The 118268-nt window shown below is 32.2% G+C and overlaps 4 protein-coding genes and 2 long non-coding RNA genes across 8 annotated transcripts; 4 read left to right on the forward strand and 2 right to left on the reverse strand.

The window, feature by feature from the left end:
* Nucleotides 1–285: 285 nt before the first annotated feature.
* On the forward strand, nt 286–12431 carry LOC107889041 (AP-2 complex subunit alpha-1). Its single transcript, XM_016813339.2, has 27 exons — nt 286–712; nt 2954–3085; nt 3634–3759; nt 4143–4205; nt 4281–4378; nt 4471–4678; nt 4924–4995; nt 5077–5169; nt 5546–5647; nt 5788–5885; nt 6924–7005; nt 7138–7226; nt 7380–7485; nt 7584–7649; nt 8137–8243; nt 8330–8434; nt 8543–8663; nt 8774–8965; nt 9092–9328; nt 9966–10046; nt 10198–10362; nt 10493–10579; nt 10669–10794; nt 11102–11182; nt 11267–11338; nt 11701–11780; nt 11861–12431. The coding sequence occupies exons 1-27, from the start codon at nt 581–583 to the stop codon at nt 12006–12008; spliced, it is 3069 nt and encodes a 1022-aa protein (XP_016668828.1). The 5' UTR covers nt 286–580; the 3' UTR covers nt 12009–12431.
* Nucleotides 12432–13985: 1554 nt separating this feature from the next.
* On the reverse strand, nt 13986–23085 carry LOC107889040 (DDT domain-containing protein PTM). 2 transcript variants are annotated; one of them, XM_016813338.2, is made up of 10 exons: nt 22913–23085; nt 21793–22798; nt 20507–21211; nt 19032–20274; nt 17937–18225; nt 17704–17828; nt 17130–17596; nt 16992–17020; nt 15438–15944; nt 13986–15350 (listed from the first exon to the last, which is right to left on the reverse strand). In XM_016813338.2, the coding sequence occupies exons 2-10, from the start codon at nt 22620–22622 to the stop codon at nt 14488–14490; spliced, it is 5058 nt and encodes a 1685-aa protein (XP_016668827.1). In that variant the 5' UTR covers nt 22623–22798; nt 22913–23085; the 3' UTR covers nt 13986–14487. The 2 variants fall into 2 exon arrangements, with proteins under 2 accessions (XP_016668827.1, XP_040932358.1); XM_041076424.1 differs by lacking the exon at nt 22913–23085 and having other exon boundaries at nt 21793–22889.
* A 17418-nt stretch (nt 23086–40503) lies between these two features.
* Nucleotides 40504–42531, forward strand: LOC121206121 (uncharacterized). Of its 2 annotated transcripts, none has more exons than XM_041076426.1 (3): nt 40504–40656; nt 40745–40863; nt 42282–42531. In XM_041076426.1, the coding sequence occupies exons 1-3, from the start codon at nt 40575–40577 to the stop codon at nt 42399–42401; spliced, it is 321 nt and encodes a 106-aa protein (XP_040932360.1). In that variant the 5' UTR covers nt 40504–40574; the 3' UTR covers nt 42402–42531. The 2 variants fall into 2 exon arrangements, with proteins under 2 accessions (XP_040932360.1, XP_040932361.1); XM_041076427.1 differs by lacking the exon at nt 42282–42531 and adding an exon at nt 41023–41309.
* On the reverse strand, nt 42502–46870 carry LOC121206120 (GABA transporter 1). Its single transcript, XM_041076425.1, has 6 exons — nt 46652–46870; nt 45354–45584; nt 43882–43979; nt 43604–43790; nt 43146–43510; nt 42502–43024 (listed from the first exon to the last, which is right to left on the reverse strand). The coding sequence occupies exons 1-6, from the start codon at nt 46785–46787 to the stop codon at nt 42644–42646; spliced, it is 1398 nt and encodes a 465-aa protein (XP_040932359.1). The 5' UTR covers nt 46788–46870; the 3' UTR covers nt 42502–42643.
* Nucleotides 46871–48522: 1652 nt separating this feature from the next.
* On the forward strand, nt 48523–49546 carry LOC121206122 (uncharacterized). Its single transcript, XR_005901106.1, has 2 exons — nt 48523–49016; nt 49269–49546. It is a non-coding gene; the product is annotated as an uncharacterized lncRNA (long non-coding RNA).
* A 48478-nt stretch (nt 49547–98024) lies between these two features.
* On the forward strand, nt 98025–99177 carry LOC121206123 (uncharacterized). The gene is made up of 2 exons (XR_005901107.1): nt 98025–98539; nt 98814–99177. It is a non-coding gene; the product is annotated as an uncharacterized lncRNA (long non-coding RNA).
* The last annotated feature ends 19091 nt before the right edge of the window (nt 99178–118268 follow it).

Genomic DNA, 118268 nt, shown 5'->3' on the forward strand with positions numbered 1-118268 from the left:
ATTGACTAAAATTAAAAAATAAATAAATATAAGTGACCAAATAAAGTTTAGGCTAAAGAATAAAGTTTTAACCCAAAACACTATATTAGCTGTAAGCCTTTTTGAAAAGTCAAAATCCAATCAAAATGTCAAAAAAAAGTAAGCCCAGAAGACCCGACCAGAGAAAACCAAAACCAAAACTGGACTGGATTTTTTTTCTTTTATTCAAATCTATCAAATTAATTCATGCACTTAAATATTTAAATAAAGAACATAACATAAATAAATAAATTTCAAAAAATCAATTAAATAGAAAAACAAAGGAACAAAAATTAAATAAAAGTCGTCTCCAGACTTCACCTCTTCTCGACGGCTTATTGTTCCAAAATTTGGTCTATCATCACCACCATAACCACCGTCTCCCTTTTAGATCAATCTATTTCCTCTGCCTCATCTCCTTTTTTTCGCCTTCGAGAAATTATCGATTTCTTAATGCCGGATCGGTTTCTCCGTTGCCGCTGATAGAAAAGAGAGAAACGATCTGGAAAATTGAGAGGCAGATCCAGCGGGAACAAGAAGTGGATCTGGTGGATAAAGTGGAATGGCAATGCACGGGATGAGAGGGCTTTCGGTTTTCATAAGCGACATTCGGAATTGCCAGAACAAAGAGCAAGAACGTCAACGTATCGATAAAGAGCTCGGAAACGTCCGTAATCGCTTCAAAAATGAAAAGGTTAGGGTTTCAAAGCTAATTCGTTTTAAAATCTTTCTTAATTCTGAAGTCTATGTTTACAGAATGACCGGACTTAATTTTATGTTTCAAGTTTTCTATGTGCTTCCAGTTGAATTCATTTAATATAATAATCAGAGAACTTTATCTTCTTTTTCTACTTAGATTTTGTTTTAGTGCAGAAGTCGAAGTTAACTTAGCTATTCAGTCTATTTTTGGAGTTTATCATTTTCTTATTTATTTTCCTTTTTATTATAATTTTAAGTATTGAAACTACCTTATTATGCCCAGAATAACTTTTTTCATTTAAAACATATGCATTTGAACGCCATTAAACTTATCAATTTCTTTTTCCGTTTCGGTAGACTATTAGCAGAAACTTATAGCAAATAAAATTTTCATAATTTATCTGGAAAAAAGTTCTTAATTGTTTCAGAACGGTAGTGGCGGCTGCTTGAGTCAGCAAACTGCTATCATTTTAAGCTTTTACTGCCACATTTCTTCTGACTAAGCGTATACTGTTCGTATTGGAATATATATAGGCTCATTTTTACTGGGGTTTTTGCTTTTTTACTTGCTACACTTTTTCAATAGAAGGTGAAAATGGAAAAACAAAAATGAACTGAAAACATGGGGAAAAATAGCAAAAAGCATCAAGCAAATGGAGCGATAGAATATGTGGTGGGTAGAAGCTCATAGTCTGTTAAGAATCATTTAGAAGCCTAATTTGAGTGAAAACCTTCTCAATGCTATTAGGTATGCTGCTAGCTAATCATGAGAATCTCTCACAACTTGATCTTCCAGTTAAAAACCTTTTAGGCACTGAACTCCTAACATGTATATTTCTATGGTCCCATATTTAGTAGGCATCGCTGTCTTTACACTGTAGCACAGCTGTTCTCTAATCGAATGAGCCTGTTGCATTTGGTAAAGCATAAATTATATAGGGTTGCAGTTAAAAAGGTTTGATGTAATCAGTTTGCTCAATTGGATTGCTGAATGAGGTCCATGACTCCTTGTGAAGAGTCAGCTCTGATCAGTTTGGCAGTGAGGATCAGGAAGATGGTATCGATTGTATTTTCATACAAAACCATGTCTAAAAAGCCAAACATTTGAACTATGTTGTTAAATTTTAAAATTATATCCCTTGGTGAGGATAATAACCTTTAAAGATGTGTTTCCATAAATTGATGAATTTGGCAATCTTTTGGCATATTTGAACTGCAAATATCTTTTTATTTGGATTTATAGATCTGGCTGTCTTTCATAGTTAGGAGATGTCCTTGAAGCCTTCAATTAGTTTTGATGTTAGCATTACTGTTTGTATTTCTCTCTATCTCACCTAACCTCACCCTGTGAGCAAATTTTTATGTGGTTCTTATTTGGGCTTTGCTACATTCCTCTTTCATGTTGTATGTTGAATGGAAAAAGACTAAGGTTCTCAATTTAGTTAATGTTTCCTTTTCCCCACTTGCTCGCCACTATAGTAAAAAAAAAAATTTCTTCTTGACAATGACAGTTATTAAAATTTTCAGTATTTTGTATTTTTCCTTTGGAAGAAGTTGTGTACCAATTGCCAACAACTCTCTTAGATTGTTGGGAAATTTTATTTCCATGATTTTTGCATCGTCTTATTAGTTTCATCTTTAATTCTCGTAAAGGATCATATAAATCAACTCTAGTCTCAGTAAGAAATCTAAAGTGCATTTGTTTTTGTTTCACATTGAGCATTTTCTCCAGCTTCAGACATGCTAGAACAATAGGTTCTATTCTCTTGTACAGGAAACCATATATTTATTTATCTAAGGGCTGTTGATGAATGTCAGCCTGTCCTTCAGCTTTAAGAAAGTAGCCTTGTTGTTCTTATATGAAGTTCTTTTTTCTCTTTTATTTTTATTGTTAACTTATATAGGAAGAGTTTACCTCATTCTTTCATGCAACATTTGAATCCTAGAACCAAATTTGTCAAAACACTGTGATGTGGACCTTCAAGAACCACATTGCAAAAGCTAGCTATTGAGGTTGTAGAGCCTAGGTCCATTTAAGCCCCTCAAGGAAATTCCGTACTTTCCTATGTGGGATCCAAGTCCCATACCTTGCATTTGGGTCCATATCACACTGCCAGTTCCCTTTAGAAACATTTAAACAGAACCTTTTAGTGCCTTGTTTGGTGACAAGGTCTTTTTAGTGCCTTAAGGAGCTGAGTGAGCAGTTTTTTATTGAAAGTTCATGTTATTCTGACAGGGATTGTCTCCATATGAGAAGAAGAAATATGTTTGGAAAATGCTTTATATATACATGCTTGGTTATGACGTTGACTTTGGTCATATGGAAGCTGTTTCCTTGATATCTGCACCAAAGTATCCAGAAAAGCAGGTAAGATCCACATTTCATTTGCCCTTTAATATGATTAAAAGCACATTTGTGAGATGTTAAATGGAGGGAAAGACCTGGTAGATCCATGTTGTAGAAATGACAATCTGTTCAAGAGCCTGAAAGAAGAGGAAATGGGGAAAGTTGTATAACCAAGGCCTAAAGAAGTTATAATCATTTCCTCTTTTCCCCAAGAAAGAAAGAGAATAAGGAAATAAAACTTGAGTGTATAAAGAGCTAAGAAGATAGCATGTTGGGATGTCTCACCTGTGACACTTGTCAGAATCTGCCCTACCATGAAAGTGTCTTTCTTCATGCTTATAACAGTTACTGTTACATGCAATGTGTCTCCAACAATAAAGCTGGAATGTTTTGCTACTGTTGAAGCAGTATAATAACCATCACAATTCTATCCGAATCTCTAATGGGGCTGTATGAATCAAGTAAAGGATTTATTGTGGAGGCTTGGATAATTAATAAAATAATTAGTTCTGCATGCTTCCATTTTCTCCGCAGTTGTTTAACTTTTGTCCCCCCATCATTTATTGCAGGTTGGATACATTGTGACTTCATGTTTACTCAATGAAAATCATGATTTTCTGAGACTAGCAATCAACACTGTACGCAATGATATAATTGGCCGAAATGAGACTTTTCAGTGCCTTGCACTAACCATGGTAAGGTTTAAAAATTGCTAGAGATTGTTGATGTTCCATATAATTAGAATGCGGGAGGAGTTATTTCTGATTTACATTATCAAATAGCTATCATACTACGTACTTAATTGAGATGCATGCAGAAAGTTCAGAGCAGGATTTAGTCCATGACATATTTCTCTTTTCTAAAGAGAAGTTTTCATTCGCTTTTCTAAATATTATTCATCACTTTATAATTTCTATTGTAAGTCATTGTTCCTGGATCTGCAATAGCTTTTCTTATTATTACTATTGCTCTTGTTACCTTTTGTGGGTTGATTTATAGACACCTAATATTTTCCATATGGTTACTTCTATCCTTTTTTTCTGTATATTATACTCTTTTCCTGAAATTAACTCTGTAGGTTGGGAATATTGGTGGGAGGGAATTTGCTGAATCTTTGGCACCTGATGTTCAAAAGTTACTTGTAAGGAACCAGAAACTTGTTAAGTTCAAATGTTTCTTTTAGAAAATAATTTACTGATAAAATCTGTTATTCCAGCTTTCTAGCAGCTGCAGACCCCTTGTAAGAAAAAAAGCTGCATTATGTTTGCTGCGATTGTTTAGAAAAAATCCTGATGTTGTCAATGTTGATGGCTGGTATGTTAGAATGTTCAAAATTTTATCCCAAATGGCTGTTTTATGATACTAGTTGTGCTTATTCTGGATTTCTTTTATTGCCCTATGTTTAGGGCGGATCGGATGGCGCAACTTCTAGATGAGCGGGATCTTGGTGTTTTGACATCTTCTATGAGCCTTCTTGTTGCTTTGGTATCAAACAATCATGAAGCATATTGGTCTTGCCTTCCGAAGTGTGTTAAAACAATGGAGCGCCTTGCAAGGAACCAAGATATTCCACAGGAATATACTTACTATGGCATCCCATCTCCCTGGCTTCAGGTTTGTACTTCTGTTTCACTCCTGCAGATTCTATGAGTTCAATGTCAAGCTTTGAAAAAAGTTATGTGCCTGGTCTGATTCAAGTGTAGAACTGTTTTCACTAGGCTACTTGGTAACTGTTTTGAATAGTTTTCCTTTTTTTCTTTTCTTATCTCTTCTTTGGGGTGGATGACATTTGTTATTAATGATGATCAACTCATTTTTGGTAAAGCTTATCTGATGTTTATTATTTTCTCTTATAACAGGTTAAGACAATGAGGGCTCTCCAGTATTTTCCTACCATTGAAGATCCTTATACGCGTAGAACATTGTTTGAGGTTTTAACTTTTCCATAGAATTCATCCCTTGACGTTTCAAGATTATTTTGATACTGATGGAACTTTGCATACTTATTTCAGGTCTTGCAAAGGATATTAATGGGAACTGATGTTGTGAAAAACGTTAATAAGAATAATGCATCACATGCTGTCCTCTTTGAAGCCCTTGCTCTTGTGAGTTTACTACTCATTTCTGGTTTTGGCATGTAAAATTTATTATCAATCATTCCCTTCTATACATTATTTTGCTTTCAGTATACATACACTTATTCTGCCCATAATTAAGAATGTAATAGAAGTACTTTCATATTGATGATAACACCTCTGCACCTGCACATAAGGAAGAAAAACGTAATGGTTCTGAAGTAGCAACCTATCTGCTTTCTTGGCTCTTTTTGACATATTGTAATGATTTAATCTAATATTATTTACCCTCTCTCCTGGTCCCTCTTAGAGCGTACACACCATATGGTATACAACCATGTACATATGTCACTGTTCTAATTTAGCATGCATGTTTTCTGTTGTGTGTTTGCTGCCCTTGTTACAGGTCATGCATCTTGATGCAGAAAAGGAGATGATGTCCCAGTGTGTTGCCCTTCTTGGAAAATTCATTGCTGTTCGTGAACCAAATATTAGATATCTTGGTTTGGTAAGTTACAGAAATATAATACCTTAGGTTTCTTCTAAATGATCTTCTTCTTGAAGTAGCGATTATGTTCATGTGCTATATCAGGGTGGATGCATATAACCTAATGATTTACTTATAGTTTTAAAATTGCTTGGTTGCAGGAAAATATGACTAGGATGTTAATGGTTACTGATGTGCAAGAGATTATCAAGAGGCATCAGGCGCAAATCATCACATCATTGAAGGACCCTGATATCAGGTTGAGTTTCTGATTTTGCAGTTTTGAGTTTTGGAGGTGTTCTTTTCGGGGGTGTGTATGTATGTGTGTTTGAAACGCAACTTGCATTGATACTTAAAAGAACAAAATGTATACAATCAAGACCTGTAGACAGAGTGAGTTACAAGGGAAAATCCCTTAGAAAAAAGATTACAAGGGAGCTACAAAATTAATTTTCCAACTAACTCAGGTTTTGCCAAACCATCTGCTAAGGAATTTGTCTATTTCAATTTGTGTTTAAAAGAAAGATGCCTATTCTTGCCTTGGACATCACCAATACAGTTCATCCATGAAGGAACAGTAGCATGATTGTTGATCCACAGAAGAGCATTAGTAGGGTCAGTTTCCAAAATGAGAGAGTGAGAACTAGCCCAAGGCAAGGATGTGAAAAAAGATAGACCTTAATAATCTGGATTACATCTAGGTAACATCTATCAGTTAGATTGTTATTTCTATGATTCTCTTATGTGAATCAGTAATAGTCAAGACTCAAACCATAGCTAACATCTATGCTTGTCCTGTGTAAGACATGTCAAAGTGTATAAGGAGTGCTTGTAAATCCTTGCTATACGGTTGAAAAGTTTTGAAATCACCTTATATCGTTGTCTATTAATGAGCTCCTCGTCTGACTAATTGACGCGGCAAATTAGTAACTTAATTCAAGTCTAAACCTTAATTTGTACTATATGTTGCTCCGGCTCTTCATTTTCCTTGAAGTACCTGTATCCAATGCATACTAGGACATAGGTATGGCAACATGACCTTTTGAGGACCCTCCAAATACATGGCAGAACATACAAAAAAATGACATATCCGTGTCATAAAGATATAAGATGTCTGACACGCACACTCATGTCTGAGTAACATACTCTATAACTAACCCTTTGACTATTGGCATATTATATTAAATGGCAACTGTAAGCAGTAATAACTTCTGGCATATAAACTAAATTATTTATGCTTTGAATTGTATGCTTTAAGATACATTTTTGTTGACTAACGCTCGTATGGGATTTCCAGTATCCGTAGGCGTGCTCTTGATTTGCTTTATGGAATGTGTGATGTAACAAATGCAAAGGACATTGTTGAAGAATTATTGCAGGTACTGTAGTCATAAACGTGATCTTTTTTTTTTTTTACTTTGAATAGTCCCTTTGATGTTTTATTTTCTTCTAACTATTCAAATGCTAAGGCATAAAGATGAGAATGTTACCGACTGTCATCTATTTACCAGTATCTCAGCTCGGCTGATTTCACAATGCGTGAGGAATTATCACTTAAGGCTGCCATTCTTGCTGAGAAGTTTGCTCCTGATCTGTCATGGTAAGCATGTTGGGTAAAAGCTGGATATTAACAGATATTCTTATGAGCAGAACTTTTATACCTCAGCATTATCTTTTCTATTGTGTACATTTACTTAATCATATGATTGCTTGTATTCCTTGTCAAATTGACTAGCTTGCCTAAATCTTGCAGGTATGTGGATGTTATCCTTCAATTGATTGACAAGGCAGGAGATTTTATTAGCGATGATATATGGTTCCGTGTTGTGCAGTTTGTTACCAACAATGATGACCTACAGGTGATCAAAAAGCCTGTCACAGATTTACTTCTATATTTTATAACAGATTTTTTTTTCTTTGATGGTTTCTGGGCTGAGACTTTTATGCTTATGACCAGCCTTATGCAGCTGCAAAAGTGAAAGAGTATCTTGAAAAGCCTGCTGTACATGAGACCATGGTCAAGGTCTGTATAATTTGTATTTCATTTTTTCCAGATGAGCCGTGTGGGCTTGGAAAGTATGGTGTATGATCCATGTGAATGGTTTAAGCACTTTATATTTTTTTCTTTTTCAAAATTGCAGTAAAATATTAGCTTCTATGGTTTGATTTATCCGTCCTTGGGCAGTAGGAAAAGCATATTTGATTGCATTAGAATCTTTGCCCATTAAGACTGGTATTTATGTGACAGCTTGCCTTTTTGAAGCTAAATTAGGGATTTGCTTTTTAAACTGAATTGATGTATAATGGACCAGACTGTGCACCATGCTGCATTTGAGTATGGCTGCCCTTTTCTCTTGTTTGTTATTAACTAAATTCAGTCTCATTTCTTTTTTGTGTGTGTTAATCTTTTAAGTTGATATTATTTAGCACTTAATATTACTAATATATACGCACATATATATTTCAGGGATAGAGATATAAAAGTTCATTTTGGGATTTATATGTATCAGGTCAGTGCTTACATACTTGGAGAATACAGCCACCTATTAGCTAGACGGCCCGGGTGTAGTCCAAAAGAAATCTTTGCTATCCTACATGAGAAGCTTCCTACAGTATCGTAAGAACCTTTAAACCATGATTGTCTCTGTTTGGGCAGTATTTGTTTTCCATATATTTTAGTATCTTATAACGGATGTGTTTCAGGACTACTACCATCCCTATTCTTTTGTCAGCTTATGCAAAGATTTTGATGCACACTCAGCCCCCAGATCAAGAGCTGCAAAGTCAGATTTGGGCAATATTCAATAAGTGAGATTTTATATTTATATGTTTTTCTTTACATTGGTTAATATACCATCTATAATCTGTTTGAAATTTTAAAATTGTTTAATGCAATGTTTTTATTTGTTAACTCAGATATGAGAGTTGCATTGATGCGGAGATACAACAACGAGCTGTTGAATATTTTGCATTGTGTCAGAAAGGTGCTGCTCTGATGGATATTTTGGCTGAGATGCCTAAATTTCCTGAGCGTAAGGTGTGTGTACTTTGCAGTATTTGTTTAGAGTTGTCTGCTCAGTTGGAGGTGGTCCATATATGGTCTTGATCCAAGTGATGGTTAACCATGTTCATCTGCTCAATTTACAGTCTTCATTGATCAAAAGGGCAGAATATTCTGAGGCTGACACTGCAGAGCAAAGTGCTATCAAATTACGTGCTCAACAGCAACCATCGAATGCTTTAGTTGTAACTGACCAACCCCCTGCTAATGGGGCAACATCACCAGTTCCTGTTGGCCCACTTAGTCTTGTGATGGTGCCCAGCATGATTACTACTGAGGTTAGATCTTTTGGAATCCTAGTGGCTACTTGTTTTTTAGGTTTTTTATATATACATACATATATGTTTGTAGCTTTTGTTTTAAATCTAATTTGGACTAATATTTTATTTGATTTATCTTGGCAGGATCATACTTCAACAGACCAAGCCTTGTCTCAACAAAATGGTTCTTTAACCAAAGTAGATCCTCAACATCCTTCAGCAGACCTCCTAGGTGATCTTTTGGGCCCACTTGCCATTGAAGGCCCTCCTGGTGCTACTGTCCAATCTGAGCACAATGCAGTCTCTGGATTGGAAGGTGGTCCAGATGCAGTTGATGGTTCAGCCATAGTGCCTGTCGAAGAGCAGAGAAATACAGTTCAGGTATCGCATTCTCTTTTAATGTTTACCCATACCCCTTCTTCCTAGTTCAAAAATCAGAATGGAACCTTTATGTGCTTTATTTTCAACATTGAAGAAAGTTGATCTAATTGTGTTCTACTCTTGTTGCGTAAAAGGGCTAGGAAATTTTATGTGATCCCACCTCAATAGCATCCCTTGAACCCACTACTTCAAAAATTGTGCTGCAGTTTTGATGACTCCTTTCCTTACCTTTTCTCTAGCTCGCTGCATTGTGTGCTGGGTTACAGCTTTCTCTGTTATCTCTTTTATCCAATATAAAAGTAAAGGGTTTCATTTTCTTGGCTTCTTGAGAAGATGAGGTTAGGGACTTCTATTGTCGTCTGCCACCTTAGAAAAAGTTCTTCCGGTGGTCATTATCTGTCTGCAGTTTCTTTATTGTATGATTATAACACCCTTTTTTCACATATCCTCAAGTCATTGTACAGAGCATTTATATTTCCAATTCATTTGCTTTAAGTTCACTGTACTTGTTTCTGTATCTGCAACGTGCAACAGATATTTTCCTAACGGAAACTAAAAAGTTGAGCCGTTATTGCAAGATGATTCTAGTAAGTGTATTATAAGTTTTACCATTTGGTCTCATTACTTGCATCTGCAGCCGATAGGAAATATTGCTGAAAGATTCCATGCTTTATGCCTGAAAGATAGTGGTGTTCTATATGAGGATCCTTACATTCAGGTCTGAGCTCTTTACTTTTCATATTCCATAGTTTCTGTTATCTGCTTATTTGTATTATTTCCTTAGGTTACTCTAGGATATATTTTTGTTTTCAAGTTGGTAAAAGCTTCCAAAATTTTGTTGCTGATTTTCTCACTAAACATTACTTCAGATTGGCATTAAAGCAGAGTGGCGAGCTCATCATGGACGTCTTGTTCTTTTCTTGGGAAACAAGAATACAGCTCCTCTTGTTTCAGTCCAGGCTCTAATGTTGCCCCCTGCTCATCTGAAGATGGAGCTTTCATTAGTGCCTGACACTATACCTCCTCGAGCACAGGTGAAAAGGAACCATTCTGCTTGTAACTAGTTGCTGGTTAATGGTTATTGATGCTTTTTTTTTTCTTCCTTTTCCATTTCATACTTTTAAAGCGCTGAGGATGTAGCTGTTTTTTTCATTGTTTCTATAGGTGCAATGCCCACTTGAGGTTGTAAATCTTCGGCCAAGCAGGGATGTAGCTGTTCTTGACTTCTCCTACAAGTTTGGGACCAATATGGTACTTTCTAATAATTTATCTATTATGTACTTCTAGACCAGAAGGAGCTGGTTAATTTTTACGAGGTAACTCATTATTACCTTTTACAGGTTAATGTGAAGCTTCGCCTTCCTGCTGTGTTGAATAAATTTCTTCAGCCTATTCCAGTGCCTGCTGAGGAGTTTTTCCCTCAATGGAGATCACTTTCAGGACCTCCATTGAAGCTTCAAGAAGTGGTATGTATACCTTCTGTTTTTCGGTGTCTTTTTTATTGGTTGGGGAAGGGAGAGAAAGAGAAAGATTATGTTCATCCTTTAGCCTTAAGCATGCTTTGTTATAAGTGGGTTGCTAGTGCCATCTTTTTCTTTAGTTGCTATTGGAGTGTGCAAAATGTGGACACCCAACCTACACCTGCATGTAACTGCAAACAGCCATCATATAATGAGCCTTGTTCTGTCTATGCTAGTTCATATTATTATTTACGGACTAGTTTATTTCTGCTGCTAGGCTCTCTGACTTATCTATTTGCTCCAAATTGCGCAGGTTAGAGGTGTAAGACCCATGCCTCTTCCAGAAATGGCAAATCTACTCAACAGTTTCCGGTTAATGATTTGTCCTGGGCTTGTAAGTCCTTTCATCTGAATAACCCCTTCTATCGTTTATAGAGGCTTTGTTTTACCATTATTTTTTCTTTTATGCTTTTTCCAGGATCCAAATCCTAATAATCTAGTTGCAAGCACAACCTTCTACTCGGAGAGTACGCATGCCATGCTATGTTTGGTAAGAAATATATTCTGTTCAATCTACATGGCTTGTTTTATTATAAGGGTGAAACTGGTTGTAAATTTGAATGACATGAATCTTACACTATGTTCTCAGTTGTTTGGTAGTTTTTGAATTGTATGGTTTGTGTTGCTTATAATATTCTGGTTTAAAATGGTGCTGAATTTGTTCCAAAATTACCTGTCCTTCAGCCCTTGCTCATTCCTTTATCCTAATTAAATTTCGTATTTAGAGGAATATAAGTCCTATAACTTGCCCTTTAAGTGTGGTTAAATTATCCATGAGCTTCTGGTCCATTAGAATGTGAGGAAGGTCAGTTGTTACAGCTTTTTTTTTTTTTTTTTGTGTAATATTTTCAGATCAGAATTGAAACAGATCCTGCGGACAGAACCCAGTTGCGAATGACGCTTGCTTCAGGCGATCCTACATTAACATTCGAGTATGTACCTAGAACTTCACACGAACATTTTAAGTTCAAAACCTTGGTGTTGGCAGATTTTTCTCATATTCCATCTGCAGGTTGAAGGAATTCATCAAGGAACAATTGATTACCATTCCTACTGCTCCTCCTCAGTCACCAGCACCTGCACCACCTCCCGCAGCTCAAGCGACCCCACAAATACCACCGAATGATCCTGCAGCTCTACTAGCTGGTTTGCTGTCGTGAAAATGGAAGATTTGTTCAGTATACACTTAGAAACCTTGGTTTTTATACTCTGCCGGCCACCCATTTGGCATTTATCCCTCACACATATGGAAAATTTCATGATGCAAGGGCTTGCCGGATCACGGAGGAGCTTAATTATGTTTGTCGGCTTAGTGAAAGAAGGGTTGGTCGGGTATTTTGTTATTCTTTCTGCACATCCATGGTGAGAGTATTTTTTTTTCCAATTTTTTTTAATCCGTTTTCCTATTTCTTCTCAGCATACCAGATTGGGTTTCTCTATCTAGTACGGTGTCGTTTTACGTGTATGATATGGCATGAAGTAGGATCAGTTGTAACAATGTAATGGTTTGTTAAACCCGGTATATTTTTGAATCTATAATACATATATATATAAAAAAGGACGAGTTTGAAATTTTTTTTGAATCCATTGAGAGTACTTTATTTTCATATTATTATTAAATTGGTATTTAAAATTAATTATAATATTTAATTTAGAAATATTTGGGATTAATTATCATATAATTATCATATATTTAAAAATAATTATAGTTTAATAGAAGTTGTAATAATTAAAATTTTAAAGATAATAAAAAATTAATTTACAATTATTACTTAAAAGATTTTAGTTAATAAAGTAGTTTTTATTACATGACATTATTTTTTTACATATTAATTATAAAATTATTATTGTCAATTTATCGATCATTACGAAAAAAAATTAAATAAGGAAGAATTTATTTTACAATATAGTAATTTTTTATTATTTATGCAAGTACTTTAATAATAAAAAATTTTATTAATATTATATTTGAATTATCAAAATAATTAATATATTTTAATAAGATGTATTAATTATTATATAAAATATTAATTACATGATTTAAAAATTATATTGTATATAGAAATTTGTACAAATGTTTTAACTAATTTTTTTTAATATTATTAAAAATTTTATTGTCCTACAAAATATTAATCTTTTAATATTTTATTTGAAAATTTTTGTTTATTATATTTGAATTTTTAAATAAATTAATACATTTTAATTATATTTAACAATTCAAGTAATGAAATAAAAATGTATTATAAAAGTAAAAATGTATTATTTAAAAATTAACTAAAAAATTAAATGTATAATACAGCATGCAAATGCATGTACCATTAGAAGAAGTTAATAAAATTTTTAAAAAAAAAGTAGCATATAGCGGTAACAAAAGAACAAACATGCGAAATTTGATAATACAAGTTGTTTTTATTTTTATATATAATATTCTTCATTTTTTTTTCCCATTTTCAGTTTTTGTTCTGTCCATGTGATAAATAATTTCAATTATGTTGAAATTATTTTCACATGTCAAATTTTGCAGAAGAAAATTTAGAATTCATCAGAATTCTCTTTATTTTTTATTAAAAATTCGAATTTAGTAAGTGTATACATTACCAAGATTTTGCCATCTCCATTAGCATTTAGTATGCCTTGTTATGTCAAGCCTTTCTCATATAATCTTGGAGATAAAATTGTTTTTTTTCTTTTTTTTTAATATATGTTTTAAAACTTTCTTTTTATTTTGGATTTTAAAGCTTAGTTCCAATTATTAATATCATCAAAAGTTGATTATTTTTACTAAAACAATATTTTTGAAATAAAAATCAATTAGTAAAAGAATTAGGTGTTAGAATTTGAATTTTACATTTGTTTAAAAGTCTATGGTTGATATCTTGACGTAATTGTATATTGAAAATTTTGAGCTGGATCAAATTTTGATTTATCAACGTACAAGTGGCATCCATGCATTATGATTTGAAACGATGGTTTAAATGAACCACACTCAATTTCCCAATATAAAGATGTCAAAGGAGTTATAATTAAATTTTGTTATTACACTTTGATACTGCTGAATTGTATTTATTTCTAAATTCCAACGGCGCCATTACCGTACAAACATTGAAGAAATACTAATAATAGAAGAAGAACAAACAGAAAGAAAGAACTATTAAGCTCTGTTTAATTTGTAGTTAACATGTTTAAGATTGGGGAATTACTTGGGTTTTCTTTTTTAATTTATACAAAAATAATGCCAATCTGATAAGCAGCACCAAAAAAAAGGCATTTGCTTATCTTTCAAGCTCTTCTTTTACGTAAACATCTAAACCTTCCCTACCATTCATATCCAAATTCGTTCCATCATCGTACCTTCCTCCTCAAAACCATTGTAAACTCTTTTTTTTCTTTTCCTTTTAAAAAAAATCACAGACTGATCAAATCAGAGGAGAGTCTTAACCAAAACGCAACTGCAAAACCTTCGCCTCAGAAAAGATGGCACAGCAATGGGCACAAGGATTCTTCCTCCCAATGCATCCATCACCTCCATAATACAGGTGTCACCTGTAGGCTGTGCCTAGCTTTGCCTCCCCTCTTCTAAAAATTTAGACCAACAAAATACAGAGGACAAATCTCAAAACTTAAAAAACATCAGGCTAACTACCGCCATTCTCGGCACCGGCCACACCTCCAGTTGCTTTCTGAAGATGACGACTCTTCCCAAGGAGAACAATGACTGTGCATCAAAAACCCACATACATCACAATAGAGTTCAGGTGCAGGATCATTCAATAGACACACATGACAATGAAGTGCAGTCACATCAGCCTCCACTTGATTATCAACATCCTTTGCCGTTCCATCAGTTCCATCATCAGATGCTAGCAGCTCCGTAAATGAGAAATACGTCTGTGGTTCAAACTCCATATCCTCATAGTTGAGATTTTCATAATCAAATATCAGCTCACCTTCAGGATCCCCATTCCCAGGAACATCCCATTCTGCAAACGGAATAGCTGAATCCCCCTTGGGCACTGCAAAATCATTAGGTTCAGGATATGTCAACAATTCGACATGTTCAACATCACCCCCTGCAAAACCATCCACCTCCCCTTCCCGCTTTATATGCCTTCTGACTGGTAACTTCTGCGGCCCAGGGGCAGAAGCAGTATTCAACTCAATATCCACTTCTGGAATGTTCTCCGTTATTTGCTCAACGTTGGAAAGGGAGAAAACATCAGGATCATTAACATATACAAGCTCATCCTCTGTAGAAATTATTGGAGTGACAGGACTACACACTTTAATGTCCGAAATAGTTCCAAGATCAGAGTCCAATGCTAGACTTCCTTGTCCTTGTTTCTGCAACTTCCCAAACCGTTTCTTGCGCTTTTGCTCTCTAAGTTCAGGGCCCATGAAAGGACACTCAGGTCCTCTTATCCTCCGACACTTGCAACATTTAAACCCAACCACATCAGAAATCCTGGACTCCTCAAGTTCAACAGCATCAGCATGGTACCACTCTGAAAAAAATTACAGATATGCATCATGACCTAAAAAATCAAAATAATTTTTAAAGGAGGAAATGGCAATAAAGATCAGTAGCATACTTCTGCAAGTTTCACAGTGAATATACATCAGATCAGAGTTATAGGGTTGTCTACACAGCTCGCATTTAGGCTTCAAAAAGTGGTTATCTGAAACACCCCTTGTGAGTATGTTTGCCCGCCTGAAGTCGATTCCAGTTTCATCACTGTTCATTTTCCTCCATATGACACCCCAGTTACACAACTTACTTCGCTTCGATGCTAATCGAGAATGAGAAGCAGATTGCTTTGTATCAGAACTTCTTTCCTGAATTTTGACAGAATTTTCCTTGCTTCTGATAGAGGACAGTTTCATGGGTTGAGTAGAACTTTTAACCGGCATGCCTTTGGAGACTGCTGGTGCACTGCAACAGACTTGTCCTTGCAAGGGCAATAGATTGGTAGGAGACTTAGTATTGATTTCATTTCGAGCAAGAACTCTGGCATTGTAACACTCCTTACAAATGGTCAAGCACTCAACTTTCCCATTCATAACTGTTGAGCTTAAAGTACAGCCCTGATGACAATAACCTGATCACAAATTGACAAAGCAAAATTAGACGGACATTCAAACCAAACTCCGCAACAACAAAAATAAATGGTCCCACAGAGAAAAAGCTCCTGGTGGGTAAATTTTTTGTTTCAATAATTTTGGTATATTACTAAAATGGCTGTATTTCACATGTTTTCATGTTTAAAAGAAATAATAATCTCACAGGAAATAAATGAGTTGTATAGCTATCCAGTTGACTAAATAAGAGTCAAGATTCACGATTACCACTTTAGGCCCAGAGAAGAACAAGTAATGAAAAGATAAATTATTAATAATAAAACAGCTTTCCACAAGGGTGCTAACGATCTGATATTGATAGTTCTCCCCTGAATCTAAGTTTTTCTAGGAACAAATTCACTTTGTCAGAACATAGGATCAAGTTTCCCTGGCTCAAAACTACCAAAATCAATCAATTGCTAGTGAAGTCAAGAAATTTCAACAGTGTAAGTTTCAGATTTTCTTTAACATTTCTATTTAGAGTAATTAATCATGCAATTCTTGAAAATATTTTGGAGTAAAAACCAATCAAAATTATTAAACAGGATGATCAACTTCCAGACTGCAACATTACAGGAATTCTCCTTGCAAGGAAAATGTAAATCAAAACCAAGAAGTGCAAGGCAGATTATTCCCCACAAACATGTGAATCACAAACTTCCTCTCATCAGCATTGAAAAAGGAAAAAGGAATGGAAATATCAAGAGTCTACTAAAAATTCACAAACAAATGAAGACCTATTAATAATGGAGAGGCCCTACCCTAGCTTGACCTTTCTCCTTGATCACCTATAACAAAAGGCTTGTCTTTTTTTAAATTTATAACTTTAATACTTAATTGCAAAAACACTAAGCAAAACAACTGGATTATACATTAGACAGGCGGTCTATTGAAAACACGTGAAGTTAGAACATAAGTATGATATACAGATGCTGAAGAACATTAGAAGAGATTAGTTCAGGGACCCCTAAGACAAAATTGGGAAATAAAGTATAATTTAGAATGAGAGTCTAGAGTGGTTAGCATACCTTGGCATGTGCCACATTTGACTGCATTCCTGATGATTGCACAACAGAAAAGATAAATAAGATTAGAGCAAGGAGGTGAAGAAAATAGGAATTTCAATATAAAAATATATATATTTGACAACCATATAAGAAGATTACCTCAATAAAACATCCATTTGACAAGAAGCACAAGAACACTTCTCTGATTTATCTCTTTTAGATATCAGATACGCAAATATATTCCTACGGGAAGCTTTCAACTGCCTTCTTTGTAACTCGGATAACTCACTTAAAGGCTTCTTAACTGGTGGAAAAGCAGAAACACTCATTCTTTCTTCATATTCTTTGATCAAATATAAAGGAATGTATGTTACATGAAACCAATATTTCTCCTTTTCATCATCAATTTTCTCAATGTCAACTACATTCTTCATGACACGTGAAGGAAGGTGCTTTTGATTTCCAAAAGCAACTCCATATTGGATCTTGCTTTCTACAGTTTTCTTATCACATATAATTGCATTTCTAAAAACATATGCTTCTGTCTCTGAACCTTTTCCATCTGAGATGTTATGCTCAGGACGAACAAGATCATTCCATCTCACATGAAGATCTAGGTATCTAACCTGAACCAAAGTGCAATTAAAATTTTGTTAAACTTCCTCACAACCCAGTGCACTGTTGGAAAAAGGGTTACATGAATGGTTCATTCAAATGTAGTTTAATGACAAACCTGAAGTGCAAGCTGCGCTGCATTCTTACTCCTTTCTACTGCAGCTCTCCAAATTAATTGTCTGCTTCTTTTAGGAATCTCAAAATCATCAACATAATTAATACCAGAAATCTTTCTCACACCACCTAATAAGTCACAAAATCATAACTCTAGTTACTTTATTTATTTTCACCAATTTTACTATTATAAAGAAAGCAAATTAGATTTCTTTATTTCATAGAGAATGAAGATACCTTGTTGTGCAGCTTTTCTAACCATTGAGGCAGGCAAAATTGCTTTCTGGAACACATGGGTTGACAACTTCCCTCCACGCCACCAGTCAATACTTTTACCATCACAGTCGTCAGCTGTAACTTCAGAAGCAACAGACTGCTTCCTGCGTCGCCTTCCACCTGGCCCACGCTTTAGAGGGAATCCCACAGTGGATGAAGTGCTTTGAATCACAGAAGAATCTACTAACCAATCATCCATTAGCTTGACCCAGTCCAAAGAAAGAGCATTAAGAGAAATGTTATCCTCAAGCTGAAAATGTAAACCAAAAGCCAAATCAACTAAAATATAGAGAATATATAGATGTTGATGATGCATATCATCTACTACATCAGAAACCAAAAACCACATCTACCAAGAGCAATCAGTCATACAGCTCATGGCTTCTCATCAAATTTCATGTTACAAGTTCACATGGGTTTGCAATAGACCTTTTAACCAAACTATGTATATTTTCGCAATAAATTTTTTTATATAAATGGTTTATATAAAGATGAGTTCAGAAAAAATGTGAGCAGGGAAGAGAAAGCAAAATAATCAAGCGACCTTAAATTATTAGTAGTTGACAAGCAAACAAGAGTGAGGACAGACTAGACCAGGGATGAAAAAAGCATAAGCAAAGAAGAAATTAATGATAAAATAGGAAAATCTATCATCACCCCAATAACCTAGTAAGCCAACATGAAAATTAGTAAGATCTGACTAAGATTTAGTTAAACAATAAGATAAAATTAATAATACACAACGGAAAATTAACAAACTCAAACCTTCCACATCAATTAAGTCCTAAATTAATCCAAAATTTTATAGCACAAGTGATTGCAAATAAAAATTAGTTAAAGATAACACGTTCTTCAGTTCCTGGTTGGCAGTATGCCAGGAAACCTTGACAAGGGAGGGATAAGGTTAAGGTGATTTTAACAGATTAGCATGGAGAAAATTAACAAATATGTAAAACTCATATCAAGCAAGAGTGTTAATATGTAAAACTCACATCAAGCAAGCGTGTTAATATGTAAAACTCACATCAAGCAAGAGTGTTAATATTTAAAACTCACATCAAGCAAGAGGACTTTTATTGCTCTACAGGTTGAAGCTTCTTCTACTTTTCTACGCCATTGTTTCCTATAATCTGGGTTTAAGAAGGAGCCAACTACAAGACCACGCAAAGTCTCCTCCATGTATAAAATATATGTCACAATGCTAGGAAGACTACCCTCTCCATTCTTTAAAGAAGGAAGGCCACCAAGGATCTTATTGGCACTTTTGGTGGCAGTGGAGACAGCAGAATTCAACATGCATCCCCTCTTGCTTGAACCTGGGACCTTACAAGAATGACACCAGCCACACCTTTCCCTTGGGATATCCAACAACTTCTTCTCAGCACTTGGCCAGAAAAACCGTGAGGCTGCTAATGAGAAAGCTTTAACTTGCAGCAAAATGCTACTAGCAGATGTAACTTTCCTGGCACTGCCTGATCTGTTTACCTCAGAAACCTGACTTTCCTCTGACGAAAGAACAGCCAGCTTTGCAGCTGCAGTAGCAGCAAAATGCCCATAGTTATAGTGATTTACATAAGCATGTGGTTTAAAAGAAATTCCCATATATTGATAATCAACTGCAGAATTTCTTGCATCCCTTCCAAAACCCACATGATTGCCCACTTTGCTCTGGTTCTGGCAAAACATATTTGCTTGAAAATGGACACTATTTGCTGCTCCACCATAACTATTACTACTGTTTCCCGAGGCACATGACGCATGATCTATGATATTCGATCTGTCAACTAAGCTTTGGTGGGTTACATCAGAAGCAGTTTGCTGGCTAACTGAAGCAGCAGACATAGCAGACTCAATATAAATCTGCTCAGACGGCTTCTTATTCATTGGAGGATGATCCTTCCCTCGCATTGCCCAACCATTGCTAAGAGAGCAAGTGAGGTCAGTTTGGTTCATTGCCAGCATAGAAGCATCCGGACATGAAACTCCAACATTGCTTCCACTGAAGCTGCTTGCATTCTCAACATCAACTGAACCCAAAGCTTTATGACTTTCCTTTCCAAAAGGCAGAGGTGATCCAGTAGAAAATTTTGCATCTTCCTTCACGTTTGCTACATTGCCGCCCATTTCGAGTGGGGAAAAAATATTTTCTGGGACATTCCAATAGCGTATAATTGCTTTGCATATATCGAAGTATAATGTTTTATGTTCAATGGATGAAGAAAGCACCTGGAGGACTCTGGGAATGTCATTCAGATTGTAGTATCTAACATATGATTCAGTATCACGGGAAGCCTTCAGCCTGCAATTATCAATTTTAAAATTGTAATCAGAAATTTAGAACAGTTTGGAAAGCTAACCGGAGAAAAAAATGAGGCATCAATGTCATGCATATTGGCAACTTAGCACACCAAGCAACAAGTCAAATGCAGTAGAAAAATGGACAATTAAATAATAGAAAAAAAATCAGGAGATTGAACTGACAAACAGTAATTGTTACTAGCATAAAATAAGAAACAGGTTTAAAAGCTTACACTAGCAAGTGGTTACAAGTACCCAAGAAGACTTGACCATACAAATCAACACCAAAAAGTTCTGCTCCTCTAAGCGAGGTGTTTAATGCAATTGCTGGTCCCATTTTATCAATAACACATTCAGGACAATACCAGGGCCCTTCAGGTATATGCATTTTGACGACACCTATACATCTTGTATGATAGGCAGATGGACACCCATCACAGCAAAGCAATGTCCCATCCATGCCACAAAGACGGCACTCATCACTATTTCCGTCTACATCAGTATCAACAGCAGCAGTCCCCCCAGTACCTCTCAAACCTAAAGAACATGTCCTAGAAGATGACTTGACCCCATGACTTTCTGCATTAATCTCCATTGACTCCTTTCCCTTGCATGCTGAAGTTTTAGAATGTATAGGATGGAACTTTCTAGGTCCTTTTTCAAGAGAATCAGTCACAACAGTATCAAGATCTACTCCTACTTCTGTTGCCTCTCGCATGTCAATTTCAGCTCTCACCTCTGCATAATCTAATACATCATCACATAGAATTTGTAGAATCATCAGCTTTCTGGTCACAGATAAGGAATAGTACTCTCTCTCAGCAACATCTTCATAAAATCCTTCCCACTCGGGTCCTCTTGCATATCCCATTATCACAAAATATTGGACCAGATAAGCAGGCCAAGTCAGTGTATCGAGCAAGCTCCAATCAAGACACCTGCAGATAAAGAATGTAACAATTATAATTATTATGAATTTATATTCATGACCAAAGTGAGAACAATATTTTTTTTTCTTTTTTGGTAATCAGCAGAAGGTATTATGCTGCCCTGGAAGTTTGAACCCAAACATATGTTCTTGTCCAAAGAGAGATCAAAGACACTCGGTTTGTAGGAAAAAGTGCATTAACTGTATCATGCAATTACCTGGCACTTCTAGTCACCCATAAACCACACAATCTTCTTTTCAAGGAGAGATCGTAGCTAATCAACCATAATTTTTTTTTGAAGAGGGGGGGGGGGGGGGAGGGGCATCAATTGCATCATCAAAATGACTTGATACTTTTAATCACCCTAAAGCACACATAAACTCATGGAGGATTGGAACAAGTGTTAGTTTTCTTTAAATTTTTAAGAGCTAAGTACTATCTTGCATCTTTAGCAAGAAAAGATAATAATATGGTAGATTGTGGTGAGAACCATATTTTTCATGGAGCATCCCAGAAAAAAATCCATCAAACCATTAAAACAATATACTAATGCCTAACTATCTATGATGTGTGAAAATGGATATACATACCTCAAGCATTTTGATGCAAGCTCTGAGCCTTCTGAAGAGATTGTTTCAAGATGACAACTCAATGCTCGCATCAAAGCAACATGAACAGCATCAAGCAAAGGGTTTGGTTCACAGCAATTTAATGACCCCACAAAATCATCCAATCCAAACGGGCTCAAAAACAATATTATGCTGAAGGACCTAAGAAAACCATACACAGAAAATAGATTTGAAACGCACTCCTCCGGCACACCAATTGTTCCTGAACCAGGAGGCAACAGAGGTGGTGGAATAAGAGGAATCTCAGACTCCAAAGACAATCCCCTATCGTGTGCATGCTCACAGGAATCACTTGAAGAATCTGCATCATCCTCTTGTTCTCCATCATTCTCGACCATCATCTCACTAACAGCCAAACTTTCCACGCCCTTAGCCTCATTTTTTAAAACTTCCGCTTTCTTCTTTTCCTCCTTCAATTTACTCTCCTTTGCAATCCTGTTTAACACTAATTCATCTAACCTAACTTTTCTCCTACTCAAATCATCATCGAAATATGAATCTTCCAAAACCAACTCTCGAAGTTCCCCACTCTCCAGATCCTCAAAATCACCATCCTCATAGTCTACTCTATACAATCCAGTGTCATAGGAAACAATCTTACCTAAAAATACACTTCCCCCAAATTCTTTCAACACGTATCGACCTACAAAGGCCATGGATCTTGTCTCCAACACCCGTTTTTTAGTTTTGGAATTATTAAATTTCGTATCAGCAACAGAACTTTCATTTTCTTCTTCTGGTCGCCTACGTTTCCTCGGCCTACCTCTAGGCCGTTTTACGATAACCTCCATTGACCGACCGACCCGATAACAGATCGAATCGACCCCTGGATTTGATAAACCTAGTTTCCAAACAACCCCCTAGGGTTTCCAAAAAATTCCTTTTATTTACAGAGCCTGAGGTCGCCTCTCTTTTTTTTTCTGATTTTTAGTGATCTATGGCTCGCAGAGGTCCTTTAGAAGAAATTCTAAACAAATATTGAATAAATCAATTTTTTAAAATGATAAAAAAAATCGGAGAAATAAAATCAGAGTAATTTTTAATAAAAAGTAATTATGGACGAAGAACTATGGAGAGATACCTGGTTAGGGTTTTTTGATAACCGCCATTGAAATTGTCTTCTGAGATTCTAGAGATTAGAGAGAAAGATAGAGAGATAGGGAGTCCTAATAGCAGTGAACAACGGCCTCTTTTATCGCGCGTGAGAAAAGTGAAAAGTGAGGAGTGGCGGGCTCGGTTTTTTTTTGAGTTATCGATTTGAACTCGTCCGAGTTGGGCCGTGAAATTTAATGATTTTCTTCTACACCAGATTTTATATGGGGGATATTTTGTGCGGACACCCTCACGGTTATGATTTACTGAGCTTGTAATTATGTTATATGTGCTTTTTAATATTCTCTATTTGTATTTTTAAATTTATAATATTTAACTTTTTTAAATTGATTTTAAGCAAGTGAAAATAAATAAATTTTATTTTTAATGGAATAAAATTTTTACTTTTATACTTCCCTCATGTTATATTGTTATTATAAACTTTTGATTGCTTAAATTTGCTTGATATAATTCATTAAAATAATTCATTTTATATAATAAGTAAAATAAATAAATTGTTGCAAGAATCAGAGTAAACTAATCGATTGAACTACTTGAACTTGAAATTAATGATCCAATCAATTTAATTGATTAAGGTAAATGAAAAATCAGAATTATTTTGAATCCTTAAAAAAGGATAATAAATCAAAGAGTAATGAAAATCTACTTTGATTCTTTTTGTATTTTATTTTTTTGTAAATATGATTTTTTTTCTATTTTTGAATAAATTTAAAATGTTTTTAATGAAATTTTAAATTATTATTATTTTAAAGTGATTGAATTGTCTTATTCAACCAGATCGATTCTTACTAGTAAAAAAAATATTTCATTTAATCATCTAGTATTTAATAAAAAAATTAAGAGGTTATTAAAATTTTAAACTTCATAACTTAAAAAATAACATAAAATTAATTTGTATTTGTTGAAATTGACTTTTTATTAGTATTGAGTAAATTATGAAAGCAAAATTATGTGCATGGTTCACAGTGTAAAAATATATCAGTGCACGATACCAAAATTCAAACCAAGTCCACCAAAAGCCAAATGGTCATGACCTTACACAATTCACTCCAACATATGCTCTAAGATTAAAAATTAGGACTAATGGTCGAATTGACTCAGTGTATAAACGAGGCAACTCAGAGTTAGTTAGACTCATGCATGTTTTAAATGAGTCGAAGCCCTATTCGGCTTTTGCTGCCCTTCTTTTTAGATTCAAACGGGTAATCGGGTCGAGTAAAATTGAAAAGATACAAATACACAACACAAACAAAATTATTATGTGGCGGGAAAATTTTTCCCCGCCCTTTAATGGAATTACTCGCCATTTTTTTTTAAAGCATTGAAATTGGATTATTAATAAGTTTTTTAGGGGATATTAATATATTAATTGACTTTGAGGGTAGCATATCTTTGAAAATCAAACAGAATGTTGTAACACATATTTATTGGTTAAATGCACCCCAAACATCTTAACAGCCAATATTTTTTATATTTATGATATATATTACCATATTAGTTAATGAATCTGAGGCAAACAAAACATATTACACCCTCTACTAAAATCATAAAATTCACTTGTGATATTATACAAGTATCAAATAATCATCGAGGAAAATTATTGTCACTTCTACTAGTACAAAGCCAAAAATGATGAGCGAGTTGATTTTTCGATCTCATTAATATATATTTTTAAACACAATTAACTCGACATAAGCACAAAAAGATTAAAATTTATTTGTTAGGTATCCCAAGCGTCATACTAGAGGATTGTTGCCCATGGAACAAAAGACTTTGTGTATGATGGATGTCGGCGGCAATGTGCAAGGGCAAAGTTTTATTTTTGGGAGTGTTAATTGGGTTATTAATAAAGTATTAAAGGAAGATGATTCTCCGAACAAAGGTGATGTGGAGATAAAATCCTAAATGAGCAACATGGTGATGGAACTTCTAGTAGGTAATTCAATTGATCCTATAGATAAGTTGTTGAACTCTTTAGATATTCAAATAAGAATGTAGATTCGAACGGGGAAGATGATTTTGACTATTAGATGGTGATGTATTGATTAATGTAATTAATGTGATACCATCGATAAGGTTCTATGAAATAGTACACGCACTAATGGAAAAAAAGCATGGCTAAAACACTTATTTGAAACTCCTTGGTCAAAGAATAAGATTTAATGCATTATTTAATAGGACTTGTGTGTCGTGGAAGCCATCCAACCATTTTAGCTGATGGATATGGAGAATGAATGTTACATGGTCAATATCTCATAGTGCAACCATGGATACCATCATTCAATATTGTTGCACCATATTTGCGTATTGTGAATGAATGGACATTTTTACTTGGTCGCCTTTGAACGCTATATAAGAAGAGCTCGCTAAGGGTGATTCGAGATATCAGTAGGAATGTGGTATGTATCGACTATCAAACAGATAATAGTAAGAACGGGGAATTTGCTCATATGGCAGTCACTAATGATTTAAGAATGCCTCTAATCTCTATGATTAGATTAAATACCAAATCCAATTAATGGAGTATGAAGCCATATTGGACATCAATTTTTAGTGCAAACAATACAATCATGTTGCAGAAGCTTGTTTTGAGATTAGTACAAATATTATGTAAGAGAAATGAATGTTATAATTATAACATGGGGAATGTGAAAAGTGCAATGGAGCCAGTTGTTATGCGCATTGGCGTAGGATCTAGTCACAAGTCTAGATGAGAATGAATTATTGTTTCGACCTATGGTTACTCAAAAGGCAGATTCGTCCTTGACTGAACCCCCTCTCAAAATAACGTTTCTTTTGATAGAATAATTACTTTTCTCTTTATTTCATATTGGCAGCCTTTTATAGATTGTTAATAACAAATGAAAGAGTCCTAATTGACATAAAATAGAATTCCTAACTTAGTTTATGAAGAAAACAAAAGCCTAATATAATAGATAAAATAAGTAAAACTAAAACTCTTGGTAAAACTTGATATAATAAATAAATCAAACTAAAAACTCCTATTGTAATTAAAGTGTCCATATCATTACTCCCCTTCTCGGAATTGAGCTTGTCCTCAAGCTTAAATTCAAAATAAACTTCAAAATTTATCCAAAATCATCTATCTCATCACCATCTTGCTTGCCTTTAACATCTGGTACTTCTATCCAAAATAACATTTTACATTTGTGTCCCATGGAACAAGACTCGTAACAATTATAACACAGCCCTTTCGCCCTTCTTTCCGCCATTTCTATCCATATCAATCTCTTAATAAATGGTGTAGAAGAACCTATTTTGTCGTTGTTCCCAGTTGGTTCTATTGTTGGTCCCCATCCCTTTACAATGTTCTTAGTTGTTGGAATGATAGAATTGCTGTCAGTGTTTTGGGAAGTTGGCCAATTCAAGATGGCTCGAGATGACAATTTGGAAGAGACATTTTGTTTACATTCCAATTTTTGAGCCATATTCATTGCAACTCCAAGGTTTTCTGGTTGTTGCATCTCAATATCAATTCTAAGTTCCTCTATCAACCCAGCAGTAAAGAGGTTTACTTGTTGTTAAGGTTTAAGATCAGTAGTCCTAGCCAATAGTGATTGAAATTGACGTTGATATTCCTATACAGTCCCAGTTTGGTTCAAGTTGGCAAGTTTTCCCAAGGGGTTATTACTCATAGGTGGCCCAAACCTTACATGACAACACTCTTTGAAGCGCCCCCAATCAAGATTTGCCTCTTCTTCTTCCATTTGATCAAACCACAATTGTGCCTCTTCTAAAAGATGGAATGATGCTAAGCTTACTTTGTCTTCTTCGTTAGTTCGTTAATTGCCAAAAAAAAATTCGCATCTTTTCAACCACCCTAAAGGATCTCCAACACCATCATAAGTGGGAAATTCCATCTTAGAGTATCGTGGCACCATGCACCCACCATGTTGCAAGTCTAAATTCTTTTTCCTGCCTCCGCTACTGCCCTGTTCTTCATTATTCTTCTCTGAATCTCCTTTCGTTATCTTTTGGACTGAAAGAGATAATATCATCATCTGCTCCTCTAATGCTTGTTGCCTTGTAGCCATTTGTTCCATGAAAACCTCCAGCTTGGTTGTCAAAGTCTTTTCATCATCCATGACCGCTGGCTCGGATAACAAGTTGTTATGTGCCTTGGCATAAGATCTAGTCACAGGTCTAGACGAGAAAGAATTCTTGTTTCGACCTATGGTTACTCAAAAGGTGTAGCACCCCAAACCCGGCCCAGACGTTATGGCCGGATCCGACATGCCACATCGAAGCGCTCAAAACATTTTATATTGTTGATCCAGAAAAACCTACTTAGTGTTTTAAAAGATAATTTCATTATAGGTTAAAGTGAATGAAGCTGTGCACCAGGTAGGAAACCAGAAAAGAGGTAGTGAGTCCATCAGACTGCTTAAGTACCAAGCTCCCTTCGGATTCAATCCTAGACATGCATACCGCCATTGCCACACCTTAACGTCATGGATATTTCTAGGAAACCGATTTGATTAAGTCATTTTTAGGAAAAGTGATTAATTTTGGAAAATACTTTCATTGCGGAAGCTTTGCTTGTTGTCGTGTTATTTTGAAATCAATTGTTGTTTTTTTTTTTGAAAATGCGCCCTAAGGCTATCCAATTTCAACAGTTAAAATAAGTAATACCTATCTTAGTAATACATATTAAAACCATCAAAAATAATTAAGCGGCCTTATTACATTTAAAAACCCAAAACTTTAAACGTAAATAAAAGGATGTCCAGTTCACCAGAAGAAAATCAAACTTTCAAAACGGGTGGCCACTCCGAATTCCCTCACAGCTCCAAGCCCACTATGGTTGGGGATTTCCTGCGTGGATGAAAATAAAAAGGGTGAGTTTGGGGAAACTCAGTGTGTAAGGAAAACCCATTCAAAGCCCAAGTCAGCTCAAGCTTATTAGGCCTAAGCCCATTCAGGTAACAGTGGTACTGGACCAGAGCCCTTTTCAGATTACAATAAACTGGGCCTTAGCCCCTTATTCAGATAACAGTATTGCCTATAGGCCCATTTCAAAATACATGCAACATCAATAAACATATGCAAGCCCATTTGGGGAGACTACTCAACCCACCAACCACTACACTCCACCCGTACCAGCCATACACTCCATGTGGGGAATAGCTCAACCCACCCAGCCTAACACTCCACAATTGCAGCATTGCTGGTCAGTTAACAGTAAATTGAGGCAAATCCTCCAGTACGTGGACAAGCCACTTTCAGTACTTCCTCCGTCAATATCTCAGTCCCATGCATCAGATAATAACAACATGGCATGCAGTAAATAACAACAGTCAAACATGCATTTAGGTCAATTTAACCCTAAGAGTATTTCGGTAATTTTGCACCTAGAGGTATAACAGTAATTTTCCATACATAGGGGTATTATAGTAATTTATCTATTCTTAAGGTTTTTCATGCATATTCCTACTTTTCATGTACTAACAGAATCACGTACCGAGGGTTATTACCGAATTGAGCTCGTTGGCCCATCATTCCAATTTTGGCCCATTAAGCCCAAAAACATCGAGGGCACAGAAATCATGCACTTTGCAGTCCAAATTTTGCAGCTTACCAAAAATATTAATCGATTTACCTCACGAGCATTCGCACACTCGCAAATCTACAAAATACTAGTTTTTGGCATTTCGACTTTTCGACTTTTGCTGATCCAGACTAAGAAAGAGGGTGTTAGTTACACACCTGTTTGCGACGATAAGCTGACGAGATCCACACACGAACTGCCTACAATTGGATTACTAACACGTTAATCTAACTATTCAAATACGAACTACGTATTAACCCCTTACAATATTTGGCCAACCACATCTACAGATCATAGTAAGCTTGTAAGAAATCAATAAGCAACTCATTAACAAATTTTTGTCAATGTTTACCATATAATCATAATTTCACTGCAAGCTGTCTTCCTAAGCAACAGTCACTAAATCATTTATAACTGGAGCTACGAAACTCCAAATCAAGTGTCGTTAATTTTCCCTGAAAATAGACTCATATATCTTCTATCCATAAAATTTTCAGAATTTTTGGTTTGGCCAATCAATACCAGATTTTTCTTAATGTTTCCCATGTTTCACTGTTTGACTAATCTGACCACTATTCATTACGAATCAAATTTCTCATTGTACAGAATTCGAAATATGTTCTCATTTATTTCATTTTAAACTAGACTCATTAAGATTTAATTACATAATTTATTCACCTTCTAACTCATCTCTCACAATTTATGGTGATTTTCCAAAGTCACGTTACTGCTGCTGTCCCAAGCAGATTTATTACCAAATCACTCTTTCACACATAACTTGCATGCATGTTATTTAAACATGTATATCACCAATCAATCATCATATATCTATGATTTTACTTAAGTATAATCTCCATTTCATCATTTTAAAGCACAACATATTAGCCGATTTTTCCCCTTAGTATCTAAGCACATGCATGCTCATTTGTTTGGCTCAACTTCACATATCTTCCATTTTTCATCAAAAGAACATGAAACAACAACCATTTCCTTCATTTTAATTCATTACCAAATGCTCACAACACCACCAAAAACCAAAATATGCTTCAAGAGTTAAGGTAGAATCAAGAAGAACTCATGAACATCAAGATAGAAGCAAACTACCATGAAATTACCTTCAATTTTCTTCCCCAAGTGACCGAACATTCAAGAGCTTTCTCCTCTCCTTTCTATTCTCTAACTTTAGGCTATGATGAATAAAGATGGACAAAACTTTGTTCTTTTCACCCCTTTTTCTTTTAATAAAATTTCATATTTCATCCATTTAATTCTTTAATACAAAAGACATGAAATTCCCATCATGGAACATTTACCTAAACCATTATCATGGAACATTTACCTAACCCATTATCATGGAATATTTACCTAATCCATTATCATGGAACATTTACCTAACCCATTATCAATTTGTATCGATTTGTACCATAAATTATGGATATCAAGTGCTCATATTGTCTACAACAACATGATGGCTGGCCACTTCATGTAAAATGGGAGGTTTGTCATGCAAATCCTCCTATTTTGCACTCCTATTTATTTGGCCACTTCAATTTAGCCTATAGCATTTTCAAACATTTTCACATAGGTCTTATTTCATAATTTCACCCCCTTTTTCTTATGGAACAAAAATTAACTAAAATTGCCGGGTTCTATCTTAAGCTTGGGCCTTCTAGAGGCCCACTAACATAATTAAACCTATGCCAACATTCACAGAATACCCAAAAATTGGGGCGTTACAAAAGGTAGATTCGTCCTTGACTGAACCCCCTCTCAAAATAACGTTTCTTTTGATAGAATAATTGCTTTTCTCTTTATTTCATATTGACAGCCTTTTATAGATTGTTAATAACAAAGAAAAGAGTCCTAATTGACATAAAATAGAATTCCTAACTTAGTTTATGAAGGAAACAAAAGCCTAATATAATAGATAAAATAAGTAAAACTAAAATTCTTAGTAAAACTTGATATAATAAATAAATAAAACTAAAAACTCCTATTGCAATTAAAGTGTCCATATCACAAGCATAGAAGGGCCACCATGGTATGTGGATGGTGGTGAATGTAAGATTTTAACCTACATTATATACCTAATTAAGTCTAAAATCAAGTGATCCAATTTAAAATGACTAATTTATTTACTTTATAGGAGTTAAACCATATTCATTAATTTAGTTACTTGATGGATGTATCGGATAAAATGTTGATCATTATAAATTGATCCTTCCTGTAACACCTTTCACATGTCTTAGCATACAGTAAAAATGGGATATGCTACTAGAGTATGTACAAAACAAAAACCTCAAAGATCTTTGGATATTTCAAACCTTAAACCATTTATCATAAAATCATAAAAAATATATTTAAATCATTTGAGGACTTTAGAAACATTTTAAAACCATTTAGAATCATGTTGTAGGAGTTCGAAGTGCCTGAGGTAAAATACGAGCTCTAACGGGCTCAAAACTCACAAAACAAAGTAAAAGTGTTACCCAGTGACCTAAGTATCGATACATAACCCCAAATTTTGACACTGTGGGCTATGTATTGGTACCTAGCTCAATTACTATATCATTTTAGCTATTAACTTGCTCTGGCCCAATATGTATAATAAGGGTACTGGAACCTAAGCCCTTGAAGTTGAAAAGTAGTCCAAAAACACTTAAAAACATGTCCAAACACATACATGCCATTTCCATAAGTTACAAGACATTATAAAACAAATTTAAGTCCCTCTTCAATCTCAAAACGCATATCACAACATATTTAAAACAAATAACGAATCAAAATCCGATTTATAACACAAAAAATGTGGGGGTGAGCATTCGATCGAATCAAGTGAAAAAAATTTAAGTTAATTGAGTTAACGAGTCATATTTTATTGTCCTAATTCAATTTGAATTTTTTTTCAAATCACGTCGAGTGAAAGGAAATTCAAATCGAGTCAAGTGAAATTGTTCGAGTTAAATTAAAAAATTAAACATGTCAAATTAAAATCTTGTTACAGTATAACTAATTCCATGTTACAACACATAAATTTGAAACTATATATATTTGAAAACTTTTTCAAAGCAAAATAATAAACAATTATTTTGGAATTTTTATATATATTTTAAACTTTTATTTTTTTTGAATTTTTGTTTGTATTTTTTGGTTGAGAGAGAGACCAATTTGCTCATCTTCAAAATTGTCAAGGACCAAAGGGGTATTTACACCGATCTATTATTCGAATTATAAAATTCAACTCGACTCGAACTCGAAACTTGAATTACTTATTTGAGTTTACTCAAATAACTCAATTCGGTTAACTCGAAATTCGATTTTTTCGAATCAAATTGAGTTTTGCTTACCTGTACATAGAGGAATTCAAAATAAAAATAAATTTACATTTTTCAAATACATATTCAAATCTTAATGTACATGCCATAATTCTAGTAACCAAGTCAATCAAATAACTGAATTACAATTTTAAAATGTCAAACAGCGATGCGATGCTCTCAAGTTGAAGTTCAAGCTACTTAGCAAGTCTTTAACCTAGCGTTTTAAATCACTAATTGTTTAAAAAATTTCAGTTTGAAAACGAATTTCTTGCACAACAGAAAATAATTTTTTTGAAAATTGATCCGGTTTGTGATATTTATAGCAATAAACCTTAAGTCGAAATCATACTTGTGTTTTCAGAAAGATGGATCATTGTCGTTCCCGGTTTTAACGAAACAATCTTTTTCGCTATTCTTGTACCACGAATTGCCTCGAGTGTGGGCTCGATCAAATTGAATCAAACACAAAAAACTAGAAGTAGTTTTCTTTTGGGGTGAAAAAGAAAATTCTCTTATCAAATAAAAACTGACAAAATCGTTATTCTGGAAAATATATTTAATTCTCAGGGAATAAAAGTCTTTCTATTTTCGGGCAAAATAATGATATCTGAAAGTTGTGTAAATAGTCTTACCAGTGCCATCTATTTATTGGGAGAGAATGTAGAACCCTTGTTGAATTAGATAGGTTTATTTCAAATAGAAAAACACTTCCTACTTAGAGTAGGATTAGGGTGGGTGACACACCCTTAGTATTCCTACTAAGGTTGTCGCCCTTCATATTTCATGAACGGATTTTGGGTCTTTCTCACATCAGATCTAATTATGAGTACTTCCCGAACTTTTCAATCTAATACTTTGTAATCTGATGTTACCTGATTTGGTTTTTCTATTTCCCAAAATAAACTTCAATATTTATATTAAATAATTTTCTCATTCCAAATTTACCTTTGTTAATATTATGACGATTTTACTCTTGATTAAATTTCTAAGAAAATATACTTAATATTTCACCATTCAACTTGTTTATTATGACCACATGGTTTATTTTCATTTTCAAGCTTTAAAATAGCTAAAAAACATAAACTCAATCTTTCGATCATTTTTTAGAAATCTTTGTTCATTTGTAAATGAATTCATTTTTCACTTTCATGTTCATGTTCATTTTCATTTATATTTTTGTTTTCATTCAACACGTAATTTCATTTCTAGTTTCAACGAGCTAGTGGAGGGATCGATTGGATATATACAATTTAGGCTCAAATGATTTATAATTAAGTTTCAACTTTTCGCCTATCAATTATAAACTCATTTAGTCACAAAGTCATTCCACTATAATATCGTGACTGAGCTCCCCCCAACGACATACCATTACGAAAGCAACTCGATTAGTGCTTGCCCAATGACCTTGTCATAAGTGTGTTGCCCTCATAGGATATCCTTTATTTATTTGGAATAATATCTGTTCTCCCAATATGATCTTATTTTATCTCATGGTAACCATTACATCTTTCTTTATGAAAAGTCAATTACTATCAAATAGTAATCAAGTCATTCATCACAAATATGAACGACCCATGGCCATGTTTACTTTTTATCAACCATGTAATGCAAATGAGAGGATATAATTTACCCATATCCCAGGCTATGAATTCTACTGTTGTGAATGACACTACATATTGTAGAAGTTGTACACCTAATGCACCAATTTTTGGTTCCTTATTTATTCGAACTCAGGCTTTTACTAACATCAAAGTGTACGAGACTCACATACATAGTCCGTCATCCACTTAGGATTTAGTTATGCCATACTATGAATGTCACAAGTGAATGAATTCATAAACAGATTCATGATTTATTCTTATTGGGTCTTGTCTGATGTATTATCAGTTCAATCAGTCACATTTATGACCACATCTTTTGGGAGTCATCCGTTTTGATGCCCAAGACAAAGCATCTCCATAATTAGACTTGATAGACAATGTATTAATCTTTCAATTAGTTTGCTTGTTTCTGATTAAACTAAGGGTATGTTTAGATTCATCCACTAATACAAGTTGTCTTTTCGTATTACGATCCAACCACGTGATACTACTTAGTATTAGTTTAAATGTTAGACAACCAATGAGCAACGTTTGCTTCCATTTTGCTTTGCGTGCAAAAATCATATGAGGACAATCATACAAATTATATTAATGAAATCCATGAATTTGTTTTATTATTCAATTTGTTCGGAAAAAAATACAAGTTTACAAACGAATATACTACACTCAAGGTACTAGATCTAACAAAAATGCATGAGCTCAATAAGTACACAATGATAATCATACTAGTCCTATCCAGTTATTAATGTTGATCCCCTATAAGTGTTTTTATTCTTGAACTAGCTTTGCCACATCAAGTGTTTCAATTAAGTCCATTTCTCTTATTCAAATTATGAGATTGAACTTACCATTAATAGTTATTAATTAGTCAAATTATGAAGTTCATAATTGGACTCTTATTGAGTGCTCAAGAACTTAATTGACCATATATCCCTTTAGCCATAATTATGTAGTAGATTCACTTATAAGTTCCATTTATGGTCATTTGGTTCATAAGTGTCAAACATTCCCTTTTCATTTCTTTTATTAGGGTATAAGATTAGAAATTATCTTGTTATACCAAATAACATCCAATTATAAACCAAATAGTAAATATATATATAGTATTATGACATATTCTTTATTCACTTATTCATTTATTCAAGTTTCCTTTCAATTTATTTTGCTTATAACTTTTAATACATACTACTTTAGTACACACATACCATTTTTACTTGAAAACAATTCTCATTATACATTTTAATTCATTTCACCCTTAGTAAAATCTAGTAACATGACTCGGATACCTAAGACTCCATCCAAAACACACCAAGAAACACCTAAGTGTTTAGCCATGAGGCACCATACCACATCCTTCCAGACACAACCAAATTGCACATAAATGCATCCATCCAAACACACCCAAAGAGCACCGAAGTTCTAAGTCCAAAGGCATTAGAGTATGCATATGACTGCATAGCTCAAAGGCAACAAAGAGTGCATGTAATATATACAAAGTTGAAGGTAACTGAACTCCATATATAATCCTTATTAACATGTCCAATGTATCTTAACTCTTTTGCTAAGTTTATTAGGGCATATAATAATCGTGGTTATCATACATCAATTAAAACCATTATCAATTAAAACCAGAGACATATTTCAAAGTTTCAGAGTATATTAGACAACCATTTGTCTAATTTTACATAAAAGCACTATAAGTGCTTCTACGTATTGAATAAAATTCATATTTGAAAGCCGTATAACATGTTTATTTATTTATTTAACATCACACTCTTAGTAAATTCAATAGTGGTCATTAAGACCTCAAATGCAAACATAAAGCCAAAGCTTCATTTATGACCACATGAACGTGCTATCATATTCTTATTAGACAAAATAGCCTATTAATCAAAAAATTACCATGGTGATATATTAACATATTACCACATTACATACACATTTCACACATGTTCATAAATAGCAAATCATGCTTATTCATGGAAAGTAATTTTCCAAACACCATATTAGTCCACAAAACACTTTATAACAAGGTTTACAAAGCCCTAACCTCTCAAGTCACTTAATTTACTTAATCACAACACTTTAAATAATGGAAACTTTTAAGCATTTTCTTGTATTTTTATTTTCATATTTAATTACACATATTCTTAAACTTTCTAAACATGTTATTGTAGGAAAAGTATGAGTATCCAATTATTGGATGCATAAATACTCAAAATCAAGCTTCCAAGTAATTGGATCTATCCTCTCCCTAACTTGAGAATCCAAAATCCCACCAATCCTCATATTCTCACAAACAAAGATATAATCTAACATGAGGACCTAAGCTTTCTAAGCTTTTATTTAACAACCAATATCAAATAATAAGTTATGGGAGATGGAAATCACCATATCTTACCTCACTGAAGCTTTCTCTCAATAGCTTCAACTTTCTCTCTAAGACTCAACCAAACCCTTGGTGAAAATAGAGAGATTGAAGGTGGAAATGAGTTTTGGAGATGAGTTTCCAAGTGATTTTGACAAAAATTCAAGGTTTGGGTGTTAGGTTTTGGAGAAATCTTAAGAAAAAACATGAAAAATGTAAAAAGAATGAGAACCTCCATAAGAGAAGGCTGGCTGGTTGGAGCAAGAAGAAGAGCTAATAGAGGGCTTTCTCTTCCTTTTTTCCAATTTAAAATTTACCCAATTGGGCCAAAATCCCATAGCCCAAGTTTATAGTTTTTAAGATAGTGATCCACATTTAACATACATAATCCAAGAGTCCTAGAATTTATTTTCAAATAATTATTTCATTATGAAATTCTTTGGAAATGACCAAAATGCCTTTTCATGGCAAAAAATATCATTTTACCCATTTATTGAGTCTTTGTATAATTTTTTCACTACAATAAGCACTTATTAAATTCAAATCTCATAATTTACATTTATCTCACAATATAGATTCACAAATAGAAAAAATTACATCTTCTCCCTTTTTCGATAAAATTGGAAAATTTACAAATTATTCCATGTACTTTCTAATCTTTCTAATTTGATCCCAAAGCGATTTTTATCATACCATTACATATTCCAACTTGTTTTTATGCCAATTAATATATACTAACTCACTTTTCACATTTAGGTCAAATCTGCACTTCATTCCTCAATTTAAAAAAAAAAATTAATTTAGTATTGTTTGCCACCTTATCATCTCTAAGATTCTTTTCATTGATTTTCATCTCCAAAAAAGCTTTTCTATCATAAAAGTTCTTTATCGGACTCATTTTCCAAAAGTTCTTACAAATTCACCGTATTTGATCTCAGAGTAGTTCATATGTCTCATCATAAATTTTGGGGAGTTACACTCCTTCTAGTTCTTAGGGTAACACGCACAAAAAAAAATAGCCTCTATCACTAGGGGTTGTGCAACAAAATGAAACAAGGTTAAGGGGGACAAATTAATTAATCTTGGTGTTTTTCTTCGTCAAATTCAGTGACCGACTTCAATTTCACATTAAGTAATTTTATATACTAGTAAAAACTATATCATTCTAGAGATTCTAGAATTATTGTTTATGAAACGTTAGATTTTAATTCGCATAGTCACATGATCTTGAATGTTTTATATATGGCATCATGGATATGGTTAAAAGATATATGATTTTCTAATTGAGTGAATATATAAATGTTTATACGATTGAAAACGAAACTTATGATTTTTACTAGAACTACGAAAGTTCACTTAAAGCATGATCTATTGTTCATTCAAAATTAGCTTACTATCTTTGATTTTATGATCAATGAATTTGATATTAATGAAAAAGTATTATGCCTTTAGGAGGATTTGATTTTAGGCTTTTAGCACACATATTTTTTCATATGTTCTTATGAATTTGATAATAATAAAAAAGTCTTGTGACTTTTGTAGGATTTGATTTTAGGCTTTTAGCACATATATTTTTTCCATATGTTCTTATGAAGTCGATAATTATTGCAATTATTTTGCTTTTATGGTTATTTTTTAGATTTGGTGGATTCTTTTTAAGTCATCACTTTTATGTAACATACTTAATTTTGTTTAAAAAACTAGGTATATATTATATTATGTATCTTTTAAATATTTCACATAAATGGACATTAAAATTTGTTATTCTGTAAAAACATTTTATTTGATGTCTATTTGATATATAATTTGTCAATTATCAAAGTGATCAAATTATAAAATTTTCATAAATGTAAATTAAACCATGCATGTATAAAATTGTTATCCATATAATTTATGAAATGTTTATAATGATTTTTTTTTGGATAAATTAACTTTACTACTCATTAGAACTTCAAATTTTATAATTTGTTTGAAGGTGAATTATTTAATCTTTGAATAGTAAAATATTGGGAAAAACCAATATTTTTGTTGGATGTATATTTGGATGTCCAAAGATAATGCATATATTCTGATAGCATTCTTCGAGATCGATTAGTATTGCAACAATACTAAAGACTTTGGGGATGATGATAGATGACTCTTTCTTAGTGCAATTTATTTTGAACTTACTATCTCTAATTTATGGGTAATTTTAAAGTAACTATAACACTATTAAAAATAAGTGGGATATTGTTGAACGGGCTAATAAGCTCATTTACAAGTAAACAATATTAAAGAGTCAAGGATGTCATCTCATCAACTTCGTAGGTCAAATAGTTACCAAAAGAACTTAAGGTGAAAACCAAAGAAGAAAAAACACATCCATCAATATCACTAACGACAAGAAAAAGGAACGAACAGTGGATAAATGTCATTTTTAACTTATAACTTATATTAGTAAATTAGTTAGCGATGTGAGTTACTTAGTTGCAGTCATCTGCACACACATTCCTATGGGTCCAAGCCTTGAAATACTTCTTAACATATTTATTTCATCATAATTATTACTTAATAGCAGTACTATGCAGTTGCATTTATCAAGTGAGTAGTGGACAACTTTTTGAGATTAAATTGAATATTTATTTTTGTACTAATTTTTATATACTATTTACCACCAATCTCCTTGTAGGTCAAGGAGTTGGCAAAGGATTTAAGGTGGAAACCAACAGATTTAAGAAGAATAAGATTACACATATCAACGTTTTTAATGGCAAGAGAAGGGAAAGAATGGTCGGTAAGTGTCACTTATGTAATAAAGTAGGACACTATAAGAAAAATTGTAAAAACCGCAAAGTTTAGTTCAAAAAGAAATGTAATTTTTAGGCTTATGTTTGAAATCAATTTAACTAAAATTTTTAATATTGATGATTTGATTATGGTATTAAACTCATGTATCCAACATCACGATGTATGGTTTCCTTTTGATCTAAACCACAAATCCAATTTAGGATTTCTTATATGAGAGGAAATGGACGAAGGCTCCAATTGAAGGCATAAAGATTTATCATTTAGTCTTTGATGTTAACTATCACTTAAACTTATTCTAAGCCTTTTATATACCTTTGGTTTCTAGGAATATTGTTTTTGGGTTTAACGTTAAATTTAGACATTACTATTTCAATTTATTTAAGAACAAAACTATTATAGGACCTGAAAACCTTATTGATAGTATATATAAATTGAAACTAGATAATATTTTTATAAAATCATTACTTGTTAGATTATAATAATGTTAAAATTAAACGTGTTATAATAAATAAAAATTCTGCTTACTTGTTACATAAATATTTGGATTATGTATCCAAAGAAAGACTAAAAAATTAGCGAAGAATGAGATTCTATCATATCTAGATTTGACTGATCTAATGTATGTGTGAATTGTGTTAAGAAAAAGTAAGACAAATATAGAAAGAAAAGTGCCAAAAAAAAAATCCTCAACTTCTTAAAATGACACACATTGATATACGTGGACCCTTTGTTAAAACTTTTAAAGAAAAAAAGCATTTTATCACACTTATTAACGATTTTCCGTAATATTATTATACCTTTCAAATCAATAAATGCTCTTGAGGTATACATTAATGACGTCGAGAAACAATTAAATAGAAAAGTGAAAATAGTAAAATTGTATAGAGATGGTAAATATTCTATATTATACATTAATGCATCATTATCTTGTTCAAAATTAATATTATACAACTTGTTTTTGTAATTTGTTACATCTAGTCCAACAATTTCAAGCTTAATTAGCATGATTCAAATTAATAATCCAAAAATTTTGTATCTTATTATGATCACACAATTGAAAACAAATTAAATATTTCATGTGTTTAATTTAACCAAAATATAAAATTTATATATGCAATTAAATCATATCTAAATCTTATACCATATTTATATTATATCAAAATACCTTCATAATTTTGAAATTAGTTTAATGACAAATTTAGTCACTAACGTTTAGTCATCAACCTTTTTGTTTTTTTTCAAAATATTTTTCTAACAGATTAGATGAAAGTACCATTAAAAAAATTAACGTGGATGATGTGAAATATTTTTAATGAAATGTAATTTATTACTTAAGCAATCCAATAAGATAATTACATGTAAAAAAAATGAAATAAATAAATCATACATGAAATTAAATTTAAAGAAAATAAACATAATTATCTAAAAAAAGTTTCAAAATGAAGAATGCATATGTTTGTTTACTAAGAAGTTTTAAAAAGATAATTAATAAATCAAACAAAAAAAATTGAATGTGTGCATTCATTTTGAAACCTTTTTTAGATAATTACGTTTATTTTCTTTAAATTAAGAGTTATTTTTTTTAAGTTCATGAAATATTTATTTATTTTATTATTTTCCATATGTAATTATTTATTGGGTTATCGAAGTAATAAATTACATCTCATTAAAAATATTCCACGTATGAAATTCTATATCATCCCATTAAAAAATCATCAAACCTATTAAAAAAAGCAATTTGAAAAAAAAGAACAAGAGTTAATGGCCAAAAAGGGCTCAAAAATATAATTAGGACTATTTTGACAAAACATGTAAACATTAGACACCAAATTTGTCATTAAACGTTTTGAAATTTATCCCTTTCTACTATCAGAATGATTCTTCCATTTTCAATTTTTTTTTCCCAATGATGGTGTTTGGGCCTAAGCCCAACTATAACCCAAAGATATAATTTCGACGCCAGCGCGCAAGATTGACGGAGAAGAAAGATGAGTGCCGAAAACGAATCCTCTGTCTCTCAACGTCGCTTGTCCTGCACTAAATGCTTCGACGCTCTCTGGTTTTTCTATTGTATTCCTCCCTCTCTCTATTTTCCTTGTTTTTTTTTTTACCAATTTCAATTTTTTTATATGAATTGATCCGATTATTCTTTGGGCAGCTCCGGTTCATCAATTGCAACAGTATTACAGAGAAGGAGTTTTGGATAATTGCTATGGAAAATGGAGTGCTCTTTGGGATTGTTTGTATTTGAAAACCAAGCCCTCTTCTCAACTCCAGGTACTTTTTCCTCTTTCTTTTAGTTTCTTTTCCGATTTAAAAATATTGCAAAAAGATTTAAGGAAAAACTATTATTTCAATTTATATTTAATTTTTTAGCTTTTAATTTGTTAATTAGCTACTTAGTGGTTTCCTTATGCTTAAATTGTGGTTCATAAGCTAAAAGCTGATTGGAGGAATTTATCGAAGATGAACTATCAACAATTAAATGTAATGTCTCTTTCAATTTGAGCAGCCATTGATCACAAATCTCAATTTTAGTTGCGAGTGCCATCCAAATAAGATATCAGGTTCTACTGAGAATCCTAATTGCTTGGGATTAGCTTGTTTTCAATTGTAATGTTAAACTAGGTCTTTCTGTAGTATCTTAAATCTTCCATATTTTTGGGAATTGTAAATGGTGCCCTAAATCTCTGAACCATAATGAAAAAAAGATAGCATTTTCACTTTAGGGTTTACAGTCGATAACCGACTAGTTGTAATTTTATTGCTATGTTTCGCATGCTGTGAATTCATCTCTTCAATAATGAATTAATGAGAAGTTCCAAAATGTTTAGCTAAGTTCAAACCTGTGTTATACGGATATGTGTCCTATATGAGTATACTTATTTTTTTTAGAGTTATTTCTTATATTTGGAAGAGCATACCCTTTACTCATGGTTGAATATGTGTTGAACAAGGCTTTAGGGAAATGAAGGGGCTGAGTAATATAGATTCAAAAGATTTTAACCTTTATCTCAAAGTATATTACTATGATAACTAAGACTAGGTACAGTGGAAGACAAAAAGATGACTATCAATTGGGATATAACCAAAAAATGGTTAAGTGGGTAACCTGGATATTGCAAAGGAACTTATGGGGGGGAAAAGACTCACCATTTCATCTTAGCTAAAGAGTGATTACCTTTTTCATATGTGCTTAAATGGTTCGAATAATTTAGGTACACAGAATAAAGGAGTGTGGAAAAGCTCATGCATGTTTGTTTGTGAGGAACTCGAAAAGACAATAATTGCTAGAAATATAAGTAAGTAAATACAATTATTTCTTAGGTGAAGAGGTAAGACACTGACATCTGCACTGTTTAGTTAAAAAAAAGGAAGTCCTTGATGCATTTTGATGGTGACAATTGAAGAGAGTTATTGATATGGCAAAAGTTAAAGAAGTGCCTTAAGGCTTAAGCTTGGGTGTTGTACATTTGTTTATTGGGGGGCTGGGGGTGGGGGGTAAGAAAACATAGCATGTCCTTTTATGAATGCTAATGATGATAACATTCATGTAAACGGAACGATGACTAGGAACTGTAGAGAGGTTTATTGACAGCCCAACTATTTTTTCCATGTAGAAAAAACTTAAATTGCAATTGCATTTTACCTGTGCTATCTGTTCCCCAATAATGAACTGGTCCTGCTGAAAACAGGAAATTCTGGAGGCTCGTGAGAAAGCCGAGTCTCATATTTGGACATTTCGGACACCTGAAGAAGCACAAGCTTATTGGAAGCAAGAATTTGGACATTTAAATGGTCGAGAATCGAAATAGACTTTAATTAAGCTGCTTGTTGCAGACTTACAGCTGAGTTTTCTTGGTTTTTTCCCCTTTAAGTTCCAGTTGTTACCTTTTAGCTATTACAATAAATCAATTTAAATCAAATATTTGATTCTTTCTGCAATTTCACTGAATTCATTCAACATGTGATGGCATAACAGGCTCTCCCTCCTTTACTTTTAAAGAGGGATCGACTACATATAAGGCCAGCCATTGATAAACTTGGTTGGATTATATCATACATTAGCAAATAATCGATAAGTTTTGGCATCAAGAACTATTTGTCTGACTGCTGCAATGGCTGCTATAATTGCCAGTGCAGAGAAAACCACTGCAATGGAAACATTCAACCAAAAAACAAGACTCCGCTTTGACGGCTTAAATGTCAAGTTGAAGAAAACGACAGGTAAGATGAAGTCAAGGGGCATGAAACCGAAAGCTCCAATGACGGCATTGATGTCTCCGAAAAATGGAAGCATAGCTGCAACTGTCGTGGCTATAACAACAGATAGTGATCTTGAGACTACCCTCGGGATAACATTACGGGCAGACAACTCTTTGCTCTTTGGATCTGCAAATGTTCTTTCCAGCACTTCATTTGTTGGCTGCAAGTAGACCTGTGACAAAAACCAGATTTCTATTATTGAATACATGAACCTATGTTGACCCGACACACATGTACCTGAAGAAAAAAGGAGAGTCGGAAAGAAGACGGGGGAGGGAAAGATATGCGCTCACCACGCCAACTGCTGATAGTTGGAGAATAGTAAAGAGGTTGGTCATCAAGATGAACCATTTTGGCACCAAAGGATTTCCATCATCCACGAAATTACTGAGTAAAAGGCCTTCAGAATGGTTGCCAAATGCCCAATAACCAGTGATGGCTACAGTGAAGAAAGTAATGATAAGTACCGTGTAGCAAACACATAACCCTTTGAACATCTTCCCCTTCACCGGTGGTGCAATTGTTGCCTGAATTTCTGGAATGATACCATTGCCATAAGTTGTGGCAATAATGGCAATAGCATTGAATATTCCAAAAATTCGGCTTTCGGTGTCACCTTTCAGGCCATAATCCTTTTTTGGTCCCTTTGAAGAATTCCCTGGAATAACAAACAAACAAAAAAGCCATTTTTAATTAATCATTGAATCAAGCAGATGATGGAAACAAGTTCTTATTGTATCTCCAGAATTACCTATATATATGGAAGCAGCAGCGGCACAGGCACTATAGGCAAGGCATAGAAACAAGGATATCAAATTAATATGCCTTAGTGAGTGAAAAGATGGGATTTGTGCTAAAACCAGCATCAAGAGCCCAAATATAATAACGAATTCGTAAAGCTTCATACTCCCATTTGGTTGTGATAGCAAGTAAATTGCCTGCAAAAATTGGAAACCATTTTCAATCATCTTAAGCATAACTAATTAATAAATAGGAATTTTCTGAAACTAGAGAAAACAAAAGAGTTACCTTCATACATTGTCCTCCCAGAAGAGTGCAAGCAATTACAGCACCATAGCAGACCATGAATTGAATTGGCCCAACATAGTACCGACCCCATCTTGGCCCTGCACAATACAATGTGTTACAAGAGCTGAATTTAAGCTAGCATTTTTTTTTAATTTTTATAATTTTCAAGTTCCAAAAATATGGTGCTTAGAAATACATGAAAATTTATTTGATTCAGAGTTAAACAACTTCACAAATAGGAATAACTAATTGCATATGACTTTAGATCATAATCAAAACAAACACACATCATTCATTTGACTCTATTTGTAGAGTTGGCTCACAATGAACAAAATACTAACTTTATATATAAAAAATAAATAGATAAAATATTATTTTTTGTAGTTTAAATCTAGTTTGGTAACCCCAAAAAACGAAAAAAAAAACAAGCTTTCTTACTCTAACTTAGCTTCTTGTTTTTTTTTTTACAACAATACTAAATTAACTCTAGATAAATAGATATATTTATTTTAAAAAATTTTAAAAATAAAAAATAACTATTTGATATATTAACGGTGAAAATTTTTAATTTTAAGTATCCTTAATTAATATCTCATGATGCGATGAAAATCAATGCTTTAAATAATTAGTAATAAAGTTTTACGAGCTACATTAAAAATAAAATAAAAATAAGATGTATACACCATTAATATATAAAATAATAATTCTAAATAAAAAATAAACAAATATTATATTCATATGTGCTATTTACATATTACAGATCACCAATTTCACCAACCAGATAAAATTATTAAAAAAGAACAGTCCATCCGCAATAAAATATGCCTATATTAAAATAAAGGACATCAATTGGTTTTACACCATGGCAATGTCCTTGAAATTGGTGGATGCCAAACTGTCCACTTTTTCATCTTTCAATCAAAATATTTTTTCTTCCCCTATATAATAGCTATAAAGAAATATTTGAACAAAAAATTCAGCCAAAAAAATATAAATTACATAAATATTCAGTTAATAATAATCAGAGAATATAAATTTGTGTGTATTGAAATATATTATTATTTTAATTAAGGGTAAAGAGGAACTATAAGTAATTTTAAATTTTATATAAAAAAGAAATTAATGTTAAAAAGTAATTATAGGAATAGTAAATAATTTGGAGCCATTCAGCAATTCACAAGTGTAAGGCTGACATTTACTGGATCTGCGTACGAAGTACGGGCGAGCTTGGCCATAGCATAGGCATTTAAATTTCTTCATTTATTTATTTGGTAAAAAGGACAAGTTTTTGTGAATCAATAATGCAGGGTCAAATTTTATAAAAAAGTTGTATTGAGTATGTTTATTTATTTATATTAATCTTTTTTCTTTTTCAATATACATACATTTTTCACACATTTAGAAAAAAAAAAAAGAAAAGAAAGAAAGAGTGAAGTAGTTTGGAAATATTTGTAGGAGAGGAGAGTGGTTACCCAAGATGTCATTAGCCATGTCTCTGAAGCGAAGATGTCGGCGACCCAATTGAGCATGGTGTTCAAGGACTAGAGATAGCAAGTTGTAAGAATAGAAAGTGACCAAAGCTCCGACCACCAAACTTATAATTCCGGCAGCCCATCCGAGGAAGGTGAATGCAAATGGGAGGCTGAGAAGCGGTGGTGCAACAATTGATGTGGTCAAGTGGTAACCACAGTGCAGCCATGATCCTATACTTTCAATTGAAATATGTTAATTAAACAATTCAAACTTCACTTGGCTACGTAAGCTTGAGTTCCCGTTTTCTTTTTGACCATCTTTCAACACATTTCTAAATTTTACTAGCTGATAAATAAGACAATAATAGAAATAAAATAAATTAAAGGTCAATGATATAATACGCTGAATTTTTAGTTTTAAATTATAAGTCTTCAATCTCAATAAAATCTTAATTATAAAAAAAGAGTAATATTCCAAAAAACCTGCATTTATTATCAACTATATATAAATAAAGGATTTATATTCACTTAAAAGTTATAAAATAGTAATTAAACTATTTAAATATTTTTATTTAAGTTAATAAATTATTTGATAATTTTTATTTAAGTCATTGGGCTGTTAATTTTTTTTAAATAGTGCAGCTAGCGAGTTTCAAGCAATAATTTGATGATAGGTATGGTGGATCGGAACTTTTAAAGTTATTTGGATTTTGATTCCTAAATTCGTGACTTTTAAAGTTGTTTTATGAAAAAGACTGAACTGTAGAAGAGAAAAAGAAATAGAGCTTTCATTTAGTGCAGGTGGTGCGAATAGAAAATGTCATATAACAACGATTTTAATAGTTCAATAGTTCAATGATTTTAAAAAAAAAATTCAAATAATTCAATGATAATTTTATAACTTTTTAAAGTTAAAAGACTAAAATATAAATTTACTAATAGTGTAATAAATTTGGATATAATTTATCTTTTTCTATATATTAATATATAAAATAATGACATATTAGGAAGAAAATTTAAAATTTAGTTGATGTGATAACATTAAATTTATCGATGGTATATGATTGAATGTTAACTCCATAAGGAAAAAGAAGGAACAAGTGTTGGAGTTTGTGTCTATGATATAAGAAACGCAAAAAGTAGTGAAAGAGAGAAAAAGGGAGAGCCAGAAAAAAAAACAAAGAAAGAAAGTCGGAAGATTTTTCTTGGAAAGCAAATCAAATCAAAGCAATGATCATAAATTATAAGACTTGGATGGAAATTAAAGAGAAAATACTAAAATAGAATAGTGAATACACCTTTGGATTTAAGAACAAAGAGAGCACCAGCATCGAGCTGCTGATGAGTAGGAGAAAGGTGCTTGTGGTGATCATAATCATCTTCGCCAGCTTCATGTACCGCTTTGGAGTTTGCACTGTTACCCAAACTACCCATCTCTCTCTCTCTCTCTCTGAGATTTCGATACCAAAAACAATGAAGAAGAATGAAAGATTGTTTGGAACTTAGGTCCCCAAGATGGAGGAATTATAAACTAATATATTTATATAAATAATTAAAATATTACCTCTTTGGTTATGGTGTAAAGTCAACCATGTTACAGCAGCCATTCACACTCATCCGTTGGTCATACAATAATGACAAACTCTGTATTTTATTTTCTCAATATATATATAAAATACGAGTCGATTGATGGAAATATCCTTAACCATGTACATTATGATATTTTATTTTCATTATTAAATTTTAATATTAAAATATTTTGTTGAAACCATTTTTATTTTGAAAAAAAGGGGATCGACTTTAAAATAAGGTATGGAGTCGCCACCGATCTTCTCCGAGGTGTGATCGGATCACCTTGATCATTTTAATAAAATACTTTAATTTATTAAAACAATGATTTTGGACCTACGAAAATTGAGAAAACGGGTTTGGGAGTCGATTACGTACTAGGAAGGATTAGCACCATCGTAAAGCTCAAAATTGGTACCTAATTGGTTAATTTATGTCCTAATATCGAAAATTTTGAAGAAAAATATTTAAAATATGATCCTTAAAAAATGTGGGAACAACTCGAATTGGATTTTAAGATTCACTCATTCCAAATGAATAAAATACCACATCCAGCACGTTAGGACACGATATTTTAAGCCTCCAAAAATTGAGATCACGTCATGATTTCCAAAACCCGCAACCAAATCTTAAAAGGGTATTCCGTTATTTGACCAAACGAAAAATCGAAACTCAGCATGTTAAGGTACGATCTCTCGAATTTCCAAGCGCGAAACATTGCCTTGTTTTGAGAAAACTCAAATAAAAAACCGAGTCAAAATATACTTGTTTGGTTTGTTTGGAGATAAAAGACAATCGATATTCAGTGAATATGAGAATTATAACCATAATGCAATTACAAAAAATAAAAAAAACATAATTACATGCATGAACAATAATATGTGAATACAATATGAAAGCTAATGACAACAAGTGATATGCAAAACAATACAAAAATTAGGAATCAATGTGATATAAACAATTTAAAGATGATTAAATATATACAAAGAAATAACACATGCAAAGATTCGAAATAACTTGTATGCATATTAAAACTGATAATATATGAATGATTATTAAAATATATATTATGTAAGGAAAAAAAAATTCAAAACAAATAATACATAACATAAACAAGTTAATTTAACTAATGATATATATATATATGAAAATGAAAAAATGTAAATGATGTATATACTAAAACATTTAAAATAAATAAAATATACAAGAATCCTTTAAAGAGAACCAAATTATACATTAATAAATTTAAAAGAAAATATATATATGTATATATATATAATAAATTTAAAAGAAAATATTTACATAAAATAATATGAAAACAATAATGTACATAGAATAGAGCTAATTTTAATCATACATTGTATGCATAATATATATAAGAATATTCAAATGTAATATCATACAAAATAAGATATAGAAAGAGCTCTAAAATAATGTTTTTTTATTAAAAAAATAATATTGTCCAAGTGATTTTAAATATATAAATATATAAAAAAATGCTAAGTGAATTTTAATTAAAAAAATGAATTATGCAAATAAAAACTCAATTAAAAAAAATCAAAATAAAATGAATACTCCATAAATAAATAAACCATTGAAATCAAAATGGGGATCAAATCGCAACGTGCGCGAATGCACAGGGATCAAAACTGAAAAAATTTCGAATCCTTAAACGCAGCGTTGAAGCATGGACCAGGTTGAATTCTTGCGCAAATCTCAGGGGAAAATTTAAAAAAACAAAGAAAATGCAAATAGGGCCAATTAGATGCTAGCACGAAAGAGGGGGACTAATTGCGCAAATCCCCCTTTCAGAATTAAAACGCGCGGATCCCTCCTGTGGGTCGGATCAACGCGCGGGTCAGGCACCGATTAAACGGTGCCCTTTCCTTATTGCCATTTAAACCAAAAAAAAATTATTTTAAAATCATTTTTTAACCCTTGTATTCTAAAAAAAAAACCTAGAACTAAAAAATTTCCTTTGTTTCCCCTTGTTTCCAGCCGAAAGGCTAATTCCCCAGGCCTTTAATTGCCACCGAGACCGACTGCGACAATCGAAGCAGGGCCTTCCAGTGGTGCGTGCGCGATGTAACTCTGGTGAGTTTCTCTCTCTCTCTTATATTTTTTTTCACACACAAAAAATAGATTAAAGGATAACAGCAAAATCGAAAGGAGAAGAAAAACTAAAAATCGCCTTTAACAAATGTTATTGTTATGGATCTCTGTTTATTTTTTTATATTTTGAATCTATGTTCTCTTCAAAAAAACCCATCATCTTTACAATCAAAATTCGAAGGCTTTATAGCCAACATACAAGCGGTTTCTTACTGTTTTTCGTTCAAGTCGTAGGTTGTGGAGTTGTGGAGAACGAAGAGCGCAGAGCGCGGGTGCGAACATGGAGCGAGGCACATGGGGATCGTGCGTGGAGGCGCTAGTGCTGCTACGCAGAGGGAAACTTAGGGTTTCTAAAACCCCAAAACTTTGGGCCTATCAGGCCTTTGTATTTTGGGCCTAAGTCTTTGTTTTATGAATTGGGCCTGGTGTAACTAAATTTGGACTATTATTTTTTTGTTTTTTTGTTTTTTGTATTGGTATAGGCTGAAATTGTTATTTGGTTATTTGGTTTATTTGGATTTGTTGGGCCCGGGCAAAAATTGGGCCTTACATATTTTATATATAAAATTACATTTTATGTTCATGTTAAATCATGTTAGTGGCATGATTGAAGATAAACTATCAACAATTATATATGTGATATCGCAGCCATTAATCACAAATCTCAATTTTAATTATGAATGTATTCAAATAAGATATAAAGCTTATTGCATCACCTTCATATGCTCCTACACGTGTCTTTTGCAGTTAAACTTGATACCATACATGTGTTCTAGGCCAACCTCACACCAAGCAGACTTTAGATATCAAGTAACACCATTGCCAACTCACACTAAGTCATCTTTATTAAGAGTACATAAAATTTTAGGATGATTGATTGCTTGACCGTCCTAAAATGTCCTATCACCGCCATTACAAGAGACAAGTTGTAACCCTACCGTTAGCAAGCTTAAGACGTGTGACATCTTTTATCTCCTGTATGTAATCCCATTCACAACAACAGAGAAACCATTGTACACATAGAACCAAACATGTAGAGTCTTCTGCTTCCATCATTCCTTCCCTCCCTCTCACTCTCTCACTCTTGACTTCCTTTAACGAAACCAAGCACAGTGACTTTTCGCCCTAACAAAGGGTAAACCGCTATCATCACCACCTCCTACTCCTCCCTATTGATTCCACTTGTTAACAATTGGTTGCAATAAGCGTGAACCGGAATGGAAAATCTAGACCCCAGTGTTCACTCAACTAATGAGCATAACCTTTGTGGCGATCAACAGAATCCCCAAAGAGGTGTAACTTGTAACACTCGGATTTCTAATAACCCGAAAATTTGAGATAATAGGAGGACTAAATTACAAGAGACCGCAAGTTTGCGGCCTCTATTGAAAGAAATGAGAAAACTAAAAACCGAATTGGACAAAGTTGATGACCAATTCTTGTTCGATTAGGATGGAACCTGTCAATTCCTTAGTAGGAGACATAATAATTAGCTATGGATGGTTTTCATGAGGTTGGTAATAACACAAGAGGGGCTATAAATAGCTGGGAGATGGCTCCTAGAGATGATTTTCTTCTCGATTTTGTTTCTTTTTCTCTCTTCTTCATCATTATCTTCGGTTGCTCTGGAGAAGGAATAGCTGGGAAAGGCTCTGCATGGAGCAGACTTCATGAGGATAGAGATGGAAAATTAGGGAAACCAGTAAGTTGGTAAGCTTTTTAGCCCTTTTGTGTGTGTAAAATGAAGTTATAGATTTTCAAAACTATTTTAAGGGTTCTGTATGTTTCTAGAAAAATGGGTTAAGCTAAATATATTTAGTATAACCCATGATTTTTGGTTGAAATGCTTAGCTGCCAGGAGAATGGAAGCTTTGGTGTTTGAGAAAGCTAGCTATAGAGACGATGAAGCTTTAGGTGAGTTCCAAACTCCAAACTTATTGTTAAGGTCTATGTTATTTAAGTATGTCATGTTTGTATAAACATGAAATGTGATGATATGTACATGTATTGCATGACTGTGGAAAAAATCGTTAAGGGTATAAATGAAGACTAGGATGAGAAATGGGGAGTGAACCTATTAGATACTGTCTCGGGCAAAGCTCCGGACCTTGTAGAGGGAACATTATGGTGTTCGAGCATCAATGTTAGGTGGTGTAAAGAAGGTAATGAGAGGAGGATTCGGGAAATGAAAATCATGGAATGGTATTTACCGTGAAAGCAATATCGACTAGTCTTTCAGGGTGACATGGTGACTATGGTATATGGCGTAAGACCATAGATGAAAGATGTTATAATTATCTAGTATGTGGTACGTAGCGTAAGACCATGGATGAAAGATGTCATAGCAGCATGGTACAAGGTATAAGGTATACGGTGTAAAACCATAGATGAAAGATGCTATGGTAGCCAGGTATGATGAGTAAAACCATGGATGAAAGACTTTATGACATCATGAGGTAGTACACCAGGATGACAAAATGGTATAAGACTATGGATGAAAGATTTCACGGCATCCATAGAGATAGTCCGCTGGGATAGTAAACATTGAACAGAGATGGTCCACTAGGATAGTAAGTATAGAACATAGATACGTCCGCTAGGATAGTAAACACAAGACAAAGTCTGCCGGGATAGTAAACATATGCTCACCAAGACAAGGGAAATGAGATGAGAAGGGCGTAAGACCCTAATTCAACTACGACAACCCCTAGAGTCCGCCATAGAACAAATGCGGAAAGTATGTCAGAACTTCAAATAAGGGGTATTTGGCTAGTATGCCAAGTATTAGATGTAACGCCCCCGTACCCAAGACCATCGTCGGATTCGAGCACGAGGTGTTAACGGACTTAATTCATTAATTAAACAGCTTAAACAATTTATTTTTAAAATTTTTAGACAAGCTGGCTAACTGCGTCACAGTAGCTTAAAAATTCATATATTGAGTTTCGAAACTCGAAATTAAGATCCGTAAATTTTTCCTGAAACTAGACTCATATATATATCTACCAATGTTTTTCTAGAATTTTTGGTCAGGCCAATTAGTACATTTATTAGTTAAATTCTCCCCTATTTTAGGGTTCGGCTACTCTGACCCCTGTGCACTACGAATAAAATTTATTTCTTTACAGAAATTCGATGACTATGACATTTATTTCACTTAAAAATAGACTCAATAAGGAATCCATACATATAAATTTTTAGTCCTAATTATTTTTACACAAATTATGGTGAATTTATAAAGTCATAAGAGGGAATCTAGAAATTTCTCTGACCCTATTTCACCAAAACATAAATATATCATAAAATACAACTCTTTTGCCTATTTTGTTTCTTCCACATGAAAATAGATTCATTAAGCTTAAATTAAATATTTTATTCATTATCTAATTCTATCTATACTATTTTTAGTGATTTTTCAAACTCACATTACTGCTACTGTGTGATTCTGTTTTATAGCCAATTTCACCATTTTATGGATTTCCGTAGATTAGTTAGCACATAAAGCATACGTGTTATCAAATATAATCTCGATTAGCCACTCCAATAGCTAATCATTCTCAAACATTTCCATGCCATCCATGAGCTATATCATAAGATTATATACACAAAAGGATTATAATGCTATACATGCCATATTCCCAAAATATGCAAGCCACCATACCGAGATGGTCCGTTGATAGTGTGAGCGTGCCTCCGACCGTCCTGATCTCCAAACCGGCTTGTCAAAACTACAAGGAATGGAAGGGAAGGAGTAAGCATAAATGCTTAGTAAGTTCACATGCAAATAAAAAATAACTTAACAAAGCAATTATACCAACCAACATTAGCATAATATCACCAAAACATAATCACATTTCTATTCATCATTCATCGTCTTACTACATTATTGTTGTCGTATCAAGTCTCAACCCGAGGGATAAGTACATACCTATCCAAAGTGCCCATTCCACAACAACACTTACCAATACGTCACTTGCATCTTGAGTAGTCTTCTATTTCACTAGAATTTTACCCGTTGAACACATCGGAATATAACTCGGATACATGGAAAGTTTGCACATAAGTGCAGCATATGTAGCCAAGCTACCATGTAACCCGCCCATAAGCAAACTCGGGCTCAAATCAACGAGCTCGGGCTTTCGCATCCATGAGTGAACTCGGACTCAACTTAACGAGTTCGGATGCTTAGTTACATATCACGAACTCGGACTCAACTCAACGAGTTCGGATGTTCGCATCCATAAGTGAACTCGGACTCAGCTCAACGAGTTCGAATGCCCAAATATCCTAATCTATTCCTAAGGTTCAACGGGACTTTCCTCGTTCGTACTCCTTTACCATTCTCCTTGGAATACCCATGACGATACTTCGGTAGTCTTTCACATTTTTCGCATAATTCATAAAATTTTTTCATGTTGCCAATAATGACCACAAAGCATAGAATTGCATGATAACAATCATAAGATCGTATAAATAGCATTAAATGATTTAAAATAATGGTTATATTACAATATTTACATTTGAACTTACCTCATATGTGAAAATGGTTATTTTTACCATTTCGTCCACAACTTGGTATTTTGCCGATTTTAGCCTGAATTTCGATTTTCCTTGCTAATCAAGGCTTAAAAGTGTTGAAACCCTAGCTATGGTGGAGAGAAAAATTTGGTAGTAACTTATGGAGAAGATGATCATTTTTGTGTTATTTTTCCCATTTTATTTCATTTAATATCAAAATAACCAAAATGCCCTTCCTTATTAAACTTTCAAAAATTCCATCCATGTCCAATTTTTGTCCATAAACTTAGAAATTGGTTAAATTTCTATTTAAGACCTCCTAATTAATATTTCAAAGCAATTTCATACTAGAAACTTCTAGAATGCAAATTTTGTAACTTATTCAATTTAGTCCCTAACTTCAAATTAAGCACTTTATGCATAGAATTTTTTCACGAAATTTTCACACAATCATGCAATCATATCATAAACCTCAAAATAATCATAAAATAATTATTTCTATCTTAGATTTGTGGTCCCGAAACTACTATTCCAATTAGGCCCTAATTCGAGATATCACATTAGAAATCACGGAGGTGGAAGAAAAATTAAGAGAAAATAATAAGGATAGATGTAAAAGCCAAAAAAGGCATGGACGAAGACCTAACAAGAATTAGAGGAAGATAGGCCGCGCGAAAGCTGACCTAATTATAGAAGTGTAAGAATGTAAATTATCCAGGGATAAAAAAGAAGGATCTACAATGAAGAGCCACTTGGGACAGCTCAATGAAATTGTACGCAAGAAGCAATCTCATGAGAGGGACAAGAATTCCACTCATAGGATAATGGTTCTCTCTAAGGGATAGAATGTCTGTTAAGATTATTTCTCTTTGAGGAAGTCTAGTACGGTTACGCTGCAACAATCTTAGCTCCGTAAGGAGGAAACAAACAAGTAAGATGGCAAAATAGTATAGTCTTATGAGTGATGGCTTGCTAGGACAATAATTCAGTTGTTCATCACATGGCACAGGTGAGGTCCCAGGTTAGTTTTGTGTATAAGGCGGGTTACTGGAAGTAATCCTGCCACTGTTATCAGTAAGATGGAATGAGAACGGGTTCACCAAAGAGTAGGGTTTGCTGTAAGACAACAAAATATGGAAATGTCAATAAGTCCTTCGAGACTATAGTATAGAGAGAATGAGTCCGCTAGGGGCTGATTTGACCAATGCAATCCACAAGAAAGGTAGGTCCTAAGAACCTTTGGATGGAAATGCGAGAAAGCTAATACGAAGAAACAATTTGGGAAAATAGGAGTACAACTAATAAGTTAAAGGTTAACAAACACCCTATATGCAGGGTGAATGAAGGGAGGAAGACGAGAAGTAGGGATAAGACTCGTTGATATGGTGAGGTATTAGGTATACAGTTAAGTGGATAGTCTGACCAGAAGAAAGTTGTAACCTCCAAAACTCGGCCTAGACATTATTACTAAATCCTAAAGGTTTTATTAGCCACCGAAATGGTTAAGTAAAAAGCCCAATTGTAAAATCGTTATTTTCTTGAATTTTTAGAAAACTCAGCGTGGTTGTATAAAGCTTGTTAAAAACATCAGTTTGTTAGGTCATTTATTGTTAAGTTCAATTTATTAAAAGATTGTGTTGTTTAAAATAAGACTCAGTTAATTTCTTCAGAAAACCCATTTTAAAACATTTTTTTTAACCATTACGCGGTGAGAAAAGTATTGCATTTGATTTTCATAGAAAGTTCGTATTTTTATGTCACATTAGGTCGATTTTTAAATTTTTTCAATTTTTGTCAAAAACTCATGCATGCAAAATCCTAGTTAAACATATCCCATACCATAGTCCATACTTAAATAAAAATTATAATCCCAAAATAAAAATAATAAAATAAATAGAGTAATTAAGTAAACTTTATTGCTAGAAAGTCCAAGATAAGACCTTTGTATACCGAGTCCGAGCCTAATCATGAGGGTTATCTGAAAAGAGTAAACTAGGGGGTGAGTTTTAAAAGCCTAGTGTCAGTCCAACCAATATAAGCATTCAATTAGTCAAATAGGCACACAATTAAATAATAGTCCAATCAATTTATCATGGCATAACATTATACGAATATGGCATGCTCAATGTTATAGTGCAAAAATTCTACCCATTTATCCACTACACATACAAGTTTCCCATAACTCATTATCAAAACTCCAAACAGTAAAAGTCTAAGCTTGATGTGGTTAAAACCACTAATAGCATTATGCAGATAAAATTGCCAGAAAAATATAGACAAGCTGTCAGTAAAATGCAATAAATCACCCAATCTCCTCAGTACTTTGGTGCAGTGCATTGACAACAATATTGCAGACTTTAAATGCCGTCAGTACTCCATGAAACTTCTCCGTCAACCACAAATACCCACCCCATGCAAATGCAATATATCATACAACTGGTAAGCATATCCTGTTTTCAGTAAACATTTCGGTGCAATGGCATGTTTAACATGTATGTCAATATTTGGTATCAATATATACTTTGCATAATTTTCATTTAATTGTAACAATGGCATGCTATACAAGCATTCAATACACAATTTCATCACGGACTAAAAAAATCAAAGATATGGCATATCAATCATACGATCAATCAATGTGTAACACAAGTCATACACAATTTCATCAGACCTAAATAGGGCCTTTAACAATCGAGCTTTCTAATTGATTACGTATCTTGCTCGACATTTTACTTAATTGCACTTAGGCCATTCGTCCAAGCTAAAACCAACAAACAAATTTACCATTTAAATACATATTATACGATTTCCAAACTAATTAGACATAGAGGAAAGACCCACACTTGTTAAGTGTAAATACGAAGCACTAACTTAAATCTGCAACTCATAGGGTTCAGATCCGACTAGAACTCGATTATATATGTATACAATAAAGATAATTTATAAAAAAATCAACCTCTATTACCCATATAGGGTTCGTCCAAAGCAGTGATATCAACCAAAATTTCATATCTGAATTAGAAAGTTAACACTTACCCTATCAGGCTTATAATAGAGTTATGAGCAGTTCACCAAAGTTACGGTTAATCCAAATGGTTTGGATCTAGAACTTGAACCAATTAAACACAGAAGGAATGGAATATGTGAGATTTGACTATGCCATGAACCATTTTGCCATAACAAAATATAAAAGAAGAGGAAACTACTTAGGTTCGAATGAATTAATTGAAAAAATTCTGCACTTACACTACTTGTTCAGATTTGACGATAGAAAAATAATGAAAAGTAAGGGAAACAATTCAGAAAGGTGGCAATGGCAAAGATGGTGGCTCATTAGGACTGCGACAATGAAGGAGAAAAGGGTTGTATAGGTGCGGCAATGACAGTAAAAGAATAAGTTTCAACTTTCAAAAAGAAAAAAGAATGATGAGCAAAAAAATAAAAATAAATGAAAGAAGAAGGTGAAAAATGGGCGGCACAATGGTGTATAGTAGTGGTGATGGCACAAGGAAGGAGGAGAAAAAGAAAAAGAAAACAAAGAACAAAGGGAAGCACTAGAGGGGGATGACAAATGGGTAAAAAGAGAAAAAAAGAAAAAAAAATCTCAACACAAAATTAGTTTAATATTTAAAAAAATTGATAGCCTTTAGATAATTCAGATAATTTTTTTTAATATTCAAGTTAATCAGATTTTTCAGGGTTTGAGTTAGATTGAAATCTGACAACTTACTAGGGGTGGGTGGCACAGGCTTAAAAGATAAGAAATTTGCAAGCAAGGGGAATCGAACTCGGGTCTCAAAAATAATTTCACTATTTTTTTAACCATTAAGCCAATTACTAATTCTTGTTATAATTTACAATTTTATCAATAAGGAATTCAGGATGTAACAAAAGTCTTATAGTGAGCTGAGTAGCTCAGAGGACCAGGTGGACTCCGCCACCTTGATAAAGAACATCTGCCTTGAGCGAGTAGGGAGTTAGTTTAAGTTTACTTTATTTTACATTTGTTTCCTTCGTGCCATAGGGTTTATGTATGCATAACTTAGTGAAGGAACTCATTAAATTCATTTGAACTTATAGTAGTGTGGCTGATGTTCATAGGATTTACGAGGTTGATTGAGGACTTAGAGGAGGGACCAAGCCAGATGTTTCTAACAGCAGGGATCGCAGAAAGATAGAGTCATGCATTAGAGGATTCGCTTCAAAATTATTAGCAGTAAAACCAAATAGCACACTAAGAATCTGGGTTTTTAGGACAGTTAGTCCTTAGCTAAATTTTAAGAATTTCTTTGTACACAAATAGATAGATATAGAACAAATATTTGGGAGACCCAACACTTAATAACTTAAGGCCTTAGTTGTAAAAAAATATTATGTTAAATTTCATTATTAGATAAGTTTTATTATTAGACTGTTTTATAGAAATTAAGTTAGTAAAAATTAAGTATAAATTCAATTATGATGCTCCATACCCAGATTCGATCGGGAGGTTGGGTATGGGGTATTACACAGCTAGCCATGGCCAAACAAGCATGACCTAAACTGTAAAGGAACCCTTGCATGCATAGTATAACCCTAGCCAACAATATTACCAATACCTCCACCATGGTACTATAATTACTACCTTCATGGTCATACCAATGCCCTTCACCCAATCAAAGTTCTCAGAATCCGCAATCAGGATCCCAAAAATTTATTGAAATGCAAGAGAAAATGAAGGCACTTAAGCAACAATTGTCCTTTCAACAAAGGATATATGAGGAAGAACAAAGGATATATGAGGAACAATAGAAGTTTATAATAGTTATAAAGAAAGAGACAAACATCGAAAAGCTAGGGGCGACCGAAGAAGCCTAGAGGAAAGACCTAAGAATAAGAGGATAAGACATCTCACTCCACCTATAAGCAACAACGTGATACCAGGAATGTAACTGGTCCTGAGGATAATAGTAGAAGTCAAAGCTGGCGATTTAATGAATATATATTTGAGGAGAAGATGCAATATTTAAGGAAGGAAATGCAAGACTATAAAAACTTAGAATCATCTGGCTTACCCAAAAAGTATACAAATGAACACTTGGCTGTTGAGATACTTCGCCACCATATTCCCAAAGATGCTTTATGATTGACGTGGGGATCCTTAGGTTATTTAGCATATTATACCAACCATATGAATAGTTTGGGCGATTCTTATGAAGTAAAATACAGGGTGTTCTTGATGATCTTGAAAGACTTAACTTAAGCTTGGTATTTGGCACTTCTACAACACTTTATCTCTGATTTTGAACAACTAGTGGACTTGTTTATGAGTAGGTTTTTAGCCAACAAAAATCTTCAACATTCACTAGTGTACTTGATGTCAATCAAACATTAAGAAGTTGAGTTCTTGAGAGATTTTGTAAAGAGATTCAACACAACAACAGTGATCACCAAAGATGTGCCAAAAGATTTTGTAATTCAGCTCATCATGCTAGGTATTAATCATAAATTTTTAAAGTATATCATCCCTTTATGACCTGGCTCATAGGTTCATCGAAAGTGATGAAATATAGAGAGTAAACACTCGTGTTCAACGAGAACCACAAGAAACTTTGGCAATCTAGACAAGGTACACCACCACTTGGAGATAGCTTAGAAGAGACTTCTCGAATCAACCATACTCAGGAAGGCAGCAAGCTTACTGCCCAAACAACTCCTCTAGGTATCAGAGAACTATTAGAGATGACAAGCCCCATCATCACCAACAAAGGTAATAACATAGAGCCCCATATGATAAGTTCTATTCTTATCATGATTTGACAACTTCCCCGACCCAAATTCTCAGTTAGATTTAACATTAGGGGATACTTGAACCTCCATTCCCGTTAAGACCCAATGTTTACAAAGAGGACTTAAATGAAAGATGCCAGTTCCATCATGCAGCTAGTCACAAAATTGAAGATTGCATTCATTTCAAGGATGCAACCGAGTTTGCAATATTTAAGGGAAAATTGAAGCAATTCGTGGCTTTTGTACAACAATTAGTAGCCTTTGAAGCAATGCGTAAGGGCACCCACGTGGATACCATATCAATAATTAATTTTTAAAATCTTAAAAAAGTACAAAGTACGTTCAAATTTAATAGTTTCAACAATTGAACATGAATTTTAAAATTTAAAAAGTAAAGTAACTAAATTCTTAAAAATAAAAATATACAGATTAATTTTAAAATTTATAAAGAATACAAGGACCTATGTCACATTTAACCCAAAATAAAATATGCCTATATTAAGAAAAAAGGCCATCAATTGATTTTAGACCCTTTAGAATTGGAGTCCAAAGTGTTCACTTCTATCATTGTCAATTTTATACGTTAAAATCTTACTCCATATAATATATATTTCACAATTAAAAAGAAGATTTGAATAAACATTTTCACCTAAAAAAAGGGGAAAAACCCTAAATATTTATATAATTAAAAATTGCTTTTAAAAGCGATTCTGCAAATTGGAAAGAATTTGGGATCATTCAGCAATTCCCAGGTATTAAGGCATTTAATGGAAGGCGTATGGACTATGGCCAAGCTTGGTCATAGGCATCTAAAGTTTTTTCATTTATTTACACATTTACACATAACGTCAAGTTTTGTCAATCAGTAATGCACGGTCAAATTTTATAAAAAGTTATTATGTCTTTTCAGTAAATTTACATTTTCTATTAAGTTTAAAACATCTATTATGATTCCATCATTGTTAGCATTTTTATTTTTAAAATATATATCTCTTAAAATAATTTGATATGAGTTTTATTCTTAAAACAGTTGGATAATTTTTATTAATAAAAAGTCAAATTTTATGAAATTATTAGAAAAGAAAAGTGGATTAAAGAAATTTTACTATAGTAAAAATATAATTTCACTATTTTAATGTATTACGAGATTAATATTTAGTATATTAATAATGTATTTTAAAATATTTATTTTTTAATGTTTTATTGTACCCATAACAAGGGTGAAGCTAAAATTTGTTTTAGGGAGATCGAAATTAAATTGTAATTTTTACTATAGTAAAAATATAATTTTATCATTTTAATAGTGTATATCTTTATAAATTTTAAAAGATTATATTAAAATTTTATTATTTTTAAGGGAGTTAAAATATAATTTTATCTTTTATTAATTTAAAATTTTAAAAAATTTAAAAAATTTGAATAAAAATTTTTTATTTGAAAGAGGATGGGGATCCATACCAGCCGTCCTTCCCATAAAACATGTCTCAATCCACCAACTTTACTTTATGAGTTTAAAACTCCTTGTAACAAATATTATTTCTAACATAGACACTAAATATACTGAAAAGTTACGTCGTAGAGATTGACCATGATGCTAAGAAAAAAAGGTCATTCATCAATCATCCTCCATTTTTATTGTATTTTATTAGATTATTAGTTTCTTTCTCATAAAATATATTATACGTATTAATTAAAATGTCATTTATTTTTTAATTTAATGCTAATTTTTTTAAAGAAATGATGATACATAAAAAGAAAATTAAAAAAATAACATAGAATAAGAAAGGTTAAAAATGAAGAAACTGAAATAGTATTATTTAAAATAACTTTATACAATTTTAACCAAACATAACAATTTTATAAAATAGTTTTGGACATTTATATATATTTAGATTTTAAAAATAAATTTATATATCTAGTTATATTAAATTTAAATTTAAATTTAATAATTCATATTTCACAATAACTTTTAAATTTAATCAAGTGCTTAAAATAAGTTTTGAATTAATTCATAATGATAAAGATAATTTTTTAAGAAAAATGATGAGACATTTATATATTATGATAAATAATATTAATCTTTATGATAATTAAATAATATTTATTTTTGTGATAAAATTATATATCTTTAATATGATAAATATTAAATGAAAATTTAATATTAAGATATTATAACCTATTTTTGAATTTTGAATATTAAACTATATTTTTAAGGAAAAATAAAATATTTAAAAAAATTTCTATGAAAATTTTAACTAAATTTTCTACAAATTTTTTTCAACAATTATCTTTTAAATAATTTAAAAAGTTAACGACTAATAATGTTAGTGAGAGAGTTCATTTATTATATTTCAAAAAAATATAATTCATTTATTATAAGTAAATATAAATGAAATATAATAAATATTCTAAAAGATTCAAAAAATAAAAAACCAAAATATATAAACATTTCTAAAATTTTGGAAATAAACATAAAATTCAAACATTATTAAAAATGTGAATATATATATATAAAAGGATTATATCAAATTTGGATATGTAATTTTTTTATATTTATATAAAATTTAAAAACAAATTAAAATTTTTTAAATATAAAAATTAGTTTTCTTACTTGACGATGTACAAATTTTTAAAATAAAGTGTACTATGTGACACTTCAATTAGATACCATGTGGCACTTTCTAATTAGATTCAAGTGTCATGTGGCACATTCTAATTCGGCCACATTTAGTAGACTGAACTAATTAATAGAATGTGACATTAGGTACTAATTTGAACAAAAAAAATTAGATACCAAAGTAAGAAAAATGATGTCCTTTAGGGGGCAAATAATCTTTAAGCCTTTATATTTTAGGAAACAATTATAAATTTTTTATAAAACAAAAAATATATAAAATTAATTAAGATTTATAAAAATATATGGAAAAATAATATATAAAATTTGAAAATAAAATTACAAAAAATGATTTTTTAAAGTTTTTTTTTATTTTCAAATTTTAGTTAAGGTGAATTTAGATAAAATTTAAATTTATCAATTTTGATTCTATGAAATTAAATCAAATATGTTTAGATAAAGTTGAAATAAATTTCAGAAAGAAAATATTTGTTCAGTAAAATCAAGAAGTTGAAATCGAAATATATTTAAAATCTTTCAAAAAAATAACAATTAACATAAAAGCAATTTGTTGATGTGTGAATTAAGTTGTCTACATTAACTTTAGATATTGAATCTTATAATATATTTATATAAATTGTAGGAGCGGTCCAAGGGTGACACCAATGGAGGCAGGCAAAAGCTTTGGCACACTTCTTTAAGAAGTAGGCACAGTACAGCCATGGTCCTATATATAGTATGCAGATATTCAATTTTAATTTCCTTTTAAATAACATGTCAAACAATTCAAACTTTGCGGTTCTCTTTTCTTTTTTGACAAATCTTTCAACACCTTCCTATTTCCTAGGTCATACAAGTTGAAAACAAAAAATAGTATAAAATAACATAAAACACAAATTTTTATCTTTTAGTAATTAGTTTCGAGTATAATTTTTATAATTACATATATGCAATAAATTTGGGTAGTTAGTGGATCTCACTGAATTATTGTAACTGAAGCACTGATTATATTCTACTATTCTTAAGGGAGAGTGAAAATTAGAGTTATTATATGTATAATTACAAACAATTACATGCAAATTCAATTACTTATGACTTTTCAAATATATCTGTACATTAAAAAATTATTTTTATATAATAATAGTATTTTAATTTTAGGATATATATTTTTAAAAACATAATTATAGGGAATAAATTAAATTAAGATCATCCTTAAAAACATAGTTTTTAGACACTAATAAAATAATCCACGTCATTAATTTTTAATTATTATTATGCACTCATCTATATCTAATTTCTTCTCTAACTTAATTAAATTACTTAAAATAATTACTTTTTTGAATTATAAACAAACATCTTTTCTTCTTTTACAAATTTTAATCATTTTGTTTTTTCATAAGTTAATATTTTTTATTTTTGTGCAACCAATTTTTAAAAAATTAGTAATTTTTGTGTAATTTTTTCATGTCATTGACACATAATTTTGGTAATTGTTTTACCCTGAACCCCGAATCTTGAACTCCAAATGTCAATATTCAAGGTTTGGGTTCAAGATTTAAGTTTCAAAATTTGGGGTTTAAAGTTCAGGTTCAAGGGTTTGGAATTTAGAGTTTGAGGTTATGAGTTATGAGTTTGGGGTTTAAGGTTTAATGGTTGGGGTTATAGGTTTTTTGGGTTTAGGATTTGAGATTTTAGATTCAGGGTTCGTGATTTTGGGTTTGGGATTCAAGGTAAAAAAAATTACAAAACTATGTATCAATTATATGAAAAAAATTGTTGAAATGTTATCAAATAATTAAAAATGGACCATGAATAATGTGGTGGAAAGGGTCCATAAAATAAATTTTCTATGGATAAATATATAATAATAATTTGATGTCTTTAAAATTTGATGACGTGGTAAAATTTTATTGTTACCTAAAAATCTTAGTTTTTAGGATCATCCAAATGTAAGTTCCCATAATTATATATTATTTTACTAATTTTATTTAAAATTTTAATTTTTTGATGGTATATTTTCCTGTACATATTTTGGACCTAAATAATTTAAAAAATTTTATAGTATTTATTATTAACTATTTATATTTGGTCAATGATCAATTAATGGTAACAATGGATATAAGTCTAATGTTAGAGAGGGAATAACTCATCAAATATGGAATGCTAGGGTAATTAGATAAAATTTCTTATGATATTTATTTTTCTTGTTCATTTTATTTGTAATCGACTAATCGTATTGTTGAATACTTTTATGGACCGTGGTATATATGGTGGTTTGATTTTAGATTTTGCTACTTGTCTTAAGAAATTTTTCTTGATAACTTTTATAATAATTAATATCTTTTTAGAATTTAAAATTATGTAGTTGTGTAATTACAATTTATATTACTAAACATGAATAAGAAATTACAATATACACTCTATTAATCAAACACATCAAGGAAATTCGAATTCCTTTTAATTATAAAAAAATATAATTACTATCTTAAAAATTACACTTTCATGTAATTCCTCTATGGTATTCAAGCATACCCTTAATTTACTAATAGGACAATATTACTATTTAACTTACTTTACTGATGGTGAATAAACTATACACCTCAATCTTGGAATTCTTCTATATAAATGATAAGCGTTGAAGTTTCTTATAAGATATTAAACAAAAGAAGAACACAAGAAGTGGTTAAAGGGGTTAAAGGGAGAAAAGGGACAGTGAGATAAAGAAAGTTGAGGAATTTTCTTGAAAAGCAAAACAATGATCATAAAAAAAATTAGGTGAAAATTGAATAGAAAAAAAGAAAATATGTATGTATGTATTTATGTATGTATGTATGTATGTATGTGTTAGAATAGAATAGTATAATACTGTGTGTATCTTCAGATTTAAGAACAAAGAGAGCACTGACATGAATACTTGATTTATATGTTGTAGATGAGTATGAGAAAGGTGCTCGTGGTGGCCATAATCATCCTCTCCAGCTTTATACACTGTTCTGGAGTTTGTACTTGTACCCAAAGTACCCATTTCTGTATCTCTAGGATTTTGGAAGCAAACAATGGAGAATAAAGAAAATATGGGTTTGGAATTTAAGTACCCAAAATGGAGGAAATATAAAATAATATATATAAATATAATATTACCTCTATGGTTATGCTGCCTTGGTGTGGTGTAGCTATCGCTCAATCAAGCAACTTGGTGTGGTGTAGTTACCCGCATATCTATGTCTTATTATTTGAATTCATCGGGCTAATTGTTTAAAATAAAAAGGTATTTGATTGTACATGTGGTGATTTGAAAAGAATGTGAACGCGAATGGATATGATCAATTGTCTTACATGATTCACCTGTTCAATAATTCTCATTGAATCATACTGATATGTATCGTATTGAATGGATTGAAAAGTTATATGATTTGGTTTATGAAATGCTCACCTTGTTGATGGAAAATGTCTTGTCAGAAAATTGATTTAAACTAGTATTTTGTTTACATAATTGTGATTTAAGGTAAGGCTATTTTTTAAATACATATGAACTTACTAAGCATGTTAATGCTTACCCCATTTCATTTTTCTTGTCTTCTGCAGTTGATTTTTGGCAAAACTTGGCTATCGGATCATTTCTAGGGCTTACACTATCCAACATATCTTTTGGTGGCCTTTTTAATTCATTTGGGCTCAATTATAACTGGCACGTAATAAATGTTAATGTATATGTATATGTTTTGAAGTTGTAACTTAAGAACTTGCTCATGTTATTATGTTATAAGTGTAATAAGTAAAACTGATGTTGCAATGTTATTTTGGTAAGTTTGGTTCAGGCATATCCTTATATGCTTATGATAATGAGTAGACTAAATTGAAGTATTATTAGGCTTTGATATGGTATTGGTATGGTGATGCTTAAATAATGAATAGTGTGTACGGTAAGTAGGTATTGGATTGGTTTGGTTTTGGTTGAAATGTGTTGCCAAATGTGGCATATTGGTTAGGCATTTTAAGTTGTATTTTTGACATGTTATGTGTATGTTTTGAGCAGGTTTTGATGTTAATTAAATAGTGCATTTTAGGCCTTATTGAATGTTTGTACAAAACTAGGCATTTGGAGACATATTCTTGACCACACGGTTTGACATACGACCGTGTGTTACACACAGGCTAGTGATAAGACCGTGAGCTCTTTTGGAATTGGAATGCATGTGTTCCACACGGTCACAATTAGTTACACAACCTAGCCACATGGTCAAAGTCTTTCACATGGCCGTGTGACCCATGTTTTAAAAAATAAACATGTTCAATTAAGTCATTATGTGTTTATAAATTGATTTAAAAACATTCGTAAGCTCAATTGAGATTCAAATTTGATTATAAATCATGGTATACTTAAAATATGAAATGTTTAATGTTTTGATTGATTGTTAAATGTTAGTTTTAGATGTAACTATTCCGTTATATGCTGTAGAATCCTATAGCTCGGGTCCGGTGATTGGATCGGATAAAGGGTGTTACAGTAAAGTTCAATTGCTATAAGTTTTTAATTGGCCAAAGGTTTAGGGACTTAAAAGTAAATAACCAAAAGTTTAAAATGGTAATTAAACCATTTTACAATAGGAATTAGTGGATGGTGATGGAAGATTCCACTAAATTTGATTAAAGATGAATTAAGTTAAATAAAACATGATTAAATTAATTTATTAAATTTAATTAAGTTAAATCATGGTATATAAGGCTTATTTTAGTGGAAATTTAGTCATCTTCTTTGTTCTCTAACTGTACAACATACAAAAACCTAAGGGAGAAGTCGTTTTTGAAGTTTTTTCATTCAACCCTCAATTTGTAAGTATATTCAAGTCATTTTCTTGTAATTACTATAGATTTGAGGTCATGAAAGCTTAATTTAACTAACCCATGTGCCAATTTGTGAAACTATTAAAGTTTTAAGAAGTTACTATTGTTGATTTCTTGAAGAATTAGGCTTATAATTGATAGATTTTAAGCTTAGAATGTAAAAAATGACTAGATTGTAAAGTTAATTTAGCTTGCTGTTAGCTTTGTTATATTAGGGACCAAATTGAATAAATATAAAAATTATCATGAAATTATGTTAAAAATAGAAATTATAAGGTCTCTAATGAGAATATATGAAATCAGATTTTAATCCGAAGCTAAGAATCAAAAGTTATGTTATTTTTAAGTTTAGGAACTAAATTTAATAAAATTTAAAACATGAGGGGAGTAAAAACTAGAATTATATTGATTGGTGTTGTAAAATAATTGTATAGATCAAGATTTGGATCAGAGTGGAGTTAATCGAGGAAAAGCTCAAATTGTTTCTTAGTCCTTAAAGAATCAATCTATTTTGACATCTCAAATAGATAAGTTCATATGAAATTTACTATGTCATTTTATATTAGGTTTAATTTGTGTTTAATTATATATATTTAGACATAACTTGATAACTAGTGATATTGGAATGAAATGGACTGAATTGTAATGCTATATGATTATTGGTTATTACGTAATAGTACAAGGTATAAATGTGGACATTGATTGATTACAGGGCTAGTAAATGAAATATGTGATAATGTACAAGGTACAATTTAAATTATGGATAATTATAGAGATTGATAATAATATATATGGAAACAATGCCTGTGTGAACTTAGTAAAAGGTTAGGATACGTTTGGCATGCCTAGGGTTATACACGCGCTTGATCAAATGTTTTACATGTTATGATGAGGTTTAGCTTTTTTTTTTCAAATTCTTGAGTTATATGTATCATAGGTTTAGCCCGGATGGGTAACCTTGATATAATGTCAACTTGAGTGAGCAGCCCTGTTATAATGTCAACTTGTATAAACAACCCTAATATAATGTCAGCTTGCGTATGCAACTTAATCACTCGTGTATCTGAGTCTATTTTACTATAGTTCCATCGGGTGACATTCACTTGAAGGGAAACAAAAAACTTGAATGTAAACTGGAAATGAGATAGTATATGTATGATTTTGATATGTGATAGATATGTGATTTCCTTAATGTAGTGATATTACTCATGATTTGAAAACATGACTAACATACTTGATAGGTAATGTTGATATGTGTGTAGTTATGTCATTATGTACCAATGATAGAAATGTTGAATGGCAAAATGATTAGTAGATATTATGCTTATAATGATCAAAATAAGTATGGTAATTCTATTTGAACTTGCTAAGAATTTGTATGCTTACTTTAGTTGTTTTTCTTCCCTTGTAGATTGGCACATTGTGGAATTTGCTAAGTTGGATCAACAAAAGAGCACACATTATCAAAAGACGGTAGATATATGTTAACTTTGAGTTTAGACTTTGTGGCATGTACGTAAGAACCTTTGTTGTGCTAATGGTCAATTTTGGTTAAACTTGTGTAATAGGCTTGGTATGTGATCAAATTGATGCATGTTTTGGTTTTTTGTGATGCTTGTATGTACAATGATCGCAAATGGTAAGTTTGACATATCAAAGATTGCAACAATGATAGTTGAAATGGCTAAGTTTCTAAATGACATGAGAAATGGAATAATTGAATGATAAGTATGAGATATAATTGAATGTATGTTTTATGTGCTATACGTTGGAACTATTTAAGTACTAAACTTCCAAGTTGCATTAATATGACATGTTTGAATTAGCAAATGATTGGCTTTAGATAGAGATAGTTGACATGGAGTTGATTATGTTTTAACGTTGAAAGACTGAATTGTATAATGTTGAGTGGTTGGATTAGGTAATTATATGCTTGAATTGAGTTTGTTTGACATGGTTTAAAAGCATTATATTTGTAATAGGTTGATAGCTTGTCATATCCCAAAAATCAGATTAGTAGAATCGGGTTTGTGAATCGAGAGTGGTCACACCTCAATTTTTAAGATTATATTTATGCATTTGATAAATAAATGAGTTATTGGTTTAATGGTTAAGTATTAGTGAAATTGTTTTTGAAACCCAAATTCGATTCTCTTCCCTCGCATCATTTTTATTATTTTGCAAGTTTTGCTTCAAACGCTAGTAAGTATCATTCCTTATCTTAAAAATAAATGTTGCAAGAGTTTAAATAAGAATGAGTTTTGGTCTAGTGGTTAAGAAGTAATGTAGTTATCCTTAAGGTTCGAGTTTGATTCTCCCTTTTTATATGATTTTTGGTTACTGTATTTTTTCCCAAAACCCTAGTCTGTCGCCTATTGTATAGAAAACCCTAGTGTATAATTTTCAACCTCTTTTGATAATTTTTTCACTCCTATTGCTGCTTCTCTCATTTTTGCTCTTTTCTTCTTCTCATCCTTTCTGTGCAACCCCTAAAACTCAAAAAATCTACTATTGTGCTGCCCTATTAATCATCAACTCCCTTTTTTTTTCTATTTTATTTTTTGTCCATCTCATCTTCTACCCCTATAGTCAAATTTTTGCTGCTGATTTTTCTATTATTGCTACTGGCCCCTTTGATTCTCTTCTTCTGCTCTTTTTTTTTTCTATCATCTCAAAACTAATCAAGTAGCGTAAGTGTAAGATTTTTATTTTATTTTCTTTCAAATCAATATTGTTCTATTCTTATTTAGTTATAGAATGGTAGAATAGAACTTCTACCGTGGTCGATTCTTATAAGTTCTTTTATTTTTGTGTTTTGGTTGATTCAAGATCCATATCCAAACTATTTAGATCAACAATAACTTTGGTAAATTGTTTGCAACTCCTTCGTAAGTCAAATAAAGTAAGTATTAATTTTCAACTTCAGATATGAAGATTTTGGTTAATATCACTGCTTTGATCGAACCTATATGGGTGTTAAAGCTGCTGATTTTTAATGATTGATCTCTTTTAGGTATAGGCCTAGGTTGGATCTAGTTAGATCTAAAGCATAGGAATTGCAGAGAAGCGATAGTGTTTGGGTTAGTGTAATCAGGTGTGGGTCTTACCTTTGGGTATTGTGTGATTACTGTAAATTGTATAATACACATGTTGTTAGTTTTACATGTTGATTTGTGCTTGGCCGAATGACTTTGAGTTGGATTAGGGATTGCAGATTATAGTAAGCGCTAAAAGTTGATGGCCGAATGTGTAAGGGCATTTATTTGTGATTAATTGAATTTGTAAGTGCCAGTTGTAATTACTGAGTTTCTACTATGACTGAGTATGTATAAACTGCTAATGTATGATATGATATTGTTATCACATGTTTGTCGAATGTATGAGAACATGCCTACTGTTCTGTATTTACTGATTGCATGTGAAAATCGTTACTGCTACTGAATTACTGATAGCATGTTAATACATGCCACTATTTTGTACTGTACCTAATTCTACCATGCATGTAATGCCATTCTATTGTATAGGGTTGGGAAGATTGGTGACAGAGGAGTTCTGGTGGTATAACCACAACACTGGAGTATTGTTTAGATTTCTAGAGGTTTGCCCGTAAACTTTTTACTGGTGACTTATCGCAATTTACTGGTAGTTTGTCTGCAACTTACTAGCAGCTTGTCTACAAACTATTAGCAGTTGTACTGCATACTATTACTAGCGGTTTATCTGCAACTTACTGGCAACTTGTCTACAACCCATTGACAGTTTTACAGCATACTGTTACTGGTAGTTTATCAACAACGAGCTTCGGCTCTTATTGTTTTGATGTTCAGATGAAGGGTTTTGGAGAACTCGTAGTGTGTAGCGGATGGATGGGTAGGACCTTTGTACTGTTTTACATTCGACATGTACATGTGTATGACTGACATGATTTGTTATGGATATTGATATTGTTGGCTATGTGCTCTACTCTGATTGTTTGATTGTTTGCAAATTTACTATTTGTTCTGTTAAGACTCGTATTGAACTTTTCAAGCTCACCTCCTTAGTTTACTTTCTTATATATAACCGTTGAGGTGAGGATTCTTATTTAGCAATCAGAGATCCATCTCGGATATTTTCAATAAAAATGATTTTAAATTAATTTTTTTTTATTTAGGGTTGTAGTAATTTTTATACAGATTGTGGCATAGGTTTGATATTCTGGGTTATTTTGTTATTTTGTATGCATTATCGTTAAAATTGGATAAGTTAAACAATTGGTCGAGCCTACACATTAGTGTTTGTAAGCATGTAAAATTGTTTTTTTTTAATGATAACCTAAGGTCATCGTATTTTCCGTTGCAAATCTGTATTTGAATTTCTGGAAAGTAAATTAAAAATAAAAAATGTTTTCAAAAGTAATAAGGACTTTTATAACTAGATCTTAATTAGACTTGTCATAATTTAATGATTTTATAAAAATAAGAGACCGCTATAATTTTTTTCGAAAAATAAGCAAATGTTTTTAAAAGGAAGTTTATGAGAATTTGATCATTTTTCTTTTACTGGGTCATTTTGGTGGCTAATGTAGCCTTCAGAATTCAACCATAATGTCTAAGCTAGGTTTGTGAGTTTACATAGCTAGTCATTTGGATGTTGGTTTGGAAGCAAATGAATAGGTACCAAAGTGTTAAGTTGCCAAGACAGGGGTAACATCGCGACCTCGAGATTTTGACTTAGCAACTTGGGTTGACAGTAAGTGACATTGCGATGTTGACTAGCTTGAAGTCATGACATGGAGGTTATGAAGTCACAACGTCGATCAGAACTTTGAAACTTTACAATTTGGTCTTAAATCACTTTCGGGTATATAAAAAAGCTTTCATAAGCTTGTGTGGGGCTCGAAAATGATTAAATAGAGTAATGTGAATGTGATTTATATTTAATTATATGTATGAATGATTGTGTAATGTTTATATGATGTTAGTTTCACTGGTAATGGTTGTGATATTCCATAGCTCGGACCCAACAATCGGGTTGGGTGTGGGGTGTTACAATAATAGGGTGGCATGTACATAGGATTAGAACCATATGAAATTTTGTTGTAAAGTAACTAAGTGGTTCCATAGCTATGTCATGCATGCTTAATGTCATTTTGTACTTTGGGATAATTTTTAATGGATGGTATATTCATGTGTTATATGAAGTTTTTGAATGATAATCCAACATATTTTGAGTCCCTAAATTGTTTAGATGTGTTATTTGTAAGGATAATGATAGTTTTAACTTGGTTTTAGATGATTCAACTATGTTTCAGGTTTTCTGTCCGAATGTGGCATCTTTTGCTGAGAATGTATCAATTCATTTTGGGAAAGGTGTGTTACATTAAGATAGTGTTTGGAAATCCACCTAGTAACTGTATTTGAGTGTAATTGCTTAAAATTACACTCAGTTGACATGTTTAGATAATCATTGTAATTAGTGGGTCTCACTGAATTAGGTATAATTGGAGCACGCCAATTGCACTTTTCTATTCTTAAGAGGAGGGTGAGAATTGGAGTAATTATGTAGGTAATTACACTAAAATTCAATTCTTAAATAATTTAATACAAGTTTAAGTTATAAAATTTTATATTATAAGTTTGAGCACGTACAAGTGTTTGAGATGACTATGATTAAAGATTTATTATATTATAAATCTTAAAAAATATATATTATAAAAATAATTTATGTGTATCTTATAAAGTTATAACTAAAAATTATATTATTTAAATATTTTTTTAAAGTTATGGTCAAAAAATTTATTACAAAAAATAATTTACATGTTATAAAAGTGTTACAATATATTTATTTATAAAAAGTTATGGCCAAAAAAATGAAGATAACTTATTGATGTGTTCGTACTACATATTATAAAAATAATATGATTATTTGTAAAAAAAATGTTATAAATTTTTTTTATCATAACTTATGTGTAAAAAAAAAATTCCAAAGTTATGGATAAAAATTATATCATTTATAAGAAGTGTTATGAAAGTTCTGAGATACTTTATAAAAACATTTACTATAAAGGTTATATCTTATAAATTTTATACTATTTTTTACTAAAATTACATATTATAAAAAATTGTTACAAGTTAACATAATTATTTCTCCAAATTAAGTTTATATAATTTTTTATGATTAAAATTACAGACTATTTATACCATGAACCCAAATATTATATGTTACATGATAATTATCTAAATACAAAAGAGTTTCTTCTTTTTTAACTAATTTCCTTTAAAAAATTCCATGAAGTTTCACTCCTATCTTCTTCTTGCACTACCGAATCTCTTACATAATCCTCCAAGTCTGTCATAATTGGCAGCATTGCCCATCCCCTTCATCGACCTTCATCGACCTTCAAAGGCTCTGCGAAGCCGCCATTACCCCCAGCCCATATAGCTCTTTCTGTCGTACCCAATCCCTTTCCAATAGCTTTGTTGCATCCCTTTAATAATTCCCACAATCTTACACTATCGCCACTTACAAGCAACAAGGTTTCCTTGTTGCCACTTTCACGTAAGCTCCCACCACTCCCTCCTTACTCCATACTGCTCACCTTGTCTCATTCCCTAACCAGTAGGCTCTTTGCTTGACTATTAGTAGCCACCATTATGGCAGTAAACTAGCACTACTACTAACCTCTGCTCTCTAATTTAGGTTTTTAGCCAATAGAGAATTAATTTTTTACGGGAGAAAATTAAAAAGTTTTCATAGTGTGATCAGTTTATGAAATTAGAGTGTACTCTCTAAGCAAATTAAGGGTTTGGAAATAGCGGAGAAGGTTTTATTAGTTGAAAGCCAAGAAATGACCAAGACTATTAAGTCGAAAACACAAATAATAATTTGGTGAAGTTTATTCCTATAAATAACACAAAAGTTTGGTTTAATTTTTTTTTTTAAATTTTTGTTGTGAAAACAAACATGTTTTCTAAACTAATTCTTTCAATATAATCACATCTCTCATGAAAGACCTACCTCCGCCCTAAGTAACTACTAACTATGTGTAAGTAACTCATATACTTTGATTTATTAAAAACCTGAGTTTAATTGGTAATAAAGTCAAAAACTGGTATGTTGGGTATACAACTTATGTATGACATAGTTTTACTTAAAACAATGAAATTCATAGCCTAGTAAAAGGTAAATGATATCCTCTCGTTGTCATTGCATTGTTGAGAGGAAAGAAACATGATCACGAATCATTTGTCTAGGATGAAAGATTTTTTCACTATGTGTTACTAATAGATTTTTTTATAAAAGGAAGATGTAATGGTTATCATGAGATAATCCTATGATGATAACATACTAATGACAAGGTCATTGAACAAACATAATTATAAGTTGTTTTCGTAATGGTATATAATAAGAGAGAGTTCAATCATGGTAATTTAGTGGATTGACTCCATGACTAAAATAATGTTGTAATTAATAAACGAAGAGTTGAAACTTAATTACAAATTATTTGCTATTTAATTATATATGTTCAATCGATCCCTCCGTTAGCTCAATATAACCCTTTATGGATTATATTTGAACTAATATGTTGAATGAATGAAAATGATGAAGAGAAATAGATTTTATGTATCACTATCTGTAATAAATGTATTTTTTTCACATAAGATAATAGATGACTTAGTGATTAATTTAATTTTTTTGAATTATTAATTAATTCATTGTAATTAAATAATTGAAGTTTGAAATGAAAATTAAATTAAGCAGTTATTGCGATTTTACAGGATAAGACAATTAAATTAATTTACTCATAAATTTTAGTACAGTAAAGTCGTCATGACTTTAAGTGAATTAGAATTAAGTTAAAAAATAATTTAATTGAGAGAAATAATTAAATTTATTTAAATAAATAATATTTTAGAAATAGAAAACTAATTATTAGGTTAGATAAATTATGTGAATTAATTTAAAAACTAGATAACACATAAAATTGTACTTAAAAAACCCAAAATTGAGCTATCATATAATGATGTTTGACACATAGGGTTCCTAGAGAAGCAAGTGCCGCCTACCATGTAGTCCTAGTAGTACTGTGTGTTTTCTATTAAAATATTAGTATTCTCTCTCATCTTATCTAAATAGAACTCTTGTGTTTTTTCCTATAAATACATATTATGGGACACCACATATTGAGTGTAATTACCTACCATAAAATAGTAAAATTTATGGTTCCCAAAGAAATTTTATTTTTGTTAGAACTCTGGTTAGGGTTTTAACCCACAGAAAAAATTAATTTTTAGTAGAGAAAATTAAAGGTTTCATTGTGAGATCATTTCGTAAAAATAGAGTCATGACCAAGACTATTAAGTAAAAAAAAATCGTATTTATTTTTATGAATAACATAAATACTTATTTCTAAATTTCTATTAAGAAAACAAACATGTTTTCTAAAATGATTTTTTCCAATATAACCACATATCCCATGAAAGTCACGAGGGCACCCCCTCCCAATTCAACGCCCAACAACCAGCACCACCAACCGGCCCTCCACTCCCTAATGTATGTTACAAAACTTAAAAGATGAGGTTCAATTTGTTTTAAGTACAAAGAAAAATATTGCGCAACCTACCAATTCGCCAACCAAGCTCCATGCCTTTGCTAATTGTTTATTATTATTTGGAAGAATAAAGTTATCCATTTTAAATTCGATTAAGATTAATTGTTTTTTATTACTAAATCTTTGAAAACCTTGTTTGTATCAAAATTATTAATCACAGTTTTTTTTCAAAAAAATATTAAAAACATTTTATAAACTAAAATTTTTTAAATGTAAATATTATTTTTTAAAAGAAACTTTACAATATATTTTAAAAAAAAATTAAAAACAATTTGAACCGGGATTAAAATTTTACTTTTAAAAATACAAAATTTTTTAAAAAATAGTTTTTAAATTACATTAAAAAGTACTTTTTAAATTATTTTGTTTAATTGTATAAACTTAAATTGCATTTCAGGAAACATTTTAAAAAAAATTTTAAATCAACTTTTTAAAAACAAAGTTACCATAATTTAAAATGGCTTTTAATGTAACTTAAAAATGGTTTTAGAACATTTTAAGTAAAACTATTTTTTTTTTAGAAACAACTAGAAAGCGTTTTTTAAAATTGTTTTAAAAGCCAACTGATATTTAAAACAATATTTAAAAAAAATAAAACATATTTTTTTAGAAATACTTTTAAAAAATTAATTTGATTTCAACGATATATAATTTTTTTTTGAAGTTTCCAACAAAATCTTTAATTTTTTTACAACATTATCATAAAATAATTCAAATTTGTATTTGGATATTTTTTTAATTATATGGATTTATATTAAATTCTAATTTTAATTTTTTCACTTTTTTATATTTAACATTAAAAAATATATAAAAAATATTTTAAAAAAGTACGAGGAATTAAACAAGATTAGAAACCTATATGTGACCTATTTACATCTATATACGTATATGTGTATATATATATATATATATATATATGCCTCGTCTCATAAATTGTTTGGGTTAATTTTTATTAATAATGTTGTAGACCAAAATATTACCTGTCAATTTGAAATTACGGTGCGTTAAAATCAGAGTTACAATGGGTAAAAATGATGACATTACATTAGTGTCATAATTATTATTTTTAATTAATTTAAATTAATGAAGAGATAAATAAAGTTTATATTATTTTAAATTAAATTAATTAAGTGACAATATTAAATGATTATTTTATCTTTAATTAACTAAATTAATAAGGGTTAGATAATAATAAAGGAGTTTAATACTTGTAGAATAGTAAACGAAAAAATTAAATTCTATAAGAACTCTCTTGAATGACACTATAAAAGGGGTCACCTCCTAATGTTTCTATTTTCTAATTTTTTTACTCGTTTCATAGCTGCCCAATAATAAAATAACAGAAAAAAATTGATTCATTCATGATCTAGAAGAAGTTTTCGCTCGTGGATCAAGTGTAGTTCATCGATTACATTCAAGGGGAAAGATAATCAACTAAGTGAGAAATTCATTCCATCATCTCCATAAAAACCAAATTCTAGAGCAAGCACCACATCCTTGGAGGAACAACTAGCAACTCTAGTAAAAATGGTGGAGAGTCTTGCTACAATAGTCAAAGGAACGGATGATCCAATCACTTTCGTGAGCTCAAATTAAACATATGAATAGAAGCAACCAAACTTCTTCCAATGAAACTCAACATCAAAATCTTTTAAAGTTTGTGAAATCAAAGTTGTTGAAGGACTTCAAAGTGTTTCTCCATATCAACTCAAGGATCCCATCAATCCATATCAACTCAAGGATCCCATCAAAAAAGCCATCAAAGATTATGTTGAAAGTGTTGCTCTACTTTTATATACATATTCAAAGCCACATACTCAAAGGATAGATCATTGAGGATACCTAAAAATTAACAAACTCAAACATTCCAACAATTCGTTAACAAAGGAAATCCATGTCAACATGTGCTCACTTTGTGGAAACTTGTAATAGTATCTACATTGATGAAGATCTCATGGTGAAATAGTTCATTCGATCATTTAAAGAATATGCTTTTGATTGGTACACTAATATTGTGATTGAAATGATTAATAGTTGAGAAGAACTTGAGTGAAGATTTCCCTAATCAATTTTGTAGAACTCGTTGCATTTTGAACATGATCAAGATCACAAGCTCAAAATAGTGGAAAGACAAGCCAATCATCAATTACATCCATCGTTAGAGGAATCTAAGTCTAAAATGAAAAGAGATGGTCGAAATCCACTACCATCAACATGTGCATACAAGGCATGAATTGGGGCTTGTGCTGCATTCTCTAAGGAATCAAAGTGAAGCCCTTTAAAGAATTAACTACTTGAGCTCATAACATGGAGTTAAGTATGGCAACTACTACAAAGCAAGAGCCACATGAGCAAGTAATCCATAATAGAAGCAAAATTTTAGCTGATAATGAAGATTACCAATCTATGGTAATAAATGTGAAGCCCATTTCTGCTCAAGTCAAAGGTACAATAAGAGTCGCACTAAATGAGAAGCAAGAAAATAAGTATTCTTTCCTTAATGCTGATTTTCCAAACATGCTTAAAGAACTTCTAAAAGATAAGTTGATTCAGTTGCCAAAAATGAAGCGACTTGAAAAAGTTAATCGAGTAGTTGATCCCAACTATTGTTAATAACACTATTTGATTAGTTATCCTTTCAATAGGTGCTTAGTGTTGAAAGAAAAAATCATGCAACTTCATGAAGAAGGGAAAATCTAGTTTGAAGAAGTAGCATCATCAAGCTTGACAACAAAAAACTATGGTTTCTCAATCTAATATGATGGATAGAACCATAAAATTTGGCTCTTTCGATCCTATTACATCGATTCCAAGCACAAGGAATATGGTGGATTTCCAAAGTATTAGGGGCAATCGATTGTTTCTTGGATATCTGAACAATCATGGTTAGACTCCAACCACATCTTAATTCGAAGAAGACAATAGCAAGTAATGCTCCTAGGCATGAGCTTAAACTATCACATTACTCCTAAACACAAGCTTAAATTGTTCATATAATGCTTCTAAACTTGAGCCTAAACTATTTAGTCCAAAAATGATGCTCATGACTACGAAGTTAAGCTGGGCATCCAAATTTATAAATATATATAACTATGTCATGACAAGGTCCTTCAAAAAACAAGGTATGTAGACAACTTGGTTTTAACGTCAAGTTAAGTCACCACCACACCACCAAAAAAAAAAAAGAATCTTGGAGTCAAACTTCAAAGTGCACAAGTTTTCAGAACTGTTCTCCATGGGCACCACATGTTCTCGCATGTTGAGGCTGTACAATTTAGACCGACATGGGGTGTTGCAAGTTCTATCTCTCACCATGTTGATTGATGGTTATGATTGATGCTCCCTTTATGACATATATATGGTTTTAGACACATCGTTAAGCAATTGAATAGATTCCTTTGACATGCTTGAAAACATCTTGCCTTAAAAAAAAGTTTGATCACCAAATCTCCTCCATACGTTTTGACTTTAGGATTTTGAAAAGAAACCAATACCCAAGCGTTATGTTGCAAGATCGATGAGAGATCCCACTATCTTGATATTACTTTTATAAATGAAGAAAAAGATTTCTACATGATCAAGGACTTTGACTTTTAATTGCAGGAGAGTTCTAATCAGGAATTAAATCTTTATTAGAATTAATATTTATTTTTTTAAGTCAAATAAAACCTCAACTTTGAAAAGATTTATAATTGAGAAATTAGATGATGCCAAGATTTTTTTTTTTCATGGGAAGCTTGATGATGCAAAAATAAAATTACACAAAGAAAGATGACTTAGTAGTGGGGGAGATTGCCATTATATGTCATGCCTAAATGTGGCCTCATAATTAGGGATGACAAAAAAACCCTGAATTCGACAGATTTTGACTTGACCCGATCCGTTAGGGTTAATTTTTTTTTGAAAATTTAAATTTGGGGTGGATTAGAACAGGGTCGGGTTTGAGCTAAATTTTTTCCACCCTGAGATATTTACAAAAATTCTCGTGATATATATATTAAGTTTTTGCTTTCAATAAATTAAGTTTTGATATGAATATATATTAAGTTTTAATTCTAAACTAAAAAAATAATCTTGTTTGCTTCAAAATGAAAATAAAAATAATTTAAAAACTGTAATCTTATTTTCTTCAAAATAAAAAATAAAATAATAAAATTAAATTCTAGTTGGGTCAGAGTTAGATCTCTTATTAAATTTTGGGTTCAAGGTGAGTTTTTTTTCTTAAAATTCAGGGTTGGGGCGGATACCTCAAGTTTCAGGTCAGGTTCGAGGTGAGCAAAAATCCACCCCGCCTTGTTACCGTCCTTACTCATAACTATTGTACCATGCAAAACATTTTCTTTAAAAAAATGGAGATGGTAAATTATCACAAATATGAGGGTGGGTCGCAATGTTGGCATGAAATTCAAATCAAATTTCAAGATTTGTTCACCGGTTACACCAAAAAAATTCGTGTATTGACCAAACTTTAAGGGTCGAAGTACCATTTGTGAAGTCAAAATTACTATGGGTTAAAACTAGAATTACCTGAAAATGATGGGATCATAAGTGGATCATAATTATTTTTCTTTAATTAATTTAAATTAATTAAGAAATAAATAATAAAAAATTATATAATTACTAATTATGTAACAATCTGATTTTTAGTAGTACTGGAAAAGGTGGTTTCAGAATCTCATCTTCGTAAACTGAGTCTATAAATATTAAATATAAATATTTACGAAATTGGTATAAAATAATCTTAAAGTTTGGCTCATCAATTTTTTCTATTAATTATTTAATTTAGGTATACTGACTAAATTGTAAAAATCCAATTGCTATAAGTTTTTAATTGGCTAAAGATTTAGGGGCTTAAATTCCAGTTAACCAAAAGTAAAAAAAATGACAATTAAAGCATTTTGGAACATGTGTTAATGGGTATTGGCGGATTAGACATTAAAACTTGGTTAGTGAGTTAATTAGTATGGTTAATTAAAATTTATTATTTTCGTTGTTTTTAAGAGAATCTCATTTATTTTTTGTTTATTTCTTCATATAGATTTAAATTATTAAATTTTCTTTTAATTTTGTAATATTATGAGACGTGTCCTGGTTTTCTACATCTATAACATTTTATTGTTTTACTTATTTTCTTTTTTTGTTTTTTGTTGTTTCTTTTCTTTTCTGTATTTTTTATATTTAGGGTTTTTTTTATAATATTCTGAAATATTTTTTTTCCTATTTTTTTTATTTTTCAGGGCAACGTGTTTTGAAGAAGAATGTTCATTTTTAATGTCAAATTGGTGGTAGGATGATCCTAATATTATAAAAAAAACCCAAATACAGAAAATACCAAAAAGAAAAAAAACAACAAAAAACAAAAAATAAAATAGATAAAACAATAAAACGTTATAGATGTGGAAAATCATGACACATCTCAAAATATTGCAAAATTAAAATAAAAACTAATCATTTAAATCTAGATGAAGAAGTAGAGCAAAAAATAAATGAGATTCTCTTAGAAACAAGTTCTTCTGAAAATGATACATCTACCGAAATAGATGAATTACAAATAAATGAGTTATATACAACATCCCAATCTTCTGATGATGAAAATGAACCTTCAATTAACATGTTAACTAAAGACTAAGAATTCATGATTGAAGTTATTGATAAAATTCAAGACCCATAATTTAAAAGAGAATACCTTTTCAAATTAAAATCTTCATTAAAAGATAAATCAGAAAAATAAAAAGAAATTATTTCTAGTCAATCACAAATGTACAATATAGAAGATATAATATTTAATAAATAGGGTAATCTATAAAACTAGTCACTTTTGTTTGCTTCAAGTTACATTTTAGTTACTTATGTTTGAAATGTTACGTTTTAGTCACTTATGTTATTATTTTGTTATGAAGTGATCACTTTACCGTTAAGTTCCGTTATCTCTCTAACGGTAATCCTACGTGGCAGTCCAACTAGATATTAAGTGCTAACTTGGATTTTTAAATGGGATGAAAATAGATTCTTACTTAAAAAATTTAATTAATTAAAAATTTTAAACCTAAAACCTTAACTAAAAAAACTGTTCATCTCCTCTTTTTAATTTTTCTTCCATCTTTTCTTTTTTCAATGGGTTTTTTTTTCTCATTTGACTAGAAAAACTATTATTAAGATCAAAATAGTTGAAATCAAATTGAATGCTTCATAAAGATAGATTCAATGAAGGGTTCAGGTATGTCTTCTTTGCATTCCTCTATCTCTTTTATTCAATACTGAAAAACAAAAGATTGAATTTTTTATTGTTTAACGAAAACCCTAAATTAAAATTCTTGATATTTTCTTCTACTTTTTGAAATTGTTTGTAAATATGTATTTTATTTTGCGTCAGTAGGCATCCCATAAAATGCAGCTAGGAACATATTTTTATGAACATGTATCATTCAACCTAATTTTAAAATTTTCAGAAAAGGGTTGTTACTTTCACTGTTCTTGTTCCTAAGAATTATATTTTCTAGTTCTTTCACAGTTGTTGAATAATTGGTTTCTCAATCAAATTTTTTCTGATCTGAATCAACTTATATGTTCACAATCTCTTTGTGGGTATTCCAGATTATTCTTTCTTATTGCTGATTTCAACTATTTTGATCTTAATAATAGTTTTTCTAGTCAAATGAAAAAAAATCCATTGAAAAAAATAAGAGACAGAAGAAAAATTAAAAAGGGGAGATAAACAGTTTTTTTAGTTAATGTTTAAGTTTGAAAATTTTAATTAATTAAATTTTTTAAATTCAAAATCTATTTTCATCCCATGTAGAAATTCAAGTTCGCACCTAAAATCTAGTTGGACTGCCACCTAGGATTACCGTTAGAGAGATAACGGAACTTAACGGTAGAGTGATCACTTCGTAACAAAATAATAACACAAGTGACTAAAACGTAACATTTTAAACATAAGTGACTAAAATGTAACCTAAGGCAAACAAAAGTGACTATTTTTGTAGATTACCCTAATAAATATGAAAAAATAAAACCCAGACAAATTACAAATTCTAAATTACAATTGGAAATAAAAAAAAATTAAATTGGAACTTGCTTAGCTTAAAATGGAACAACAAGAAATGAAAATACAAATGCAAACCTTGAAACATGAAATCCCAAAAAATAGTTAGTTAGAAGCTGAACTTGAACCTAAAGAAAATACAAAGAAATATATGATGGTTCTAACTGAAGTTTCTATCCAAAGATATTTAATAAAAATAAATATTGTTATAAATAATGAATTTCAATTGAAAATAATAACCCATTTTGATATAGGAGCATACCAAAACTGTAATAGAGAATGGATAATTCCAACAAAATATTTTGACAAATATCAGAATCTCTTAAAGCTGCAAACGGTAAAAAACTAAAAATTACTTACAAAATTCCCAATGCAGAAATATGCAACAAATGTATAAAATATCAAACATATTTTCTAATGGTGAAAGACATTACCCAAGATGTCATATTAGGAACTCCATTCATATCCTTACTTAAACTATATAAAGTAACAAATAGTTCAATCTCTACCAAAGTTTTAAACACTAAAGTAGACTATCCTTTTGTAGAAAAACCCATAATAAGAAATCTCAACTTATTAAAATCTTTATCCATCCATGATGAGCAAATCAATTATTTAATTAATCATAAATAGAAACAAATCTCTTTTTTGAAAGAAGAAATATGTTTTAAAAAATTGATTGAACAAATAGAAAAAAGAGAAATTCAAAAAAGGATAAATCAAATCAAAGAAAAAATAGAATTAACAATCTGTTCTGACATTCTTAATGCTTTTTGGAATAGGAAAAAGCACGAAGTAACATTACCATATGAAAATAATTTTGATGAAAGACAAATACCCACAAAAGTAAGGCCAATATAAATGAACAAAGAAATAGAAGAATTTTGTAAAAAAGAAATACAAGATCTTCTTAATAAAAAATTAATTAGGAAAAGCAGTTCTCCTTAGAGTTGTTTAGCATTTTATAAAAAATGCATAACTTGACATAACTCGAAATAGGAACGCCGAGATTAGTAATTAATTACAAACCTCTCAATCAAGCCTTAAAATGAATTAGGTATCCAATACCAAATAAAAAAGATTTGTTACAGAAACTTTGTAATACAAATATTTTCTCAAAATTTGACATGAAATCTAGATTTTGAAAAATTCAAATAAAAGAAGAAGAAAGATATAAAACGGCATTTACTGTACCATTTGGACAATATGAATGGAATGTAATGCCTTTTGGATTAAAAAATGCTCCATCTGAATTTCAAAGAATAATGAATGATATTTTTTACCAATATTCTCAATTCACAATAGTATACATTGATGATGTATTAGTGTTTTCAGAAAATTTAGAAAAACACTTCAAACATTTATCCATCTTTATAAAAGTCATAAAAAATAATGGTTTAGTAGTTTCTAAATCCAAGATAAGTTTGTTCCCAACTAAAGTAAGGTTTTTAGGTCATTGTATTACCCAATGAACCATTACCCAATAGAAAGGTCCATAGAATTTGCTAGCAAATTATCTAACTAAATCTTTGATAAAGTCCAATTACAAAGATTCTTAGGAAGCCTCAATTATGTCATTGACTTTTATCCAGGTCTTAGCAAATTATGTAAACCATTATATGATAGGCTTAAAAAATAATCCAAAACCTTGGACAAATAACCACACCAATATTATCTCCCAGATTAAAAAACAAATTACTAAGCTTCCTTGTTTATATTTAACTGATCCAAATGCCTCCAGGATAGTAAAAACAGATGCTTCTAAAATAGAATACGATGGGATCCTAAAACAAGTTAAAGGGAGAAAAGAGCAAATAGTCCAGTTTACTTCCAGACACTAGAATCCAACTTAGCAAAATTACAGTACTATTAAAAAAGAAATGTTACCAATTGTTTTATGCATTACAAAATTCCAAAGTAATTTATCAAATAAAAAATTTCTTTTACGAATTGACTGCAAATCAACAAAAGAAGTTTTATAAAAAGATGTTCAAAATATTGCCTCAAAACAGATTTTTGGAAGATGGCAGACAATTTTGAGCATATTTAATTTTGATATTGAATACATCAAAGGAGATACTAATTCTTTACCTGATTTTATCACTAGAGAATTTCTTCAAAAATGCCACCCAAACTCCAAGACAAAGGAAAAAGAAAAATAGGAGAGTCATCTAAAACCCAAATTTCCTCAAAACCAATTAAGTCATGGTATGAAATTTGCCATGAAGAAGAAAATGAGAGATCATCATCCTCATCAAAGTCCTCTAAAAATACAATCGTTCAAGATACACAAGATCCAAATAAAATTGGTTCTCAAATAAAAAAATGTATTGAGTCCCTTTCTCAATCTCTAGAGTGGCATTGGCCTTTTATCAAATGAAAGAGGAAACTCCTTTCAAGCAAATTGCTGGTGAAAATATTTTAAAAAAGACATCTTTCAAGATGTTTTTCCATAAGAAATAGCAGTGTCTTCACAGACTGCTACACAAAAATCCTCACAATTTTTTCCAAACAAATTTTTTGAAAAAATTCTTATTATGGAGGAAGAATTTTCAGAAAAAAATTCCACATATACTTGCAAAAGAACTTTTCAATGATAGCATTTCAAGCCATTGGATTGTCAAAAACCCCAGCAGTATTATGAAAACATGCTGGTTCAAATTGGATTAGTATTGTTCAAACACTACATAGCCCCAAAAAGATCCAAACATTATTACCCATTCAACTGCCCAAATATTAAAAATTCTTCGACCAAGGGATTGGGGTTAAAACCCAAATTCTCCAAAGAAATTTTCAGCCAAATTTACCACCAAAATTGACCGCTACCCATATTTCACATATTGGGATTACCAAATGAGATGGTATAATCCCTTTTTAATGAACAACCGACATATAAGACATTATTGGCTCATATATTTCAAATATGATACCCAATTCAAATTCCTAAACTGGTACCAAGAATGGTGGAATTGGTATGGACTATCATCTTTCGAGATCCCTCAAAAAAAAATTCAAAACATATGATTCAAATTCTTTAACAAATTTCAACTTGAACCAGACAAAAAACACATTTACAGAACAATCCATTTTTTTTCTCAAAACTGTGCATTTCTTGGATTGTTTCTTGGAGTTACTCCTATGAACAAGATCCATACACTAGAATTCCATTATTAGTGGAACAAATTTAATAATGAAAAATATGATTCAAAATATTTGGATAACTTTTCCAACAAGAATCCGAGATTATGTAAGTTCCCAGCGCCGGATCAAACCACAACAAAATTTCTTCAGGCAAAATCGACTTGTAACATGCCAAACCCAACCTAGATGTTATGGCCGAATCTGGGAGTGTTGCGAAGAAGGGTTTTGAAACCGATGAAACTTCAATAAAATAATGTTTAGTTATTTGATAAAATGTCCAAGTTTTATAAAACATATTCATTTATATATATTACTGAAACTATTACAAGTTGCTCTTTAGAGTTAACCAATTATTTTACAGCGAAAGTTTTAAAATTTGTTTAAGACAAACCACGCTCATGTTTTCAAAAATAACATTTGTTTGTGTAAAAGTGGTATTTTGTCGAATCATCGCAGTTTAGAAATCATAAAGTAATCAAACCCAAAAATTCAAACCAAACAGTCCAAAAAGTCTAGAAAGTCCAAAAATTACAAGATACTCACGAAAATAAAAAATTCAATAAAACCGTTAAATAATAATAATGAAAACAGTTTCCGTCAAATGGCCACCACTGAGTTTTTGTCGCATCAACCCGCCTATGTTTGTGGATTACTTGAATAGAATAGACAAACAGATGTGAGTTTTCGTACACTCAGTGCGTAACCCAACTGAGATAGTCATACAACATACACAAAATTACATATACAGTCTGATATCGGACCTAAGTCCACAACAAAAACAAATATCAGAATCAGATAACAGAACAGACGTACAGAATCTACCCCCATCCTCTACACACCAACTCCATCCATCCCATCACACTATGTAGGGTTAAAAAAACCCACACATCCCTACACACTATATAGTGTCGATGCGACACATAATAGATAATATGCAGTCAAGCTGCCAGAATAAAGGCGAAAGGTCGCCGTACAGATAACTTCCTCCCCATATACAAATCTCACCCCAAACACAGATACAGAATACAGATGCAAAAATTACAGAATAAACATGCTTAACATGCTCGTATACAGATAAATACATACTTAACAGTATAGTCAGACATACATATTAGTTTCCTATTCAGATCAAATTATCAGAGTATTAGATCACATGAAATAGGGTTTGCTTAGCCCTTATCGGCCCTACGGTAGGCTCATAGTCGATCGGAACGACCCGTACAACCCTAGAAAAAAATTTAGAATTTGGAGCCCATACGCCCAAACTGGCCTTACCCGTGTTGCCCACATGCCAGTGTGGCTCAGTCGTGTGGGTTCACACGCCTAATCCGACCTTGCCCGTGTGGCCCACATGGCTATACATTCGCCGTCACACGGTTGTGTCTTGCACACGACCACACCTACGACATTCACACGATCGTGTCTCACATACGGCTGGGCACAATCCCATGTGGTGTCTACGGCCCCCTTTTTCGACTTTCGTTAAACCTTAATTTTTCATGTTTAGAGTACACACCTGGTTCAATTTTGATGCTATTGCGATCCCTAGCCCATCAGAACCTAAAAATAGCATTTCAACGATCAGTTCTAAGTACTGAAACACCAATTATCCAAACCCCAATCGACATACTTGAACATAATACACAAACGAAAAGTTCAATCACTTACCAAAACAGTTACAATAGCCCTAACACTCTACACGATTTTGATCCCCTTAATTAGCACCTAACACCATAATACACAATATTAACACAACTGAAAACGACCTACAATCGTACAAAACTTCAAGAACACTTGCCAACCACAATTCGAGCAAGGATCACAGAACCAAAACACAGAGATTGACGATAGTTTTTGAACGGAAAAGAATAAGGTAGCAAAAAGAAGGGAAAAAATGAAAGTGCAGAGAAATGAGAGAACAAACTAACGTCGATTTTTTTGGAAGAGAGAGAACAAATTTTGAAAAAAAAATAAAATCAAATAATATCCCTTATCCCTCAAATTTAGGTATGATCTCTCATTAACCCAATCCCAACTACCTACTCACTTAGACTTCTAATTCTATCTAAACTCTCTCAGCCAATCGAAGCAAAAATATCACCCACGCTCACATAAGGACTCCAACATAAGACCTTAGCAAGCTAACTCCTTACCACTTGAACCAATATGCTCATTCTGACGTACGTTTACAAACAACATTATAAAAGCTCATCCAACAGGGATAATGCTTGGATAAAAAATAACAAAATTTGTCATAAATGGGACTTGAACCCTAAACCTCAGACACACACCCAGAACACTTAACTACTAAACCAAATACACATTTAATGTCATGATTCATAGAAATAAGGTTAAACTATTCAGGGTGTTACACAACGGCTAGTGCGATGTTAGCTCAAGCCAATCAAAATTTTAATTATGGTATTAAAACCATTTTTTGGTGGTATGAAAGAGAATTTTTCTCTTCTTTTTCTCTAAGAATCGTCTGCCATGTATAGGAAAAAAAAAAGAAAAACTTCCAAAGGGTTTCAACTTTTGGCCAACATTAGGTAAACTCAATTAAGTCCTTTTCTTGTAATTTTTATCTTTTTGATGTCATGGGAGCTTGATTTAGCTAGACCATGTACCAATTTGCAAAAATGTTAAAATTTTTTAAAGTTTTCATTGCTGATTTCTTGAAGAAATTGGTGTTAAATTGATAAATTTTAAGCTTATATCATGAAAAAAAACTAGATTGTAAAGTTTAATTGTTAGTTTTTCACATAAGGACTAAAATGAATAAAATGTGAAATTTTGGTATAAATAGGAAGTAGAGAGTCCTTGAGGGATGTAATTGAAGTCGGTTTTTAAACTGAGGCTCAAAATGGAAAGTTATGGCTATTTCGATTTCAAAGACTAAATTGAATAAAATGTAAATCTTTAAGGTATTGAAAAATGAGATTTTTATAGGTTCATACATGTTATGACATAATGTATCAATGTTTAGTATTGGTGAATTGAATAGAATAATTATATAGATTAAGAATTGAAACAAATTAGAGATAATCGAGAAAAAACTAAAATTGTTTGTAAGACCCAAATTTCGCCCAAGCCCAAACTAGAAAAATAAAACCAAAATAAAAAATTTAAAAGTCCATTACAAAATATCAAACCCAAAAATTAAAAAATCCTAAGCCCAATTACAACCCATAACCTAAACTAGTAACAGAAACCTTAGCCCCTAGCCTTTGCGCCACGCCGCTGCCCACGTGCCTTCGCAGCACGCCCACCGCTCGAGGTGGTCATCTTGCACAGAAATGGCAAAGCCCTTGCCTCGTTGACTCCCTAGGCCTGCAAAACAAGAACAAAAAAAAAAGAAAAGAAAAGAAAGTAAGACAGAGACACATATGACAACATAAACAGTAGCAAATAGTAGTGAAAAAATATTGTAAACTGGCTATATAAGGCCACAACGATCAGTTTATAAAGAGGAGTTTTTGGAATAAAAAAAGAAGAAGAGAGGAGATTGATTCAAATATTGAAGTTTATCATCTTTTTCATTTTTTTTCTTTATATTTCTTCTTCGAAATTACATACATATACCTATATTTTTTATATCTTCTTTTTAAAAAAATTGTTTTATATATATGTATATCAATAATATAAAAAAAAAGAGAAGAAAATTACCATTTTTGGATCTCCATTCGTCGTGTGCGGTGGTCGACTACGGCGAACAGTGCCGTAGAAGTCACCGGTGTTCATCCTGCTAGAGGCGAGTTGAGAGAATTTTTTTAGGGATTTTAATTTTTTTGTGTGTGTGAAATGAAAGAATGAAATTTTTGTAAAAAAATCTGACTTTTATAGCCCTCCTAAACGACGTCGTTTTGGTCGGCGTTCTTAATACCAAAACGACGTTGTTCTAATTCCAGGGTCCGCGTGTTGCCTCAACCTGCCAGGGGGATCCGCGTGTTTTTTATTTTGGGGATAATTGCGCTGCAAGTCCTTCCACTTTTTTTTGTTCTCGCAATTAAGTTTCTTTTATTTCTAATTTTGCCTTGGAATTTTGTTTTAATTTCATTTTGGTCTCATGGTAAGTGCTGCGTTTTGGAGGGCGGGGATGCTTTCCCCTTTAGTCCCTCCTTGTTATTCGCGCATTCTATGTGGTCCTTTTCCTTCTTTAGTTATTTCAAATTTGCCCCGAATTTTTATTTTAAATTCAATTTAGTCTCTTTTTTAGTTATTTAGCTACTCTATTATTAAATTAGTTAATTTTATTATTATTTTCTTTTACTATTATTTATATTCATTATTATTATTATTATTATTATTATTACTATTATTTTTATTTTTATTATCATTATTATTTTTAAACCATTTCATTCAATGTTTCTTTATTTATATATTTATGTGCTTAATCTCAATTTTTGATTAAACTTTCACTAGTATTTAGTTGTTATTTCATTAATTATTCCTTCTTATTATTTTATTTTATCCTCATTAGTTTTATTTCATTATACATATTCATTTATTTATTTTTAATACTTTTTCATTTTATATTTTACATCTTTATTTATTTTCAACTTCTATTTTTTAAATTCACTCTAATTTCACCTTAATTTATTTATTTTCACCCCTTTTACTTTTTTTTTGTTTTCTATTTATTTACCTTTTTATTTATTTTGTTTTATCATTTTATTAATTCAACTAAAGAAAGGAAGTCCGAACCTATTTCCAAAATCAAGTCTCAACCACCCTTGAAGCAAACCATATCTTTCCAAAATCAAGTCAGATGGCCTTTGGGTCGAAGTCAAATTGAAGAGAAGAATCAAATGATTTCTTTGTATTTAATAAACTTTCAGAAGTTGTAATTTTCTTTTTAATTTATCAATAAAATTTTACTCTAAATTTTCAAGTCAAAATTCAACTTAAAATTTGTGTGACAAATATTTAAAAAATTATTAAAAGACAATGTTTAAAAAAAATTAAAAACATTTACTTTAATCCCCACATATTATAATATTAATACAATAAAAGTTTGATGGAGAAAAACCTACTAAGCGAATAAATAGTTTCCCCCCTGTTTTAGTTATTAATTATTATATTTATGTAAAAGAAACTAATGTAATAAATTTATTCATAAAAAATTAATTAACTCTAAAAATAATCATCCAACTCATACAAAATCTCTTCTTATAATATATTTCAATATTAATATATGGTGACAGCCTATTTCACTTATAATCTCTCCCTAACCCTTAAATAAGAGAGTAATACGCTTCAACAAACTTAAGGCCGCCACCTCTACCACTTATAATCTCTTCCTAACCCTTAAATAAGATTTTTTTTTGTTAAATTATTAATTTTTTTTAAAAAGAAAAGAGTAATAAATTATAGAACAGTAATTCCATCAATATCATATTATAATTTATTCAGAACAAAAGTATCAATTTGTTGGGAGGAGAAGCAAACTCATGGAGATCCAATTGATAGTCAAACATCTTACCTGCTAAGGCATTAGCCACTCCATTAGATTTCCTATAAATATGCTCAATGCGAACCACCAATTCTCAAGCACAAAGCTATTTTATTCTGCATATCAGTACTCTATTCACTACACCTTTATAGTAACTATTGATTGCTTGAACTACAATTAAACAATTATATTCCAAGACAACCAATTTCCACCCTTTAAACCAAAGCAGTTTAAGTCTATCATACATTGCTCAAAGTTTTGATTGTTTATCACTACGTTTCCCAATATTGTAATTGTAGCCAAATATCCATCTGTTAGGGTTGTCTCTAGCAATTCCAGCTAAGCAAGTAAGTCCAGTATGAGGTTTCATTGTGTCGTATGTGTTCATTTTGATGCAACCAACTATTGGTGGCTGCCAAGTGCTTGGTCTGATTCGGTTTTTAACCTTAATCATTAGTTTCCTATTAATTTTAACATTCACTACCCAATTCTAAGCTGAATCCACAAGCATACAAGAGTTATGAGAAAAAAAATTCTAAAAACAAAAGAATTCCTTCAACATATTTAAATTGCAAATATAGTATAGATTAACATTCACCCAAGATAAAAGTGACGGGGAGAAAATTCTGGAGTAAATTAAATTTGAAACCAACTACTTCCATTCTTTTTGAGCTTTGGGACACTTGCAAAGTATTCGAAGAATATTTCCTTCTGCACATCCACAAAAATAGCAACTAGCGTCATCCACAAAATAATCAAAAAGCTCTAACATATGTATAATGCAGCAGATTGGCACCCAAAAATAATGTGGTGATGAAAATGAAAATGGTAAAACCCTAAAAACATGGAAGTCTTAATAATTTAGCATGTGATGGATTTACCAATTCGAGAGGTACAGCTTTTTGGTTGCTGTCAAATCTTTTTTTTTGTGTGTGTGTTTTTTTTGAATTACTAATTGACATTAACACATGACAGCTTTCTCTCATGTTTTTCTTTCCCATATTAATCAAGATTTTTGCACTTCTAGGAATTTACTAATATTTCTGTTTTATTACTAATATTATTTGTCTAGGAATTAGGAACTTGGCATCTTACTAGCATTTTTTCTTTGAAAAAACAAGGGTGTTAAGGGACAACAAAATCATGCCAAATCCTATCTGTAATATCAATGGATTCAGTACTGGTGTTCTTCATTTTTTGGCTTCAATTCTAACGAAAGGATAATGACACAAGAAGACGAATTGGATTTGCACTTCATCAATAAATTTGATAATTGAGTTTAATAAATAATATTAATGGTTGAGTACAATAGTAAGATACATTGTACGTTTAAGGGAAAAACATAAATTTGAACTTTAGAAATAACATTGTTGAGAGGAGTAGCCATGAACCCTAAACATAAACTAAAACGGACATGCAAAATATAAAAAAATACTTTTAAGTAGATGCCAATGAACCAGATTAGGTCTACATGTAACATCACTTGCATTGATTAAACTTGATTTGATTCAAAATATAAGTTTTAAATATTACCTGAGTTAAATAAAAAAAAACATAAAATTTAAATTTTGTTCAAATCTATCTATATGGTTAATCCAAACTTATTTAAGTTTGTCTATATTATTTTATAATTTTTAAAATAATATATTTATTTAGAATTTAGTAATTGTATATATATTAATTAATTCTTTTTTAAACATAAATAAATTCATATATCTTAATATTTACTTTATAGTATTATATATATTTCATACAAATATATAATTTTTATATGATATAAATTACATAATATATATAAAAACAAACGAAAGAATAATGCATTATAGAATTAAAAAGGTCGAGCTGGCTTGGGTCTTAAATATTGGAGCTCAAACCTACCCATTTCTAGACGAGCCTATTTTTGCCCAAGCCATTTTTCGGACCTAATATTTTTTTTGAAATCTTCTCAAATCAAATGAGCCTTTGAGTTTGAACATATAATTTCATGTTTGGATATGTCTAGTTTCAAGTAATACAAATATATAATTTTTATATGATATAAATTACATAATCTATATAAGAACAAACTAAAGATTAACGCATTATAAAATTAAAAAGGTAAAAGTGGGCTTGGATCTTAAATATGGGAACTTAAGCCTACATATTTATAAATGAGTCTAGATTTTTGTCAAAGCTTATTTTTTAGGCTTAATAATTTTCATGAAACCTTCTCAAATCAAATGAGTCTTTAAATTTAAACAGATAATTTGACCTTTAAATATGTCTAATTAGTTTTTCAATTTTGTTGGGAAAGGGTAGGAACTGTTTGGGGGATCAAATTTGTGATAAATGTCAATTAAAAAATTGAACACAAATCCTTTACCACTCAACGTTGAATCAATTTACAAATTTGTGGAATCTTTAAATTAAAGTCAATCAATAGATTTTTTTGTTGGCATAATAACAAATTTATCTCATAATATTTACATATTTTATCACTTTTAACCATAGTGTTTTTGGATTACCTTGACCTCTAATCTTTAAAATTTAATCGATTTGCTTTTTCTTAAACAAGAATATTATTTGAATTGTTAAAATTTTAATGGCACTGATATTACAGTTTGTTTGGAAATTCACATGTATTTCATTATTGATAGAAATTATTTAAAAAGTTATGAACTTTGTAGAATTTAAAAAAAAATGTTTTATAAGATACATGTGAATTGTTGCAATAACAACCATATCCATGGCATTAAAATTTTAACAATTTAATCACTTTTATGTAAAAAACACAAATTAATTAAATTTTAAAGAGTTTAAGTCAAAATTTAGAAAAAGGAAAAGAAAAATTAGAAGCTTGTCAACTTTTAATGAATGGAGATAAGATGAATTGGATCAGATATCGTGATACATGGAAAATGCAACCCACTATTACTTTAAAAAAATCCATGTGGGGACATTTTTGTTTGATTTTGATTATCTCATCTTTTGCCTCCAATTTTATTACATTTGGTCTGATTATATGCATTGTCACTAAAACTAATTAAAGAAAAGTTATCAGTGACGAAATTTTGTCGGCAAAATCTTGTGTCAATTTCTTACTGATTGATTTATGTTGTCTGGTCTATGACCAGATTGGTTGGTGTTAAAGTCCACTAACCCTCGTATTAATTAGAAAAAAGAAGAAGCAAAAGGAAAACATATGGAATTTGATAAATTTATGCATAATTAATTAAAATTTTTCTTCTTTTTCCTATGATTTTGGTACCAATGTATGGTTAAGTGGGAGAAGATGGAAATTCCACTTTCAAATCGATTTTTGTTTGCCAAAATTAAACAATCACTAAAAGATATAATAAAACCCATTTTACTTTTAACTTTTAACTTATTTTCTATCTTTTTAATTGAATTAATTCCACTAATTGACCTAATATCACTTTAGTAAGAGATTTGTCAAATAAAAAAAATAAAAAGAAGTCAAATTGAGTATATGATCTCAAATGCAATCAAAGAATTTTTTTTATGTCATTTTACTTTATAAAAAACTGCAGACTAAGTTTTTTCTTTTTTCTCTTTATCGAAACCAATAAATTATTATTATTTTTATTTAAATTAAATTATCTTTCTTTCAAAATATAATTATTTTTAAAAAAATCACTCACAAAGTAGCTTCGATTAATTCTAATTTTAAAAAATTAATTATTTTATAGCTTTTGTATTTATTAAAATTAATTCTTTTAAGGAAAAAAAAAGATATTTTATAGTAAAAGCAGCAAAGAAAGTCAAGATTTGCTTTAAAAAAATGTAATATAGAAGATTGTAAAAGAGGCACCTAACGTACTATAAAGTAGTAGCCAATATATGATATATAAAGCAACGAGAATTAAAAATAAAATAAATTTGTTATACGGCAATTTGGGAGAAAAAAAGGAAAGGTGTTCAAATATTCAAAGTAAGCCCAATGCCCTAAAATTACACCTTCCTATTATTTTGGTAGTTTATTTTCAATATACTTTTACAAATTTATTTATGGTAAGTTTAAATTTTAGTTTTGGATTTCATTATATATAAATGGTAGAGTTGATTAATAAATTCAATATAATATATTTTTGAAAAGTATAAAATTATTTTTAAATTTTTAAATTCATTACTAAATATCTAACAAATTAATTATGGCTTAGCTTCAATAGAAAAAATCTAACAAATTTCATGGTTTAAGAAATTATCTTGAATGTTATATTTTTAAATTGTTTAGTACTCAATTTACAGTATTTTTAAAATTCAAATCTAAATTCTAAAAATTCAAGTTTACAAATGTAACTTAATATTTTTTTTTGGCCCATTGACAAGAGCATTACGTTGTGGCCGTGCGAGCTTGTGTTTAATCTCAAGCAACCTCATTCCTCTCTTTAATTATATAAAAAAATATTTTACAAAATATAACTATAAGTCTTGTTGATAGTGGGTAACAATAAGGAGGAAAAGGTGGAGGAGATGAGGTTCAGTTGGCTCGTACAATGTGGAGAGCCGACAATGCGAAATAAAAAAAGGGGGGGAGGGGGAAGGAAGTGACTTGAGGAAGAAGATCCTTTTTCTCTTGTGTGTTAAGGCTTACATAAAAGGTTATCCGTTGTCTCATGACACCATGAAGCGAGCCATATGGTTGTGTAGGCAAGTTAGAGGTTAATGTTCAATGCTTAAAGGTCATGTGCCAAACGAGCATTGTTGCTACAGGTTCGTTGTCATTATGATACATGTTGCATGGTCCTGCCTGTGTCATATATTGTCCTACTCTGACACCATCCTTAAGGCATCATGAGACAAGTGAGCCCATTTGACCATTCATCTTTAGGCGAGAGGTCCTAAGTAAGTCCAAGCGAGGGGTCACTACGAGGGGTTCAAAATTAAACCGGGGATTTACCACGTGTCTCATGGTACAAAGGAATGACAAATCTCCCATTTTAAATTCTAAACCTAAATTTTAAGGGTATGTTTGGTTGGAAGAAAAGGAAAAGTGAAAAGAAAATAATTTTTGAGTATGCTTAGTTGTGAAGAAAAGTGAGAGTACAGAAGACCAGAGGGAGATCATTTTAGATCCTAATGCATAAAAATTAATTATTCCAAATTGAAATGATGATAGGAGAGAAAATGAGAGAGATGTGCATATTAGTTCAAAATTATGCAATTTTCAAATATTTTATTTTCTTTCTTTCTATTTTTATCTCTACGAAGCGATGGATGGAAAGAAAAAAATATTTTTCTTTCCATTTTCTATCTCTCCTACCAAACACACCCATGGAAAGAAAATAATATTTTTCATCCTTCTAGTTTTCTACCCTTCAATTTTTCATCCTTCTAATTTTCTTTTGGCCCAACTAAGCAAAAACTAAAACAATCATACCCTATATCTTACGCACTAACCTTAAATCCTAAACGAACCCCCCCCCAAAAAAAATCTAATTTTGACCTCCTACTTTTTAGTTTTGCCTTTGCTTATACATTAAACTAAAACATGAATAAACTAATGTTTGAAGATGTGTTTGAAAAATCACCTAGTAATCGAATTTAGGTGTATTTGTTTATAATTGCACATACATAACATATTTGGAAAATCATTGTAATTAATACATCCTCTAAATTAAGTATAATTGGAGCATCACAATTACACTCTTCAATTCTTGTCGAAACTATTTTTTTGAAAACGGAAATCGACTTTAAAAATTAAGACGGGAGTCGCCACCGATCCTTATTAGGTGTGATCGGATCGCCTTTGTTTTAATAAAACATTTTAGTTTACTAAAACAGTGTTTTTGGTCTACGAAACTCGAGGGAACGGGATCGGGAGTCGGTTACGTGTGAGGAAGGATTAGCACCCTCAACACGCCCAAAAATTGGTACCGAATTGATTAGTTAGTGTCTTGGGGTCGAAAATTGAAAATCGGGAATGAGTTTGAAATATGACCCTTTTTATTAACATCGATTTTAAAATTCTTGAATTAGCTCAAAACGATTGCTAAAGACCTCCTCGTCTCGAGATATCGGAGCATCACATCCCGTAAGTTAGGACACAATACCATGAACTCTCGAGCACAAGTTTGTCTTTAATTTAAATTGGAAATCCGTGTATTTCAAAACTCAAAAGGATATTTAGCTATTTAGAACCAACGAGAGAACCGAAACCCCGTAAGTTAGGGCACAATTCTTCGATGTTCCAAAATGCGAAACATTTTCTTACTTTGAAATTTTCCTTTTTTTGAATAGTAGCGAATTTGATATTTAAACAACGTGTATTATTTGTTTGGAGTAAAAGTGGAACGATCCATATTGGATAAACATTGAAGTTTAATACACGATACGATGACATGAGATAAAAATATAGTAATGTGCATAGAATGATAGTGCATGGAATAATAATACATGAATAAAATATTACACAAGTGAATGACGATAATATGAAAATACAAATAACGAATCATAGTACATGCAATAGCAATAATCATACAACATTTAAATGATAACATTGATAAATAAGGGCCAATGAATTAAATGATAAAAAGGTATAAAACAAATTAAAATAAATAAAGTGTACCAAATTTTAGAATGGTAATAAATGAATTTAAAATAAGTAATGTAAAAAATATATATATTTTAAAATCCATAACCACACAAAGTAGAAATTTTTTAAAAAAATGAATAAATGTAGCAAATAGAAACAATGTTTAATTTAGCTATAGAAAAGAAGATAATAAATAAATAACACATAAATAAGAAAATTAGCCAAATGAATGACTAAATTTTAAAAACAAAGTAGTTTCGAAATTATGTCAAAGTATATAAGTAGACACATGATGAATAAGATATATATATATATATACAAGATTTTAGGTAGACAACTATGTATATATAAAAGTAATAGCAATAATATTACAAGACCGATTAATTTAATAATATAATAACAAGACAAATAAATAAGAAAAACAAAAAGAGAAATAATAATGATAATAATAATAATAATAATAATAATAATAATAATAATTAATTTGATAATAAAATAGTCCAGAACCACAAAGAAAAGACTAAATTGAAATTTAAATACAAAAATTGGGGTGAATTTAAAAAAACAATGAGCTGATTTGAAAGGACCAGAAAGGATGAGGGACCATTTGTATAATTTTTCCCAAAAGCAAAAACATGCAGACCATGGAGTTAGTGGCATGGTTTCATTAATTATTAAAAACTAAAAAAATTGAATGGTCATGTGCCATTTTATACTAGCAGCAAAATAGACCACCCCTCCCTTTTATCCCTTTTGTTTGGGTTTTGACCTCAACCTTGGAGCGCCACCGCACCACCATCGGACTTGGTGCCGACCACGCGCAGAAAGGACACGACGAGAGGCCGGAGGTAAGTATTATTCTTTCTTTTTATTCTCTTTTGAAACTGGTTTTCTTTTTTTATTTTCCGTTTGGTACATATTTTTTCCTTTCCCCCTTCTCCCTTTGGAGTTCGAAATCGATGAGGGAGGGAGGAGTTCCAGCGACGTGATTCGGTAAGTCCCTTTCCCCTCCCTTTTTATTTTTCATATTTATGTAAAAAAACAAAAATAAAAAAATAAACTTAAGATTAAATAAATAATACGAAAATCACCTTAAAACTTTAAATCTTTTGCTTTTCTATTCCAAATTTTCGGAAGAAAAACCAGAAACCCCCCTGAACAAAGATGAGATTCTGGCTTTTAAAGCCATTTACAAGATGATTTATTCCTATTTTTTTGTCGTTTTCTTCCTCGTTTTTATTGCTTGCGTGCGAATCTTTCTTTGCAGGTGACAGATGAGTGTCAGGCGCATGGAGGGCTGGTGGTTGGTGCCCCGAACTGTGGTGGTGGCGCGCGTGATGGCCAAGGCTGAGGGGAGTGGCGGCTGAAAACTTGGTGGCTAGGGTTAGTTGCTGAAAAATTTTAAGATAGTGGGCTGGGGCTGATTTGGGCTCTGTAATTGGGTCTAGAGTTTGGTTTTGGGTCGGGCATATTTGGGCCTCTACAGTTCTTAGAGGAGGTTAAGAGGATGAGAATTAGAGTAATTAAAATCAATTATACTCAAAATTCAATTACCCTGTAACTTTCCAAACATATTTGTATTTGATTTAAATTTTAAAATTTATTCTAAAATTTAATTATATGTTGTTTTACTAATCTTGTTTAAAAAATCTAACATTTTTATTAATGAGAGAGAATTTTTTATATATATTTTTTATCTACTAAATAATTAACCAATTTACATAGTCTTTATTATAAATTATTTATACTTGGTCAAGGACCGATCTATGGTAACAATGAGTACGTATTTCATGTTAGAAAATAATTCAATACATATTAAATGCTAGATTAATTAGATAAAATTACATATGACACACATTTTTCTTAATTTTATTAGTAATTGTATTATCTAATACTTTTTATAATAATTAATAATTACACTATTTAAAATTAAATATGACACTATTTAAAGATTTATTTTCTCAAGTATTAGGTATAATTTTTATAATAATTAATATTTTTTAAATTTAAAATTATGTAATTGTATAACTATAACTTATATTATTGAAGATGACGTAAAAAAATACAATATAATTACACTCTATCAATCTAACCCATTTGAAATTAAAATTTTATTGTAATAATAAAAAATATAATTACAATTACTATCCTAATAATTATATTCTTTTATCTAATTTCTCTATGATATCGAAATATACCTTTAAGCCTTAGAGCATAATGCTTGGATATTTCTTCAGCATTATATTTGTTCACTGGTTAGGGTCTATGTGTGCTACTTAACAAAATTGGTTCATTCAGGTTACATCTTAATTCTTTAAAAAAAAGTTTAATTAATGATTTGGCTTTTAAAATTTCTCCTTTTTTTCATTTTAGTATCTAATTTTTTTTATATCTCAATTGCTATCTAAAGTATCATTTTATTATATATTTTAATTCAATTTTTTAACATCATTTAAAAAAAGTGGCCAATGAAAACATTCCACATGGAATTTTAATTAAAATATATATTATCATATATTTATATACAATTTTAAAAAATTATAAAAATAGATTTAAATATATAAAAGAATCATAAAATATATGTAATGATAAAAGAATTATAAAAAAACTCATTAATTTCATAAAATAATTAAATGTTTTTAACCTAAAAATCTGACAAAATTTTTAGGTGTTTTTCATCATGTTCTTTATGCGAAAAAGGAGAAAAAAAAAGAAAGAAAAGAAGATCTCTTATATTTTTTTCTCAGCAATCTAAATAAAAGCAATCCCAAATTATTATTTTTTTACAATTTCCTTTAATTAAAATTTATTTTAGTACATGTACTTTAATTAAATTAAAATTCAAATAATCCCTTCTTTTCAAAGTTTCAAACCAAACCTAAAAATTTCCAGATTTTGGCTTCAATGGTCACCGCCAACCACCATGCTCCACTGTTGGCCACCGCTTATTGGTAGTCATTTGAGTCTAAATTTCATTATTCTCTTGTTCTTAACTTCTATTTTTATTTTTAGCGTTTATTTTTTAAAAGACCACTAAAATTTTCTAGATCTACAAATAAGTCCCGAAATTTCAACAAAAATCTGAGTTTTTTTCACGGTCGAATTGTCCTCAAATTTCAATATGTTCTTCCCCTTTTCATATGCTTCTCCTCTATCATTTAAATCGACCTAAAAATACCTTAAAAAACCCAATTGCTTTGGACGAAATTTGGATTGATACTTTTTGATGTCTTACCTGTTTTTTTTAGGGGTGTATAGAGATGATAACTATGATATAAAAATAACTATAGCCATGGTTGATTGTGTTGGGAAGAAAAGATGTTCGGGTGAGAGGAAGAGAGAAGTGAGAAGTAAGAAGCAAATGGATTAAAAAATATATAAATTTTATTAATTAAAATTAATTTTAATAAATATATTTTTTAGTAAAAATAATATAACTAATATATTTTATGAAAATATAAAAGCCACAGCATTCTTTAATTGTTAATTTTTTTTTTACACTTCATTTAACTTTTTGGATTAAAAACCATAGCAGAAGGAGAAAAGAAAAATAGATAAAAAAAAGTATACTCTAAATTATGAATAAAGCAAAAAAAAAATCATTTTGATGTAGTCTCATCGAAATACTATTTAGGCTTCGTTTGTTTGCCAGTAAAATATTTTCCGAAAAATAATTTCTGGAAAATGATTTACTTTTCTGAAAATGATCTATTTTTCTAGTGTTTTGATAAATTTGTGTAAAATATTTTATGTTATTTGGTAGATTTCCTAAAAGTATTTCATAAAAGCTGTTTTAAATTAAACAACTATATATTTAAGAATTTATTATCTTTTCATTGTTTATTTAAGTTTATTATATATATAAATTAATAAGTTTATATTTTAAATTGTTTTTACATATATTACAATGACTTATTTATGGGTAAACTAGATTTTAAGTGCCAACTAGATTTTAAGTATATCTGTTAATACATATTTCTTCCGGCTAAATTATGCCTGTTTATTTCTTTCTCTCCTTTTTGCAATGGCAATTGATTTTTCTAGCTTAATAATTTTTCTAGATAAAAGCTGCAACTGAAATTTGAAATTAATTACCAAATAATATAAGCAATTTCATGCTAGAAAAATCAGAATCTTTTGTCTCTTAACAATTATTTTCACTCAATTGGCATTGGAAAAAGGAGAGAAAAAACTTTACAAATAATACAATTTTCACTCAAATGCATAATTTAACTGGATGACGTGTGTATTAACAAAATATAGTGAGAGTGGAGGAAGATTTTCCAAAAAATGTCTTAACAATTAAAAATCTGTAAGATATTTTTCCTAAAATCCCTTCTCATTTTCTCGTATTTCTGAAAACATTGGTATGTAAGTTATTTTGAAGCAAACAAACACTGAAAAACCAGGAAAACATTTTTTCAAAAATGTTTTCATGATAAACAGAGGGACCCTTAATAATAAAATTATATTTAAATTTAATTATTAAAATATATAATATTATTATAAAAGTATTTTTTATATTTTTATTTTTAATCATGAATTGGGCCACCAAATCAAGCTTAGATAGAAACTCCGGCCAGCAGACACCTCTATCTTACATGTAGATCTTATCTTCTCATTCAACCATAGAATTATGAACCTAATGCTTCCAATAAATTTCATAAGAAAAAGGATAATATCACGTTCTTCTTTATATTCTCATAAGATGTTTAATATGATACATATATTTTAAAATATTTAATATAGTACTTAAACTATTAATATATGTTTATATATTTTTCATAAAATGTTTAATACGATACTTGTATTTTTGAAAATGTCTAACGTGATACTTGAACTATCATGATGTGTTTTATTATGGTATCTAGTGTTAACATCATTAGTAAATTGTTAAACCAGTCAATGAAAATTTATTACCCGCATACTTTTATGTAAGTTTAATATTTGTTTTTTTATTAATCATATTTTTAGTTATTTATTTTTAATTTAATTTCTTAATTTTATTTAAACTTTCACATAATGTTATACAATTCATGTGGGCTTGATAATTTGAAAAAAGAAATTTTACGTGTCAAATTTTCATTAGTAAATTTAACAATTCACTAATGTTGTTTGCATCAGGTACCATAATAAAATATATAATGATAGTCCAATTACCACATTAAACATTTTTAAAGCACAAGTACTACACGATCTTATCCCAAATATAATAATTAGAATAAATAGGTTAAAAAAAAAACCACCTGCCTTCTAAAACTAATGGAAACTGTGCCTTTCATTACATAATATATAATGAAAAAATTAAAATTTTTAAAGGAGAACAACTGAACTTTTCTAAAAAAAAATTAAACCCCTAACAATTGTTGTTTTTTCGAAGTCAACAATTTTATTGAAATACGAGGAAACACCGTCATATATATTAGCCAGAGCAGAGGTGATAACTGGACATAGGTTGAATCATTTTGAATTTTTATTTATTTGTTTTTGAATTTTTTTCCAATTTAAATTATTTTCAAATAATTGATATATGATGATGGCATTGATACTTTGTTTTTTGATGTCATAACAAAGAGATTAGTTGTGTTGTTGCGTTGGTTCCATAGGCATAGCCATTTGTCATCACTTTGAACTTAAAACCTACGAAATGTTCAAAACCAGAGATTAGGTATTTTGAGCAACTGCTTCTATAAAATTAACACATTTACAACGATGCTCCAACGGTCTCACTATAACTATCACTTAATATATATATATACACACACACACCAACACACACATAGCTTATGATGTTGATGCCACATTAATTAATTCCTTGAGCATAAATTTAAGAATTAAGGAAAAGTGACAGACGTCAACCTAATTAAATTTAAGATTTTCCGAGTATGATGTATATGTGTTAATTGTATTTAGACATCCTTAGACTACTCTCTAAATTTTAAATTAGTTTTTAAATTTTAGAATTTTTAATTGATCTTCAAAGTATCAGTATCATAATAAATCGGGTTTTTTTATTTGTCTAGCCATTAATTTAGGTGTTAAATGCTAACTCAAATATGATTTGGAGCATATTCAAAACGTGTAGGTCACATTGTAATAAACATATGTTTATCTATTGCATAGATAGTTTAGATTTAACGTTCTCTTAAATTTTATTGACATTTTTTAACATATTGAATATAATTTGTCCATGAGATAGATACACATGTATTTACTAATTGATTTACATTTTTTTTAAATACTTCATGTTAGATTTGAACTAACATTTAGTATCTAAGTTGATAACTAGATTGGTAAAACCTTCCACAATGCACCCATGGGCTACTTTAAAATGTGAATGATATTTTGGGTGTAAATTTTATGTTTAAGATATACCTACTGTTGACACCATTTTTTTGATGAAAACGGGGTCGACTTGGATTTAAAAAAAGAATGAAAACGGGAGTCGCCACCAATCCTTTTTTGACGAGGTGTGATCGGGTCACCTCAAAAAGTGGTTGTTTTTAATAAATGATTTAATTTTATTAAAACAACGATTTTGGTCTACGAAATTCAGAAAAATGAGTTCGGGAGTCGGTTACGCACGAGGAAGGATTAGCACCCTCGATACGCCCGAAATTGGTACCTAGTTGATTAATTAGTGTCTTAGTGTCGAAAATTGAAAATTTGAAGAGTTTTTAAAAATACGATCCTTAAAAGAAACTCTGATAACGTGAATTGAAATATAAGATTCTCTTGTTCCGAAGGAATATCACATCCAGCACGTTAGGACACGATACTTTAAACCATCGAAACCAAGATCACCTTATAGTTTAATGAAACCATACTTTGAAGCTTTAAGAGGATATTTGGCTATTTAGTCGAACGAGAAATCGAAACCCAGCACGTTAGGGCACGTTTTCTCGATTTTCCAAACGCGAAATATTGCCTTATTTAGAAAAATTTTCCTTTTGATGTTTAGTGTCAATGCTTGACGAAATAACAACGAATACGACAGGGTGAGCAAAGTAAAGTGAGTAACAACAATACAATGGGCAAAGTGAAATGACGAGACGATTACATAAACAAAGCATACAAATAAATAAATAGAACTAACATTTTAGAAAAAGCACCAGTGTACGTGAATAAATAAACAAACACCAAATAACAATGATAATAAATGAAATAAATACAATTATGTAAAAAAATATGTATGCATGTATAATTTTAAGTTATGAAAATAAGAAATGCATATAAATTATAGAGTATAAAAATGTATATAAATATATGTATATACTAAAAATTTGTAAGTATTATAAAATAAAAATGTAAGTATGTGTGTGTATATATATTTACAAATTGTAATAATATAAGAATATATGTATGTGAATTAAAAAAATATTTTGAGAATATAAAGAATATATAAGTATGTATATGGAGTAAAATATGTATCCATATATGTAAGTATATAAGAATTATGAAATATGAAAAGTATATTTAAGCATGTACAAGTACATATATATATAAATTAACATGTGTATATTACGTATATCTATGTATATAAAAATATGAAATATAAAATATAAAATATAAAAAGTATATATTCATAATGAATGAAAAGTATATACGTAAAAATATATATTATAAAAATGTATGAACAATTTGAAATTATTAATATTAAAATATTTTAATATAGATAATAATAAATAAGATGATAATATATAAATTTAAACTAAACAAATAAATAAATAATAAAAGCTTGACATAAATACTAGTAAATCTAAAATAGTTTAAAATAAAACAATACAAAAGAAAATTTTAAACAATAAAAGAAACAGTTTTTTTTTTAAAATATATAAAAAATTTTAATGCAAAAAAATTTCAGATAAATAATAAATATAAAGGCTTAAAACAAACAATGATAAAATAGCATGTATAAAAAAGGGTTAAACATATTAAGGATGTGGTTGAAACAAAATAAAAAAACGGGTCTTAAACTGCAAATACATGAAACAAGTGGCTAGGGGGACCTAAATAAATTGCGCTGAGGACATGGGGGATCGATTGTGCAATATTTCCCGTCCCTTATGCGCATCGGTCTGCATAGGACCAAATTAGAAAAGGTGCAAAATTATGCGGCCAAAATTAAGCGAAATAAAACTGTATTGAATGTGCCGCAGAAATGGAGGGACCAAAGGTGAAAAATACCCATTAGGGCAATGATGCACAGTCCTCCAAGCCTTCAAACGGCGCCGTTTAATCACCATAAAAGCATAAAAAAAAACCTTTCTGTAGTTTCATTTTCTTGCAGAACGCAAGAAAAAAGAAAAAGAAAAAAATAAAGGGAAACCCCCTCCTCTGCTAGGGTTCCACGATTGAAAACCCCGCCGCCGCCATGCCTTTGCTGTCCGGTGATCGGAGCTATGCGAAGAAGGCTCCTATCGGCGCCTTGAAACGCGCTCATGGGACGAGGCCATGGAACGAAGAGACGAGGGGAAAGAGAAGAACTTCGACCCCTCCTTGAACCCACATCCGGCGACGGCGAATCACCATCGACGGCGGGCCTAGGGGCCGATTCAGGTAACCTTCTTTTTCCTTTTTTGTTTTTTAATTACTTTTAAATAGATTTGAAATAGAAGAAAAGAAAAGAAAAAAATAAAAACTATGAAAAAGAGAACGAAGAGAACAAAATTTTTAAAGAAGAACCACCTTTTTTTCTCTTAGTTCTGTATTTGATCTTTTATGTATCTCCCTTTACAACGAAAAATCCCCCCTTTTCCAAAATACCATCCGTCCCCCTTTCAAAATTTCTCCCTTCCGTTTTATAATCGATTACAATAACAAATAAAAAATCCTCCTATTCCTCTGTTGTGGCTGCCTTTTTTGTTGTTTGTGTTTGCAGGGTATGGCCGGTGTTGGTGGTGGGGGTGTCAGACGCATGGAGGAGAGGGGCATGCGTGGGGTGTGCGACGGTGGTAGTGCGCAAGGTGGCCAATGGTTGGCCTAGAGGTTCGGTAGCACACTGGGGGGCTGAGTTGCGGCTGAAGGTTGATTGCTGAAAAATTTTGGAATAGTTGGGCTAGGGTTTTGGTATTGGTTTGGGTTTAGGGTTAATTTTGGGTAGTTTGGGCCATATGAAATTTGGGCTGCAATGTATTTGGTTTATGTTTTATTTTTATTTTGTTTTTGTTTTGCACTGGGCCCGGGCAAAATGGGCTCATACAGCTGCCCCTCTTTGCTCATTTTCGTGTAACGAGAATAGAGCAAAGACATCAAAAGGGCCAATTTTGCCCGGTCTTGCCGAGTCTTGACTTTTTGGTGCTCACCTTCTTCAAGTAGCCTTATTCCGACCTGCCACATCTTGTTGCTTCGATCCACTCTACTGCAACTTCAGATACGCCTTGTAGCTTCAATCTACTCTGCTACGACTCCATGGGGATGAGATTTGTGTTTTTAGTCTGCTCCACTACTACTTAGGGAGATAAGACTGTAATCTTCGATTTGCTTCTCTGCCAAATACAGGAAGGCAAGATCTGCAATCTTCGATCTACTTCAACACCAGTATGGGAAGACAAGATCTGTATCTTGGATCCACTTCCTATCAATATAGGAAGATAGGACCTGCTATCTTCGATCTACTTCACGCCAATACATGAAGACAAGATCTGCTTTCTGCGATCTACTTCGCCACCAATATGGGAAGACAAGATCTGCGTCGTGGATCCACTTCCTATCAATATAGAAAGATAGGACCTGCTATCTTCGATCTACTTCACGCCAATACATGAAGACAAGATCTGCTTTCTGCGATCTACTTCGCCACCAATATGGGAAGACAAGATCTGTATCTTGTGATCTACTTCGCCACCAATATGGGAAGACAAGATCTGCATCTTTGATCCACTTCCTACTAATATAGGAAGATAGGATATGTTCCTTTGACCTATAAAATCAATTTTATGAACCTATTTACGTCTAGTGTTTAGGATGACATGATCAGAGTGGATCAAATGCTCCTAACTAGATGTGTATGAATGATATTTGTAGAATGTCATGAGAATGGTCCATTTTTAATGCTTAGGTTGTCATTCCTCATTGTTCATCAAGGTTCCATCACTGATGCCTTCTTGTTCAGCCAGTACCTTTGACAGAAAACCTAAAGAAATAGACGCTATTTAGACTATCATTTCTCAAATGTTTCCAACCCTTAGGTTTGGTTAGTTCTAAACAATAGTCCTGTTTCAGGTCCTCGTATTATTTAGAAACTTTCAGAGTAATATGCAGAACTCCTTCTGCATGTGTATTGTCAGTCCATTAATGCTTGAAAAAGATTATCAAAATGGACAAAATGAAATTTTGTTGAGAGCAAATCTCTAAACAAACAAATCAAGATAGCAAATTTTGCTGAGATACGAGACGGATAAGATGAAAAAGATTATCACAATGAATAAGATGGAACTTTATTGAGAGCAGAGCTTTAAATGAACAAATAGCAAATTTTGCTAAGATGTAAATAAGATAAAAAAAGATGCCCCAGATATCGCAGCATGAGCTTCTCTGCACAAACTCTGTGTTTAGAAGTCCTAAAAGACTTTGTTGATGCCCCAAGATGTAGCATCTCTCCTTCTTGTTAATTCGAAGAAGACAAAACTACTCTATGCCTCATCTTTGATCGAAAATTTGAATTGCCCATTCCTGGGTTTTCAATTCAAAACCCCTTTGGTCTCAAGGTGCCTTTTGCGGGTTTTCGCCTTGACCTCTCCCTTTTTTTTTTTTTTTTAGGCAAAGTACCTCTTCACTGAATCCGAATTCACAGGATTGGGCAAGCTTTTGCCATCCATCCCAGTTAAAATTAATGCCCCTCCTGAAAAGGCCTTTTTTACTACATAAGGTCCCTCCCAGTTTGGCATCCACTTTCCTTTGAAGTCCTTTTGTATGGGAAGGATCTTCTTCAGTACCAAGTCCCCTTCATGGAAGTTTCTAGGACGAACTTTCTTATTGTAAGCTCGCATCATTCGTTTCTGGTACATTTGACCATGACGGATAGCTCTTAACCTCCTTTCTTCAATCAAGTTCAGCTGATCATATCGGGGTTGGACCCATTCTGCTTCGTCTAACTTTAGTTCTGAAAAAACTCGGAGAGAGGGAATTTCAACCTCAATTGGTAGCACTGCCTCCATTCCATAAACCAAAGAGAATGGTGTTGCCCCGGTAGAAGTCCTGACGGACGTTCGATAAGCATAGAGGGCGAATGGCAACTTCTCGTGCCAATCTCTATAGGTCTCAGTCATTTTTCCCACAATCTTTTTGATATTTTTATTGGCTGCCTCCACCGCACCATTCATCTTCGGACGATATGGCGATGAGTTGTGGTGCTTGATCTTGAATTGATTACAAACCTCTGCTATCGTGCTATTATTCAAATTTAATGCATTGTCTGATATGATCCTTTCAGGCATTCCATACCGACATATGATTTCCTTCTTTAAAAACTTGCTGACAGCTGTCTTTGTGACGTTGGCGTAAGAAGTAGCCTCTACCCACTTAGTAAAGTAGTCAATCACTACAAAAATGAAACGATGTCCGTTTGAAGCCTTTGGCGATATCGGCCCAATGACGTCCATGCCCCACATGGAGAAAGGCCATGGGGAAGTCATGACGTGAAGAGGTGATGGAGGCACATGAATTTTGTCTCTGTAAATCTGGCATTTATGGCACTTCTTAGCATACTTGATGCAGTCTCCTTCAATGGTAGACCAATAATATCCAAATCTCATGATCTGTCTGGCCATTGTGAAACCGTTAGCGTGTGTTCCACAAATACCATCATGGACTTCTTCCAAGATCTGCTTGGCCTCCACAGCGTCTACACATCTTAACAGCACCTGATCTTTTCTTCTTTTGTACAGGATTTCCCCATCTAAGACGTAACCACTGGCCAGCCTCCTCAACATTCTCTTGTCATTCTCAGTTGCTTGGTTCGGATATTCACAATTTTTCACGTATCGCAATATGTCCTGATACCAAGGGTTGTCGTCCTTTTCTTCTTCCTCGTCAATATTACAACAGTGGGCTGGAGCATCATAAATGCTCATTTGGATAGGCTTCACATCCTCTGGTCTATTTACTTTGATCATGGAAGCCAATGTAGCTAAAGCGTCGGCCATCTGATTCTCGTCTCGTGGGAGATAACAAAAAGTGATGTCGTCAAACTCCTCAATCAATTCTAGGACTATCCTTCGGTAACTAATCAATTTAGGGTCTCTTGTTTCCCATTCGCCTTTGAGCTGATAAATTACCAATGCCGAATCCCCATATACCTCAAGTACCTTGATTTTGCGTTCCATAGCCGCGCGGATTCCCATGATACATGCTTCATATTCCGCCATGTTATTTGTGCAATCAAAATCTAGTTTACTGGTGAAAGGATAATGATCACCGTTTGGAGATACCAAGACTGCCCCAATCCCGTTGCCCATGGCATTTGAGGCTCCGTCAAATTTAATTTCCAAGTATTGCCTTCTTGTGTGCTCGCTTCAGTAGTTGCCACATACATCAGATCCTCATTTGGGAAGTCAAAGTTCAAAGGCTCATAATCGTCCAGGGCTCTACTTGCTAGAAAATCTGCTATCGCGCTCCCTTTTACAGCCTTTTGATTCACATAGGTTATGTCAAATTCAGATAGTAGAATTTGCCATCGGGCCATCCTTCCGTTTAGAGCAGTTGACTCCATCATGTATTTCAGAGGGTCTAACTTTGAGATTAACCAAGTCGTATGGTACAACATGTATTGTCTCAATCTCCGAGTAGTCCAAACCAATGCGCAACATAATTTTTCAATTGGCGAATATCTCGTTTCGCATTCAGTGAACTTCTTACTGAGATAATAGATCGCTCTTTCTTTTCGTCCTGACTCATCATGTTGGCCGAGCACGCACCCCATGGAATTCTCAAATACTGCCAAGTATAGTATCAGTGGTTTGTCAGGGCAAGGTGGCATCAGTACTGGGGCGTTGGACAAGTAATGTTTAACTCTTTCGAAAGTTTTCTGGCACTCTTCATCCCATACACCTGGATTGTGTTTCCTAAGAAGACGGAATATGGGGTCACATTTCTCAGTTAATTGTGAAATGAATCGAGCGATGTAATTTAGTCTTCCTAGAAAACCCCGAACTTCTTTTTGAGTACTTGGCGGAGGTAATTCTTGTATGGCCTTAACTTTGTCTGGGTCAATTTCAATTCCCTTTCGCTGACTAAGAATCCTAGCAATTTTCCTGATCTAGCCCCGAAAGTACACTTGGCTGGGTTAAGTTTTAGCTGGAACTTCCTTAACCTCAGAAACAGTTTTCTCAGAACTTGCACGTGTTCCCTTTCTGTTCTGGATTTTGCGATCATGTCATCAACATAAACTTCTATCTCTTTATGCATCATATCATGGAATAATGCTACCATGGCTTTCTGATACGTTGCTCCCGCATTTTTCAATCCAAAAGGCATCACTTTATAACAAAACGTCCCCCACATCGTTATGAATATGGTCTTCTCCCTGTCTTCAGAAAGCAACTTAATTTGGTTGTACCCGGAGAAACCATCCATGAAAGAGAACAGTGAGTATCCGGCCGTGTTGTCTACCAAGGTATCGATATGAGGCAGTGGGAAATTATCTTTTGGGCTGGCTTTGTTCAAGTCTCTGTAGTCCACACACATTCGCACCTTCCCATCTTTCTTAGGAACAGGGACTATATTGGCTACCCATTCTGAGTACTTGACCACCTGTAAGAAACCAGCATCAAATTGCTTCTTGACTTCTTCCTTTATTTTTAGCAAGACATCAGGCCTCATCCTTCGAAGCTTTTGTTGGACTGGTTTGTATTCTTCCTTTATAGGCAATCGGTGTACTACGATATCAGTACTTAAACCTGGCATATCTTGGTAGGACCATGCGAAGACATCTTTAAACTCTTGAAGCAACTCAACAAGGTCTCGCCTTGTTTCCTTGGCAATGCAAGCGCCAACTTTTACCTCTCTGCCCTCTTCTAAGATCACAACTTCTACTGATTCCTTATAGGGTAGAATTTGTTTTTCTTCTTCTTCCATCATTCTTAACAAATCCGGAGATAAAACGCTGTCTTGGTCACCTTCAAAATCTTGAGGATTATCTATACTCATGTCTTGCTCAAATAGAGACTCTGAATTAGTAACAGAGTCGCTCATCTCGTTGATATCTGAAGACCTGTTATTGGAACAAATGGAGGCCCAAATAAAAGAATCTAAGAATACTTGTATGCATACTATGATTATAAAGGGAATGAAAAGAATGAAAGAATATTTGTTCAAGATGAAACTGAATGATAAGTTTTCACTGAAATTAGATTTTGGACATGTGCCTTTTACAAAAGATTCTTATCACCCCCAGGCTTAGGGCAACAAGTGTGTCTTAATATTACTCTGAATTAGTTCTAAATGTTACAGGGATCTCTTCTGCAGTCCAGTTATTCAAAACACTTCCAGGTTCGTAAGGACGAATGCCCGATAAATTCCTTTCCACCCTTTCTTCCGCGGATATGGCATTGATGTCCAACCTCTCAATCCTTCCTTCTGTAACCTCATCCTTCTCCTCAGGGTGGACAATTCCCCTTGAAACAAAAGTCTTAGATATATGGGGAAAGGTTATCGGTCCCCACTTGACTTCTATCCCGCCCAAATGTGCTCTTCTCTTTTCTTGCTTTTTCTCTATCTCTTTCCTCTGTTCCCTCGCATTAGGCTTATATCCCAAACCATAACGGTCCTGTTTGTTAACTGGGATCGGTACTCCAACCCTTCCCTGGAGGTATTTTCCCAATCCTCTTCCAGGCAATGCTCCCTTTTCCATCGTTAGCTGTAAGCTCATTAACGTAGCTTTGGATATCTTAGGCTCTGGGATTTTGATCATCTCGATGACAAATGTGGCATTTACGAATTCCAATGATCGGAATGAACATTCTATCGCTTCACTATCAGCCTCTATGTATGGCATATCATCGGTGACTGATGCAATGATGTCTTCTTCTGCACCTATAGTCACCAATCGACCCTCTATCACCAATTTTAACTTTTGGTGAAGTGACGATGGTACAGCTCCTGCAGAATGGATCCAAGGCCTCCCCAATAGGCAATTGTAAGATGGTTTAATATCCATTACCAAAAAGTCCACCTCGTATGTATTTGGACCAATCAATAGAGGTATCTCGATTCTCCCCATCACTTTTCTCTCAGTGCCATCAAATGCTCTCACTATATTTTGGCATGATTTCATGTGAGAACTATCCACAGGTAGCCTGTTTAATGTAGACAGGGGTAAAACATTCAGGGCCGATCCATTGTCCACGAGTACCGCCGGTAGTATACACCCCTTGCAACGGGCAGTGATGTGCAAGGCCTTGGTAGATCCCATACCACCTGGCGGGATCTCATCATCGTTGAAGAAGATGAAGTTATCGGCATTTATATTGTTAACCAGGCGATCCAATTTGTTCACTGAGATATCTTTAGCGACATAAGTCTCATTTAGCACTTTTACCAACGCATTACGATGTATCTCTGAACTTAGAAGTAACTCGAGCACTGAGATGCGAGCGGGTTGCTTATGCAATTGTTCCACTACGCTATACTTGCTATGCTTCAAGAATTTTAGGAATTCTCTAGCCTCATTTTCACTCACCGGTGTGTTAATTTGCGGTTCAATTCCGGTCGTCTTCGTTTTATCTTGTTCAACCGCCAAGGCTTTTCCTTTTATAGGTTCCCTTTTTGTATTTCCCAGGTCGTAACGTTTTCCACTACGCGTATAGAAACCTGCGTCATTACCCTCTTCTGAAGCATTTATTGGGTTCTCCTCTCCCGTGATCATCACATTGCAGTCGTAATTCCAAGGAACCTTTTTGCTATCCTTGTAATGAAAGGCTACAGGTTTTTGGATTATGACCCTTGGCGCCAGTTGTATTCCAGATCCTGTACTCGTTGGCCTTGAAATAATCACCACTGGGTGATTTGGGGCCTTTCCCATAGGCCCCTCCTCCGAGGCATAAACTTCTCCATTTTCAAGTCCTTTGATCTCTTCATAAAATTCTAGCTCTTTGTTGTTCATCAGATTTTGCACCATGGCCTTGAATTCAGTGCAGTTTTGAATGTCATGGTCTCCTTCAGCATGAAACTCGCAGTACGTCTTCGTTCCTTCGGGCCTTTCTTTTGAATCTTGTTTGATGAGACCTCCTTCTATCATTTGTCTCCAGACCCAACTCAATGGAGTTTTTATCTCTGTAATGTCGGTTTTGATTCTCTTTTTCTCACCTTCGATTATTGCGTTTACCCCTTTATCAGCATGATTGGGTAACGGATTCGCTGCTACGTTGGGTCCTAATGGGTTGTCAAACTTCACAATCCCCATCTTAATGAACCTTTCCACCGCCTTTTTAAACCCAGTGCAGTTCTCAATTGAGTGTCCTGGTATCCCTGCATGGTATTCACATTGGGCATTCGTGTCATACCATTTGGGATATGGAGGTTGCATGGGCTCGAGATAAAATGGAGATACTATGTGTGCATCAAATAACTTCTGATACAGTTCCCTGTATGTTATTGGAATGGGCGTGAATTGAAGTCTCTCTGCGTTAGTCCTTGTGTTGGGTTCCTGCCTTGAGGGGGCTTGGTGACTAGTGGTTATCATTTTTGGAGGGCCAACAGTAATCGGTTTTGAATGGATCTTGCTATATGTGCTTACGTTGTTTACTTCGCCCTCTTTTTTCCTTGGGGCTGGTCTTTTGAAGTTTTCCCCCGTGTCAATCTTACCGCTCCTTACTGCGTTCTCAATCATTTCACCGGACATTACTATATCCGAGAAGCTCTTGGTAGCACTCCCCAACATGTGCTTGATGAACGGGGCTTTCAAAGTGTTGATAAACAACATGGTGACCTCTTTTTCCAAAAGGAGTGGCTGGACTTGTGTTGCCACTTCTCTCCATCGTTGGGCGTATTGCCTGAAATTCTCGCTAGGCTTTTTCTCCATGTTTTGTAACGTGATTCGATCGGGTGTTATATCCGTTACATGACTGTATTGCTTCATAAAAGCTTGCGCCAAGTCTCTCCATGAACTAACTTTAGCACGACTCAGTTGGTTGTACCATTTGGCTGCAGATCCGATCAAACTGTCCTGGAAGCAGTGGATTAACAGCTGATCGTTGTTGACGTATCCTGTCATTCTTCGACAGAACATAGTTATATGAGCTTCAGGACAACTAGTCCCATTATATTTTTCGAATTCCGGCATTTTGAACTTAGGTGGGAGTACTAAATCAGGGACCAAACTCAGATCCTTGGCGTCAACCCCGCGATGATAGTCGATGTTCTCCATGACTCTAAATTTTTCCTCTAACCATCTACATCGGTCCTCTAGTTGTTTTGGCAGGTTCATTCTTGTTTTTTCTGTTTCTGCCACATCATCGAGATCCGGGACCACAGGATTGGTGGGATTATCCCCGGGATTAGAACCCGAGCCCATTTGAAAATGCAATGGTACCGAGGCACCAGCCAGATATGAGGTCTAATGGTAACCGGTACCCTCTGTGGGTACACCTCTGGTTGTGCTTGGATGTTAGTTGGGGTGAAACCTGGAGGATAAACAGGGTCATCGTGATCTTCCCAGCATCGACTACGGGTCTTTTCCTTTGTTATTCCTCCAGCCAATAACTGCTTTAATTGGTTCATCACAGTGTTCTGGGATTCTAACATGTCCTGCTGGATTTTTTCCAGTCGTTCATGCATCTGATCTTGCATCTCTCGTTGCAACTGTTCCAATCTTTCCATCCTTTGATCCATTGCTTTTGTTTGGCGACGAGTACCGTAGTGATATTTGATTAGATTTTTGTTGGTTTCCAGGGTAACTGTCATAATTTAATTTTATTAGGATCATTTTATGATATGTAATGCAAATGTATGAGATGAATGCAAAAAAGAGGCATTGATTCGAATTCAATTTCATTAGAAAACTCAACTAGAAAGCAAATTTCTTTACATAAAATAAATTACATATACGGCTTCGCCTTTATACCCAAAGCCTTAACCTTCCTAAGAAGCCAAGCTAAATCTCGACCTCGGCTTGATTCTGACTCATATTTTAAACTCAATACATCGGCCTGAACTGCTAATGTTTGCAGATGATCAGCCACTTCCCGCACTTGAGTCACAGCTTCGCCCATAACGTAATCTCTATCTCTAATCTGCCTTTGAGAATGATGGAATTGCTCTTGCCATTGATCATTACTCCTCTCAAGAAGCTCCATTCGTAGCTCAGAATTGTGTAATGCGTCTCAAGCTCCTCTACCTTTCCTTCAGTTCTTCGATCTTATTTAAGCTTGCTCTTAATTCGATCATGGAGTTGCGACTACGGTACGAGTGAAGTGACTTTCTAGCTCTGCCACCTTGGCCTTTAATCCTGCCTTCTCATTTCGGCACCCTAACAAACTCCTTTCCAAAGCGTTTTCTCGAGCTCGAGCATATTGAAATTTCTTTTCCCACTGATCGGCCCTATTCTTTTCCTCATTGATCTCTTGTCGCCACTGCTCTGACGTTTACCCAGACCGACGGTTCTCATCGACAATCGCAGCTTCTTGTAATCTGTTTTTAGACTATCCAATCCTCTTCAGCTTTGTTCTTTCCCTTCCTTAATTTCTCGGCTTCTAGCTTGTGGATATCGATGTCTAATCCCAAATACACTCTTTCTTCTTCTAACTGTTCTATCCTCTTTCCCAACTCAGAATTTCTTTTCTCAAAGTCTCGTTTGATGATCTCTAATTCTGACAGAACTACTTGTAGATGCTCCTCTATAGACTGAACGCAATCTTCCCTCGGCTTAGGGATGTTGTCATTGACTCTTTTACTCCACCACCCATAATATTCTGAAGTTGCCATCACTCCTACGGTAAATCTTTTCATTCGGTGAACCTGTTTCCAAGCGTTAGATATTTCTCGAGTTTTCTCTTGTAGTTTCATCCTTATAAGAAAACTCACATTGAGCCAGCCCTTGTGTTGCTGGTATGAACTGTCTCGATCTATATTGTCTTAATACGAGTAAAGGGGCATAACCGACAGCTCCTCAAATTTCGAGTAAAGGGACCCAGTCGAAATCCCCACATCGATACAGGATCTCGTCGGGTACCATCCAAGGAGCTTTCCATTCAACGTCATCCTCCTGAAGATTTTGGAATCGTCATCCACTTTTTTCCGTGATGTCGTCTCGTCTTGGTGTAGCAACTTGTTCCTTCAATGGGGAATAGTCTTCTGAGAAGACTCGATAGGAGACATTTTCCACCTTCCAAAAGTGACTATGGAACCACACCAATAGTAGCTGTGCGCATCCGATGAACCTTCCCTCCCCTGCTCTTCGACATGCGCTTAGAGATCTGAAGGTTTCTGCTAAGATTGCCGGGATGGGCGTGATTCCTTTACTAAGCCGATCGAACAAATCAGAGACGGCCTCATCTACGTGCCCTAAAGCTCTAGGGAAAATTACCAATCCATAGATACCTAGAGCGAAGACATCCACTCTTTTCTTCACATCAGGGTGTGCTAATACTAAATCTCGCAAGCTTTCCAAGGAACGCATTTACTGTCTCCTTTCTGTTGGATTCGGGCAACGACCCACTGTTCGCTCATCCCTGTAATGCTCATCAATTTTTTTAATAATGTCGGGACACTAGCAGCTCTAGAATAGGCCTTGTCAATTTGAATCTTTGGACACCGAAGCAAGGTCGTATATTCTTCCACGGTGGGCACCAAGTCCACTTTTCCAAAAGTGAAACAACTGTAAGCAGGATTCCAAAACTGGGCTAGGGCTCGGAATAAATGCTTGTCCACTTTGACACCAAGTAAGTAAGGCAAGTCCCCGTAGTCACAGTAAAACATCTGCTTGGTCCCGTCGTCCCATTGATCCCATATTTCCTTCATTTCTCGAAGATCATTTTGGATTACGCTGATACGGGTGAAGTCCCATAACTCTGATACGTACCCTTCTGCAATACTATCGCCTTTCTCTCTCCACATCGTCTCAGCCCATAATCGTACAGCTGCATTGTCTTCTACTTTATCAAGAAACCTCTTTTCCATGATAAGCTTTCTATCTATACTGAACGTGAATCGACACCTCTTTTGAAATGAAAATGCCATGCAATCACAAACAAAGCAAATTAGAGCTAGGATTTAAAGTAAACAGTAATAAATAAAGCATCTATTCGGTAAGCACTAGGGTCTGGAATAGCTCTATCTCGGTGGGTTCTTATGGCTCGCTATGTGTGGTTTGGTTCTAAAGTAAGGGTACCTGAACCAGCAGATTCCTCGATCCTCACCATTATAGGCTCATATGGACCGAGTTCAGTTCAGGGGAATACATTTCCCTATGGCCATGCGGAGATGAAAATCTCACGAAGACATAGGTACGGATGTATCCCGGAAGCGATTCACTATCCCATGCGGAGGTGAAACCTCACGAAGGCGTAGTTTCTCACTCCCACTTAAAAGGTGTGACCAACGGTCATGCAATGGAATGTGCAGAAATAACCTAAACTACAAACACGATAAAATATAACAAAAAAAAAGAGCAATGAAGGCGTAAAAAATCGAATTTTCAATTTTGACAAAAAGACAAAAATCAACTCGTGGCTTGACTCTCTTATATTCCCCAGTGGAGTCGCCAAGCTGTTGACACCATTTTTTT

This window comes from Gossypium hirsutum, chromosome A09 (genome assembly GCF_007990345.1).
Source record: "Gossypium hirsutum isolate 1008001.06 chromosome A09, Gossypium_hirsutum_v2.1, whole genome shotgun sequence".
Classification (NCBI taxonomy): Eukaryota; Viridiplantae; Streptophyta; class Magnoliopsida; order Malvales; family Malvaceae; genus Gossypium; species Gossypium hirsutum.

Bases quoted from the DNA above. Each gene is read 5' to 3' on its own strand.
- LOC107889041 (XM_016813339.2), top strand. From the start codon at position 581: ATGGCAATGCACGGGATGAGAGGGCTTTCGGTTTTCATAAGCGACATT. The intron at 3,086-3,633 runs GTAAGATCCACA...CATTTATTGCAG, and splicing joins CAAAGTATCCAGAAAAGCAG to GTTGGATACATTGTGACTTC. The intron at 9,329-9,965 runs GTATCGCATTCT...TTGCATCTGCAG, and splicing joins AGCAGAGAAATACAGTTCAG to CCGATAGGAAATATTGCTGA.
- LOC107889040 (XM_016813338.2), bottom strand. From the start codon at position 22,622: ATGGAGGTTATCGTAAAACGGCCTAGAGGTAGGCCGAGGAAACGTAGG. The intron at 21,212-21,792 runs GTATGTATATCC...CTTTATCTGCAG, and splicing joins CTTGCATCAAAATGCTTGAG to GTGTCTTGATTGGAGCTTGC. The intron at 17,597-17,703 runs GTTTGTCATTAA...ACTTTGGTTCAG, and splicing joins CAGCGCAGCTTGCACTTCAG to GTTAGATACCTAGATCTTCA.
- LOC121206121 (XM_041076426.1), top strand. From the start codon at position 40,575: ATGAGTGCCGAAAACGAATCCTCTGTCTCTCAACGTCGCTTGTCCTGC. The intron at 40,657-40,744 runs GTATTCCTCCCT...TTCTTTGGGCAG, and splicing joins CGCTCTCTGGTTTTTCTATT to CTCCGGTTCATCAATTGCAA. The intron at 40,864-42,281 runs GTACTTTTTCCT...TGCTGAAAACAG, and splicing joins AGCCCTCTTCTCAACTCCAG to GAAATTCTGGAGGCTCGTGA.
- LOC121206120 (XM_041076425.1), bottom strand. From the start codon at position 46,787: ATGGGTAGTTTGGGTAACAGTGCAAACTCCAAAGCGGTACATGAAGCT. The intron at 43,980-45,353 runs GTAACCACTCTC...TGTATTGTGCAG, and splicing joins CATGGCTAATGACATCTTGG to GGCCAAGATGGGGTCGGTAC. The intron at 43,791-43,881 runs GTAACTCTTTTG...CAATTTTTGCAG, and splicing joins TGGGAGGACAATGTATGAAG to GCAATTTACTTGCTATCACA.